The following is a 142,190-nucleotide window of genomic DNA, read 5'->3' as shown; positions in this document are numbered from 1 at the left end:
CTCACTCTTTTCCTTTGCTTGTGTTGGTTCTTAAATTCCACGTATGAGTGAGATTGTATGGTATTTGTCTTTCTCTGACTGATTTTGCCTAGCAGTACACTCCCTAGCCCCATCCACGTCGTGGCGAAGGGCAAGATTTCATTCTTTTCTATGGCTGAACGATGTCCCACTGTGTATATACCACATCTCTCAACTGTTCATCAACTCACAGACACTTGGGCTGCTTCCGTAGTTTGCCTCCCGTAAGTAATGCTGCTATAAACATCGGGGTGCGTGTGCCCCTTCCAATGAATACCTTTGTATCCTTTGGGTAAATACCTATAGCGCAATTGCCGGATCATAGGGTAGCTCTATTTTTAACTTTTTGAGGAAGCTCCACGCTGTTTTCCAGAGTGGCTGCCCCAGTTTGCATCCCCACCAACAGTGCACGAAGGTTCTTCTTTCTCCACGTCCTCATCGACACCTGTTTCTTGTGTTGTTGGTTCCAGCCATTCTGACAGGTGTGAGGTGTATCTCATGTGGTGTTGATTTGCATTTCCCTGATGAAGAATGATGGTGAGCACCTTTTCACGGGTGAGTTGGAACATCTATGTTTCTTTTTTGGAGAAATACCTGTTCATGTCTTCTGTCCGTTTTTAAATTGGATCATTTTTTTGGGGGGGGGTGTTGTATAAGTTGTATAAGTTCTTTATATATTTTGATACTAACCCTTTATCAGATATGTCATTTGCAAATATCTTCTCCCATTCGGTAGGTTTGTCTTTTAGTTTTGTTGATTGTTTCCTCTCCTGTGCAGAAGCTTTTTTATTTTGATGTGGTCCCAGTCGTTTATTTTTGCTTTTGTTTCTCTTGCCTCAGGAGACATATCTAGAAAAATGTTGCTACGGTCAATGTCAGAGAAATTACTGCCTGTGCTCTCTTCTAGGATTTTTATAGTTTCAGATCTCACATTTAGGTCCTTAGTCCATTTTGAATTTATATTTGTGTGTGGTGTAAGAAAGTGGTCCACTTTCATTCTCCTGCATGTATCTGCCAAATTTTCCCGGCACCATTTGTTGAAAAGACTTTTTCCCATCGCATGTTCTTGCCTCCTTTGTCAAAGATTAATTGACTACATAAATGTGGGTTTATTTCTGGGCTTTCTATTTCATCCCATTGGTCTATGGGCCTATTTTTACGCCAGTACCATATTGTTTTAATTACTACAACTTTTGAATACAACTTGAAATCTGGAATTCTGATATTGCCAACTTTGCTTTTCTTTTTCAAAATAGTTTTGGCTATCCAGGGCCTTCTACGAGTTCATATAAATGTTAGGCTTATTTGTTCTAGTTCTGTGAAAAATGTTGGTATTTTGATAGGGATTGCATTAAATCTGTGGATTGCTTTGAGTAGTATGGATGTTTTAACATTTGATATTTAACATTTTAATATGGCATCTGCCCACTGCAGACCTTCCCAGGGGCCTGGCTTTCCATACCTGTCTCCTATGAGCTTTACCAAGCCCTTTCCTCTTCCTCTGGTTTGGTCGTGGGCAACTGTAGGAACACACACTCACACATTTGCACAGCCCCCGCATATACACACACATGCACACACACTCAGAACACATGCACACACACTACACTATACACATTTATGCAATCATGCATAGCACACATGTGCACAACGTGTACACATACCACACGTGCATATATGCCACACACGTACACACAACCGCATACAATACATGCACACACACCACAATACAGTACACACAGATACCCACACATGTGCATCTAAGTATATACACCTACATGCACATGCAGCACACACTCACACACATATGTACACATACATGCATAGATCCATATCTGTGCATACAATACTTACACACATATACACACATGTGCATATGTTTGCACACACACACCTCAAAGAGCAGAGACAGGACAGTCTAAATTTCCATTCAAGGAAGAGAAATGTTTTTCGAAAGGCAGCAGAAACCCTGAGTATCTGTCCCCACACGGGCAGTGCTCCGCGTCATCAGGCAGGAGTACGACCGATCGACCTCTTCTCTTCCTCTGGCCTCAGACCAGCCAGGGAGAGCGGGACAGCTCCCTGTGTGCCCGGGGTCAATGCCGGCCTCACCCCGTTCACCCCTCTCAATTATACAAAGCGCAGGTGAAACTCTGGAAGTCTCTCTGCTTTCCCTGCTGCTCAAGAGAATGTTCTTTAGGACATGGATCTCTTTTCAGCACTGTTTTGTTGGTGGCCCTCAGAGCTCTAAGTCCCCGGGCTGGAAATCACTGACTGAATCCAACTCTTTCCTTGTATGAATGAGAGAAAGGAGACGTAAGGAGGCACCGTGACTCCCTCAGGGTTGCCCAGCAAGCCCGTGGCAACGACCACAGCTTACCAAGGATGGGCGAAGACTGTCATCCCCTAAGCACACCCCGTGATCCAGCAAAGCTCTCTGACTCCCATGGAAGAGCAAACTCTCTCAACACCTCCCAGCAGGGTGAGCTACTCATGGACCTCTTTCCTTTTCGGGTGATGGCCCTCTTCCTTGGAGCCGGTACCCCAATGCTCAGGCCTGCCAGAACCATTGTGGTTCCCACAAATCATGGAGGCTTCTTGCCAACCCCACCCAGCCTCCTGCTGCTCCAACCCGCACCCCCGGGGCTCCCCCTGCCTGATGCCTTCACCCCAGATAACTGCACGGCTGTGGCCTCACTTCATTCAGGACTTGTCCCAGTTTCTTCGTGTCACAGAGGCCTTCAGGGACCACCTTTTACAGGCTGTAAGCTCCAGAGGGCAGGGGGTTTTGTGTGGGTTGTTCATTGCTGTAACCCTGGCACCTAACAAGGGAGTGGCACAGTGTAAGTCCTCAGTAAATAATTGTTGAATAAATGAACAACCTCTAAGGAAGACAAGACAGTATTATTACCTGCATTTCATAGACAATAAAAATGGGACACAAAGAGGTTAGGTAGCTTGCCCTGGCCAGGGCCAGGTGGTGGATGCACAGGTGTGGACAGGTGCGCGCACCTGTATGAGAGGGGGGACCTCCCCACAGGCTGTCGGCTGAGCTGGATGGAGCGTCAGGTGGCAAGGGAGGGACAAAAGACAAGCTGGAAATATTGATGAGGCTACATAATGTAGATTTTTAAAAAGCACCAGGGAGGTTGGCTGTGCTGGGGTTTCAGCAGGTAAGTGAATGCTTCTCTACATAATTTTAATAATTGAAAGAGACAAACCTGGGAATGACTGGCCTGGTGTTTTAAAGCCAGAAGAAAACTTAGGGAGCACTTTTGCTACGTTGCATCATTTAACAAGGTCCAAAGCGAACCCCTGCTGTAATGAAGTCGTCGTTCCAGTTAACCCGCCGGCAAAGACGGGGCCAGAATCACGTTTTTTGACTCTGAACATGGTGCTCTTTGCTTTAAGTGACATGCTGAGGTTTCTCAAGTTTTTAACCAAACGCCAGCAACCCTCTCTTGGATGAGAGATGGGTCAAATCCTTTCTAAAAGCTCTTCCTGAGATAAACGATACTGACTTTCTCAGATGATCTCTATTAGTTTTCTCTGCGGGTGTCACAAACTGGCCCAAACTCAGCAGCTGAAAGCAACACACGTCTTTTTTTTTTTTTTTTTTTTTTTTTATGATAGTCACAGAGAGAGAGAGAGAGGCAGAGACACAAGCAGAGGGAGAAGCAGGCTCCATGCAGGGAGCCCGACGTGGGATTGGATCCTGGGTCTCCAGGATCGCGCCCTGGGCCAAAGGCAGGCGCTAAACTGCTGCGCCACCCAGGGATCCCAACACGTCTTTTATCTCCATGTTTCTGTGTGTCAGGAGTCCCCCGATGGGTTAGGGGGGGTTCTCTGCCTGGGGTCTCCACAGGCTGAACCCAAGCTGTGGCTGAAAAGCCTGTGGTTCTCATCAAAGGCTCCGGGTCCCCTTCCCACCTCACCTGGCTGATGGCAGCCTGCAGTAGCAGGTGGCTGCAGTCCGGGGAGCCCCCATCCTCTTGCTGGCGGCCTGCTGGGGTCCCTCTTAGCCTCCATGTGGCCGTCTTAAGACACATGGCAGCTCAGCCCACAGCTCTCTGCTTCTCCAAGGCCACTCAGCGTGACAGTCCTGGATAGGGTCACATACTCGCAGGAGTGGTGATGCCATGGCCTGGTCCTCATCCTGAGGGCCAGTAGCCCCTGCTCTTCCCAGGCACCAGGGTTCCCAGGAGGGGGCCACACCCGGCACCCACCCCGGGGGAGGAGGGAAGCTGCAGTCGCGGGGAGCACCTTGGAATTCTGCTCCCACACACCTGTCCTACCCACTCTTCGCTGCGTTTCACTGTGATTCTTTTTCGTTCGATTCTTACATGAATTCGGAGAGAAGCTTCTGCTGGCGTATGTGCAAAGCCCTCCAAATCGCCGTCAAGAGCGTCCCCTGCTCTCTAGCGATATTTCATGCAGATACTCTGCAGACCCTTCTCTGAACCCGGTTTTACTGCCCGTATTCACTCCCCATCAGAAACGGCATGTTTGGAATGTGATTTCGTTTTATATCCTCCAGGGCCCCAGCTGCCAGCCCGGGCAGAGACAGCTCTCAGGGCTGCTCAGAGCCCTATTTAAAAAAAAAAACAACAAAAAACCAAAAAAAAACAACCCTTTCGGTGCCTTGGTGGCTCAGAGGTTGCAGGTCTGCCTTCAACCCAGGGTGTGATCCTGGAGTCCCGGGATCGAGTCCCCCATCGGGCGCCCAGCAGGGAGCCAACTTGTCCCTCTGCCTGTGTCTCTTTCTCATTCTCTCTCTCTGTGTGTCTCTTATGAATAAATAAATAAAATCTTTAAAAAATAATAAAAGTAAAAAATAAAAAAAACTCCTTTTAATCACATTTGCCTGAGCCACCATTCCCGAAAGCTCTAGAGAGTCCTCCCTGCTCGCGGGGAGCCCCCCCAATGCCTGGGGTTGACCTTCAGCCCCCCTCACGGGTGGACACCCGGAAGGGGAGGAAGGTGGGTGGAACCCGAGAGCTGCTGCAAACTTCTTGGTCCACTTTGATGTTTTGGAAATTCCGTGATTAAAGAATACAAAGTTCTTTTGTTCCTAGAGCGTGTAATTAATGAAGCATCACCAGGAGGCCGAACTCTGGGATTAAACCAACAAATCCCAAATGTAGGAAGCCGACCTATTTATTTATTCAGATGTGTGGCGTTTGGGACTCGGCTCCATAAGGAGGGGAAATCCTTCTCCCAGAAGGTCTGCTTGTTCTTTCAAACAAGAGAAGGAAAGACCAGCCGACTTCCCTGCCCCGGCTTCGTAGGCGTCCCTTTGATGCTGAGCACCTGTCCCCAGCCCCAGGTGCTGGTGCCCCGTGACCTGCAGGCTGCCCACCCAGCCTGTCCCAGCACACTTCCCGAGGATCGCCACCGGCCCCTCACGTCTGTGTCCATCCCCTCGAGGAAGCCACGTTTTTCCACTAAAGAAAACAGGCCTGGCGCTGGAAGGCTCCCCTACCGCAAGCTATTGCCAGATAAACTTGGTCAGAATAGTAAGTAATGCTCTGTAGCGAGTTTAAGGGATTGGAAGGGAGCAATCGCTGTAAATCCATGAAAGAATGACTTTTATTTGTCTAGATCAGGATTTCTTAATAAAATAATACTCTGCTTCTCAGAAGACGTGGGGATTGGCTGCTAGGGTTCATTTAATTTTCTGGTTACATAAAAGCCAATCTAAACGCTTGCTTCAGCTCCCGTTGCTGAAAGTGTTTCTAAAATGTAATATTGGAAAACAGAGAAAAAGAAAACGTGGTTAATTCTATGGCTCTAATAAGGTCATTGGACAGATCATAAGGCGCTCTAAGGACTTTTGTGACCCATACATTTCGAGACGCCCGCCCGGCTCCCGGTGGCCCCCTCGCTGTGGGCACTGGCCACGGTGGCGATGGCATCCGGCCCCACGAGACCCACTCAGAGCTTTCTCCCCCGAGGATTGGGAGCAAGGCCAATAGCAAGAGGTCAGTTTGTCCCACAGGCTGGAATTAGCACACATGAACTTGGGTGCCGGCGACAGCCATTCTCTACATGGTGTGTAGACCTAGGCACAGAGAGAGCCAGTGTGTTAAGGGAAAAGGTGGAAATAAAGGTGAAAGAGAGTGTGTTCATCTTCGTCTTGGCCTTGGCTCAACCTCGGGCCCTTGCACTTGTGTATTAGCTTCAATGGACCTTCTTCCAGCCTTGGAGGAACTGGCCCATTAGGACACTTACCTTCGGTCAGGGCGGGATCCCAGAGTCCTGGCATCGAGTCCCGCATCAGGCTCCCTGCTTGGAGTCTGCTTTTGCCTCAGCTTCTCTCTCTCTCTCTCAACCTCTCTCTCTCTCCCTCGGTGTCTCTCATGAATAAATAAATGAAATCATTTTTAAAAAATAAAGCTTTATTTTGAGTTCATGAATACCTTTCTAAAACATTCACTGTGTTACAATCACATTTTTTTTTGATGTTTAAACATCAAGTGTGATCTTTCCCTGAATAATTAAATCTGTGACCTTTCTAATTTATGTTTCTTCTCTATTTATTAGCGCATTTTTTTAAAAACTCAAATCATCCCAAATGTGAACAGAGGGAGGCCCCTCAAGAAAGCTGTTTTTTCACACCCACATCAATCTTTGGGCACCTCCTTCTTTCTGACCCTGTAAGATATTTCAGGTTGACTTTATAGTTTCCTTGCTCCAGGCCTAGAGTCAGTCATCTTTCCCGTTGGTTGAGAAAGGAATTTAGAAGCCAAGTTCTGGGCGTTGAGTGCTCATTGCAGCCGAGTGCTGTTGTTTCCAGATCTTGTCAGTGGGGAGAGATTCAAAATATATATTTTTTGAAATTATGAGTTTGTGCCGATGATGCCTTTCCCTCTAGCCCAACATCAGAGGTTCTCGCTCACATCCCCACAACTCCTATTAGTCTATCCCCTCTCACAGCAAGATTCACTGTTTCCAACATTTTGCATACTGACTCATTTGCCCAATCCTAGAATACACATGAAATAGTATTTTGTAATTACTACACCCCTATTAGTACTGAAAACAAACCTATTAAGTAAATTTTAAGATTTCTTTGCAGCTCTTTTGTCCTCAAAATATATCCCACTGGAGGGTGGATAGCCAGAGTAAATTTTTCAAAAATTACTTGAATTGTTATTTGTCTACATGGTTATGATATCAATTTGATATATAGTTAGATTCATCCATTTCTTCTCATAGTCGTTGACTTTGGCTTCAATAAGAAAAGCCAGAGAAGATAGAAGAAGGTCGCTTTATATAAAGACTGTACATAGCGCCATGACAATGAAAGATGCTACTTAAGCAATTAAAATATAAATTTTAATTTTAATTAAACAGAAGATAATTCCCCAAGAGAGGTGGAGCTATGACGTTGCCCAGACTTAGAGCTTGTTGGTGTTTTGCTGTTCCTTTGAGCAGCCTTCAGAGAGCAAGGGAGACTTCCTTAATGTCCACAGGGTAAATGAGGGCAAAGGTGAATTTGAGATGTGGGTGTCGGATGATATGAGAGATGATCATGGACCAAGGGAGGGATGTTCCTTCCTGCAAAAAATGCAAAAGCATCCGGTGATCTCACTGGATGCAAAACCGAGACCAAAAATGCATTAAAACTCAGCGTCCATGAGGGAGCCAGACTTGCCAGACATGGTTTTGCCTGGTGAGTAGGGTAGGGGGGACTGGTGAGACAGAGTCACGGCCAGGACGGGCTGGTAGGAAACATCGAGCGTGGTGGTCGTTTTGCACTGAGCTAATTTGTCATTGCACCGTTTGATTTAAAGAGTCTTTTGCCCAAATTTGGCAGCTGAATTGCTAACTTTCGATTTTTACTTCCCCAAAGTGCCATTAATCATAATTCCAAGTCTCACGTGACTCAGAAATTTCATAACTTTTAAACTTTGCATAATTTCTTAAATCGTGGTCCAGATGATGCTAACCTCCCCAGGGAGTTACTTCCCATAAGCCCGAACTGGCAATACAAGTAAAATGTCAGATGTGAGCGAGATCTATAGTTTTTGGCCTTAATAAACAGCCGAGTTCTTGCATACCGTGGGTTCAGACACGTTTGCCTGCGCCTCGTCTTAAACTTACCTAACTAAGCAAAGCCTCAATTCCTCATCCTGGGTTGCCCTGGAAACCATTGATAAGATTTCAAAACACTTCAAAACAACCTAACCGCTCTCTTGAGATGTTTCCTCGGTTGCTGAGGAAACCCACCTCTTCTTTTGGCTCAGGAGTGGAAAGAAGGGAGATTCCTGTGCTGGGAGCAGAACGGTATCTGAAGATTCCTGAAAGGAGGACCAGCCCTGAGAACGAGGGCCCTCAGATGTTTCCACCCTCCGCCCACTAGATGTGGTCCCCTGACCTCCCACGGGGGCGCCCACGCACGTTCCCCAGGCTGGGAACACTGGGAGAGACCTCCAGTCTGAAGGCCCCGGCCCTGCTTCCTCAACTCCACCTGCAAGAGCTGGAGATGCAAACTTTGGGGAAACGTACAGGCAGTGTGGGGTGTAGTCGGTCCCTCTGCTGGGTGTCTTGCCGCTCTCCAGATCATTAGTGGAAAGCAAGCATGCAAAACCAGGTCCCACCTTCTCCTGCTGCTGCAGCCCGCCTTCCTGGTTGTGGGAGAGGGTCTGGGGTGGGAGGCAAGGGGTGGTTAACGTCGCAGGGAAGAACTGGAAGCTGGCCTGGAGAGGGGAAAAATCAATTAGAGCTTCTCCTATCCCTTCCAGCCAGCTCCCCGGGAGCAGAAGGGAGCCGAGTGCTGGAGTCAGCCTTCACCCTGGTCTGGGCATGTGTGGGGAGGCTGCTGGGCTGGGTGGGGGGCACCTCTCACAGGGAGGGGTGGACAGGGAAGAAGTGCAGGGAACTGTGGGGACACCCACCTGGCATCCAGGCATGGGTGCAATTGGGTGCTGGGCCAGGGCTGGGGGAGGCCTGAAGTCGAGGAGTCCAGCCTCCATTGGCAGGAGGCTCCATGGGGGAGGCGGCGGGAGCAGGTGCTGAGGAGGGCGTTCCCAGGATGAGCCTTGGAGGAATGTTCCAGAAGGAGTGGGAGGTATCTGTTTCCAGCTTCGGGTTAGGAACCGCCTCACAAACAGAGAAGCCCACTTTTTAAAGGATGGAGATTTTCAGGGAAGTAGAACTGTGTGTCACTCAGGCTTAACTCTGAGTGATGACTTTGACTCGGGGTCAGGCCTGATTCCCGGCTCCCCCAGCCTCTCTGTGAGCGGGAGCATCAGGGCCCCCCGCTTCTTGGGAGGGCCGAAGAGGGCCTTGGGGTCTGGCTGCTGGCCCGACACAGCCACGGGCAGCAGGGGAGAGGCAGAGTGGCCGGGCGGGGAGGCTGGGGCCGCTTCGGGGGGGAGGCAGTTCTCAACTAGGCCTGAAATGGCAGGTACCGCTTCTTACAAATGAGAAGGAAGAAAGACCGTCCAGGAGCAGCAAGGTGGAGATCGTTGGGGGCCCAGCTGTCCGGGGCTCAGGGTTTGTGAGGGGGGTGGGGGGGAGTGACAGGTGGGTCCGCGCAGGTGCAGGGAGCCTGGGTGCCCCTCCAGGACCAGATCGGGGAGCCCACGAACCCGGTGGTGGCTGAATGGCTACTGAGTGTGCTCCCCTGGGAAAGGTGGCATATCTTCCTTGTCCCAGGAGAATGCGGACAAAGGCAGGATCTTGAGGAAAGGCAGGCAGGTGGAGGGGGATCATTTGGGTCTGTGGTTCTTCAGATCCGTGCAAAGGAGAAAGTGCCTCCTGTGAGAACAGGTTGTAAGCCGAGCTGCTGCGTGGGCACAAGAGTCTCAGGTGACACCCCTCTGTCACTCTGACACTCCTGCCAGGTGGGGAGGAGCCTCTGAGGCAGGTGCATTGGAAAGGGAAAGAATTTGCTCCAGGGAGGGACACTCTCACCTGGCGCCAGGTCACAGTCCCTCTCACCTCCTCAAGGATGTGTGTCTAGAGCCTCCCCCTCTCCTGCACCATCCATTTTTCCAGCTCCTCGATTATTCCAGCAAACTGGAAACGGACACACGCAGAACCACCACGTGATGGTTTTATTGCCCCCTTCACGGCTCAGAAAGAGTTGTCTCGACCTGCTTGCCAGCTGCCCTCCTGCCACGTTCGTGCTCTCTCGCTGCTGTGCGGGGCCTCACGCACGCAGAGGTGCATAAAGTCCAGTCCTTGCTCTGTGACACACTCACCTGGGCCCTTGGGTGGCTCGCCCTCGTTTATTCACTTATTTAGGTATTTGGTTTTGTTTCGTTTTTAAATATTTTATTTATTTATTCATGAGAGACACAGAGAGAGGCGAGTCCAATGTGGGACTTGATCCCAGGACCCGGGGATCACACCCTGAGCCAAAGGCAGATGCTCAACCACTGAGCCACCCGGGCGTCCCCGATTTAGGTATTTGTTAGCACCTGAGAGCTCATCACCCAAAACAAGGGCTGGCGAGTTAGCAATGACCCACATGTGGCCTGTGGTTTGCTTCCCTTCACATCCCACGGCCTTCGTCCACCGGAGGCCTATCAGCACCCGAACCCTGCTTTGCTTTCTGCGTGTTTCCACGGTGCCGCGCGGGCTAATAGAGGCCCCTTGCCCACTCTTCCCGGGGCTGGCCCTGCGTTCTTTCCCTGGCTCTGCTGAGGCCCCCAGGGCTGCAGTGAACATTCTTGTCCCGGTTTCTCATGTTATGTCACCTCTAGGTCCCAGGTTTGTCTCTTCTCTTAAAATTGTTCTTAGAACGCTTTTCAACACCCACGTGGCTGTTTTGCTCAGGAAGTGCACACTGTGGCACATCGTCATAGCCCCTGCTGTCCCCAGTCAATCATCTTAAGGGGTTGCAAACACCGTTGCATGGATGAAGCCATTTCCCTGACAGCTGCCTTTATGCCCGACTGGGGGGGCTGCGGATAAACCCACCACAAGCATCTCGACGGCATAACCCCCTTCGTATTCAGATCCATTTCTTCTTTTCTTCTATATTGTCTCTGATAATTGAAAACTAGGGTCAGTGAAGCAAATGGCCACACGCGGACCCTCCCTCCGTCTCAACCACATGAGCCCCCGTGTGCTCTCTTTGGCTTATTTCTGTAGATTTGTAAAAGATTGACTGCTTATTGTTAAACAACTGAGATGTGCTCCTTTGGGTTTTCTAGAAGGGACTGGAAGATTTCAGGATTTCTCCAGACGTAATGGATGCTGGGTGAAAGAGACGGAAGACACAGGAGGAGAAGATAAAGGCAACGACTGTCCCCACGTGTGTGGCGGCCAAGGAGCAGGGCCGTCAAGCGGTGCTCTAGGTATTGGGTGCCGAAGAGCGAAACTCCCAAATCGTCGAGGTGGAAAACAACAGCCACTGTTATGATGTTCACGGATTTTGTGGGTCAGGAATTGATGCGGGGTGCAGTCAGGATGGCTTGTCCCTGTTCTGCAATGAGAAAAGCTCGAGTGGCTGGGACCTTCTGGAGTGTTCTCTCACCTGTCTGGTGCCTGGGTGGGGTGACCCGCAGGCTGGGCTGAGCTGGGACGGTTGACCAGAGCCCTTCCGCGTGGCCTCCCAGTGACGTGGGCCCACTCAGAGCATGAGGGCCTCAGAATCATAGGAGTGTTTACACGGCAGTCAGAACTTCAAGAACGAATGTTCCAGAAACCATGTGGTCTCTCGTCCTGGTGGGGAGGTTTCAGACGCCATGCAGCCTCACTTTTGCCATGGCCTCCCGGTCGAAGCAGTCATGGCCCTTCCAGCTCCAGGGGCAGGTGCAGAGGATGCACTTCTGCACGGGAGCAGCGGCGAGCACCACGTTACAAACCGCAGAGAGCAAGGAAGGGGAGGAAACAACGTGGAAGGCGGGGTGCACGGGCCTCCTGGGAGTCCCAGGGGACAGCCGCAGTGGGATGGGGGTGGGTGACGGTAGCCCGACCCCGGGGAACTTGAAGACTTGGCACCCGTGGTCACGCTGTCCCGGGAGATGAGAGCTGGGGAGCTGCCTAGCGCCCCGATCCAGCCCCAAGTGGCGGAGGGCCGACCGTCCAGACACAAAACTGCTCGGCGGTCCAGGGCTCACACTCCTCAGATGTCCTCACCAACTGTCATTCGGGCTTGGCAGCTCTTTCCTGAGATAAAATGAGCTGAGATTCAACTGGAATAAATGCATGCTAATGAGGAAGAGGAGACTCTTTGCCAGATATAGTGAAATAGTGTTTGGGATCTGTTGGCATTTTAGTTGGAGAAAGAAAGTAGCCGGGGTCCTGGCAGCAGGTAAGTCAGACTAAGAACGGGGTGTCCGGTGGTCTTGATGAAGCCGTGGGGCCAGATACACTGTGGGAACTGATGGTCGCTTTGTTGCTGAAATGGAAAGGAATGTCTCTACTATTCCAAAGAGAAAACAAAAGGTTACGTGAATGACTAGTAAGAGAGTCCCATATTCTTCATTTTAGGGGTTTCCAAGGTGTGAACATCTCCCCCTTGGAGCAACGTGGCTGGAATCAGGGCCTGGCATCCCATTCCTTTTTGAGAGACGTGTCCATGACCCAAGGCTGGGCTGGGGACAAAATTCTGGCTGAAGGGCGTGCTGATCTGGCCACTAGCTCCCGGTGAGCTCTGCGAATGCTTAAATGTCATTGTGACCATGATCACGAGGCAGCAAGCGACCTTAGGTCCATCCCGGCGCCCCTCACCATTCCAGCAGGGACTCTGCATTGGAATTCCTGCAAAGCAGCGGATGACACAAATGGGTCAAAATTACACCAAACTCGCAGCATGTCTTTGATCAGGACCTGAAGCCTGAGTTTCCCACGGGGAAGAGAAGCACTGCCTTGTGCAGGTCCCGCCTGGTCCCAGAGAGGAGAGCTCCTCAAGTCTTGCAGGCTTCCTGGGGAGATTCAGAGGAATTCCTAGGGGAGCTTTTCAACATTTTTCACAAAGATGCCTCAATTACTAAAAAAGATTTTTTACATTGTTTTCCTTAAAAAACAAACAAACAAACAAAAACCAAACACCTTTTGGAAAAGCATTCTTTTGGCAGCACATTGCATCTCTGTGAGTAGTGGCCTCATTGCTTCCTGTTACTGTGGAGGCAAAAGTAGGGTTCCCAGAGGCCGGCCTAACCTGTGCTCATCCTAGGGTTCTTTTTCTTTCTTTCTTTCTTTCTTTCTTTCTTTCTTTCTTTCTTTCTTTCTTTCTTTCTTTCTTTCTTTCTTTCTTCTTTCTTTCTTTCTTTCTTTCTTTCTTTCTTTCTTTCTTCTTTCTTTCTTTCTCTCTTCTTTCTTTCTTTCTCTCTTCTTTCTTTCTTTCTTTCTTCCTTCCTTCCTTCTTTTCTTTCTTTCTTTCTTTCTTTCTTTCTTTCTTTCTTTCTTTCTTTCTTTCCTTTCTTTCTTTTTCAAGATTTAATTTATTTTATTCATGAGAGACACAGAGAGAGGCAGAGACACAGGCAGAGGGAGAAGCAGGCTCCCTGCGGGGAGCCCGATATGGGACTCGAACCCAGGGTCCCAGGATCACACCCTGAGCCAAAGGCAGATGCTCAACCACTGAGCCCTGAGGGGCCCCGTCATCCTAGGATTCTGTTAGAGCTTGGCATGTCTCCGTGGCCTGTGTATATGGCCTCTGGGGTGAGCCCACCGAGGATATACTTGGAAATAACTCATCTTAAGACAAAGGAGAGTCGAAGAACACAGAATGGCCCAAAGCCAATGACCCAACTGGGAAGAGGCGACCCATTCTGGTTCAGGACAGGGTCTGTCCCACAAACTGATCAGTGGCCCAGCCTATGCAGAGTCATAGTGGTATCTCAGGAAGAGGATCTGGAAATTAAAAAGTGGATAGGAATGAACAGACTTGCTGCTTCACTAAACTTCCCCTACTCTGCAGTATTGGCCATGGTGGGGAAAGGGTGTGTGGTCGGTGGCTTGGCAGCCAGCCCATGGACATTTCATGGTGACCTCAATGGTTCTCTTGCAGCACCACTGGCTTCTAAGACATCACTGACCTCCACGTGCACAACTGGAATCAGGGCCTGTCATCTCATACCTACCTGTGGCCTGGAATGTGGAAATAATTCTTAGAAGCTGAGCCCAGAATGATTTGAGCATCAAGCAGTCCAGAGGGCCTGATGAGATGGACAAGAAAAAGAGTGGTCCGGAGATGATGAAGACCCGGTGAGAGGGCTGGGCCAGGGAGTGGGGAGCTGAATCTAGGAGGAGTTCTCTGAGTCAAAAAAACAGGCAATGAATCAACAATGAGCAACTAGAACAGGTCCAATTTCTCAGCTATCAAAATGTCAAAGATATTTTAAAATTGTAATTCCAAGAAAGATCTAAAACCAGAGTCAACAGGGAACTTTATAATGGATGGATCAGGCTGGCAACAGCTGCTCCCTCTCGTCTATCTTAATGTCACCAAAGGAGAGACAGCCAGACGTCCTGTGCCTCTCAAAGCTCTGCAATAAGAAGTTTGCAGCACCACCTGTGCAATATTATCCATAAATTGAACTTGAACCTAATCAAGCCTCTACATCTACCCATTCACAGAAAATATGAGGTTTAGAATAAATTTAAATGGTGCTCCAATGATTCAGCCAGCCAAATCAGGAAGTGAGACATTCTGTCGGGCAAATGACCTGGAAAATGATCAGCTTGTTTCCAACAAATAACTGGCATGGAAAAACCAGAGGAGGAGGTGAAATTATTAAGATTACAAGAGAATTAAGAGACACATCAGCTGAAAGCAATAAATAGAGCAAATGAACCATAAAGGCCAATTCCAATTTCCTAAGACAATCGGGAAAGTTAAAGAGAGATTAACAAATTACTGGTAATCTTTTCAGTAGGGTAACGGTATTGTACGTACATTTAAGCTTCGATCATTTATTTGTTAGACATAAATGATGGAGTATCTATGAGTGAAATGATATGATACCTGGGATTTATTTTTAATTGCTCCAGAAAAAAAAAAAAAAAAGGTTTTGGGAAGACAGAAAAACACAAAGAACAGAGTGTGGGTGATTGTTGACATAGGTGATGGGTGCTGGAAGTCCACTGTATTTTCCCTATTTTTGAGTGTTTGAAATGTTTTCACATTAAAAGATAAAAAAAAAATATTCCCCTGGATTAGCAAAGGTGTAGAGAATTTTTTATTTCAGATATTGTATTATCCAGCCTAATGGTTTCCTATGGTTGTATATTCTACTTCTGTCCTCATTAAATTCTTACTTTCCTTAAGATGTTGGGGCATATTTATAATGTCTTAAAGTCCCTCTCTGCTAAGTCCATCATCTCTCTGTAGCATTTCTGGCTCTGTCTCTACGCCTGATTTTATCCTGATCATGTGTCACATGTTCTCACATCTTCACATGGCTAGTAAGTTTTGTGTGGGTATTGGACAGTGTGAATATTACATTATTGAGCATCAATAATGATTTTGTTGTTTTCCTTTAAATAGCATTGTTTTTGTTTTTTTCCTTTAAATAGTATTTTGTTGTTTTCCTTTAAATAGTATTGCAGGGGTTGTTTGTTTGTTTGTTGGCAGGCAGTTAAATTATTTTTGCATCAAATTGATCTTATTGACTCTTGTTGTTTTTCTTCTCTGAAAGAAGAACTGGCTTTGGTCCAATGTCTGAATACTGTTGTCTCCTACATTTTGCCCAGTTTTATAGTTGTTTGGTTTATGGTAGGTGGGCAAGTTCCATACTGGTTATACTCATGGCTAGAAGCAAGAGTCTCACTATGCCATTTAAAACAAAACAAAACATTTAGCCAGTCTAGAAACTTCTTCTGCTAAATGAACTAAGGCAGAGATGAGGTCTAAATAAAATATGATTACTGTTTTATGGCCAGTATGTGTATATACCTAAACGGAGCAGTGACCATGACTTGTTATATTGTCTTATTCTTATATTGCATTTGTTATCTTTGCAGAAAGGGGGTGGGGGGGAAGGACAAATAGAAAAACAAAACAACCATAATCCAGAATAGAAAAGGGAACCAGTTCCTAGGGGCCTCAAAGACTTTTAAGGAAACCTGATCATTAGAATAAATAATGAACAAGCTAACCTACAAATACCCAGAGGCCTCCCTCCTCCCCCACAGGACACATGTACTACCCACTTATGATAGTGTCTGGATCCAACACGTTATAAACATGCCCTGGTCTCAGTGGCATGCAGAAAGCTTCGAATTTCCATTAACCGAGTGGACAGATGTTGGTATAATCCACTTTTATTATGAGTGTGAATTCAAAACAAATGAGCCTGTTCAAGAACAAGGATGGAGAGGAGGGGGAGTAGAATCCCCACACATTTTCTCTTCAGAATTGCCCACCACCCCTGCTCTCTCAGGCCCTCAGGTCCAGGGCAGAGGAGGGAGGCTTCTCCGTGGGCTGGTGGAATGGGTGGCCTGGTTGAAGACACATCTGACTTTGGTGCAAGGGGGCACCTTCCTCGGTGCAAGGGGGCACCTTCCTCCGTGCAAGGGGGCATCCTGGACTGCAGGGCGGGCAGGCAGGATGCGAGCCAGCGACAGCCACTCACGTTCACCGATGGAGCTGTGTCTCCAGCATTTGGAGCTGGCCTTGCAACACAAAAGATCATATTTCCCTTGGTGTGAGGTTTAGGTTGACTTTGCAGAGGTTAGACATTATGTTGTCTTTCTTCATTTAACTCTGGGTAATGTATGGGTAACTCGGGAAGCAAAAGCAGCAGTGGGAAATGAGTGCTGCAGAGCCAAAGGTGGTTAAGCGCCGCTAAAGGCCATAAGTTTTCCCAGGAGACTTAAAAGGAACTTCTCCCGAGCTCCCGTTTGTGGATGGCAGCCCTTCATTTTGACAAAGCTGAGCTATAAAGCCACAGGTAATGAACCAGACGCCTGCAGGCAGCTTTCGGGAACCTGCCGTACATTCAGATCTCTGGGTACGGAATGGCTTTATGAAATATGATGGCAGTTTTGTTCCTTTAAGCACAACAGAGGATGCCGCTAAAAAGTGAATGAGCAGCAAGGAGATTGGCTGAGTTCCTCAAATGAAGGAGAGTCTCACCGTTTGTGTGTGGATATAATCAAAGTAACCAGCCAAGGAAATACTGTGCTCAGCTTCAGTTTCAGGCTCTGTAGAGAATTTGAGCCACCCAACAGTGAGACCCTCTGGTCCCCAACCCTCCCCTTCCTACGGCCAGTATTTATTATGCTGCTTAACACTGGCCACGGGGGGTGCAACGGGGAGCAGAGCCAGACAAGGCACCTGCCCAGATTCCGTAGGAGAGACAGATGTCAAGGAAGTGGTCACATTAAAGATGTGGAGATTACAAAGTGGGGTGAGGTCTCGGGAGGAAAGGGGCATGGATCTACGAAGGGTTCATGAAGGAACTTGGCCGAGGCTGGGGATTGGAGGGAGAGCCTGGGCAGGCTGGAGGGGGAGCCTCCCAGAGGGGAGGGCCCGGGGCGGGGCACAAGGGAGAGAGCCAACTCCAAAAAGGGGACCCCTGCTTTTGCCTAGGAGGGGTCGGAGAACTGAGAGCAGCTCCTATCCCTCTTGTTTGGAGGGAGGGTGGTCTCTGCTAGGGTTGAGTCTTCCCTGGGGTCAACAAGATGCCATTTCGGTCCTCCCCACGTCTATCTGGAGAAGAGATCCGGCCACCTCTTCTCAGAGCCATCGGAGCCCGTGAGGAGGGGTTGTGCAGACACCCCGTGAATGTTTGTGGGCGGCCCCGACAAGAACACTTACAGCTCCCTACATTTTTTTTTTTATTGGTTCTCTCTTTAATTTTTTATGCAGCTCCCACAGGGACATTTTAAAGATTCACAAGCTGTCAGAGAATGTTTCAAAATACTCTAAAGAATCAGACTACATGAAATCTACCTCTTTAAAATATTTTAGAGCTGTGATAAACAAGGAATATTTATGCTAGAGAAACACAGATTTAAATTTATCTCCAGAAGCTGAAACTAAACGAAACTAAAGGAAAGACCTGATATTCCCCCCAAATTACAGCTTTTGAATCACCTCACTGTTATTCCTTTGGGTGTGTGGAAAACATAAATCAAAGGTGCTTTGTATGATTTTTAAAAATACCATCATGTGTAACCGTGAAAGAGAAGCTCTATCTGAACTCATTCTCCAATCATTTCTCTAAAAGGCGGAGCAAATGCCATGCGTTTGAGAGCATTTTTTTTTTTTTTGAGAATAAAAATCTTACTCTTTCCCCTAAACTGTAGGTATTTTGGCCAAGAGAGACCCAAACGATTTTTCCTCGCGTATTAAATCCAGATCCAGGCAAACCCTTCACATTTAGCACAAATATTATATTGTAGCGGACGGGAGGGAAAATTTGAAGACTTTGCTTCCGTTCTGAGTCGCATCTCTTTAAAAAATACAAGGTTTTCAACTGCAAGCTTCAGAGTTACTGTAAAGAAGATGGAAGGTTTCCAAGGGGGAGGAGGACTTCAAGTGTAGAGTCATACTTAGTTTCTGGTGAGATGTTAGTGCTCATCAGTGGGTTCTTGGCCACTGGAGAAATACCACGGGGCAAATATCTCTTAGCAAAACATCCCCCAACAGGCAGCTCAGCTGAGAAGTTCTCCGACTGTTTGCCGGTGCAGCCTGGACTGTGGGTGTCTGGGGTCGGGAGAGGGATGGGAGTGGGAGGTGTGCTCCCAGGAGGCCGGCTGCTAGTCCACAAGGAGGATGCTTCTAGTTAGAACTCAGGCCCACATCACGGTGATGATAAGTCAGTGCCACTTCAGTAGACTCCAATTCTGTGTGAACACTGAGCTACTGCTTCTGTGGACAGTCACTGTCTGTACCTTTTTTTTTTTTTTTTAAAGAATTTTTATTTATTTTTATTTGACAGAGAGAGAGAGTGCACAAGCAGGGGGGCGGCAGAGGGAGAGCGAGAGGCAGATTCCCCGCTGAGTGGAGAACCCCACGCAGGGCTCTATCCCTGGACCCTGAGATCATGACCTGAGCCAAAGGCAGATGCTTCACGGACTGAGTCACCCAGGTGCCCCTGTACCTTTGAGGACCTATTAGGTCATTTGGTTCAAGACTCTACATCCCATCAGTTCCGGCTTCTGCTTTCTCCTGCCAAAGCACCTCCCTGTTCATAGGCTCGGTCCTCGCTGCAACCCCACCCCCAGGCCTCCTGTCCTCAGTTAGGAAGAGCTCTGTGTCTGGTGGTGTCGTCCAGGAAAAGAGCCCAGACACAGGCATCCTTGCTTTTCTTCACGGTGAAGAACGCGAGCCGAGTCTGCAAAGGGGCCAGGCTCCTAGAATGTTTGGTTGCTAACAGGTGCCCTAAGTCTACTCCCAATCTGAGCTCTGGTTGTGACACCAAGTGACCCAAACCCTGCTGTCGGGTGTTTCATTGCATGTTGGTTTTATTAAAATGTGTTTTGCTTTAAATTTAAAAACTTAACTCATTGAACTCATGAGCCTTTGATGTGGACAGTGCTGTGTGCCAATTGCATCTCAATTAAAACTTAAAAAAAAAAAGAACATTTTGCTTTCATCAGGAATCCTTTATGGTGCTCCTGCTGGGCGATTCACTTTTACAGAAATTACACTGACTAGTTAAAAATCACGTAATATTCGTCTTTGACTCCAATGGCAGTAGTACATGCAGGTCCCTAAGTTATCACCCCTGGAGGCACCTTCACAATGCGTCTATTAGGCCAGGTTTTAGGACCGACTGACTCACTACATGCTCACCAGCTCACGGCAGAAAACCGGTCCATCACCCGCACAGGCACGCTTAGCCGATGACCCTGTGCCCTTGGCCCTCTCCCCTTACATCTGCCTGGAAAATGGACCTGGCGCCTAGAGATTCGAGAGCAGACTTGAGCAGGGGACAAAGGCCCAAGAAGCATGGCTATGCAGGGTGGCAGGGGGGAGAAGGAAGCTGGCTCCTGGAGCAAGTGCATCGGCCCCCAGCCACTTGCCTATCCCGGACCTCTTGTCAGGACAGGGAAACGAAGTCCTTCCTCGACACAGCCGCTCTAAGGGCCCTGTGGCATGCAGCCAAAAGCAGTCTGCAGTCTGGCAGCTTGGGAGAATGATGCATGTGATGTGCATGACGTGTGGTGGCTGAGGGCCTTGGGCCGGGGGGTGGGGGTGTGCCCTGGGCGCAGGCCAGCTGGGTGACCAGGGCCACATGGTGTGCTGGTCTCTCCCCACTTCCCTTTCCTTAGCTCTACGCTGCTGGATCCCTCTGGGATACTCATTAAAACTCTAAATAACAAGGTCTTTTACATGGACATGGTCTTTTTCCACGGCTCATAGGCTCGCGCTTGTTACACTTTGGCGGAACCAACCTGTAGGACAATCTATTAAACACTCCAGATACCCTCCTCAGAGGAGGCACAGAGCAAAATGAACACAAGATCAGCACCCCATTTGAGGGTCTCCCAGACGCCCCGAAACCCAGCCAGGTATCCTGCCTGAAAACATCCAGTTCTCGGCATATAAATCAATCTTGATTATCTGCCTATCTATACCCAACTTTGCTGATGAACGGTATGCAAATGAGGTACTTGTTTGACTTTTAATTTTGCAAATTGAGGTATCCGTTCTATCCCCAGAGCCAATTCGAAATTACTCTCATTTCATACATTAATATCTGTGGCAAAAAAAATGTATGGAATTATGAAAAAATCACCATTACAGAGTAAGAAATCAAAAGGCACAAAAAAAGATACGCAACAGAAAATTCTGCCCCCAAATGCAGTTCTCCAGCCTCCCCCTGCCCCCGCCCCTCCCGCTGTACCTCTTGGGTGTCATTCTAGGAGGGCTTTGCATGCGGCCCTATGTGTTACTTTTAACATAAATGAGAGATTTCTGTTTCACTTACTGTATCTTGGAGACCCTTTCACACCAGTAATTATAGATTTGCCTCTTCCTTTTAATGGTTGAACAGTATTCCATGGTGTAAAATGTATCGCAATTCATCCAACTGCCCCATTATTGATGGACATTGATATTGCAGCAAATTTTAAAGTCACTCTTCCTTCATCCAGCCTCTGAGCTGTCCTCATGCCAGCCACGGATGTACGCGGACAGAATGCAAACTAATTATGTCTGCTTGACCAAAGGAAATTAAAAACATAGAGCCTATTGCAAACGCTCTCTACCTCTTACCATCTCCACGTAAAATATTCTGAAGTCAGAAATACAATTTTTGCTATTTACCACTTTCAGTTATGTACAGTTTCGGTCTCTGGCTCGGGTTTTTGGCTCTCCGAAGAACATCCCCTGGGTATGGCAGGAATGAGGGACAGACAGAAGGACCTTGGTGGCCAAACTGCCTCGGTTTTGAATCTCAGCTCCACACTTCGGGGCGATGTGACCTTGGGGAAGTTACTTAGCCTCTCCGTGCCTCGCTTTTTCATCCGTAAACTGTGGCTAATAATTGTACCCATCTCACAGGGATGTGGTGAGGATCAAATGAGTTAAAATCTCTAAAGTTCTGGGGCACCCGGGTAGCTCAGTGGTTGAGCATCTGCCTTTGGCTCAGGTTGTGATCCCGGGGTCCTGGGATCCAGTCCTGCATCAGGGAGCCTGCTTCTCCCTCTGCCTGTGTCTCTGCCTCTCTCTGTGTGTCTCTCATGAATAAATAAATAAAATCTTAAAAAAAAATCCCTAAAGCTCTTAAGGACGATGACAGGCACAAAGCAAGGGCTAAGTGTCAGCTGCGGCCTAGGTGGCCTTGGTGTAAAGCGGAAGGGCCAGTTGTTCTGTAGAGGTGATGGCAGGCAGGCAAGCAATGCCTGGAGGCTGGCCTCGGAGTCCTTCCAGACATCTATGCAGATGCAACACACACGCTCACGCACTCATGCACAGGTGCACACATATAAGAGCCTCGCCCCCACCACACACACCTCCCAGGTACATCTGAGCCCATTGAGCCTGCACTGGCCAGCAGGTGGGGCTTCTCCAGACTCCTTGCCGAAGGACCAGCATTAACCAAATGAGAGGACTTGCTTCTGCCCACATGGGGCTTCCCGTGGAGGTGGGAGGCAGCTATAAATCCCCACGTCCAGCCGAGCTCTGAGTGAGGCCCCAACCTCGGCCTGGGTTGTGCAGCACAGTCCCCAGCAGGGGACAGCCCAGCAGGCTTCCAAACAGGAAGCCTGAGAAGGCACAGGGCAGGGAGGGCCTGCTTGCTCAGTACCAGCAGGCGGCCGCTTTATACCTCTCGGTGGGGACAGGCCAACAAGGGCCTGTGACACGGTTCGTATCCGAGAAGACTCCCTGAAAACAATTGCCTGGATTTTAATTAAAGTTCAGCAGGAGGCCGATGAAAGTGGGACAGTGTGTGGAGTCCAGGTGGCTCAGGAGTCCAGAGCTGTGGCTGCAGAAATATGTGGAAATCACAAAACGGAATCTGCGCCCACCCCCTCCTATCCAGAAACAGAAATCACCGAACATGAAATTAAAAATCGAGCCTGTCCTCACACGTCAGCACACCTTAGACTCTGATGGAAAGCCCGGTAAAATGCAGATTCCTGGGCCCCCACAAGCACCTGATTCTAAAGGTCTTGGAAGGCCTTGGAATCTGCATTTAAAAATATGCTTCCTCCCAATAAGTCTCCTTTAGGTGGTCACTTAAAAAAAATCAGTAGAGTGGTCATGGCAATTACAGTTCTTTCTTTTTTAAGATTTTATTATTATTATTTTTTTATAAATAGACACAGGCAGAGGCAGAAGCAGGCTCCATGCAGGGAGCCCAATGTGGGACTCGATCCTGGGTCTCCAGGATCAGGCCCTGGGCCAAAGGCAGTGCTAAACCGCTGAGCCACCCAGGCTTCCTGGCAACTATGGTTTAAAAAATGATCTTAAATAGATGAATTCTTTCTCAAGATCTCTAGGCTGGTACCCACTTCACCTCCTCCCAGAGCTCTGGGAGGAAGATATATGGGAATCCAAGACACTTACCATATTTTAACTAGATCTCTGCTGTAATCTGATTGACTTGCAAAATACACTGAAATAGGCGTGAATATTAAAAACACTTGAATAACACAAAGTAAAGTTTTATGTTTTGAAGACATTCCCAAAACAATGATGCTAATCATCTGCTTTGTTGGAAGTGCAGTGTGGGTGCCATGCAAGGCTCTTTCATTCAGGAAGAAGTGCTGCCTGACGGCGTCAAAGATACCCAGTAATATTGTAAGCATAATTTTGGAATATATTACACATCGCAAACAGAAAATGGAGTTCCTTTTACTCGGGTATGAACTTCTGAATGCAAAACAGATTTAATTTTGTTTTGATAGCTCCGGATATCCTGTGCATGGCATCGTAACACCGGCCATCGGTACCTCTCTATGTATTTTGCACAAATCTAATATTTGAAAAATGAGAGCTATCTCCCAGGGCCTGGGAGAAATACGTAAATCTCCAAGGTCTGTATAAATTATTTCTAACTGGGTCAAGTGCCCGCGTCCCTCTCTCCTATCCATTACCTTTTCCGTCTTTAATTTCTCAACTCATCTCTCACATGGAAAACGTGATAATTAGGTATACGTAAAGGTGTTCTGCAAAATGACTTGGAGAACTGGAATCTGATTTTCCAAAGAGATTTTATTTTTATTTTTTTAACACATCAATGTATCCTTTTGAATTTACTAGTTGTACAAAGAATGCGCCCGCACCCGGCACGTCTGTCCACGCGTGGGATTGTATTTGTATTTTTCAGGGTGTCCTGCCATGAAGCTGACTTGTCAGCTTGGATCTTACTATGAAGTCTTCATTCTGTAGACTTTGGTTCTAACCAGGCTCAGAGTCAAAAATGAATGTGCGTCACTTCTCCAGATCCTTCTCTTCCCAAGTCGGATGGCCCTGGGACTGCTGGAGTTGCCAGGCAACCGCCCTGCCTGCCCATCGTCCTCCAGCCTCCTGCTTGCTCAGGTGTCCAGGGAGGCCTGACAAGTCCGCTCCCTGGGGCTAGAGATGTTCACCAAGTGTATCCACGTCTGCTATTCTCACCCAGGTGTGATCATCCACACCTCGGGTGTGAAATGACTTTGTATTTGGAATGCAGAAAAAGACGTGGATGTGCGAACAATAAAGCAAACACTTGTTATTCCAAGTGTGAGCTTCTGTGGAGCTGAACACATGTGATATTATAGTGGGAAGACCAGTGAACTAAAACGAATGGAGACAAAAATTCCTGGAAAAATAATCCAGAATAGACTCCCCATAAAACTTATATTTGTTTGATAAAAAGAAACCCCTGCAATTACACACTAAGCTCCTCAGGCACTAATGCGTAGCCTCCATCTCCCTGGACGAATCGGTCTGCAGTGGTCCCTGGGGAGCTCTTCATTCGGTCAGCCACGCATCCGAGAATTTCCTGAGCGTGAGCTTGAACATACCGAGTGTGAGCCGGGCACTGTGGCATCTTCCTTGCCCAATTTATGGTCTGTGGGTCACATCACGCAAATGCACGGCTCTGACATGGAAAGATTCGGATTATATTTGTGCTAAGGGCAGAGGGCTGCAGGGAAACAGAGGAAGGGCTTTTCTTGGTGCATCCAAGACGACTTCCCAGGGGAGTCTGATTATCATAAGAGCAGAACCCTGAAGGACTAAAACTCGTCAGAAGCCCAGGTGCTTGTGTGCAAGCAACGGAAATTGGCACCGGCCGATTCTTCCGGAAAGGAGATTATTAAAAGATAATTGGGTCATTCGCTAGAGGGTTGGGGGAGGAGCCACACTCTACGCTGACGTCCAGAACTGGCTTGATGAGGAATGTGCCCCTGCATCGGGCACACCAACCACGGAAACTGCCACCTATGACATGGCTGGGCAGGGCCCTTGCCCTGCCGCCACCCCTGCCCTGGAGGCCCCACCACCACCCTTGCCTCCTTCTGCAAGTTGCTGGTCTCTGAGTCAGAGATCCAATAGTCACACGCCTGCATTTAGCTGCAAGAGAAGCTGCGAGTCTGTGGTTCCAAATATAGCAAAAGTGTTCCACAGAGGCCGAGCACCCAAAAAACGTGATAAAGCCATTACGGCAGTGAGGAGGGTGGCCTAGGAGAAACAGCCACCAGGGCAAAGGGCCACGGAAATAGACTGTTTCGTGTTGCTTCTCCCTTCTTTGTGCAAAAATTCAAGTCTTAAAAAGAAAAAAAAAAAAGCATGGGTATTTGTCATCGGCCAACATTTTGCTTTGCCAAGAAAGGTATTAGAACCACAACTCCTACAATTTACTGTCGTGATCAGTTGCCAAACTAAAGGATATTTTAACACCAAAAAGGAATGGTGACGGTTGGATTCGCATACATTTGGCTGGAAGGAAATCCTCAGTGCACTGTGCTTATTTCTCTCATTTTGTGTGGACAGGTGGAAGTTCATCAGGGCCAACGGTGACCCATGGGTAGGCGTGTGGGAGCCCCCCTTCCCATTCATCTGCTTTAAACACGGGGCCGCTGCAGGTGGGGGTTAAGCAGAAAGGGGCATGGCTTCTATTTTAGAAGGACCATCCTGGTGGCCACGTGGAGGATGACTTGGGGGACCAGCCTGGAGTTGCGGGTCATGGGGAGAGACGGTGGCCAGGATGGGAGGAGAAGCCCCCGGAGAGAAATGGAAAGGGTCGAATCAGAAGCCTTCCTTAAGGGGCACCTGGGTGGCTCAATGGTTGAGCATCTGTCTTCAGCACAAGGTGTGATCCCAGGGTCCCGCTTCTCCTTCCGCCTGTGTCTCTGCCTCTCTCTGTGTGTCTCTCATGAATAAATAAATAAAACCTTTAAAAAAAGAAAAGCCTCATTAACAATCACTTTGACAGGAGTGGGTGTGTGGCTTCTCACATCCTTTCTTGGTCTGCTCTGATAATAATGCTTCCATTTTAAAGGTCTGTATCTTCCTTACTGGAATACAGAGGCTGAAGGGCCAGGATCCTGATGCTCCATGTGCCCAAGACTGGCTTCCAGGAGACACACAGCAGGCGAGCAGCCCACCGGCCCTCCAGCCACGCTGCCCACCCCACACGAGGCTTATGCTGCACACACCTCTGTTCCGGTGGTCTTCTGCTGAGCCCCGACGTGAAGACCCCAAAGAAAGTTGTGCTGTATGCACAGGACATGCCTACACAGATATTCTTCTCAAAAGCAAACCAACTGAACTGGGAAATTAAGAAAAACGGCTTCAGATATTTAAAAAGTCACAGACATGACCAGTTCACGTCCTCAAGGTTCTCTTCTCCCTCAGTAGGTGGAACATCGGCTCGGGGGGCAAAGCTTTAAAAAATACTCTTCTGGCCAACCTGGAGCAGAAACTGTCATACAAGCCATTGGGAACAACTGGTAGAGCAAATCTGATTTCAGTTACCTTAGGAGGAGCTCCCTGTTTTTTTAAATAAGGAAGAAAGATTACATCTTCATTTTCATTAACCTCTAACTGAGCATTAGCATTTCCTTCGGGCATGCATGCAGGCAAGGGACCTCTATCAGAAATCCCTGTGATTTTGCCAACAATTTCTCAATCTCAGACACATGAAATGCTCATCACTATTCTGTGAGTTTATGGTGGATGAGGCCCTGCTACTAGGTTGGTATTTAGGGCATAAAATAGCATCATTATTCCCATGACAATTTAAAAAGCCTTTTGCTAACTGTATGTAAACATAGCTGCTTTCATTTGTGAGCACCAGGTTTCTTTATTTTATGCATTTACCTAATTGCGAGGACTCTACGGCTTTATCCGACTGCCACAGGGGTATGGCACAGAAGGGGTTAAAGCCTTGCATCACACAGCCCCAGCCCACTCCCTGGTTTCCGTAACAGGATGACAGGCTTGCAGGCAACAGAGGCTCTTTCTTCACTTACAAAAAAATTGTGGCAAAAAACACACAACAAAGCCTATCAGCTTAGCCATTTTTAAGTGGTTCAATACAGTTCAGTAGTGAGGCACATTTATGTTATTGTGCAACCCACCTAAGATGAGCTCTTTGATGAAAATGACTGGGTCTTAAAAGTAGAAGACTTCTATTTATATGTCAAGTCTACCTCCATAAAACTGGATTTTTTTTAACAAAGAAAAATTGGGGCTAAGTGCAAATATTTTAAATACTTAAGGTTTTAGGGAAATGGACACGAAATAGTAAGGTTTACCTACTATGCACACACCTTCCAGCAGAGGTCTGTGAGGGATAGAGGGACAACCCGGCTTGCTCGCCGCACCCAGCCTCCTCCCCAGTGCCCACCCTCAGTGGCACCCCTGGCTCCTGGCTTCTCAGGCAATGGCCTGTGTGTTGTCAGGTTTCTCTCTGCTTCTGATGCAGCAGGAGGGCACAGCCGGGGGTGCACAGAGCTCGTACTGGCCACTGCATCGGCCGGGCCTGTTTACTGCCTGCCCCCACCTCCACCCCCAGCTGCTTTCCTCATCTTTGAAACTGAAACCAAGGTCATCATTAATTGGAGCAAATCTTTCATAGACCACAGGTGTGAAGCAAAGCCTGGACACTTGGCTGCATTCTTTCCCCCCCAAATCCAGGTTACTGTTTAGGGTGATGCCATTTCAATCCATTTTACATGAAGTTGAATTTTATTACAGCACAAATCATGGACCCAACTGACAGGGTTTCCCTCGTGCCCAGAAATGGGAAAATTGCTTTGGTGTGTGTACACTTGAGTTCCATCTCTGCCATGTTTTACCCTTCAAACACTCCAAACACTGAGCTGGCTCTGATGCCCTCCCTGCTGGCCGCATGTTTTACATTGATTGCAAACCCAGGACGAAGCCCGTTCTATCTACCCCTTCCATAGCCAAGCTATAGGCATTCAGGGATGCATTTCTCTCTCAGAGTCATGGTCGAGTCCCTCCCGTGATACATTCGTGGCACCAGGCTCTGGGGATTCAGTGATGAGTTTAGACTTGATGACCTCAAGGAGCTCCAGGTGGGGCTCCAGGTGGGGCTTTCAGTGTGGGGGAAGAGCTCAAAGGTATGAGTGTGGCGGGTGAGCAAGGGAGCTCTGCAGCTGATGTGCATGGGAGGTGCAGCCAAGGGGGAGCATGAGTCCGGATGTGACCATACAGGGGGAAGCAGGAGGGGAGAGTGGCCGGTGGCCCAGGTGGGAGGATGTTGAGTAGTGAGTAGTAAGGAGAGCACAGGGAGAGAAGGCAAAGGTCCAGCCACGGTTGGGAGATACCAGGGTGCTGGATCTGGTGACCAACTGTGGGGAAGGTCCTGGGGCCAAGTCTGGGCTTGGCTGCGGTGTCAGGTGACACAGGGCGTGGGGGCTTGGTGATCACAAGCAATTTGGCACATGCCCCATGTGACATGGATATATGACGGTCAAATGAGAACCAAGGCAGGAATTTATTATGGACAAAATTGTCTTCTTGGGAAACTTTTTTTTCTCAACTGAATCTTTTTTTGAATATTTGGTCCTCAAAAACACCTGCGAATACCATAACTTTATATGCAAATTACTATTGTTTCAAATGTCAAAATTAACATCAATAAGGAACTGGAGATTCAATGCTGGGCCTGAACTCACCACTCTGAGATCAAGACCTGAACTGAGATCAAGAGTTAGATGCTTAACCCATTGAGTCACCCAGGTGCTCCAATAAGTAGAGATTTTAATTGAGCTTCTTGGACCCCGGCCTATGGAATATTCAGTAAAAATATAAAAGTCATCTGCTAAACCAATGGTCACCTTGTCATCTAGGGGTGGCTCTTTAGGGGAGGGAGCCATCCATTATTCTATGCACAGATACTTAAACTAGGTTTTATTTGTTTTATTTAAAGTTTCGTTGGGTACAGAAAAACACACGCACACTTAATAGGTTAAAATATCCAAATAAAATTTACTGCAACTTTTGTAGAATTTAATTTGTGCTACAAGACATGTTGCATAGGAAACTATTTAAAGCCCCTGAGGAAAAATATCCATGGTTTAAGGTGCAACTGGTTTTGTTTCTTCTTTGGGGAGAAGGTGAGAGATGATCTCTGGAAAGAATGAAGGTGGAAACGAGAAGCAGAATTTAAGGTTATTTCGTGTGATGATTGGGGAATTGCGTGTCCTGGTTCTTGCAGCATAAAAAAAAAAAAAAGTAGTGTTTTTCTCTGTTGATTTTTTTTTTTTCCCTAGCTGGTTGGTCTTCAGGATCTGAATCAATAGATATATAGGAATGTTCCAGCCCAACAGGGATCATACATTGATTACAGTAAGTAATTAACATAACATGTTTCAAGACAGCAGATTTCGAGCATGAGGTCCGCGAATCCCAATGGCCCACAAATCACTTCGCACAAGCCCACTGCATGTCCCGGCACATTCCCGGGAATCAACTCTTGATTTGCCAAATAATTATTCTTCAATCCTGCCCCTTCCTCCCCTCGGAGCTGCCGCAACCACAGTGCGATCGTGGAAGCCAACACTGCGTGCCCACACACAGCCAAGCCGATCTACAACCATAGAGGTCATCAATGCAATGCTCTGGCAAATCCCTGACTTTAGGTTGGGGAACGTTATTTTAGAAAACGTCCATCCTGCTCAGAAAACCTTTATATTGTACATTAAACAAGATGGAGTCCCCTCAGCTATTATTTCCTAGGACACGTGGGTATGACCAGAAAGGGAGAGAGGTGGATTTCATATAGAATGAAGTGGAGAGTTGGCCAGTGGCGGCAGGCACTGCTGCACACACATTAGCGCAGGGCACCCCTCGTGGTGAAGTCTCCCTAGTGGCCACAGGGAGGAGAGCCCTGAGCTCTCCTCTCCTGTGCCCCCACGAAGAAACAGGACCGGCGGTGGCTGAAGCCTGCAGGGACTACCACACTGCAAATGGCACAGTTTTCTTGAACAACCTGCATGCTGGTGGGGGCCACCAAGAATGCCAGCTCCCAGCTGTCTTTTCATCTCAAGGGCACCTGCTTGCTCGTGTAGGATTTTACTTTGCCAAATAAAGCTCAGAGAAGGCTTGCATGTGCTCTCGCTGACCGGTTACTGTAACATGAGGCGGAGGTACAGAAAAGAATGCAGGTGAAAAGGGACAGCAGGACCTGGGACATTCTCAGAAAGGATGGACAAGAGCTGGACTCATCTACTGAAAAACCACGTTCCTATTTGATTTACCCTTTATACAAGTAGAGAGCAAAAGAGGTCCAACACTTGAACAAGCGTCTCTCCGTGCTAAGTGTTGAAATGCAAAGGGTGGCTGGGAATCACAAATGCCCCCAGTGACCTTTAAATACATATATACATCTGTAACATAATTTAAAAAGGTCTTTATATAACATAAAAACCTCAACAGCATCCGCCCCTATTAAGGTGGGTTTCTTTTTTTTTTTTTTTAACCTTTATGGTCCATTAAAAAAATTAGATACCACCCTTCTCATATGCCTCCCCTCATACTTTAAAAAAAGTGACTTTTAAATTTAAATTTATACCTAACAAATAGAAAGCTATCTGATTGGCAACAACCTGCAGTAGAAATTCCCTTCAGGCCCCCCCGTGATGGAGGAGGACCGTGGAGCATTGTGTGTGCTTGGTCCTTGGGTGTGGGTCCAGCCTCGAGGAAGCCCGGATGTGTCAGAGCAGCCGGCCCTTCCTCCCTCCCCAGCTCCAGGTGACCATGCGCCAGGTGACCACACGGGCCTCCAGGACAGGCGGAGGGCGGGTGCCCCGGAGCAGCAGCGGGTGGGCATGTACCCGCTCAAATCACAAAGTCGTCGTGGTCCACTGGGCTGAAGGCAGCTGCTCTCAGAATGTCCAGCGAGTTCACAAGGATCAGAGTCCCAGTGAGGTGTTTCCAGCGCTTGGTGATGGGGTTCTTCATCTTGTCCAGGCCTATGTGTAGCTCCTGGATGACGTCCCGGTAGCTGTCCCCGATCTGGTGGCTCCAGGTTAACAAAAAGTCATAGGCGGGTTTCCACATGGCCTGGATGGTGGAGTCATCCCAAAGAAAAGGAGGGAGGGGGAAGAAAAGATGAGGGGACAGTAAGAGATGTGATCCTATTATTCGATCCTATTAACTCCAATCCCTTTGCTCATTATTTATGTTTCTCATTGGAGAGTGGAACAAACCCAGAGAAACAGGTGGAACCGACTCTGTCCAGAGCCAGCACGTTTCTGAGGGAAGAACGTGTTTTGTGCGAGCGCAGGAAGGCAGGAGAGAGTGTCTGAGCAAACACGAAGGGCTTCTCTCCTTACAATCCCTGCTGCGGGCTGCCTGGGTGGCTCAGTGGTTGAGCGTCTGCCTTCAGCTCAGGTCATGATCCCGGGGTCCTGGGATCAAATCCTACATCAGGATCCCCACAGGGAATCCGCTCCTCCCTCTGCCTATGTCTCTGCCTCTCATTAATAAATAAATATATCATGAAATATATATTTAAATATATATAAATATATAATAAATAATATCATGAAAAAAAAAGGAAAATACCTAATAATCCCTGCTGCATTTTCTAGGCGGGCCATTTCTTTAGAAATTCACTGTGCTAATAAAGGACGCCCTTATTCTGGGACATCCTCCTTCCTAGGAATCTCAGGCCAAACCCAGCTTTCCAGAAGCTTCCGGCCACCCTCGCCAACAAGAGAGAAGACAAAGAATCTCTGAGGAGGAACCCAACCGGCTCCAGCCAACGTTACCCAACAGAGCCCTGGAATGTCACCAACACAGACCTGGCCAGTGACCGAGCAGGAGTGGCCACCAAGGGCTCCCTTGGCACTCTGCTCTGTCTGACGGATGGTCACTTAAGAACGGGACAATCAGGGGTGGGCGGTTCTGCGGACACCTCATGCCCAGCGGCCTTGTCAGCGGCAGGGCCGGACTCCCAGCCAGTGGCCTTGAGGAGGAGGAGCTGCGCCCCACCCGGGGGAGCCCACCACGTGCTGGATGCACGCTTTCTCAACCTCACCCCCGTCGACACGCTGGAAAGCAGACACAGTCGTGACTGAATTCCACAGCCCAGGCTCACCTCACTGTCCACGACCCCGTTCCTGTCCCGGTGCGGAGACTCGTAGGCGTCCATCTGCTGCTTGGACACCTTGGCGAGCTTCTCGGCCAGCTCCCGCCAGCGCTGCGCCACCTCCACCGCCGTGGTCAGGAGCACAAAGTCCTGGATGAGTCTGACCACCAGGCCCTGGCAGTCCATCTTCAGTAAGGCCTGGGGAGGAAGGAGCAGAGCACGAGGCAGGTCAGAGGGCAGGCTCTGCTTTCAGAGGCCACACACGCTTTACCTCCAAAGTTCAGAGGCCTAGAAATGTGCCCCTTGGGCCCCAGCATGGCCGAGGCCCACAGGATGGAGGGAGAGCAATGATTTTTGCAGGGTGGACTGGGTTCGACTGCGCTCTCTCCCCAAATTCACGTCCACCTGCAAAGTCAGAACGACTGTATTTGGAAATAGGGTGTTTGCAGGTGTCCTTAGTTAAAGCCACCTGTCCTGGTGGGTTAGGGCAGCACCTCATCCCGTGCCTGGTGGTCTTTATAAGGAGGGAGACAGAGACAGAGGGAAGAAGTCCACACAAGGACAGGGGCAGAGGTGGGGGTGAGGCGGCCCCAAGACAAGTAGCGTCAGGGACTGTCAGAGGAACCAGGAGCCAGAGGCAAGGCCTGGCCCAGACCGTGCCTTCCAGAGGAGGAAGCGGGCCCGCGAACACGCCTCTGCTGTGCTGGGCCACCCAGTCCGGGGCGCGTCGCCTCGGCAGCCTGGGGATGCTGACTGATGGGGCGAGGGTGGACGCTACCCTCTGCCCTGTCCTGACTCCCGTGGGAGCAGCTGGAGACGGTGATGCTTCACGGAGACGGGCCACACGCCCAGGGCTCAGAGGACCGGACCAGGAGCGCCACGGGCTAGAGGGCTCAGACCTGGGCCTGGGGTGCACACCGACCCCTGGGCTCTCAGGTTTGGGGGGGCAAAGGGAAGCCCCTGTGGAGGATGAGAACGGACAGGCCCAAGGCTGAGCCCGGGAGCACCATCTGAACAGTTTCTGGAATCGGTAGGACTCCTCCTTTGCCAAGCTCAGAGAACTTTCTAGTGTGTCTTCAGCACAGGAGTCACCCACCAACTGCGGAGACTCAGAAGGGAAAAGAATGCCCGCCACCCTTCGAAGGAAGGAGGCAAGGGGACCGAGCCTGGCCCATGTCCCCGCCGGGCCTGTACCCGCAGGCGGCCACCTTGGGACCTGCTCCCCCCTCTAGGAAGGGGCCGGACCAGGCAGGCTTCCAACACCGGGCTCAACGCTCCAACGTGTCCCGTGTGACCTCGCGCTGGGGGCTTGAGGACACAGAAATCAAATCAGCCTGTGCAAACCAGCAGCCCACGGGTCTGCTTGCCGTGAGATGCAAAAGGCTTGTCACCCAAGTCCTGCGATGGTCGCCGGCCGCACGTGGGCCTCACACCGTGCCCAGGCCTCTGCCGCCCAGCGCAGATGCAGACGATACCCCAACAGCAGGAAAAGTGGGCCCCAGAGGCAGCCCGGAGACGGTTCCTCAGGCCCTCAGATCGGGGGCATAAGCCCGGAGAGGCCAGAAGCAGGAAACGTCACCTGGTGTTCTTTCCGTCCTTCTAGGCTCCATCTGAGCACCTGCTGTTGTCGCGCCAAGACTCCGAAGAGCACAGGCTAAAAGCAACGCCCCCCCGGCCCCCCGCAGCCCCTTCCCGACTGAGCCGAGCACGCAGCCCCCATGAGAACCGAGCCTGCTGTTCTGCGAGGACAGCGGGTGGCCCGGGCTGAGCAGCTGAGGTCTGCTGCGTCGCCTGCTTGAAAGGGCGCCGCTCATTCAGCCCGAGTATCCTCACCTCCGCGTCCCGTTTACACCGGGGGAGCTTGACGGGAGGGAGCAATGGGGGCTCTTCCAGCAATGTGCCGACTGCACAGCTGGACGCCCCAGCGGGGCACTCTCTGCAATTCAGAACAGGGGTGATGACGGGTCACGGTGGTGCTGCCGCGGGCCCGGGGACGGGCAGCCGGAAGGGAGCCGGAGGGTGACCTCGTGGTCCTTCTCTGGTTTGGTCTGTGTGGTCTGAAAGAAGCTACTGCAGGTGGGGAGATACGGGGAGCCGGGCCTGGGCTCGCGCACTGCTCACAAGCCCCAGCAGGCAGGTGCTGAGCTCCCCCATTTTGCAGAGTGACGGAGAGGCTGCGGCACAGGTGGCCCATCCGGGGTCCGCAGCTGCGGTGGGGGGGGGGGGGCTCTGCAGTTCCGAGGGCACTCACTGCCCGGCGTCAGGAACGGACTCAAATAAAACAGGGATCTGGGTTAGGCTGACGCGTCAGCTATTTACGTTATTTCATAAAACGTCTGTTCTTGCTTGAATTTTGATGCGCTCCGGTGAAACTGTTTAAGGAATAAATACGTAATAGATCTATGTTTCAGAAGACAGAACACAGGGGGACGTCGGGATAAATCGGTAGAATTCCGGATTTAAGTTCTGTGTAGTGGTGCTCCCCCCGCCACCTGCTGTCCCGGGGAGGCACGTGGTCGCCACAGGGTGGGGACGGTCGGTCCCTCCGTGTCCCCGCTCAGCACTGGCCCGCGGCTTCCCAGCGCACACAGGCCAACGTGCGTCCGTGTGCTCAGCACTGGCCCGGCTCCGGGGGCAGCCTCGTTTTCTAGGCAACAGAACGTCCCAGAATCACGCTTCTGACTTGGGTCGCCCCAGCAGGAGCGACGAGGGCGGCTCTGTCCCCAGGAGCACCGGGCAAGGGCCAGGGATCGCGGGGCGCGCGCGGCGCGGGGTGAACACAGGGATGGAGGCTCGCGGTTCCCTGCTAACTTCAGGTCTGCTGAAGGGACCGCCACCAAAGGGCAGTTTACGCGTTTTTTTTTTTTTTTTTTAAAGGACGTAGCCTGGGTGCCACCGGGTCCTGGCAGTAGAAAGCTTCCTAGCAGGAGGCTCTGGCTCTGGCTCCTTTCCCCGTAGCTTCCTCGGTAACTTCCCCGTGCGTGTGCAAGCGCGCGCGCACACACACACACACACACACAAGGGTAATCCTAAAAAATCCCGTTTGAGACGATGCTGATTCCAGCAGCGAGCTCGCTCGCCCAGTGGACCGGAGTTGGAGCCAGGTGACCAAACCTGCTCTCGACCAAGGGCCAGGCAGGGAAGAGGTCTTGGCTCTGCGGGCCACGCGGTCTCTGCACCCCCCCCCCCCCCAGTCCACCGGTGTGGACTGAAGGCAACGTAGATGGTGTTTGAACCCACGGGCACGGCTCGGTCCGGCCCAACGTCACTGCCAAAAGCAGGCGGCCCAGGAGCCAGTCTGCCAAGCCCTGTTGCAGGAGATGTTCTCGTGAAAAGCCGGGGAGGTACAATTCCAGTTTTGCTGTGAATCCCACCTGTGCTTCTATTCCCAAGGTGTGCAGACGTCCCGAGGGCCGCCCCCCACATGGGCGAGGGCAGCAGAGCCTCCCGCTCCGGGGCCACCCGGCAGGAACCCCAGGAGCCACCTCAACGGCAACTAATGCCCCTCTCTGCGGGGTGCGGAGGCTTTTCTCCCGACCCTGAGAATCCCTCCACACCACCCTCTCCAGCCCCCACATCCCCTCCCCGAATCTCCCAGTTCGCCCCTCTTTCTATCACCTTCCAAGGCTCCAGGGGTTTATTCCCCTCCTGCTTCACTCCCGAAAACAGCCGCCCTTCCCCTGATTCGTATCCTAGAGTAACTCTTTCTCAGAGAACCTTCTCCAAAGAGCCCGGCCCCGGACCCCAACGACCCTGGCCACAGCCGCCACCGGTGACCCCTGGTCGTCAAGCCCGGTGGCGTCACCCTGGCGGCTCCAGCACCAGCGCCAGCTCTGAGCCCTGGCCCCAGACGCGAGGCGGGACGCCAAGAGGACGTTATGGGGCTTCTCGGAGCCAACCGGCCAGGACAGGCCAGCGGAGGCAGGTGGGCAGCTGAGAGGGTGGAGAGCCCGGGTCGCGGGAGGCCGTGCGGGGGCCACCAATGCTTTCCCCGTTGGCTAGAGGCCCGGGTGTGCCCTGTAGTGTGACACCGACGTCCCCCGTTCCACCTCTCACGATCGCGATTCCCAGTCATGCCGGAGAAACAGAGGCCGCCCTCAATCCCTAATCACATGTGCAAAAAAAGGAGGCAGAGGAGAAACGAGGGAGTCTCAGGGAGAGAAAAACGCTCATCAAAATAAAGCTAGACTTTGGGCCAGCAGCTCTGAACACTTCAGAGTCGCAGATCCTGTCGGGAATCTGATGGACCAGGGATCTTCTCCCAAGAGATCAAAACAGAGGCAGCTGGAGCATGAGTGTCGCTGTGCCCAGGGATCCACCGGAGACCCCCCAGGAGCTTGCAAATCCAGCCAGAAGCCACCTGAACGGTGGGCGCCCTCCATGCTGCATCCTGACCTGCCTCGGGGTCCCCCCAGGGGCCCCCCACAAATGCCCACCTCCAGGCGCAAGTGCACACCGAAACCCTGCCTGAGTATTTCGGGGAGCGAGGACGCGCCCAGACGCCGGCCCAGTGACTCGCCAGCCGGGCCCCGGAACCCTGGGGAGCACTTACCATCATGAGCTCCTTCTGGAAGGACTTTCGGTCTTTGTTCTCCGTGTTGTTGCAATCCTCCTTCAGCTTTTCCAGAACGGACGCCACCCGCTCGGGCTCACTGTCCAGCTCCGCCCGGCAGAAGAAGGTGAGCGGCAGGTTCCCGTAGCCCAGGGCGTCGGCGAAGGAGCGCCAGCTGCTAATGTTCTCCATGAGCAGAGTCCTGACGGAGGCGTAGATGTAGGTGAGGAACTTACACGGTCGCAGGATCTGCTCGAGCAGCACCGAGGTGCTCAGCTCGGGCCCCGCGAGGAGGCTGGGCCTGGCCTTGCCCACCACCAGCACGTTCTTGGCGTGCACGAGGCCGACCCTGCCCTGGTGGTAGCCGATGTACCACTCCTTGGTCCACAGCTGCCCCTTCAGGCGGATCTTCTCCTCGCTGAGCAGAGCGATGGCATCGCCCTTCTTGTACTCCAGCAGGTAGTGGTTCTTGCTCTGCCGCACCACGGTCTTGAGCAGTTTGCCAAACTTGAGGCTGGACACGGGGCGGTCCTGAAAAGTCGGGTACTTGGTGGTGGCAGCAAACGGGGACAAGATGATCTTCCCGACCTCGTTCTTCTTGAGGAACCGTCTCTGCCCGGAAGGCTTGATGGCACTTTTAGGGGGTGGCTGGGGAGTCTGGACGCAAAACTGGGTCAGGATGGCCTCCTGGTCGCCTTTCACCTGAACCCTCAGGGTGAAGTCGGACAGCTCGCCGGGGTTCTGACAGGCGATGGGGAAGATGAGGCGGCTCACTTTGCCCAGCTTCATCTGGAACCCCCTCACCACCTTGGCCTGCTCGCTGGCTTTGACCTCGTAATTGGTCATGTTGGAGAACATGCAGACGTGGAGATCCTGGGGCCTGGACAAGACGAACTGATGCTTACCCCAGAGCTGCAGGGCCACGGGGGCAGGGCTGGGCGCCTGGCGGGTGACCTCGCTGACCAGGAGCGTCTTTGGGGCACAATCATGCCCAAAGATGGTCACCACTGTCTTGAAGGAGGGGTGGATGTGTTTGGGGCCATAGAGCCCCACCGTGATCTTTTTATTGATGAAGTCCCACACCGTGGAAGGGTAGAGAATGTTCGGGCCGTGGGCAACGATGGCCAGGTACATGCAGGGCTCCAGGTTGTCTAGCTGCACCTGGACCGTGTCCCCGTAGCTGTAGGTCAGTGGGATGGGGACATAGGGCCCTTCCTTCAAGTCGCTCCTCAGGCACTGGAGACCCACCGTGCTTTTGCTAAAAATGTCGTTTTTCACCTCGGCCGAAACTTTCATCTCCAAGATGATGTAGGTCTTCACCTCCAGGGTGCTCAGCTTCACCTCCAGCACCGGGCTGACGCTGCTACACCTGTCACTGTTGAGCTCCAGCGGGGGGTCCAGCAGGGCTTTCATGGAGATTTGCTGCGTCTCGCCGGGGGCCACGTGGCCCTCGGGCACGTGGATGCTGATGTTGGTGTCGGGCAGCTGCACGGCGCCCCCAGAACTGTCCAGCTTGCACGCGATGCTCGTCTCCACCGCCTGGGTCTGGCCCCAGCCGGGGCTCTGGCCCAGCAAGTCCAGATCGTGGCACGAGCGCGCCAGCTTCCGGTGGCTCAGCCAGGCGGCGCGGAAGTCCTCCCGGCTCTGGAACTGCTCCGGGGCCGGCGACTTGAGGCCCGTGAAGAACCCCGATGAGTCGGGGGCGTCGGACTTGGCCTGGAGCACGGACAGCTCGGACAGACTGTAGGAGCGCTTGCTCCTGAAGAACGGGTTGTCCCGCTTGCCCGGCGCCTCCGCCTGGAGCCGGTTGGTGGCCTGCAGCTCGTCAAAGATGTTGCCCGTGCTGTTCGTGGTCGCGGAGCTGGATTCCGTGAACGACGACGTGCCCGTGTCAAAGAGGAGCAGGTCCACGGTACTTTTGGGCATCAGCTCATCCACGCTGGGCATCGCCGTCACGTTCCCATTCAGAAACGGGTTCGTCTGGGCCCCGTTCCAGAAAGGGTTGTTACTGTAGGTTTTGCTCGGTCCCTTGTCATCCATCCCCACCCCGAGCAGGTCCAGCTCCTTGGCCACCTCATCCGGGCTGTCGGGAAGGTTGTCAATCACCCCGCTGTCGCTCAGAGTGGAGTTCCGGTAGTTCAGGGGCTGCACGTAGGACGAGGGGATGTAGCCCATCTCCGTGGTGTTGTGCGCGTACCACCACTCCCCGCCCGACGTGTCCAGGACGTACAGGTGGTCCCCCTTGGAGAACTTCAGGGTGGTGAAGTTGGTTGGGCAGTAGTCCTTGATTGCGATCACTTCCTTTGCATTTCCAAAGGGCGTGGGATTGTCTACTAGCAAGGCACTGGGAGAAGGCACTGCACAAAACACAAAGAAACGGGTGGTGAGCGCGAGGCAGTTAGCAGAAGCCAGCCAAGGCCAACGCCGGCGTGGACTCTAGCTCGCTCGGCGCCGCGGGGGCAGCTGGCCCGACCCTGTCTCCCCGGGATCACTAAACTGCCGTCCCACTTTTAAAATGTCTTTTAATCTTTAAAGATTTGATTTTTAAGTAATCGCTACACCCAACGTGGGGCTCGAACTCACAACCCTGAGATCGAGTCTCACGCTCCGCAGACCGAGCCCGCCGGGTGCCCCAGATACCATCTCATTCTGACCCGGGTTCTCTCACGTGCCTAGCTTACCGGAGCGGCCCCTGGGTAGGGAGAGAAGCTGGAGGTGGGCGGATTTAGAAACAGCAACGTCCTGAGCAGAGTGACCCACTGCCTGCAGCCGGGGACGGGGAAACGAGAGCCTCAAAGCAGCTCCCCGTGTTGGTGAGCCGGTGCCATGCTCTGGCCTTCAACACAGAACACGAGGACGGGGTGGGGAGGGTTCCCTAGACAAGCCGAACCCGTTCTTCATCAAAATCAGACTTTTGAGGCCAATCTCTTCCAGCCTCCTCTAAAGGCTCACTCAGGACGACCCAGGAGCGCCCTCTCCCGCGTACCTCGAAGAGCAGAGGCTTATGTCTGGTGTCGTTCACGTTGTTTCCGAGCAAATGTTGAAGTCTGAGAAACCCCAACACTTTAAACAGGGACTCAAACTAATGTATGGTCCGTGGCGTTGAACTACGTACGTTGCCGGCGTAGACAGTACACGGAGCGGCGAATTAAGGGGTGTGTGTGTGTGTGTTTTGAAAAGTAACGGGTAATTAAATACCTAAGTGTTTTCTCTCCCTCCCATACACGACAACGTACATCCAGGGGACGAAGAAAGTTCCTTCGGAAAGGACTAAATAAGCCCGGACCCTAACTGCGCCTTGTCTCACGGAGTTTGCGGATCCTCTGGCTTCCTGTAACCAACGCCTGGAAGAAAGGACCGTGTTTTGAGTGGAACTACACCCACATCTTCTCTGCTGTGGGATTAAGGCAATACACATTCTAGCCTATGACACTGGTCCTCCAAACACACCGTCTGCCAGCGTCCTCTTCCTTTGAAGAGAAATAACGAAAACTGAACTGGATTTCCTTTGCAAAGTCTTGGAGAAGAAAGCAGGACGTGTCTATTTTATTTCCACGAACTAGGTTAGAGAGTGATGCTTGGTAGGAAGCTCACCGGGGCGCTGAAGGCCCCACCCTCCATGCGGGGTGTTGGGGGGAGGGAATGTGGCTTGGGGTCACTGGGCCTGGGACCCAATCCGGGCCTTTGGAAGACGTGTGGCTTCCGGAGCCTGAGACTCTTTCCCCAACGGGCTCTGGTGAAGATGAGGTTCTCTGATCATGTCCTTAGCATAATGATGCTTACTCAGCCCAAGGTAATAAGGACTCACAAAGGGTGATGCTAAAGTGGACATCTCCACCCCCCGTCCTCCTGATGTTATTTTCCCCGTGGCACTTATCATTAATCAATATATCACATATATATATAAATGATAGGTTTACTTATTTATTTGTTGGGAGGGGGCTGTGTCACCCCCATTAGGGTGGAAGCTCCCTTAGGGTCTGTTTTGCTCACAGCGGTAATCCGGGAAGACAGCCTGTCACATGGCAGGTGTTCAGCCAATACTCGGAGAATGAATGCTCATCTCCCATGCACACGACAGAGAGGCCATATCTGTGTAATGGGGTCAGGGTGTTTTCCTTGGCTGTACCGTGCTATACAATTACCCCAAAGAGAAATCTCTCAACAGTGAAGGTAGGGGAGTGAATAAAAACAGCCAAGTCACAGGGAATGCCTTTTGAGCGAGGGGTGGGGAGGAGGATGGGTCAGGCTGGGGTCAGGGGACAACAAAAGATCTCTCTCCCTTTGTTTTTGAGCCATGGGCTCCAGAAATATAAGCCCCCTTTTTGTCTCTTTGGCACCTCTAATGAAAATGTCACATAAAAATTAAAACCAAATGAAAGTCAGAGAGCTTGCCAGCTATTAAAATCTTGTTAGAATCCCTCAGAAGTTATATCCCTATTATGTTCCCCAGAACAATCCCCTTAGAGTGATATTTTTAAAATTAAAAACCAAAAGCTATTAAGCGGGCTTTGTAGATAGCCTAAGAAAATGTATCAATGCAAATTATCGCTTTAGTTTCACCAGACTGAGGAATAAAAATGGTTTCACTTAAAATTCCAGGCACTCTCCTCAGCAGAGAAGCGGTAACGTACTGCACCCCGAGCATCAGGCTCCTGCGATGGGAAACGGCGCTGCTCCCTGCCGGGCCGCCCGGGGAAGTGGGCTCTGGTGTGAGCTCCTGCCAGATGGGTCCCTCCATCAGTCACTGTCACAGAGCACCTGGGGACCCCCGGAGGGGCGTCCACCCCCTCAAAGGCAGGAGAATCCTTATCAAATCCCATCTTAATGAATTCTGGGGAGCACTGCCCAAGATTCACAGCTATCCTTGATTTTAATACCAAAAAAATAAATAAAAATAAAAAAAATAAAAAAATCCCTGCATGTCAGGGAGTTCAGTGCACTGAATAATCTAATTTTTACCCCTTTGCCTCAGTTCTGGTTAATCAAGGGGCAGAGAACTTTGCAGCAGATGTTTTGGCTGGAATAAATCACCACCTTGACGCCCGGCTGCAGTGCTGCCTGGGGAAGTGGGTCCAGGGTCTCCGTGGGCATCGAGGCCTCTCGGCTCACCAGCCCCAGCTCGCATCCCGGATTGTCCCGTTTGTCTTCCCCCCACAACTAGGGTGTTCTGTTAGGACCCTAACACCTCTCGGGTCATCGTGATTATTTAAAAAATTCAGCTCTCTCAATTCAAGAGCCCAGCCCAAATCCCACAAATGATGCTCACGTGTCCCAGCTTTCCCCATAATTAGCTCGCCTATAAAGTAAGAGGACAATGCCCACGACTGAACAGTGAGAAATGAATGGTCCCACCATTTACAGCAATACCTGGTAACGCCGCCTCTCTTATTAATAAAATTTCACAACTTCCTTCTCCGATCTGTTCGTGTGAAGAACATTTAGAGCGATGCTCAGGGCTCCGAGCATACAGCACAGACGGGAAGGGAGAGGTTGAGGATAAAGTGAAGGGAGAAGAGATTAGGAAGAGAGAGAAACGTGGTACGTGTGGTTTTTAGGACATCGGGGAAGAGGGTCACATCATCACCTGGGAGACTGCGGTTTGGTTCAAGAACTATTTATTTAGCACTGACATTGTGCCGGGGATAAAAACATAAAGGTCAAGATCAGCTCCCACTGCTCAGTGTACCCGGGATGGCCCAGCGGGGAACCGTGACCCCTTGGGGTAAATGTCGTAGGGAAGGCGCCTAATGACGACGATGCTGTATCGCGTGGCACCAGGAAGCACCTACCACGGTCAGAGTAGACTTCTAAGAAGAAAATGACCCACTAGTACCCATTCTCACTGACTCCGAGGCTCAGGGCGATTAACCCCAGGTTCACCTCTAAAGCAGGGGCCAGCAAACAACGGCCCCTTTATTGTTGTTTTAATAAAGCTTTATTGGAACACAGCCATGCCCGTCGCTTACTGTCTTCTCCCTCCTCGAGCTGCAACAGCACATAATAGCTGTGATGGGACCCTTAGGGCCTGCAAGGGTTAAAATATTTCCTGTGTGACCCCTTACAGGAGAAGCTTGCTGACCCTGACCCCAGACCACCTTTTCCTCTCTAGCAGTTCTCACTATTTCCTCGGCTGACCACTCTCTCTCCTCGCCCCCCAGCACCCTACCTCAATGTCACCAAAACTCTCAAAAAGAGGAAACATAAACACATCCTGTATGAAAAAGTTGCATTACCAAGGGGAACATTCAAAACCTCCCAATACACCAAATCCCCTCCCCCCAAAACCCCCAAAACAAGTGGTTATTGCTTTAGGATTGGATTCACCTTTGACAAAGTTTAGAGAGCTAAACTTGAATTATCTGGATGGGAACTTGGCAGCCTTTAAGGCGGAGGAGTCCTTGGGTCTCAGAGCACTTGCAAATCTGTGCCCCCTGCGCCCAGCCATGGTTGTGTCCCCATGAGCTCACCCTTCTTCTTTTTTTTTTTTCCTAAGATTTTATTTATTTATTGGGGGGGGGGAGCACGAGCTGGGGGAGGGGCAGCGGGAGAGGGAGAAGCAGGCTCCCCGCTGAGCAGGGAGCCCGATGCAAGGCTCGATCCCAGGACCCTGAGATCACCGCCTGAGCTGAAGGCAGACGCTGAACCAGCCGAGCCACCCAGGCGCCCCGTGAGCTCACCTTTGACATCATTAAAGCTCGCTTCTGAAAACCCCTCGCTCAGGTCAATCAGGGTCCCCTCGGACTTGCACCGAGGGAGGCCGCTGGAGTTGGCAGCTCGGATCCGTTGAGCTGCCATCTCGAAAACGCTCTTCCTGGGAGGACGGCTAAGGTTTCATCTCCTCCTCCGGGTGTCCCAGCGCTGGCTGAAGCTCTTCTCAGGCAACCATGCTGCCCGATGGGGTCGACTCGGCAATGTGCTTCTTCCTGCAGGCGGGGGGAAGAAAACACGAGAATCTCCCTTGAGCAAGTGAAACATGGGCTGAAGAGTGATTTTAGGGGAAGTGGGAATCCTCTTTCTCCCAGAGGCCGCGCCAATAAAGACAGACCCACGTGACCTTTCCTGGCCCAGGAGAACAGAGTAGGGCTCACCCCCTGGAGCCTCTGTGCTCCGACAGCCTATCTCCTCCTGTTCTGCTGCTGCGCAGGGCCTGGTGTCTCCACCCCTTTGTCCTGGGGCACGATGGGGTTTGTGAAATTTGTGAAATTTGTTCTAACACCTGGCCAGCCTGTTCATTACAGTGAACGAGGAGGACCAACAGGATCTGCACAGCCCACGTAGCCAGTTTTGGGGTTCAGGAAAGGAGAAATGAATCTGTCTGCCCAGGCAACGGCTGGTCCCTTACAGGCACGGCCCCAGCTGCGGCTGCGACACCCGGGAGAGCGGCGCTCAGCGCGCGCCCCTTGGAACCCCGCCTCGGTGGGGTGAGAGGGGAGCGCTCCATGCCCATGCTCCCCTGAAATCCTCCCTGGCTCCCCAACAAACGACCATCCTGGATAAAATACACAGGCTGCTTTCCGCCTCCAAGTCATCCCTGCGTCCCGTGCGCAGATGAAGCCGTGATATATGCACCCGGTGTTACCAAGCCGGCGCAAGAAGGTCCCGGGGACAGAGCACAAGAATCATGACGCCAAGGCCTGTTTCTTTCCGGAGGCATTTGGGGGGTTCTGGAGATTGAGACATGACTGGCTGTGGGCAGGAAAAGGAGCAGCCAGGAGCCAGGACTCAAAGCAGTGAGTCCTCCACGCTCTTCGAGGGAAACAGGGAGACACACCCCGGCCGGCAGGGGCAGAGAGCAGCCCGAGGCCAGGCGACCCTCACTCCCCCCCTCATCGCGGCTCATAGAACCCGGGCTCAGGTCCCTCGTGCCTTCCTTCGCTGTGCTCTGCAGAGACAGCTGGAACGTGCTGGCCCAGCTGCGCCGCCTTCACTCCTCAGAGGCACCTCCCAGTGGCAAGGACAGCCCTGTCCCGATCGATGTGTGTGAATCAATAGGATGATCCATGTAAGACGTACGTCGATGTAAGATCAACGACTGTGGACCCCCGCACCTTGGCCACCCCAGCCAGAGCCCGCCAAGCAGCCCCGGTCCTGGCTCCGAGCGACCCACTGGCAATGGCTCCAGGCAGGATTTCTTTCCTTCTCTGCCACACACCACCACATCCTCACTGGGATGCTCTTGGAGAGAAGGGGGCGTGGAGCTGGACGCAGAGCCAGGCAAGCCTGTGGCCCAGGGTGGGAGCCCGCGGGCACCAGGACGCAACCCAAGCCCACCTGCCGGACAGCCCGGCTTCAAAAAGGAGCCATGATATTAAGCTCCGTCGCTGAGATGAGAGAATGAGAAAACCCTTTGGATCTGAAAGACGAGTCCCGGGATCCCTGGGTGGCGCAGCAGTTTAGCGCCTGCCTTTGGCCCAGGGCGCGATCCTGGAGATCTGGGATCGAATCCCACGTCAGGCTCCCGGTGCATGGAGCCTGCTTCTCCCTCTGCCTGTGTCTCTGCCTCTCTCTCTCACTGTGTGCCTATCATAAATAAAAATTTTTTAAAAAAAATTGAAAGACAAGTCCCACTTTCTGGAGAGAACCAACACAGAGAAAATGGGACTCGTAGATGGGGAGCGGGGGGCGGGGAGGACAGGCCGCGGGGAGGGGGCCTTTAGGATGGTCCTGAGCCCATAACCTGTGTCTGCAGAGTGGACTTTCAAATTTAATGATGATTCCTTACCCCAGATTCTAGGTCGGACTGTGCCTCCCGGGGAAGCAGCAGACAGACACAGCCAAAGAAATGGGGGGCACAGGGGTGGGGAGGGTGCTGTGAAAACTGGCTGGCACCCCCTGCCCATCCCATGAGAGGCTCCCCACCTAGTGCAGAGCTGCTCCGAGGACTCTGAGCACGAGGCCGAGGACTCCGGGTCGTGCTCAGGCCAAAGGATGCTCTTCCTACCGAATCCACCCCACAGCCCTCCACCCACGTGCACGCCTTGGGCTGGTGTCCCGGTTAAGGACACACGGACCCCAGCACACGTGTGCTTTGGGAAAAGGGGTCCAGGAGTTTCCCGGGAGAAACCATTCTGCCCAAGCTTCAAGAATGACCCAGAACAAAAAAGGAGGGGCAGCACCTGCCATCCCACCTCCTCTTCAATGCATGTTACCTGATTTCCCACTCACAGCAGGAAGAAATGATTTCACGGAGGGTTTAAGAGAAAAGCCGAGATGGGCATCATCATGAGGCATAGCATACTGCCAGAGGTGGCTTCACTCCCACGCTGGTGGGGCCCCGGGGACCCCGAGGCCGGCTCGGGGAGCCCCGTGCTGCAACACGGAGGGGCTGGAGAGCCTGGCTACTGCCTGCCAGAGGGAAAGAGGAGCAGCTGTGCTGGTACTGACTGGGCAGGAGAGGCCGTGGGGGCCGGTGCGGGGAGGGCGCGGGATGCAGGTGCAGGTGGCGATGGGCAAGAGGCCCCTGGGCGAGCCCCAACTCCCTCAACGTCCTGTAGGGTAGGTTGGTGAGGTCGGATGAGGCTGATGTGATCCGGGGATGGGGGAGGAGGGGTGGACAGTGGGAGCCAGTTGTGCACCTGAGACACCTACAGAACACGCCAGGGCTCTCCAACGAGCACCTGCAAGAATCTGGAGGCTGGCAGATAGACCAGCAGATAAACACGCTCAGAGCGATGTGATTCTTGCATTCCCTGCCACGACCAAGAAGGTAGCTTGGGGTGAACCAGGGCCTCAGGGGAGGGCAAGGAGAAGGCATCCTCTGCATCTGGATCACTGTTTAAACGTTGTTTACTGTTGATGGGGACGTAGTTTTTACCCCGAGCCAGGGCAGAGCCAAAAGGCGTGTTAGCAGTTCCACAAAGAGATCTGCAGTCCTTTTAGAAGCACAGATACCCCCCCCCCAGGGGGTGCCGTTCAAGGAGCAGATAAGCCACCAACTGTACGGTTCTGACAGCCTCACGTTATCATCAGCCAGACCGAAGCCGAGCATCAACACCGGGTGGCCGCCGAGCATCAACACGCTCATTCATGCAGCCTCTTCCGCGGGACGGGGGGCGTTTGTCCCTGGTGCTCAATGCCCTGTGTGAAGCCCAGAATGGCAATCTTTCTTCTGGGACAGCGGGGGACGGTCCTCAGACAAGTCCTGACACTTACCACTGCCCCTTGGGGATGCTATTTTACAGCAAAGAGGGCAGACTCTCCTCCTGGAACCTGGAAGCTTCCCTGAGGAGATACCATCAGGAGGACGGCTCACAGAGCAGCTGGGCACCTCCACCCACCCCAGAACCAGGCGCCGAGAGATCTCGGGAGGTTAACTCGCCCGGGAGGCGGCGGCCAACACCACGCTCCGTGCTCGAGCACCCTGCTAGGCGCTTCTTTCCAAAGCCGGAGTGCAGCAGGCCTGATTCCTCCCGTCGCCCCGTCCATGGGGCCCTCTCCTCTCAAAGCTGCCCTTCCAGGTCAGGTCACTGCCCAGCTCCAAACTCGGCAGGGTCGCTCACTGCTTTTTTTTTTTTTTTAGATTTTATTTAGTTATTCATGAGAGACACAGAGAAAGAGGCAGAGACACAGGCAGAGGGAGAAGCAGGCTCCCTGCAGGGAGCCCGACGCGGGACTCGAACCCAGGACCCCAGATCACGGCCAGAGCCGAACCCGACCTCAACCCCTGAACCCCACCCCGGGCGCCCTTTGCTCACAGCTTTCAAATCAGTGAGGTTCGATTTCCCTGCCCCGGCCTTCGGAGCCCCCCTACGACTCGGTTCCCACCTGCCCTTCCAGGCTTGTCACTCACCTCCACACCCATGTGAGTCGGTGACCGCACGCGGGCCTGCTGCCTCTCGAGCGTGCCCGGGGCGGCTGGGCGTCTGCACCCTGAACACACGCCCCCCCACCCGTGCCTCCAGGGAAACGGTCCTCTCCCTCCACCCTTCCCGCCCCACCCGCCTCCCCACCGGCCTGCACGCCTCCCGGGTGACTCATGTGCTGGGCCCACATCTGCAGTCCGCGTCCTCGAGCTCCAAATTCGAGTCGCCGGAGCTCGAGGAGCACGGCCCCTGGAATGGGTCCCTGCCGTGTGCGAAAAGCCACGGTGGGGTAAGTGACAGCGACGCTCCGACTTGCTTTACAATGAGTGTGTGAAGGTTCGAGACTGTATCTGGTGGTGCCTGATTCGACTGCTCCCTGTTACTACATTTGCTGCACGTCAGGCTGCCTTCCCTCTGCATTTTCTGCCCTTTACCCTATTTTAATATTTTCAGGTTATTTACTACTTTATTTTTACTCTTCTCCTAATTATGTACATGGTTCAAAAACGCCTGCAATCAAAGAGACACTAGGAGAGTAATATCAAGGAACATCTGTCACCTGCCTTCCCAGACATGGATCAGGAATGACGTGCAGGCGTCTCCCTCTGACTAGGGAAGCTCTAAGGAGCCACAGGGTCGCACGCTCGAGCAGCACAAGGAGACGCGGCCCGGTTCTTGCTCAGTTGACAAGTGACCCCCGGACTCCAGACCCAGGTCACCGAGGGGCCCTGCAGGGCTGACAGGCGTCCGTCCTGAACGTCCTGGGTCCAAACCCAGCTCGAGCCCCTGCCAGGCTTCACCAACTCAGTCACAGCTGAATGGCACATGCAACCAGGCAAAAGCACCCCCCGACCCCACCCTACCACACACACCCCGGTCAGGACCTGACCTCCGCCCGACCTCGGCACCCCCACGGTGGCAGGCATCAGCTCCTCCCCGCAAGTCCACCGTACCCGACTCTGCCCTCCGGGAGCCCACCCCTCAGCACTCAGAATGTTTCCAAAGTCCCAACAGTTCAAAACCCTCTGAAAGCTGCTTAGTGCTTAGTGAGCTTACAGTGACCTCAAGGCCCCACACTGTGGGTCCTGCTGGCTCTGTGGACCCTTCTGAAGTGCTTCCTCAGGGCCTTTGCACCTGCTATTCCCACACCTGGGAGGCCCATGCCTACATATTTTCCAGACGCGATGCCCCATCTCTATCCAGGGCCTGCTCAAATGTCACCTAATCGGCAGGGACAAATGTCAAATGTCTCCTCCACTGACATCCCTGATTCCACCCTCTTTCCCTACTTCCCTTATCAACACGACAGATCACGTGCTTTCCTGTCACCAGCCCGATTTCTCCAAGAGAGTGTAAGCTCTGAGAGCCACAGGACTCACTCTGCTTCCGTTCCTCCTCTGCTGTGAGACCTACATGGACCATGAAGGACGGAAGTCTATTTTTAAAATATTTAAATATTTATTTGTTTATTTACATACTTATTTGAGAGAGAGAGAGTGTGCACAAGCGAGTGCACATGAGCAGTGGGGAGGAGAAGCAGGTTCCCCGCTGATCAGGGAGCCCGACGTGGGACTCGATCCCAGGACCCTGAGATCACGACCTGAGCTGAAGGCAGAAGCTTAACAGATTGAACCACCCCCGCACCCTAAGAATTCTATTTTAATAAAGACAAAGGCGGGGGGGGGGGCACCCGAGTGGCTCAGCGGTTGAGCGTCTGCTTTTGGCTCAGGGCGCGATCCCAGGGTCCTGGGATCGAGTTCCGCATTGGGCTCCTTGCGGGGAGCCTGCTTCTCCCTCTGCCTGTAATCCCACAAATAAATAAATAAAATCTTAAAAAAAAAAAAAAAAAAAGACAAAGGTGGGGCGCCTGGGTGGTGCAGTCAGTTAAGCCTGTGACTCTTGATTTTGGCTCAGGTCATGACCTCAGGGCCGTGGGATCAAGCCTCGCATCGGGGTCCACGCTCATCGTGGAGTCTGGTTGAGATTCTCTCTCTGTCTCTGTCTCTCCCAAGAAATAAAATATTAAAAAAAGTAATAAAGATAAGAGCTTCGGAGGTATTTTAACAGGTATCGCTGCGATACTCTCCTCTAAAGAGCCAAAATCCCCAGTGAATGTCTAGTGCCCCCCAGATGGCCTCATGACTTGATTATACAAAGCAGGATGAATTCCGGAACCCTAGCCTCTGGTGGGAATCTAAGTTACACGTTCCTAACGGCTGATGGGGGGGGCTACAAGTCCAGCCGCCCTGCCCTCCACTAGGGTCGTGCGCTGCTGCTCTCCGAAGGGCGGGGGCAGCCCCTGCACGCCCCCCCATCCTCCCCAGGCCACGCCTGCCCGCGGGAAGCCCCCCTCCACCCCTTCTCTAGAAGTCAGGTCTGGGAAGACAGGAAGGGGCATTAAAGCTTGCTTGTGCCTGACTCACAACTAATGAGTTTTTCTTTTCCTTAGTATAAAGGCTGATTCATGCGCGGAGAAGAGCCCGCTCCTAGCTCCTCCCCGGGAACCAGAGGCTGGCCTCCGCACACACAACATCGCTGGACACGCACAGAATTGTTCACGGACTCCGGTGGCCAACTCGGGAGCCGCTACACAGCCCCTGGGCCACCTGGGCCCGCCCGCCCCTCGCCTCGGACTCGGGTGGCTCTGCCGACGTTCCACCCGAGAACGTTTCCAAAGACAAAGGCACCAAGGAAGAAACCAAAGAACCTGAGCGTCTGTGGGGTGCCAGGTTCCCCGGGGGCCCCCGAGCGGGGGGCGGGGGGAAAGCTGCTGGGTCTGGGCCCCGCGTGCAGGAAGCACGGGGCCCGCAGACCGCTCCGGGCTCCTCCCCAGCGAGGTCTGTCCGTGCCTCATTGGAGATGACTCATCTCCGCATTTGATTTTAATTTCTGGAGTAAGAGTGTCGTGTTGATTGCATCAGATTTCCTCCGGGTTCAAAAGCGAGCATGGGTTTCAACCCGCTCTGGGTGATTCCAATCACCAGACTGTCGACAGAAACTCCATCCCGTCTGCTCACCTGGCTCGCTCCCCAAACAGCAGCGAGCTCAGAGAATCAAAATAATTCAAAGACGCCCTCCCCGGCTGGCCTGTCCCCCCGCCTGCACCCCGTAAGCAGCGGCCGGGAGCCCACCGACCCCGGGCCCGGACCCCCGGGGCCAGCCGCAGAGAAACCGGCCACATGCCCGCCAGCCTGCAGGCCCGTGGGGGCTCCCAGCTCTCAGCAATCACACGGAGGACCCCTCAGGGGGAGCCGGCTGCGACCCGGCCAGGCCAGAGGGCGCCTCTGTGTGCTGCCAACGTCTCCAACATCCCTTCCCTCGGAGCCAAACGGCCCTGGAGGCCGATTCCTCAGCCTGCAAACTCCCAGCTCTCTGCATCCTGACCCTTGCCCCGGACCGGTCTGGGCAATACCCCAAGAGGACAGCCAGCACGTGACTGGTGTCCCCTTTCCAGGCCCACCCCGTTGGCAGGGACAGCCCTGGCTCCCGTTACGAGGACCAGCCCCAGCCGGGCCCAGAGAAACCCGAACCTTCCCACCACCCACCATGGCAGGAGGCTTCCTACCTCGGGAGTCTCCTCTCTAGAACCTGCTGGGCGCCCCTGTAGCCCAAGACAGAAACGCTGCCCTGCGGCCTCCAAGGAGGGCTGCCTCCTTCTGGGGGTGCAAAGGGCATGGCCCCCCTGGAGGGGGCCCCGAGGAATCCGCTTCATTCACCAGGGTCTGGAGTGAGCTTCAAGTCTGACGACTGAGTTTTAGTTTTGGGCGGCGGCCTGCTGCCATTCAGAGCCCCCAGCAGGCCGGCTGTGAGGATCATGCACCCCAGTCCCGAGTCCATCCGAAGAACATGGGCATCCCCCAGGCAGGGGGCCCCGTCGTCTCCGTGAAGACCCTCGGAGCCCAGCGTCCAGGAGCAAGGCTCTGCGCTCAGCAGAAGGAAGCAGCAGATGCGTCCAAGGAGGCCAGGCCCGAGGCAACGCGGAGCCTAAAGCTTGGAGGAGAGAGAAGGTTCCGTGCGCCGGACACTGGGCTGGGCACATGCACGCACTCAAGCCCTAATATGCTCATCCAAAGCTCAAGAACCACCACCCAGGGCCCCGGGGGTGGCGGGGGTCCTGTGGGCGCGGCGTGCCCACACGGGTCAGCACTTCTGACTCGCTGTTTCCACCCCCCCGGAGGGGCGAGGGCTGAGGGAGCCAGCAACACCGCGGGAGGTTTCATGGGCCAGGGACATCGGAGGACCCTCTGGGTGCGGGCCGTCCCAGGGCCCGGCCCCCTCCCGGCCAGCCGGGTCCAGCCCCAGTCTCGGCTCCTCTCTCTAGGCCGCAGAGGACCATCCAGACCCCCCGGCTCCCACTTCCAGATGCTCCGCACACGCACCCCCGTGCACACCGCATCCCACGTCCCTTCGTCTTTCCCGGACTCTGGCCAAACCCGGCTGCTTGCCCTTGGTGTCCCTCCCAGCCACCTCCTGAACCCTGCCGCCCCCCACCCCGACCCTCTCTCAAAGACCTAACAGGGCTCCTACTTTCTCACCCATTAAAACCTGCACATCTGCAAAGGACCCCGTCCCACGGCGCCTTTGCCAACGGAACCCCATCTCTGTTCCGAGCCCCGCGGGGATCCACCCACCGTCTCCTCTGGGCACCTCTGGGCACCTCTGGCTCTGATCCCCAGCACCACAGCTGTCAGGACGCACGCGGTTTCTTGGGTCCCTAACAGGTGCTACACTCACTTCCTGGAGAGCTGGATACGCGGCTTCTCTCGCGGCCCAGCACTTGGCCCACGCTGTCCGGCGCCACCTGCTGAACGGACAAACGTCTCACCCGAGCAATTATTTGGCACCGCGGGTCACCGGGGACCACCAATGGTGCAAGCGGATGGAGGAGCTCGTCCCTTCCCTCTCTTGCTTGCCGTGCGGTGTCGGGCGCGTACAGGACCCTGCCACGGCGAGGAGAACGAGGTGGGTCCCCCTCGTGGGTCCCTGGCGCGACGAGACGGGAGCCCGCGGACACCTCGCTCTGCCCGTCATACCGTGTGTGCTCCGACGGCTGCTCTTCATCTGTCCCATTACCCGCGGCTGAAGGCGGCGGGGAGGTCACGCCTCCGGCATGGGGTTCGGGAGGCCGGGCGGTTTGTGGTCTGCCCCACTGAGTCACACGGGAAGGCCAGCACCCCCCGTGTGACCGGGCTGGCGGCAGACAGGCTGTGAGGTGGGCCTTGTGATCAGCCCGGCGAGAAAGGCTTACCAGCCCTGGTCCCCCGCCAGTGACCTCGGGAAAGACCGAGGGTCATTATCTCCGAAATGGTCTAACGGCAACGAGAAGGGAGGTCCAGTCGCTGGACCGGGGCTGCTGCTCCGGGGGGGCGGGGGGGGACTCCCCTCCCACACCCTCAACGAAACGGCGAAACACCCGCACTAAAAAGCAGCTGTGATTTGTAGATGTTAGTCATCGATTTACTGTCTTCCAAAAAAAAAAAAAACCTAAACTCAACCCAAATAGATACTTCTCTTTAGATCAACACATTTTTTTTTTTATAACTGAAGTTTATTTAAGGAAGTTCTTTTAAATGAAGCAGCTTTGGGATCCCTGGGTGGCGCAGCGGTTTGGCGCCTGCCTTTGGCCTAGGGCGCGATCCTGGAGACCCAGGATCGATTCCCACATCGGGCTCCCGGTGCATGGAGCCTGCTTCTCCCTCTGCCTGTGTCTCTGCCTCTCCTTCTCTCTCTGTGACTATCATAAAATAAATAAAAAATTAAAAAAAAAAAAAAATAAATGAAGCAGCTTTCTATTGCTTTAAAGAGGAAGTCGGTCTATAAGAAAAACCTTCCTTAGACACGCGGAGACCTTTTCGAGTATATGTTAACTTAAAAAATGCCTTTTAAAAGTTCACGTTAGGGACGCCTGGGTGGCTCAGCCGGTTGAGCGTCTGTCTGCCTTCGGCTCGGGTCGTGATCTCGGGGTCCCGGGATGGAGCCCCGCGTCCGGCTCCCTGCTCAGCTTCTCCCTCTTCTCCCTCCCCGTCCTCTCATGCTCTTTCTCAAATAAATAAAATAATTTTAAAAAGAGGTCCTCTTAGGTAGCACTCTGGGAAGCCAACGCTTGGCTGGTGCCACCCATGTCACAGATGAGTAAACTGAGGCTTGTCTGGTTTTAGCGAGAGGGGTGTTCCCCTGAGGTCTGTTTCTAAGACTCAGATTCAAAGGCCAGACTGAGACAAGGAGGGGACGGGGCGCAGCTTCCAGGGTTCTCCGCCGCCCGCCGCCCCCGACCGCTCTCGTTGATGACACACACGCGTGCCATGTGTCTGAGGCTCAGACCCATGTATCCGGGGGTGGACAGAGCCAGTGCCCCCCCCCCCCCCGCCCCGCTGGCCTTTATGCTCCAAGTAACCCAGAAATGCAGGCTGCCTGACGGGGGGGAGCGTGAGAAGGGAAAGCCAGCCCAGCCTCGTGACCGGGCTCGCCCCGAGAGTGCCCTGACCCCGCTCCCCGCGGGAGCCAGATCGCGGCTGCTATAAACACAGGGCCGGTGCTAGAGACCATCCTCCTAACCCGACTTCCTCGGTGTTCTGGATTATCCTCTTAGGACGGCTTTCTAGTAGAGGACGGAGCGTTGCCAAACGTGTTCCTGGAAAGTTCCAGCAATATGGACTCTCGGCAGCCGTGGGTGCCTGGCCCCTGCTCCATCACGGGGTCACCAGCAGTTCCAGAAAAGCCCTGCTCACGGGACCAGCGGGGAACAGAATCCCGAAGTTCCAAGTCCTATCCTCTGGCCGTGACACTCAGAAATTTCTCAGACACCTACTGCTACATTTTTTTTCTTTTTAATGAAAATCATTATTTTATTTTTTCAAAGATCTTATTTATTTATTCATGAGAGAGAGAGAGAGAGAGAGAGAGAGAGGCAGAGACACAGGCAGAGAGAGAAGCAGGCTCCATGCAGGGAGCCCGATGCGGGACTCGATCCCAGGACCCTGGGGTCACACCCTGAGTCAAAGGCAGATGCTCAACCGCTGAGCCCACCCAGGCGTCCCCCTACTCCTTCTTATTTCCTGTTTTAGGACCATGATTTCGTATCCTTTGCTCCATTACGAGTCTACAATTTCACGGTCCCCGCTGCAAACACCTGCCCCACTCCGCTGCCCGCACACAGAGATCCATCTGCTAACTCGATCAAGTCTCCGTTACGCAGCCCCGTGAATCTTTCCTTCGTGATTTTGCCTCGAGACACAGAGAGGCCCACCTCCGTGAAAAATCGGATAAACATTCACATCTATTTTCCTTTATCTAAAAAAAAGGGGGGGGGGTCTGCATGCCGACATGAACGTACAGAACTTATTTCGCTGCTCAGCGAGGAACTTCACGAAGTTCCTTACCTCGGGGCAAAGCAGGGGCCCGACTGCGGGGACGTCGCCCCGATGCCTTCTGCACGCGGGACGTGGGCAGCCGTGCGGGTTTGAATCGGGCCTCTTCTGTGTCACTGGTCTGCATGCTCTGAGAACCACATGGGCCCCAGTTCCCGTGGTGGTTTGACCACATCTGCTTCCCTGGTAGGACTAGCACCTTTATCTCAAAGTCTCTTATCAGCTATTTTCACCTATTTTTTTCCCCCTTCTACATGACCTTTAAAATAACTGAAAATTAAAGTAATTGGATAAAACGTCTTCCCCCCACCCCCAGAGGCAAGCAACCCCGTTGTCCGGGCCCTGGTGAGAAGGGACACCCACCGTTATATACTTTATTCTTTTCTTCCAGAAACATGGTAGGTCTCATCTATTTAAAAACGCGCCCCAGGGCGGTGGGTGTAGAGCAAAGACCGGCAAACTCTTTCTGTAAAGGAACAGAGAAGAAGTTGGACTTTGGGGAGCCACACATTCTCTTGTCACGAGGACTCCATTCCGCCCTCAAGTCCAGGCAATCCTGCCTCCGGAGTGAGCTCATCTGACCCCCTCTCTCTATTGTCGGCCTCTAGCTGAGCACCTGCTCTCTCCCCTGGTCTCCCAGCTCCCATTCCCCTCACCCCCCAGCCCCAAACACACACGGCTAAGCCCTCTCCTTCGAACAGCTGGGGGGCCTCTTAACAAGTTAAGTCTCTCCTGCGGCATCTCCCCATCTCCCTGCGCTTAGAATAAATCTATCCGGCCAATTGGGAGTCCGTTAAATCTAGCCTCCCGCCCTGGACTGACCGATCTGGCCCAGCCCAGCCCTCCATGACCTCCTTTCCTTCTGAGTATATTCATTTTCCACGTGTAACTCATTTCTGCCCCAGGACCTTGGCACTGGCAGTTCCCGCTGGCCGGCAAGCTCTGTCCCCACAAACTTCACTTTGCTGACAGCTTTTGCCACTCTGGTCTTGCCCAGTGCTTCGGGAAGGCCCCAGCTAACCGCTCGCTCACCACCGTGGCCACACTCAGCCGGATCTCTCTGTGCCTGACTGTCTCCACCCACAAGAGGAAGGGACAAGAGTATTGAGGGCTTGCACAACAGATGATGCCCACACACACCGTGCACAGGGCCTTGCGGCACAGGAAACGGTCCACAGAGGCAAGAAGCGATGCTGTTACCATGACCCAGTGCCCACACAAGCCCCGTGTTTGCACAGCAAGTGCTCTGAGTTTGTGCAAAACACATCTTTTTTTTTTTTTTTTTTTTTTTTTTAACACGGCCTCGCTGCTTCCCAACTGCACCACTGTGGTCCGGAACGCTGAGATTTTGCTGCAGCAAAGAATTGCATCCAGGTGGGTTCACAGGTGCTTTATTAAAGGAGCCGGGATCCTTTGTCTATCAGCCACTAATCGCTTCCTGAGGTCTACCTCCGCTGCTCTAACCCCGGGTTCCGCGGAGTGAGGGTTTGACAGTACTCCATGCACCTTACTTCCACGGCTGGAGCTACCGGAGGCCCAGCAGGGAGTTCAGGTTTGGGGAGGACACTGCCAGTCGTGCACAGCAACACGCATCTTTTGGCGAAAACCTAAATGCCACCAGGCCAGGGGGGGGATGACACCGAGAAGCCTTATCGATATGTCCCCATTTTTCTAATACCCCCTGTAAAGAGGTTGCACTGAGCACGGGCCCCCTTGAGATGGACCCACCTCTCCTACCTGCAAATATGACCTTATTTGGAAATAGGATCTTCGTGGAAGATCGAGGTCGGATGAAGTGATTGGGTGGGTGGTGGGTGGTGGGTGGGTGGGGCTCGTCCACTATGACTGGTGTCCTTATAAAAAGGGCAAGTTTGGACACAGAGGGAGATCACATAAGGACACAAGAGGAGGTGGCCGTCCGTCCACACGCCAAGGAGAGAGGCCTGCAACAGCTTCCCCCTCACAGCCCCAGAGGGAACCAGCCTGTAGACAACCAAGATCTCGGACTTGCGGCATCCGGAACCCTGAGAGCGAATTTCTATTCTTTTCGGCCGCTCGGGTTGTAATACTTTGTTACGGCGGCCCCAGGAAAATACACACGTGTGTCTCTCGATCCGTCACATCTCATTAAGACTGGAACGCCAAGACATAAAACAAAAGTCAGGCTCCCAACACAGAGAGCCACGGCCGCTACTGAAAAGTGTGACCTTGTTTCCACACTTCTAGAACATTCCATCCTAGGCTCCCGAACCACCAGGCCAGCACTGATGGCCGCTCATCTCACACTCCTGAAGGAATCTGATGCTGGCAGGTGACGCATGGGTAACTGGACTTGTACATCCTAAGCGTTCCTATAAAATTCTCGCCAAGTCACCTCAGGGCCCTTGCAAAGGCTTTTCCTAGTGGCGTCCAAGTAACTGGGGCTTTGCAACAAGCTGCTCTCACTAGGACGCTGGAGGTGCCTGGGCATCGGGGTTAACGGAGAACATGCTGGGACCCTTTGAAAATAGGAGGCGAGGGCAGAAATGGGAGGGCGGATAGAATGGTGGCCCCTCGTCCACGGGCAAGGCCGGGGGAGGGGAGGCTCCTCTCGTCACCCAGGGCACCACCTCTGGAGCTGGCAGCCAGCGTCAGGTGCCTCCAGGTGGGCCTGAGCAGGCTGGAGCCGTCCACACCACCTGACACAACATTCAGGAATACGAATCAACACCCCAGCGGCTCACGGCGGCTGAGGTCAAATGCACAGGCAAAAAAGCCCAGACAGAAACTTCCAGCAGCTGCTAGGAGCTGAAGCCCCCTCGACTCGGCATTTAGGGCTTCAATGTCTTCTGGCCCAAACTGGAGCTCGCCTTCACTGATGCATCAAGAGACAGTGATTCTGGAAAAAGACCAGGGAAGAAAGGGCTCTCCGGGAACATCTGCTGTTCTGGTGAGGGGATGGGCCCTCGCCTCCCCCCGGAGGCCCCTCTCTGCGGCCTGGCACGCCAGCGGGGCCTCCCTCCCCTCTCTCGGAGCAAGGCTGCCGTCTGCATGCTCAGCAACCTGCCTCCAGCCCCACCATGCACCAGCCCACGGGGCCCTTGCTCGCTCTTGCACACGTGCTGCAGCTGCACCATTAGGTGATCACTCGTGTCTTCCTCCTCCCCCCTTGGACCACGGTGGGGACTGCACTGGGGCCACGGCACGGGGCCCTGGGGTCGACCTGAGTGTAAAGGCCAGCTCTCGCTGTGCGCTCCGGGCCCAGTTACTTAACCTCTCGGAGCCTCTGTCCCCTGCCCTGCCAGATGAGCACACGGCAGGCGCTCAATGACCACCGTCCCTCACCGTCTTCCCTGCAGAGTGCAGACATGTGGGTTGGGTCCCCCCAACCGCTCTGAACCGGGGACTCGATTCATGGTCTCCCGCAAACCACAAACCACAAACTCTCTGCATTTCCACTCGGAAACGTCATTTACTCACCACTCCCTCACCTTGGATGACCTCCCGTTTAATCAGCGGTGCCCCTGCCTCCAGCTCCTTTCTATAAAACGGGGATAAAGCTACCCACCTCTGCACCCGGGTCGGGGTCCCCCTCCTGGCACGTTAACCCCTGGACGCGATCATCCTTGTCGCGTGCCCTGGAGGATGCATCCCTGGCATCTCCCCACTAGGAGCCAGGGGCGTCGCGCCACACCCATGCACCTGTGCCCCCAAGGGCTCCCCACAGCAGCTTCTCCACCCTGATGCTGATGACAGGCACCTCTGGAGGCGTTGAGACAATATGTCCCAATCCAGAGACAGGTCAGGGCTCTCACAAAACCCTGATGCATGGATAGGACAGGATCACCGCACAGCCCGGGCCTGCTGCCACCCGCCAAAGAACCGCCTGCAGTCCCTCCACGTAGAGCCCCGATCCCATTCTCTTCCCTTTGACTGCAAACGGCGGGCTGCGGGGTCCCCGCCTGGCCTCCCCGAGGCCCAAACTTGACCTGTAAGAACCCGGCTCCTCTCCAGCACCCTCTAACCCCGTCACCACCTGCACCTCATTACTGGGAAAAATCCTCACTAGTTCAACCCCAAGATACCATCCTCATCCCTACCATCCCCCAAGTGTGACAGTCTTCATGACTGGCCCTGCCTGCCTCAGTCTACCCTCTGGTCCTCCGTGGGGCGTGCTGCTTCCCTTGCCTGGAAGGCTCTCTCCCCTGCCTCTGCTGGCCAAACCCTTCAAGCAATACCTCCTAAGCTGCTCTGCTGTCACTGACCAACCCCCACCCCAGCCCCCCGCCCCGTCACAAAGGCACCCAAAAGCAGCAGCACCTTCCCGGTGTTAGACACTGGCCCTGAGTCTACACACCCGCCACCCTCAACTCTTGGAGGGGGACTTCTTTTGCAGTTTTGCACAAGACACGCACCGAAGGACTCTTGAAATGACTGGTCCCCCAGGGGCCGCAGACCCCGACCGCCCAGGTGACGTGAGCTCTGTGACCCTGTCTTGAAAAGATCAGCGTGTGTCCTTACAGCTAAGGGACACAGTGGGGCCTCACGGAGCAGCCCAGGTGGCCTCGGGAACCCCGGGCCCCTCTCCTGGGGTGGTGACTGCGGTGCTCAGATGAGCCTGCCATCCGCCTGCAGAACAGCGCGAGCCACACTTCCCGGGGTGTGAGTGTGAGCCGACCCACACTGTAGAAACACACAATCAAGTAGCTGGGAAAACCGTGTATCACGGGGCCCGGAGGGCCCAGCAGCACACAGCCTTTCATTTTGAGAAGTTGAACCCGCTCTTCAGGGCTTTGCAGAAACCCAGAGCAAAGGCAAGGTAAATATGAAGAAATTCAGATCTCCTTGAAGGTGGGAAGGGGGCACACGGAGGGGCCTGCAGGAGGAGTCGGGTCCCACCCACTCGCCCACCTGCCCAGTGCCTCCCACTCCCACCACGGAGGGAGGAACCACTTAAGAGCCACCTGACTGGGGGCACCTGGGTGGCTCAGTGGTTGGACATCTGCCTTGGGCTCAGGGTGCGATCCTGGGATCCTGGGATCGAGTCCTGCAATGGGGTCCCCGGAAGGAGCCTGCTTCTCCCTCTGCCTGTGTCTCTGCCTCTGTCTCTCATGAAGAAAAAAAAAAAAAAAAAAAGATCCACCGACTGGAAGCATGAGGCAGAGCCACCCCTTTGGAACACTTCACGTGCACCACGTGGGGCAGTTCCACCCCCTGGCACACACGCCCAAGAGAAAGGATGGGTCTGTCCATAGGGAGGTGCGTACAAGGGTGTCTGCGCTGGTTTTATTCATAATAGCCCCAAATTGGGAATGACCCTTGTGTCCACCAACAGGAGGATGCACGAACGGTGGTACATCTCACGGCACCACTGACAGGAAACGCTCATCCATGCGACAGCACAGAGGAACCCCACAGGCATCGTGGGGGGACAGAAGCCGAGCACAAGAGAGGACACACGTCACATGACGTGCAAGAGCAGGTGAAATGGACCTCCAGAGACCAGAAGAGCGGTTGAGGGGGGAAGGTGGGATTGGTGGTGGTGGTGGGGGAGGGGGGGTGGAGAAGGTTCCCCGGGGACGAGAATGCAGCTTGATGGGAGCGTATCACGCAGGTGGAAGCGTGTGCCCAAGCTCACGTGCCTAGGACCTACCCACACGTGTGGGTACAAGACCAGCATATGAGGAAGCAACCAGAGCAGAAACACGGAGCTTTGCCCAAAGTCACTAACTAATCACACGCAGAGCTGGGCTGAGGACGCGGGGCTCCGGGGCCCAGCCTGGGGCTCCTTCAGAGGGAGCTAAGCCCCAGCATGGCACCTCCCAGGCCAGGAGAGTTCCCCTGCAGTCGACAGGGTCCTCCGGTATCACCTAGAATCACCTGCGGCTGATGGCCCGAGCCCGGCCCGACTTGCCACATCCATCAAGGGCAGCGGTCAAGGTTGAGGGGTGAAGGCTCCCTAACCACAGACAGGGGCTTACCTGGCCAGCACGGTTAGCATCCCACACCCCACACGGCCCACGCTGTCCCGTGGGCGGCACCACCCTGGGCTCGGGAGGCTGGGACACGGTGGGTGCGTCTAGAACAATCACCACAAACAGGGCGGCTTTAAACGAAGGCGCTGCCCTCTCCCAGGCCTGGACGCTGGCAGTCTGAAGGCAAGGTGTCACGGGGCCACGTCCCCCCAAAAGCTCTAGGGAAGATTCTTTCCAGGCCCCCCTCTCGGCTTGTGGGGTCACAGGCAATCCCTGTCTCTCCGCGGCTTGTGGGTGCTTGTGCTCCACACGGCTGCCTTCGAAGGACACCCACCACTCATGGGGTCGGGGCCTCCTCCACTCCCACAGGCCCTCGGCGTAACTGAACGGAGACCCTGCTTCCAACTAAGTTCACGTTTCGAGGTTCTTGGTGGACGTGACTTCTGAAGGACCCTAGTGCGCCTTGTCCATGCAGGTAGGGGGAGGCCTCAGGTTGGCTCCTGTCCGAGCAGCCGCGTGGGCTCCTGGGTCCAGCAGGCCCGGCCTCGCGCCCACAGCGGGGTCAAAGCAAGAGCCCACGTTCCTGGAGGAGCAGGGTCACCCTCCTGGAGCATTTAGGTGAGAATACAGCAGGTGAGACCTGACAGGGAGCTCTGGTTTCTCCTGCAGCTCCCGCAGGAAGACTTTGGGGAGCCCGCTCCTAACTGGCACCCTTCTCAACCGGTGCAAACGGGAGCCCCTTCTGATGACCTAACTGGGTCACCCACCGCGGGGCATGTGCTGCGATGCAGGGGACAGTGCGGGACCCGTCTGCAGAGGCCGGGGAATGCTCCCGTCCCGGTCACCGTCCTTGCTGTCTCCTTCGGCCGGCCGTCCCTCGGGGGGCTCCGAGCAGCTGCCAGGGGCTGGCCCAGCTCCTTAAGCCAGGAGGCGTCGCTCTGAGTCACCGCCTCCTCTGCGGTCACCAGCCCTGGCGCCCAGGGCTCCCCTACAATAGGACCTAATCCCTGGACTGTGACTATATTTAATTGCGTGTCTCTCCCGCCAGGCTGTCACCCTGGGCCGGCAAGGACGGTGTCCTTCGGCAGCCCCTGCAGTGCCCGGCTCACGGAAACCATCCCTCGGTAGATACGGGAACCAGCGGAACGGGGCTGCCTCTCCAAAATAAGACACCTTTTTTTTTTCTTTAAATTCAATCAGCCAACACATAGAACATCATCAGTGTTCCTAATCCATCAGTTGCCTATAACCCCCGGTGCTCATCACATCCCTGTCTCCCTAATGCCCACCCTCCCAGTGACCCCGTCTCCCACCCACCTCCCCTCGAGTGACCCTCCGTTTCTTTCTAGAGCTAAGAGTCTCTCATGGTTTGTCTCCCTCTCTGATGACTTCCCATGGAGCTTCCCCTCATAACGGTCCTTCTCGGACTCATTTCGCTCGGCGTGCAATACCCTCCAGTTCCACCCACGTTGACGTAAATGCCGTGTTCGCCCTTTCAAAGCCAGACTTATGTTCACAGCCTGCCTGAGGTCTGTCCGGCACAGACTGTTGTTCTGGAAACAACGGAGGTTCTGGGAGGGGGAGTCTTCCCTAAGTCAACCGTGTAGGTACGGAGACCTGCCACGTTCCAGGGCAGCAGCTGCAAATGCACAGCGAGAGGCCAGACCCTTCCTGCTCCGAGCCAGCTCACAGAAATGCTGAGGTCAAGGACGTGAGCTACAGCAGAAGCAGGCGACAGCACACCCACAGCCACCGTCGGCAGCCGGGCGGTCTCCCCCGGAAAGATGCACTAAATCCGGCTGGACTCCCAATGTCCGTGAACTTGACATGTGGAAACAGGCTCTTGGCAGATGTCGGCAAGTTAAAATGAGGTTTTTCTGGATTAGGGTGGGCCCTAGATCCAAGCCCAGGAGGGAAATCTGGATGTAGAGACCCGGACACACACAGGGAAGCCAAATGAAGAGACACAGCCCCCGGCCGCCGATCGGGAAGACTGGGGGGAAAAACGTGGACGAGGCAAGGATGGGTTCTTCCCTGGGACGGCGGCCCCGCAGCTTCCAGGCTGGGAGAGTTGATTTCTGTTGTTTTAGGCCGTGCAGTCCTTGGTCACCGTTCCACGGCCCTGGGAAGCGGCACACACACGTCGGACCCTGCGCGTGTGTCAGGCACTCTCCTAGGGGCTTTCCGTGTACGCGTTCCTCAGACAGACGACTACTGTCTCCACTGTACAGTCGAGAAACTGAGGTTCAGAGAAGCTAAGCAACTGGTCCAGCTCCCGAGAGGCAGCGCCGGGGGTTCCAGGGCCCACGGCGGGAGCCCACATGCCCTCCTCCCGAGGCCGGTGTGAGCTGAGCACAAGGACCAGAGGGATCAGCTCATTTCTAGACAATTCCAAGAACACGAGCTGCCTCTCCACCTGTCCCACTGGGCAAACAGCAGCCCAGCCCCTGGAGACCAGAACGGGATCCCCAACACTGTGCTGCTGTGGCACAGCTAACAGGATGCTCAGGTCGCTGCTCCTATTTTTTTATTCTCATTTTTTTTCTTAAAGATTTTACTTATTTATTTCTGAGAGACACAGAGAGAGAGACAGGCAGAGGGAGAAGCAGGCTCCCTGCAGGGAGCCCGATGGGGGACTCGATCCCAGGACCCCAGGATCACGCCCTGGGCCGAAGGCGGCACTAAACCGCTGAGCCACCCAGGTGCCCCTTTATTCTCATTTCTTTTTTTAAAAAATGTTTTTCCTTTTCTATGTATCTTGTTTAATCCGAGCACAAATTAGCAAACCTCGTGTGACTCCTTCTCCGTCTGTCCGCAGAGCCGCTGTACAAGCCTGTGCCAGGTACTTCCACTGACCTGACAGCTTCCTATGGGGAGAGGAGTTCACCGGAGGCTCTGGAAGCCAGGCCCCCGCCTCTCGGTAATTCACGGCTGGTTCTCCCAGCAGTTCCAATGGGGACACAAGGAGGGGCCTTGCACGGGGAGCACGTGACCTGTGCCAACGGCAGCTGGGGGCAGCTCTTCTTTGGCCTCCGTCTATAAATAAGAAGTACCTGAGGAGGTTTACTCAATGCAGAGGCTAAGAAAGAGGATCGGGTGCAGAAAGAAACCACTCCTGAGTAGAAAGGGCACCGTCTGGAAGTCTCTGTCCTCTGTTTTGCTTATCGTGGCTCATGCCGGGACATCCAGCTGCTGCTTGTGGCATCTCCTCCCCGGCCCTCTCTGCCCTCTGCAGGGAGGCTGTGCCGTCAACGGTGACACGACCCCGAGCGCCCAGGGGCCTCCTCCCCTACAGGACTGCTGGCCCCACCATACAGGGCTCTGCACTGGCCGGCGCTGTATCGGGGTGCAGCCCTCACCCTGCCCTGGGCTGGGACGGGCTCCCCGCTGCAGGCCCGGACACCGTTCTCGCTGGGGTTGGCAGGGAAGGCCACGCGGAGCCCAGGCCCGACGGGTGCTTTCCCGTGTGTCTCTCCCGGCAGCTTTCCATCCGCGCCCCACGCCGTGACCACTCTCCTTTCTCTCCGGGCTGCCCTTCGGGTGCATCCTGCAGGTGCCTCCCAGCCTCCCCATCGCTGGTCCTCCCACCTTCCTTCACAGATACCTCCTCCTCCCCTGCCCAGAGTGTCCGATGTCCTCACTGTCCACCCCTGTCCTTCTGCTCTTGTCGCTTGGGGTATTCCCCGTAGGGGGCTAGCCACAGCCAGGCCACCTCCAGGCCGTGGGGTACGGGCTGCCTGGTCTCTGCAGGTGCCCAGACTCGTGTCTCTCTGGCAGCCCTTATGTGTGCAGGGCCACCCTCACGGACAGCTGCCTCCCGGGCCCACTCAGGACGGCCCACAGCCCCCTCCTTCAAGGCAACAGGCTGGCCTCACCTCCCCCCACCCAGTGGGCCCGCCCCGCACCCCCGCATCCCCATCCTGGCAATGGGCACCGCCCAGAAATCACCCATCCTAGACTCCTCCTCCCTCCAAACCAGCCGATTCCCCAGTTGGAACAGAAAACTGTTTCTGGAAAGCAGGGTTTCTCAAGCTCGGCACCACGGCCACTTGGGGCCTGGCCATTTTTGCGGCGAGGCTGCTCCGCGGATCGTGGGCCGGCTGGCAGCATCGCGGCCTCTGCCCCTGGATGCCCACAGCAGCCCCGAGCCCAGCTGCGACCACCGGTCATGTCTCCGGGCCCTGCCGTGTGTCCTCGTGCCAGCACCGCCAGCAAGGGCCGGGTGGTGAGGTTTCCAAGCTTGGTGGGCTCAGCTGCGCCTTGAAAGGCCAAGACAGCACAGACACTGAGCAAGTGGGCACGGCTGGGTCCCCAAACCTTTACGATACCAGGGTGCACGCAGGGTTTGGTGTACCCCGTCCCAGGGCCATACTTCACTGGCTGCTGCTCTGGACTGCACCTGCTCCCCGGCCAGCTCCCCCTCCTTGCCCTGCCTCTGGCCTTCCTTCAGGCATCCCCACGTCTCAGCTGGACCTCCACCCTCGCCTGGCCGCCCCAACCTGATTTCTTAGGTATGGCTTCACCCCGTTGCCCAGAAAAGCAGAGCTCACGTCAGCTCTAACTAGGAGGGCTGTATCTCCGGTCAGGCCCTGTGCCCAGTGCTTTAACAACTAATTTAAATTTCCCAAGCAGGTTCGATGAGTAGAGATGATGAAACTGATTCGGACAAGGAACTCGTCCCAGGTCACGCAGGTGTGCGTGGTACCCCGAGCCTTCGCCTTCACCTTGATAGCACACAGGCCACTTGCCGCCGACACTGCACCTGCCCAGAGCCCTCCCCCACTACTTCCGTCTCTGCCCTTTCTCTGGGCCCCTGGGCACAGGCGCAGGATGGAGAGGTGGCCCTGGACGCCTCGGGCAGCACAGACCGGCCCACCCATCCTCGGAGGTCTGTGCACTGGCTGAGCAGGAATCCAGGCTGACAGCCCCAGGGGGCAAAGCAGAGTGAGGTGAGCTCGGAAACAGAGACCACTGGTCCTGAGGATCCTACAGGACTGGCTGCCTTCATCCCACAGGTTCCTTTCTGTATCACACTTAAAAATCCATTAAAAATGAAAAGGAATACACGTCATTTCCCATAGAAATGCTGCTCCGCAGATTTCTGATTGATCTATTCTTTACCCAAACCTGAGAATGTCAGGATACTGCCTAGAGCAGCAAGGAGCCCTTCCGAGATTTCTGTGGACACAGCATCTCCAAAGGAGGAGAGGAGAGGAGAGGATGGGACGGCAGGGGAGGGGATGGGGGAGGGGGGAGGGGAGGAGAGAGGAGGAGAGAGGAGGGGAGAGGAGGGGAGAAGAGGGGGGAGAGGAGGAGAGAGGAGGGGAGAGGAGGGGAGAGGAGGGGAGAAGGGGGGGAGAGGAGGGGAGAGGAAGGGAGGGGGGAGGAGAGAGGAGGGGAGAGGGGAGGGGGAGGGGAGGGGAGAAGAGGGGAGGGGAGGGGAGCAGAGGGGAGGGGGAGGAGAGGAGGGGAGAGGAGGGGAGCAGAGGGGAGGGGGAGGAGAGGAGGGGAGAGGAGGGGAGGGGAGGGGGAGGGGAGGGGAGAGGAGGGGAGCAGAGGGGAGAAGAAGGGGAGAGGGGGGAGAAGAGGGGAGAGGAGGGGAGGGGAGGGGAGCAGAGGGGAGGGGGAGGAGAGGAGGGGAAAGGAGGGGAGGGGAGGGGGGAGGGGAGGGGAGGGGAGAGGAGGGGAGCAGAGGGGAGAAGAAGGGGAGAGGGGGGAGAAGAGGGGAGAGGAGGGGAGGGGAGGGGAGGGGAGGGGAGCAGAGGGGAGGGGGGAGGAGAGGAGGGGAGAGGAGGGGAGGGAAGGGAGGGGGGAGGGGAGGGGAGAGGAGGGGAGAAGAAGGGGAGAGGGGGGAGAAGAGGGGAGAGGAGGGGAGGGGAGGGGAGCAGAGGGGAGGGGGGAGGAGAGGAGAAGAGAGGAGGGGAGAGGAGGGGAGGGGAGGGGAGAGAAGAAGAGAGGAAAGAGAAGAGGAGGAAAAATCGCTGCTGGCACGAAGCAGGACAAGACAAAGGAGGCCAAGTCCAGGGCCACGTGGGCTACCTGCTGTCCCGTTTCCGTCTGTACCTCCGTCACCTGCCCAGCGCCGCCCAGTCCAGGGCGGGCAGCATTCTCGCCTCCCCGCTCGGGCCAGCCCGGGATGGGATCGGTGCCTGGAGCCAGGCTGGGGAGAGCTGGATGGCTGCAGGGGCCTTGCCTGCTCCCCGCCCACCCAGGGGGCAAAGCCCCCAGACACCGGGATGCACCCCTAGGATGCCGAGTGCGGCTGCTCACCGGAAGCTAAGTGCTCAGACACTCGGGGACCCCGAGTGGCACATCGTTCCGAAAGCCAACAGGCCCTGGCTCCCCCTTCTCCCTTCCTGTTCGGCCAGTGAGATTGTGTTAAACCTGCAAAACCTGGTTGTCAGCAAGGGTTCGGTCCACACCTGCTGCTTCTCTCTGGTCCTCCAAGAGGTGGAGTCAGGACACGCGTGGACACAGGCAGCCGACAACGGCAGCGGACGGCCAGGTCGGGCAGTAGGGTCTGCGGAGCGCAGGGTTCTGGGCCGGCCCTGGCGTCTCACTGGGTGGGGACAGGCTGAGCTGTCACTCAAGAGTCCAGCCAGAGGGGCCGGTGGGCTCCGATCAGCATCATCTGAGGGAACGTTAATAAAGACGCAACTGGGTCCATCCTGGCTCTTGGAGGTTTAATAAATACTGGGGACTGGGGGGAGCTGGAGCCCAAAGCCAGGGGGCCCCCCGAGAACCGGGAGACCAGAGAAGACGGCTCGTAGAATTTAGTTAGAACAGCAACATCCGGTGGGTTGTCGCCAAGAGGCAGACACGGTCCAGCGTCCGGGAACGGAGGAGCGGCCAGCGCCACGTGGTCTAGCCACACAACGGAGTCGTCCTCTCCATAGGGAGGAGGAGATTCTGACCCACGCCACATGTGACCCCTGAGAACATCACGGTAAGTGGGAGACGACCGTCACAGAAGCCACACAAGGCAGGGTTCCAGGACGGGCCACCCCGGAGGGCAGCGCAGGGGTCACGGCGGCCGGGGGCACGGAGGGGCATCGAGGGACTGCCCACAGGTCTCATTTTTTTGGATAAAATGTTCTGGAACCAGATAGAGGTGGTGGTGGTTGCACAACGTCGTGAATCTGCTAAATATCACGGACTCGGGGACACTTTAAATTGTGCCCATCGGAATCCCGGCTGGGCTAACGCGCTGTGTTACGGGGCACACTGAGCAGTCGGAAGAGACACCTTCACTAAAAAGCTGGTACACGCTGTACTTCAGGTACAAGCAGGAGTGAACCCCTAGAGGACCAAAGGGACCTATGTGCAGTCAGGGAAAGGAGAGGAGGAGTCAGAGGAAGAGGGGGCGATGGAAGAAGCCGATGGAAGAAGCTGTGAGCAGGAGGGATGGGTGAGGAGGAGGAGGGAGGGATGGGTGAGGAGGAGGGAGGGATGGGCGAGGAGGAGGGAGGGATGGGTGAGGAGGAGGAGGGAGGAAGGGGGAGGGGGAGGGAGGAAGGGGGAGGGGGAGGGAGGGATGGGTGAGGAGGAAGGAGGCAGTACTGGTCAGAGGCAGGGACCGAGAGCCCCGGGCAGGCGCTCCTGCTGCAGCAGGGCACCCAGGGGAGGGTCAGGGTGGGACCACCCTGGGCACTTTTTAGGGCTCTAAAGACCCAACTCCAGCTCCCTAAGCAAAACCAGAACAGACTGGGCGCTACCCCAGGCAAGCCGAGGGAGGACAGGGTGCACCGGCCCTGGAGACCCCTGGATGCAGACGCTCAACGCCTTCCGGCTCCAGCCCGGGTCACCGTCCCTGCGGGTTGGGCCCGAGCCACCGGCGCACTTGTGCACAGCGTGTGAGCACAAGCATAACCGTGAAGGCGCCACCTGCATGCAACTGCAGCTTCTCGTTCCCATTTTACGGAGGAACAAACTGAGGCACCACCTAGGGCCGGCTGGTGGGGGCCGCACGGCTGTGAGGCACTCTGACAGGTTCTCCCCCAAGAGGGTCCTTGTCCAACCCTCTAAAGCGACACCCAGCTGCTGCATCCCCCCGCCCACCCCCGTGTGCACCCCCGGGGTGCGCTCACCGCTCACTGTGTGCCTCCCGGCAGGCAGCCGGAATCTGGGTCTGTAGGATCTCAGCCCGGCCTGAGCCAGCACCTGCGGGCCAGGCCTGGGCCGGGAGACACTGTCGGGGTCCCGCTGGCCTGGGCTCACCGGGGAGCTGCCAAGTCGGGGTGCTGCTGGCTCCTGCTGCCCGCCACGGGCCGGGCCACCCCCACGCTCGTTCACATTCACCCTGACACCTGCTCACGTGTGGTACCCAGAGGAGTTTCCACCATAACCTGGCATCCCAACTGGGCGGACGGATTCCTGGTGACCTCTACCCACACCTGCCCGCGACGAGTACGTGGGTTGGCGAATCCCTCTGAGGTCAAGGGATCCAAGGCAGGTGGAGCCTGGTGAGCAACATCTCTGTCAGGTCCAACCAGGCGCCAGTGGACTCTGCTACGCTTGGGTCACTTCTACTGATGGATGATTCTAGAACCCTGTTCAACCCGGCACCATCCGACCCCAGATGGCCTGCTGGGGGCCCCCACGTGGGGGTGCTGGGGTCAGAACTTTGTCTGACCTGGCTTTGATCACTCTTCGGCTTCTCCGAGGCCCCAAGCTCCCTCCCCTGAGCCATGAAGTTAGCAACGAAAGGCAGGCTTGCCCCACCTCTCCCCGAAAAGATCAAGGACAAATCTCCCGAGAGCGCTTGCAAACTGTAAAGCGCTGCGCCAAATTTAGACAGAACACGAAGCTACGGAGAGGAGCTCTTCAAACGCTGCGCGAGGACATTTCTCTCCGGGATCTGACCCGGGCCCCAGAACCTCAGGCACCCTCCGTTAAAAAGCCAGCCTCCTTTGAAAGCGGCTTCATGAACTACGCCGCTTCGAGGCTTCGAGACCTCAACACCGTGTGGCCTGAACAACTCGGGAGGCCCCGGGGACGGCCTGTTAGGTAACGTGGACGCCGGGCCTTGGCCTGGGTGCTGGGTTCCCACTGACCACCCGTGGAGCGCCTTGGGCGTGCAGGTGTTGTTCCGAGTAAGCCCAAGCTCAACTAATATCTAAAAAGTTTCCAGAAGCCAAGGCTCCCTCATTCTGTCAATGGGCAAACGACCTCTGGGTTTCACAAAAAGCCAAAGAATCTATGAGAAGGACATGGAAAGAAGAGATTTAACTGGTTCCTGTCCAGTTCTACGTGGGTTTCAGCTGAGCACTGCACCCCCGGGGGACATTCGGTGCCCCCGCTGGGCCCTACCCCGCTGCTCTTACTGCCCACTTATCTGCAAGCCTGTCTCGGGCCTTCTTCGCAGTCAGGAGCTACGGCCTCCTGGGAGGGTGCAGATACTCTGAGAGATGCAGTAAGAGCTACATTTTCTTTGCAGAAAACCACCTGCACCTGTGACGTTCTGCTGGGACCCTCCAAGAGGACCTTGCTAGGAGGCCCCGGGCTCCTGGGTAACTACACCTGCTCGTTCTTGACAAAAAAAAAAAAAAAAAAAAAATGACATTTGGCAGGACAAGGCACCACACAGAGGGTGGACACGACCCGAGGACACCCCGGCCAACCTAAGGCATCAATCAATGACCATTAATTTCGCCGACAACCGAAGGCAGAGAGAGGGCTGCACATTCCAGCTCCTACGGGGAAGAGGGACGGTAAATAGTATTTATGGGGACGACAAGGACAAAAGGAAAAAGGATCAAGTTGTGTTTACCGAGCAGAGTCCAGGGTGGCCCAGGGGTGGATGGGGGTGGGGGTGCGGGCTCCCTGTTCACAAGCAGCCAGGGCGACAAGCACACCACAAAGGTGCGGAGCACGGCAGGCCCTCACCGGGGTGGACAGCCGAGGGGGCAGCCCCCTGACCTTCAGGGACAGATGATGGCCAGGTTGTGATGGGAAGACGCTGTGACCTTGGAAAAACGCTGTGACCTTGGGAAGATGCTGTGACCTTGGGAAGACGCTGAGCTTGGACACATGCTGGCTTTTTAAGTCTCGGCTTCTCCTTCTGCCCAGTGCAAAGCTTTGCCTCTTGATAGAATGGAAACGGGGTTCTGGGTGCATCACAAGTGGGAGCTTCTCAGCCTGGCAGCCTACAAAACACGGCCGGAGTGCGCCGGGAAGACGCAGGCTGGTCCCTCCACGCAGCCATCTCGCAGGCAGCTGCTCACCTCTTGGAAAGAGGGGCCCCAAGTTATTCACTCTGGCCAGCGGGGCCTGTTAATCCGTCTTCTGACCTTTGGGACCCCCCAGGACGGCGTGAGGTGGGGAAGGCAGGGTGCTTGGCATATGGCACGAACCGAAACGTCAGCGGAGGGCCGTCCCCCTGACCACATCACCCACATGTTCAGAGGACTGATGCTGATGCTCAGGGGGCCCTCGATCAAGACACAAGAGAAGGAATTTCCAGAGATGCTAAATGGCCTGCCCAAAATGATGGGGAGGTACCAAATTCCCAAGGAAGGAGGGGCGGAGGGAGGAGGGGAGGGAAGGAAGCTGCACACAAGCCCAGGTGAGGATGAATGCAGGTCACCAGCTTGGTGCCCCGGAGTACCAGGCAGTACCATCAGCTGTCACGGCCTGGCTCCAGGACACCCCCGCAGCCCTAGATCAGCAATGGACACCCCTCCAGGGGAGCCAATCCACAGCCCACCTGCTGACCCAACCCCAGAGGATGGGGCTCAAAAGGGTTACCTGGCCCCAGCCGCCTCTGAGTGCTGGAAGCCCAGGAAATGCAAAAGTGAACTTTCAGCTGTGGCAGGGGTGAGGGGGTGAGGGGGTGAGGGGGGGCAAGTCCCACAAAGGACTGCAGCCATTCCTGGGCCAGGTGCATAGGTGTGTGTGTGGGGGGGGTGGAGGAGGAGACAGGGACATGCAATTCTTGAAAAGCAGCTGCACTGCTCAAATCCTGGTTCTCTGGACGCCTGGGTGGCTCAGCGGTTGAGCGTCTGCCTTCGGTTCAGGGTGTGACCCCGGGGTCCCAGGATGGAGTCCCGCATCAGGCTCCCCCAGGGAGCCTGCTTCTCCCTCTGCCTGTGTCTCTGCCTCTCTTTCAGTGTCTCTCATGAATGAAATCTTTAAAAAAAAATAAAAAATAAATAGAATAAAATAAAAACCTGGCTCTCAGGTCCTCTGGGACCTGCTGTGCTCAGTCTGGATCCTTCCAATCACTTCTCTTTCTCTTGAGCGAGATCCGAGAGCCTATTTAATTCCTATGGATCTTTAAGAACTTTCTAGACACGGGTGCCGTTTTTACAGACAAGGAAACTGAGGCCCAGGGAAATTAATTTATGCAAAATACGCCCATGGACTCAAAATTCGTCCACACTTAGAAAAGACCAAAGGGCTAAGCTCTTTGCACACTTTTCTGACCCAAGAATAAAATACAATCGCTCTGCCCTTCCCAACGCCCCATCGGCGTTAAATAATGAAATAACCGGGAAAGATCCAGCCGGAGAGATAGGCAAATTGGGGTTTTCTGATTAGACCCCGGGAGCTCTTTGTAGACGGAGCCGGTTTCAGCAAGAGGCTGGGAGGCGCTTGAAATAAACAATGGTGGAGGCTCCCTTCACTCACACTTTTATCTCCAAACCCTCAAGTATGTCAAAAATTTCTCATCTGTCCCCAAGCCCTCCCTGCTTGCGTCTGAGGAGGGCAGGCAGGGGGGTGGGGGGGTGGGCAGGACGGGGGAGGGGGACAAGGGGGATGAGGCTAACACATGGGGGGGATGGGGGGGACAGGGGATGAGGCTGACACACGGGGCCTCCGAGAACGCAGCCCCCGTGGCCAGGGCAGCTCAGCGCCCGGGCGAGCCGGGCCTTGTCACCTGTCCGCGTTCCCCAGGCTCCACGTAGCTGCCCCGTGACCTCGCTCACAGTCAACTGCACTCGCCGCTTAATGAGGTGGCGCTGATGGCAGATATTTTCAGGCAGAGGTTTTGAAAGAGGCCGAGCAACGTCTCAGGTTCGACGCCTGGCTGGGGGGCTGCCCTCTGCCGGCTACTGGGTGACCCTGGGACGATGTGAGGTCAGACCTTGCCCCCGGGGGCGTCCACGCAGGCCTCAGCAGGTGCAGACTCGGAACCTCTGGGTCACCTGGCCAGTGACGGTGCAAGCAGGCCTGGGGGTCAAGCCGTGAGGTATGCTGGACTGAGCTGCCCTGCATCGAGGACATCCGCAAGCAGGATCTCCCCTCGTACAGCCCGGGGTCCAGTTCCATCCTCAAAAGTCACCGCTTCGTAGTTGCCTGGGGGATGGGCGCAGGGGCCATGGGAATAATTGCTTCACGGGTACAGGGTATCCTTCTGGGGTGCTGAAAAGTGGGAAACCAGCAGAGGTGGTGGCTTTGGGCATCCAAGTGGGCTCCAGGACGGGGAGTCTCTACTTCCCAATGACTCTACTTAGAAATAACGCCCTGAACTTGAATGAGGTGCTCCCTGGAGCCTCACCTCTTCTCTGTGAAATGGGCAGGACAGAAGCTTCCTCCCCCGGCGGTGGCAAAACTGTGGGAAGGAGCCTCGGCCTCCCCTAGGGAGGAGGACCCGGGCTGTGGCCTTGGCTGGCACACCCCCCGAGGAGCTGCAGGCCCGAGCGCTGGTATTTGCCGCTCACCCAGTCACTCGCACTGGTCTTCAAGCCAAGAGGAAGACTCAGGGCTCCTTCCAGCTGCCTCACGTGGTCTGTTTTTAATTTTTTTAGCAGTGGCCTTAAAGCCGGTGTTCTTTTATTTTTTTATTATTTACTTATTTTCAGGTGTTTTAATAAACTATTTCTGGTGGTGGTAACAAGGAGGTCACTAACGTGGATGCTCTAACCCAGAATTTGCTGGAAGTACATGCAAATCACAAAATCAGGCATGAGCACAACTCGGGACGCACACGTTGAAACCCTGGGAAGCCTCACCCACTTCACAGTGAACTTGAGATAAATCAGATCTTGACTATTAAGGATGCACAGAGAAAAGTGCATTTATGTTCTTGGTCGGGCCGGGGCGGGGGGCGGGGGGCACAAAAACTGGCCACATGTCACATGTGTCGAGACGAGATCTCTTTTTCTGCCACAGTCAGTGGACGATTTCTTTAAGCACTGGAGGACACATGTCTATGTCCCTAAGATTTCAGCCTGACGGCACATCTGCTACCCCCAAACAAGAAAGGGTGGACCCCGCCCCTGCCCGGCTCCTGGGAGCCCTTTACATGGGGATGGAGACAATGGGCACGACTCGGGCTCATCTCCAGAGAGGAGGCCCTGTCCCACCAACCTCTTCCTCTTTCCAGGCATCTTGCCACCCCGGGAACCCTGGTTCAGTGCCAGAAAAAACCAGCCACATAAATACCGCTCAGGTTACTGCTGGAGCAGGCGATGTGTCCCAGGCTGACGCCCCCATCAACCTCCTCCAGGCCTGACTCGGGACGGGGTGGCCTGCATTGCCAAGCTGTGCCCTAAATCCAGACCCAGTGGGGAGACCACATGGGGGTCGGGCAGCGAGTCATGTTGTACAACCCCCTGGTGTTGATCAAGTTTATCTGGAGAAAAGGAACCAAGGCGCCGATCTGCTGGTGGATCTCAGAAACCCTGGCACTCCTGCCGGTGCCAGGCCAAAAGAATGCGAGGAATTTGGATGCCTTTCGGCTGGGTTTGCCTTCAGGGCAAGGGGCTGTACTTATAAGGCAAGGACAGAAGTATTTTAAGTCCTGAGACCTCAGTGCAGGGCAGGGAGGAGTGACCCGGGACCAGGGAGCTCCTGAATTCCTCACATCACTATATGGAAAGCCCCCAGGGCCAGAGGCGCAGGCATCCCAAACATTCCGTCCTAAAGCACATGCAGATCCCAGAAAACAATGAGACTGCTAGAAAAGGTGGGGAGGGGAAGAAGAAGGATCCCAGTCATCTGTCAAGGGGAACAGAGGATGCAGGAGACTTAAAGAGAAGCCTGGAACAATCCAAGCCCTGCTCACTTTATTTGAAGGGCTGTTATTACTCACACATGATGGGGAAGGAAGGGGTAACTGAGCTGTTCCCCGTGAACTGCCCCTCCTCTACCCAGTGTGTGCAGAGGATCCATTTAATTTTATCTGATCCTTTCACCCAGTGAGGATGCATGTGCGTGGCTTTTCAACCCAGGAAGGCTGTGTAGACGACCCCACTGAGGTGAGGGTTCTATTGCTGACCAAGGGGGTCAGAATAAGAATCAAGAGCTGCTACGATCTCACCTGTGGGGGAAGTCCGGGCCACGGGGCCACGTACAGACTTGTTCCGTCACTAGGTTGAACACCCGAAACCAACGGAACGTATGTCAACTGCCCTTCAATCATAAAAGGGGGGTGGGGAACATCCAAGAAAATCCGCGAGAACATCCTATAAGGACACCATTCACTCTTCGGGGCCGCTGCAGAAAGCCTGTTCTGCTGCTGTGTTCCCGGGACAGACGGGACGGAAGTCCTCCCAGGGGCCCGGGGTGGGTGAGCCGTGGCCGCAGTGGCAGGGAGCTCGGTCAACCTGCACCTCGTCACTGGTGGCCATTGTTCGGGAGCTCGTAACCCCTTGGGTTGTAAGAATAACTCCTTTGTGCAAACACAAAAGGGACAGCCAACCTGGGCTCTGCCCCATGGCGGTTGGGGCTCAGAACAAGCTGCCCGTCTGGTTTCTGGGTAGAGCCAGAGTGTTCCATTGGTGGCACCAGAAAGGGAAGTCACTGGTGCCATCTGACCTTTCCAAGTTGGGGACATTTGAGAGCTGATGAGGATATGAAGACAGAGCCATGAGGGAGAGGTTTGCAGTGCACTAAGAGGCCAAGAAGCTTCTGGAAGGGACTCCTCCCTTCTGAGCCACTGTGCAGGCACACGGGGTCCATCTCCCCACTCGGGTCTGTGCACATCGGCCACGACACAGCGGTCCCCATGCAGCAGGCTGAGGGCAGCTACTCAAGCCAACACCCAGCCCGCCTGGCTTACCTATGACAGGCCACCGGCTTCCTGACGTCAGAGCGCAAGTCCCAGGACCCGGCCTCCCGTCCACAGAAGGCAGAGGCTGCAAGAAGAAAGGGGAACATAGGCTTCAGAGCCTCGGTCAGCAACACCTCACGTGGGTGCCTCCCCGCTCCCACGTCTAGAGTGAACCGCGCCCCGAGCCGCGTTGTCACAGTAAGGTGGGGACCTGGGTGCTGTGATGCGGCCCCAGATGCGCCTCCCATCCCAGCTGCTGGAGCGAGGCCTGCAGAAGGGCCCGGTTCTGCAACCGCCCCCTGGAGACCGCCCCCTGGAGACCCGTCTGGATGTCAGTCCCCAGCTCGTCTCTCCCTTCCCCAAACCCTTCCCCCACTCCCTCCCCAGGCAGGCCACCCTCCCCACCCCACCCCACCCCCGCTGATAACGTGCAGAGCCATGGGCCTTCAGAGCCATGGGCCTTCGGGGTTAGGGTTAGATCCGGAGCTCCTGCGGGTCTCAGAGGCCTGCCCAGGCGTTCCAGGGGCGCTGGCCCCAAGCACGCACCCCAATAAGCGTCTCACGCAAAGACCAGTGTCACAGTCAGCTCCCTGGGCAGCCCAGCCTGCCCCTAAAGCTTTTTTTTTTACTAATTTTTCCCCCAAGTCTGTCTTCCCTCACTTGCTGTTACCTCTGCTGCAGAGACCAGCAGTCTTAGTTCAACAGAACAATCTTATCAGCTAAACCCCCAGACACACATTCCAGTCTCCCGCCAGCAGTGGGGCTTCCTCCTCGCACACCACACGCCATGACTCAGGAGGGGGTTCAGGTCCCACTTAAGGAACGTGACACTACAGAGGCCACACCCCTGAAGGAGTCCGTATGGCACCAGAGAGGAAGGGGACCGAAGGTCACCACTGCGGGCCGCCCCCTCGGCCACTGGATCCCGGCCCCCGGTGTGGACAGGAGGATCTGCGGCTCTGGGGCTTTCCGGGCATCCTGGACCCTTCACATCGTGAAATGTGTGGCTGAAACTGCCTCTGGATGCCCTCCCGAGGGCAAGGCCAGCTGGCCTGCGACACTCCCGCCCCCTGCCCCTCTCCCCTCCCAGGGGACACACAGCCCCGTACAGACCACAGACCCTCCTCCGCGTGAATACTTCACATGCGATGGGAAGGAGCACCGTGAAGCATCAGTCCCTGGGACGCCAGGGCCGCTGGCTGGTTTTCAGGACACTGACCCCCCCTGCACCCCACCCCGCAGCCCCCACCTGGGGTCTCAACAGTAAAACGAACTCCAGATGCACAGAAAGGCATGAGGTCGGGATGGCCATCATCCCGAAGCAAAGAGAAAACGCGGCCCGGAAGCGGCTCCGAGACGCGCACGGCGCCAACCGGCAGAGGCCAAAAGCTGCATCGAAGTCAACCGAGCAGGAACAAGGCAGGAACAAGGCAACAGCGTGACAAGATAGACGCAAACACGACAAAAGACTCAGATCCCAAAGGAGACAGAAAAATGCGGGCCGGAGACCGGATGTTCGAGGCGCAGGAAACAAGAGGCCGCGGTCCACGGGCGCGCGATCTTGGGCGCGTCTCTCGGGGACTCGGGGACTCCGGGACAGCCGTCGGGGTGCTCCCGGTGATCCGGAGGCTGCTGTCGCCTAGGGCCCTCATCACGGGTACAGAGGGGGAAATGGGCTGCAAAGGGGCAGGAGGCGGTGACAGTGTTGCAGACGTGGCCCCTCAGAAGCGGGCTGGCGGGGGCTGCTGCCTCTCTGGATCATCTCCCTACTCTTTCTAATCTGTTCTGCGGGGAGTGTGGCCCGCACTTCTTTTTTTTTGGTTTTTTGATTGTAAAAAGTCACTCTTCCCAAGTCACAACACCAGCCTCTGTGAAACTAGGGTGCCTCCTTCCCCCGTCCCACCCCCACCCGAATGTCGGCTGGGGTGGTGGGACTCTCTCCTCTGCTGGGCGTGCTCCCCCTTGCTCTGGTCCATGTGGGCCCCTCACGCCGGGCCAGGTGGTGGGGGAGCTGGAGACGTCAGAGTTCCCTAGAAGAGCACCTCCTACACCCTTGCTGCTGCTCACCCCACCCCAGGCTCCCCAAACCCATGTCCCGGGGCATGAAATAGATGTTTGCTGAGAAAGCGCAGACCACTACCTCGTCCTAACTCCAAAAAGTTGCCAGGTTTCCTTTATGGAGAGCTTAGCACAACACTCGTATCACTGTTGCTTTAGGGCTGAGTCAACTTGGCATTTTTTGCAAAGGGCCTTGCAAGCTCTCTGGGGCTTGTCACTCGCTCCTTCCAGAGGATCATTTAGGTGGAGTTTTTATTTCATGACGTGAATCTCTGGCAGGTTCCCCAGATTGGGGTGGGGAGGGTGACTGGGTCAATTCCTACCTCATACCTAATATGGGATGACCCAATGTTGCCCAACAAGCTTAGACATGGCCATGCTGGACTTTGGGCAGGTACGTACACACACACACACACATGCATGCACAGCCCGAACCCTTTGGTAATTCAGTGTTGCAAGTACAGGGAGGACAGGGGGTCTGGCTGTGAATGGTCCCACCGGTGAGGTCCAGGGTGGGTGGATTAGGTGGACAGAACCCGCTGGCCCCTCTCCAACCTCCTAGTTCCATGGTCCACATCTCCAAAAACTGTACAAAGACCAGCTTCCCTGAGAAGAGAGCAGATGTGTTCTTTTGGCCAAGCACTGTCGTCCCCAGCGAGCGGCCATACACCGGTGTGGGCTCCCCAGTCCCCAAGGCCCCCAGAAGAAACCACAGGACTTAATGTAGGCTCAGTACATTAAGGTTGGCATCAAGTCCCAAAGTCTGGAAGATGCCTAACTCCCTGATTTTGTCTCAAGAAACATCAGTGGTGTCATTGGACAAAATTAAGGGAAATCTTCAAGAACCACCAAGCTGTCAACGAGCAATTAGGAGAAGGCACGATGCTGTGGTCTCTGGGAGTCTCGGAACACAAAGGTCTCTGCCTGCAGCCCAGTGTCCCCTGCGCATCTGTCACCAGCTGTTTTAACAGCTTATAGTCTCAGCTGAAGGCACAGCTCTGGAGGGTTTACCCTACTTGAGGAGGCCTGGAAGTCTGGGTGCATAAATCCTAAGGAGAGGCTCCCGACATTTAGACAGGTAACTATATTCATACGAAGACAGCGGTGACAGCTTTGTCCTACTTTCCTGCTCCAGGACAGCGACCAACAAGACACTCAGCCGGGCTTTCCAGATCCCCAGTTACAAAGTGTCAGAGTCCTGCCCTAGCCCCCAGGACCCCAGAACGTGAGGAAGTGGGGTCTTTCCTGAGGTAATGGAATTAAAATGAGGTCCTTAGGGTGGGCCCCGATCCTATTGGACTGGTGTCTTTACAAAGGGGGAAATCTAAAAAAAAAAAAAAATTAAAAAAAAAAGGGGGAAATCTGGAGGCGCACACATACACGTGGGGAAGGATGTCGTGTGAAGATGCAGGCAGAGATTGGGGCTCAGGGATCGCCAGCAAGGAGCAGGAGATACACACGGAGCAGATGCTCCCCAGAGCCTCAGAGAGAACCAGCCCCACCGACGCTCGATCTTTGACTTCCAGCCTCCAAACCTGTGAGACGACACACCTCTGGTACTTAAGCCACCCAGCGTGCACTCTGCTAGGGCAGCCCTAGGAAACTATTACACTCTCTCTGCAAAACGGGAAAAGGAATTCTCATGATCCCGCCCATCTCAGGGGCTGCTGTGGGGATGACAGATCAATTTTCAATGATCAATCCAAGCCACCACGATGGACATGCACGGATCGATCCATCAGCCAAAGGATCCCTCCTACGCTGTGTCTGCCAATCTGTAGAGTCTCCCCGTGGCAGGATCAAGGGGGCTCCCTCAGCCCCGCCCCTGCCCCAAAAGCCACCAAAAGGGTAGGACAAGAGTAGAAAGTAGAACAAGTAGTAAATTCTTGTCTCTACCAGGGCCAAACCTGGTGCGCCATCTGTCTTTGCACGGCGCCCATGAACGAAGAAATTTTTGATATTTTTAAAGAGTTGGGGGGGGCAGGGGGCTAAAAATATTTTGTGGCATGAGTATTATACGAAATTCAAATCGCAGTGTCCGTAAGTCAAGTTGTGTTGAAAAGAGCCAAGCCCACCTGTTTCCGTCTTGTCTATAGGACGTGTGTCCAGTACAGAGTAGCACACGAGGCCGGAAATACGCAGTCCGATGTTTTGCAGAGTTTGCTGACCCTATTTCTATACCAGCCCACTTAATGCAATGGGGCAAAGGGCCAGGCATGGTAGGGTCGGGGCACGGGGAAGTGGGCACGTAGCCACAGGTGCCTGGGTAAATGCCAGACGTGCCGGCCAAGACGGCAGGTAGGATGACAGGTGGCAGGGAGGCAAGGCCTGTCAACCCACAATGGCTGTCTAGAGATGCTACCCCTCAGGAAGGGAGGCGCACTCCTGGCCTCGCCCAGGCAGCAGTGCCCCCCTCCCCACCCCCAAGAGCAGCTGAGCACCATTAATTAGTCTTGATCTCATGGGATCTCATGCCCAGACTTCACCCCGCATTTTTCATTGTTCCGAGAGAAAAATCAATCCACTCTAAGAGAACCAATTAATAAAACTAAAAAAAAAAAAAAAAAGAAATTAATATTTTGGTAGACTGGCCATCGCCTTCACCTGGAGTGTTCATCAAAAATCCACACACACAACACTGTTAATTGCAAACCTATTTCGGCAGGTGGTGGACGATTACAGATTTCAGGGAAAGTGTCTGAAATCACACCTGATTGAGGTGGCGACATTTTCTCACCCCGGACACACGCAGAGCTGGTGCGCTTACCTTCTCCAGAATTACGCAACATCTTGAATTTTACAGACTACGTATGCGGTCAGGAATATCCTTTCCCCTCTCCTGTATCACACCTTTGTTGATAATGAAGCTCAAGGGGAAAAGGGTTTATTGAGACGGACACGCGGACACCCACGGTGGTTTATATACGTGCCCTCCCCGTCTGTGGGTTCCGTGGGGTGCCTGATGCAGAATAAGCCGGTGATTTTACTCACTGCGTGCGGCTGGCCGGCCTTCCTGGCTGCCCTTAGCCCAGGGGGAGGCTTCTGTTCGCCTGTGTGTGTGACAGAGGGACTCGGTGCCACCTGCCTGTCTTGGGCACGCGGACTCCCTCCCACACCTGCGGCCAGACGCGGCTGCTCCTCCTCTGGGTTTCTGACCCCTTTGGTCGCAGCCAGTGGGCCCTGTTCCAGAACTCTTTTTTATGTATCTAGGTATTTACGTATACGGAACTCTTTATGTATTTAATTAACACAGGAACAAGTGGTCACATAGGAGGCAAGAGCAGCTTCCCCAGCCACCAACCGGGGGGTTTTGCAGAGTCTCGATTGAGGAGAATCGCTTAAAAATGGGCCGCCACACTGGACAACATCGCACTATTGCGGGAAATTTTTTAAGACCCTGAACACGGACGGCCTCATCAGCATCTTTGTGCTGTTACTTGACTTTAAGGTAGAAATCAGAAGGACGTGCTGTGGTTCAAGCCAGACGCTGCTCTCAAACACTCAGAAAAGACTTCCACCCAACCAAAGAGTCACAGACATGGGTTTTGGCATTTTTTTTTTTTTTAAAGCAAAGTTTTAGGGCCTCTGGGTGTCTCAGTCGGTTGATCATCTGACTCTTGATTTCAGCTCGGCTCATGATCTCAGGGTCATCGGATTGAGCCCCGGGTCAGGCTCCACGCTCGGCGCGGAGTCTGCTTCTCCCTCTCCCTCTGCTCCCCCCATTCCCACACTCTCTCTTTCTAAAATTATTAAGTAAATAAAATCTTAAAAAACTAAGCAAAACACAGGAACATTATTTTTCCAGGCTTTGACTAACTTTTCCAACTAGCAGGTGGTCACTTAAGGATGTGGGCCATCTGACCCGGCTCTAATCCTGGGCCTCCCCAGTGGGGCTGGAAGTTCAAGTCCAGCGTCCAGACAGTGAAGGAGAGAGCTGCCCACGGGCGGCACCTGGGGCTTTGATTCTGACCCTATAACCCTTTTATTTTGATCCTATAACATCTCCCGAATAAACAGGAGATGACCCCAGTCAGGAAGCTGCGTGTGGGAGCGAGCTGCACGGCAGGAGGCAGCCAGGTAAATGGAGGACTTCGGCGGGTGCACAGGTCACTCTGCCCTTTGCAAGCTCGACGGCCTTGGCTGAGTGACCCAAATTGAATCTGGGCCTTGGTTTCAAGTAGAAAACACAAAACACTCAGGGAATGAATAAAAGGTTGAGAACCTAACTGCTAGCATGGGCATCAGGGGGTGGTTCTCCTACTAAAACCCTGATCCTCTCGCTGGCTCCCGGGTGACGGCGATGCTGCTGGTCCCTGGCCCACACACTCTGAGAACCACTGTACGATGCGTGATGGTCAAGAACGTATTGAGGAGACAACTGAGACCGGACCCTCTCGGCCACCGGCCTGAGGTCAGGAAGTGGAGAGCCGGGGGTCGCCGGGCATGGTGGCGGCCCAGCACCAGTGACCGATGCAAGGTGAACAGAGACCCCACAGCAGGCTGCAGCAAGACCAGATGTCCCGGAGTGAGCCCCTAAGACGCCACACTGGGCTCCAACATCACCCTTCTTCCTTCTTTCCTTCCTCCGAGACATAAATTATAAAACCTCCTCAGGGTTTCAAAGGCTTTTAAAGCAGGAGGAAGTCACCCTGCCCTGGTGCGAGTCCTGGGGAGAGGGTGCAGAGTCAAGAGCCACCCCACAAATGCCGACAAGCCTGAAGATGTTTAGGACGACGTGGTGTGTTGAAGGCTCAGAGCCGGTTAGGACGGGGACTCGAGTCCCGGCTCTGTGTGACAGCTGGGCCCACCGCGAAGTCTTGCCCTCTTTCCTCATTGGGGTCACGGAGGGGGGACCACAGGGCCTGGGCCTGAGTGCTGGGGGGCCTTTGCCCAGAGCCCCACGGCCACCTCTGCCCTCCCCACTGGCAGGGCCACCAGCCGTGTGAACTCTTGGGTTCTCCTACCTGGGGTCAAATCTTCACCCTGGCAGCCTGTCACCTGGGCAACAGTTTAAAAGGCAAGAGAGGGAGAAATGTGGCTGGAAGACCCTGCACCCCCCAACCCCCAGTGGGCTTTTCCAACTGATCCCAAACTCCAGCCCTCGAAAGCCCCCTCCCTAGTCAGCTTTGTAAAGGGGGTATGTGGGGGGTGCCCCTCCCCGCCCCCCGCCAGCCTCCCTGCTGGAAGGTGGTGACATTTGAGGTTTAGAAAACCCAGCTGTCAGGGCAGCCCCGGTGGCCCCGCGGTTTAGCACCGCCTTCGGCCCAGGGCGTGATCCTGGAGACCTGGGATCGAGTCCCGCGTCGGGCTCTCCCCGCAGGGAGCCTGCTTCTCCCTCTGCCTCTGTCTGCCTCTCTCTCTGTGTCTCTCATGAATAAATAAAATCTTTAAAAAGAAAACCCAGCAGTAGAGCAAAGGGAGGATACAGAACGTTCTAAGAGCATGAAATGATTCCTGATGTGTTAATCTGACTTCGCATCGCTGACCACTCCCCCCCCTGCGTCACCGCCCCCCCCCCCCAGCCTCCCAGAACGAGCCAGACCCACAAAGCACATACAGAAACTGGGTCAGGGATGGAATCGCTGGAACAAACACTTTCTGAAGCCCAAGACCTGAATAAAGTAAAAAAAGGGGACCATTCTGTATTTTTTTAAACTCTTCATCCAAAATGAATCTGCAGTTTCTAAATCTCTTTGTTGAGATAAGCACAATGTTATCCGGAAATTCGAAGGAGTCCCCAACCTCAGGGAATATCCTACTTTTTAAACGAGGCTTTTTTAAAAAAAAAATGCAATCTTGCAAAAAGTGAATAAAAGTCACCAAACCCCTGCGGGTTCGAGAAAGCCACTCTCAGAGCGGTGCGCACCTGGGGAAAGGTTCCCGGGACGGCCACAGCGTTGGGTGACCGCCCCCCCACCGCCAGCAAGGCCGGCCAAGGGCACGGGGTCAAGGGGGTCACGTCCCTTTGGGTCCCCGCTGCGGGGCGAACGTGTGGCGCCGGGTCCTGGGCGGAACAGAGCGGTGCAGGGGGCACTATCGGGGCCGCAAAGGCAGGTTCCGTCTGCGTCTCTCGTCTCCAGCCAAGCACGTGCAGCGGCACGCTCGGCACGATCCGTCCCTCCGAGGGGCTGCTCTGGATCTGGATATCGACTCAGGCTCCCTTTGGTCATCAACCACCAAAAACGAAGCATGAGAGGTGAACAGGCCTCTCAGCACAGCTTCCGTGGCCGCTGCTCGTTGGGTTCAGGCGACAGGAGGTCAGCGAGAGCCAGGCTGCGGCCTCCCCACCGGGCCTCTGCTCCCCGTAAAGCACAGAGGGACAGCAAGGCGGCAAGACACTGGGCTCCTGCCTTCTGGAACTGGAAGGAGGAGAAAGCAGGCGCCAAGAGGGAAAATGCTCGCGGTGCCAGGACTCTTGGTGGGGCAGGCGCCACCCCGCAGGTCTCGAGGTCTGCACGGGACAGGAGGCCCTCGGCGGGTGAGCGGCCCGGGGTGTCCGTGCGCCTTGAGTGCCACATGTGCCCGAACGCTCACCTGCCACACTGGTGGCCGACAGTCATTAAAGCCAGACCCTGCCGGCTGTCTCAGCTCCTGCTGGATGGGCTGACACAGTGGCCGTCCTCATTCCCCGGGACCAGTCACCGAGCCTGGCCTTCACGAAGGCAGCACCGCATTGACTCAATTGTCCCCTCGCTGGGCCATCAAGCTGCTCTCCAAATGGGCAGGTGCAGGCCCCCATCCTCACTCTGCCTGTCGGAACACACTCCCCAGGGCGGCCCTGGGGTCAGGGCCCCAGCCTCCCGTCCTCCAGAGGGACGACCACAGCATATCCACATGGCTCCCAGGACCACAGTGGTCCTGAGCTCAGAAAGTCACCATGCATTTGCCTTCTTCCTCCTCATCTCCTGCCCTCGCCCCCACCCTGCTCCTGCTTCCAAGGACCAACCCTCACTCCCCCACCTCTCAATACCAGTCCCCAAATCCTTACCTCAGGCTCTGCATTCAGGGCCAAACCAGAACAGATGGCTATTCTATAGTGTTAGATATTCCCAATTTAGAAAGCCAAGGAAATATTCTGTTCCATTAATAAGATACACTGGATGTCTGGGTGGCTCAGTTGGTTGAGCATCCCACCCTTGATTTCGGCTCAGGTCATGACCTCAGGGTTGGGAGATGGAGCCCGTGTCCGGCTTCGCCCTTGGCGTGGAGCCTGCTTAAGATCCTCTCTCTCCCTCTCCGGCCCCCTGCTCACTCGCACGCACTCTCTCTCTCTCAAAAATAATCAGATACATTTACACTCCGCTAAACTGGAGAATAGCAAATGGTATTCACGCTCCAACTGACATTTCACGTTAAAAATAAATACATTCGTTGAGGCTCACGTCCAGACTGAAGACCAAAGCCGTGAGAGCTCGTGACTCCCACGGAGTTCCTGAGCCCAGGTCGGGCCTGGAACCCGGCTCAGGTCCCAGGCCACGTGTCAGCAGGGACGCCCACCCCCGCCTGTGAAAGCACCAGGAGCTACGACCTCCAGTCCCCTGCACTCGGGCCTCTGCTCAAATGTCACTTCCTCGACCCTTCAAGAGACCTTGGTGGCCCAAAACACCAACTCATTCTCTTTCAGTCTGGCAGCCAGTCCTAGAGTCCAGGTACCAGGAGGTCTGGTTCCATCTGGAGGCTCTAGCGAGAGAATCCATTTCCCCGTTTTTGGCTTTTAGTGGCCCCGGCCTGTGGCCCCTCCTCCATCCTGATCCATCTCCCTCATCACAAGGCCTTCCCTGAGGTCAGGGCACCTTTGCCTCTCTCTTAAAATGACACTTGTCATTACATTATATGTAGAATAATCCAGGGTAATCTCTCCTTAAACTAATCATATCTGCAAAGTCCTTTTTCCGTATAAAGTAACATGCATAGGTTCTAGGATTAGGGTGGGAATATCTGGGATTATTCAGATTAGCACATACTGCATCCAAACCAGCTTTTCACCCCCCAATCCCTCAGCTGACCTCACTTCTCACTCCTCACATTCTCCGAGGATGGTTTAATTTCCTTTCCCTTCTACTAGAAAGAAATGCTCCGTGAAGGCAGGGACTCCATCCTGTTCACCTGGAACACAGCAGGTGCTCAGACGACACTGTAACAGGTTGACCTGCTCGTGCTGGGGGGCAGGGACCCGCCAGTCTCGCTGTCCCCAGCCCCAGGCCTGCACCTAGCCCAGAGTAAGATGCTCCATTACTAACTAGTACCTGTCCCCTGAACGTAAAAGAAAGTCCCCCAGGGTACCTGAGACCTGCAGTTTTATTTTGGAGCAAAGTGTCAACTCCCAGGGGGTCCCAGCTGCCCTGTTCTTCCATCAAACCTACCCTCCCACTGCCTCCCCTACTTCCCCTGGGTCCCCCGCTTCCCTTGACTCACCTGCTTCCCCTGGCTCATGAACACAAGGTGCCCTGCTTGCCCTGCCACCTGCCCATCTGGGGCCTGGCTTCCCCGAGCCATTTCAAGCATTTCAAGGCTCTCCCTCCTTAGTACCCACTGCCAATTCCCTTCACCAACCCGTCAGCCACCTGGACCCTAAAACTCCTGCACACACACCTGCTTCCCCCTATAGGGAATGCCTCCTTGGTACCCGCCTGCCCCTGCAAAAAGGACTCAAGGTCCAGCTCCTACCCACCCCTCTCACAAAGCCTGTGACTTGGGCTCTTGGCAACAACCCCCCCCCCCCCCCGCCGCCCCTACTTAGAGGCTGGCACTTCCAGGCCATTTAAGCACAGGTGAGCTCCTTCCAGTTCCGGGGGGTGAGTCTCTGATGGGCACTTAGGCTCTCCAGAGAAGATGATGCTACATCTCTCCAGTGTCCTGCTCCTGGGCCTTCCCTTGGACAGACCAATAAACCAAGCCCCCACTCAGCAGTTACCTGCCGTACCTGCCGCAGGGCGGGCTGTGAGCCCCACCTCGGTGCTGCCAGGAGCCAGCCTGGGGCCGGCCCCCGGGGGTGTCCACGCACAGAACGGAACAAAACTGGGGAAGCCACAGGTGTGTCCCCAGGTGCCACAAGTCAGGCAGCCAAGAGCAGGCGATGCCCCCTCCTCACCTGGGAGAGACGGCCAGGCACCGAGAGAAACTCAGACTGAGGCTGCAAAGGATAGAGGGCTGGGGGGGGGCTGGGGAGGCTGGGGGGATGTTGCCAAAGAAAATACAGGACGCCCAGTTAAATTTGAATTTTGAACCATGACGAATACTTTAATTTGTATAAATGTGTCCCAGTCAAATACACCTGGATGCCGTGCATTTTTGTTTGCTAAACCTAGCACTGTGAGGGGGTGGAAGGATCTACAGGGGTGGTCACCCCAGGCTGTGCACCTCCAGGGAGGTGGGGGGTGCCCTCCCAGGGAGGAGGAGGGGCGATCAGCAGCCAAGCCCACTGTGGTCCACTCCTTCCGGACCTCACTAACAAAGATAGTAACTTCCCACTAAAGAACTTTAAAAAAAATAAAAATCAAAAACGAGTCTTGCTGCCTAGAGAAAAAGGTTGTTTCAGTAATATTTTTTCCATTGCCGCATAATCCGCAAGAACTCACAAACAAAGCAGTCACTCTCCAACCACAAAGATCGCCATGGAAACAGATCACCTCCATCCCGAAAATCATGACTTCACCTCACATTCCACCAGAAACCGACTACAGATTGTTACCAGAAAAATCCTTGTGCAAACAAACACAAGCCAACTGCCACTGAATGGCAGGAAATGGAGCCGCTTTTTCTAATTTTAACATTCTCTAGAAATGCACTTGTTCTAAATAGGCAGGGCACAGTCTCCCCGGACCCACATTCCAGCAGTAGCAATCACCTCGAGGGCGCGGGGCAAAATGCAGGTTGAGAGCTGCTGGCGGGACTCGAGCCCCAGGCCCAGGGCTGACTCTCTCTCTCTCTCTCTGGCTCCTAGAACAGGAAAGTAATCCCAGGCCAGGGGGTGCCCCACAGAAGGAGACCCGGGGGGGCAGGCTGGTCAAATGATTAAGGTGAATGTGGGCCTAATTTCACAGGGACAGCCGCAACCCAAAGACTTGACCACAAGGCCACACCTGGAACCCTCCAAAGTAATCTGCCTGGGACGGATGCAGAATGGGACTTTCGGGGGCCGTGAAAGGCTGCGTGGCCAAGTGACAGCCTGCCATGGAGGGCTCATTTTTCCATAAAATTCAAAGAAGTCCTGCAGTTCAATAAGGAAAAGGAGTTAAAAGCCATGAACAAAGGACCTTCACCTTGGAAGAATGGAGAGTGTTGATAAACATGGGTTTATGGCCATCAGTCAAGAGGAAAGCATAGGGGCGCCTGGGTGGCTCAGGTTAAGCATCTGGCTTCGGCTCTGGTCCTGAGATCGAGCCCTGGGGCTGGCTGGCTGGCTGCTCAGTGGGGAGTCTGCTTCCAATCTCTCTCTCTTTCTCTCTCTCAAAAAAAAAAATAAATAAAATCTTAATAAAAGAAGAAGAAAGCATACACTAAAACAAATCAGATAGCCTTTTCCCTTCCATCGGGAAGCATCTGGCTTCGGCTCGGGTCATGATCTCCAGGTTCTGAGATCGAGCCCCGGGGCTGGCTGGCTGGCTGCTCAGTGGGGAGTCTGCTTCTCAATCTCTATAAATAAATAAATAAATAAATAAATAAATAAATAAATAAATAAATAAAATCTTAATAAAAGAAGGAGAAGAAAGCATACACTAAAACAAATCAGACAGCCTTTTCCCTTCCATCGGGCCTCCTCCCAAAGTGAAAAGTCCGACGACAGGGAGCGGTGGTGGGGATGCAGAGTAACCGGAATGATCCGGAACGCTGCCTGTGGGAAGTGATGCTGGACACCCACCGGCCCCCTGCTAGAGGGCTCCCCGAGAGGCATCTGCGTGCTGGCGGGCCCTAACAGCAAGGGTGGGAAACCAGCTCCGGTCCTCGAGAGGAGGCGGAGGCAGTAAATGGAGGTGTTAGCGCACAGTGGAAACCCTGCGGCTCTACCCATCAACACCGGTGAACTGCAGGAACAGGATGTGCAGGAACCCTGGGAGGGCTACGCGTCGCTCTCCCGGCCCCGCGTCACAAATGACCACACGCAACACACCTGCGTCGCGGTTTCTGCAGGTGGGGGATCCAGATGTGGCTCAGCTGGGTCCTCTCCTTCCGGCCACGGTCAAGACCTCGGCCAGCACTGGGCCTCATCTGAAGGCTCAGCTGCCACCGGCTGGCTACTGGACCGCAGGTCCTTGCCAAGTTGGACTGCCTGCGTGGCATCGTGCTCAGTCAAGGCAGGCAGGAGACAAAGTCTGTCATCCAGAGGGAAGTTAATCTCCGACGTAACCTAACCATGAAGGGACGTCCATCCCTGGACGAACTCTATCAGGGCTGGCTTGCCAGGCCGGCCACAGCAGGCGGAGGGACGACACAAGGGTGGGGACCACCGGGGGCCATATGGGGGCTGGCCAGCCACAGGCAGAAATACACGCTTCCACGTATGTGTACGTTACAAACGTGGAAAACAATGGACAATGCTTAAGGACCCAGTGTTTATTGGCTACATGGAAAAACTATAAATAGCAGGGGGAAAACCACAGAGTTCAGGTTAGGGGCTACTTAAATGCTTACACTAGATTGGAAAAAAAAAAAACATCGGGGGCGGGGTGAGAGGACCCTGGCGTTGGGGAGGGCCTCAGGGCTTCAAACGTGAAGTTCCACTTCTTGGCACGGCTGGTGGCTACGCAAGTCTATACAGGTGTTTGTCGTTTTTGTGATGTTCTGTTCATCCCCCTCCCCCCTCCAATGTTCTTTATATTTCCTCAAGGTTTAGGGACCACAAGGCTGGCCTTCCGGCCCCTCGTGGAGGAGCAAGGGCAAGTGTCCTGCACGCCGCAGCCGCCTCCCCTTCGTCCTGCCCTGCAACAAAATAGACCAGCCTCGAGCCAGAAGCAGGGCCCTCCTGGAAACCCTTCCCTCCCCAGCTAGCGAGCCAAGTTCAAAGGCCTCCAAGCTTTACCTGGAAGGACTGGAGTATGACTCAGAGTTCTCTCTACCTCCTCCCCGACTCCCTTCCCAGCAGTTGAAGGTGGGATCGGTGGCCCTTCAGAGCTCAGGCCCCCTTCACCAGGCCAGGGGCTCCGTCCGGGGCCTCAAAGTGCCCCGTGCTTGGTGGTGGTGGCGGGTGTTACCTCTTGAGACAACTGAAAACAAGAACCATCGATGGCTGGGAGCTGGGAGTCACCCAGACCACATCCTGTTTGGCTGCAGCATTGATTCAATCGTGCCAATATTGGCAAACAAAAGGACTTGCTACGCAGGCTTACAGAAGAGGGACGTGATGTCTGAGGCAGGGAAGCAGCCCAGCCAGCGTCCCCGCACTGGTCAGCACTGGTCAGCACCGGTCAGCGGACGCCAGCTCGGCCTCCGAGGCTTACGGGGGGTGCAGGGCCCGAGCACCTGGTCCCCGGGCCCAGGGGCCACAAGGGGAGGCAGTGCCTGGGACCTTGCCTCTTGCCTGGCCCTCCACGCCCTGGCCCCCCCACAGCAGGCTCTTAGGTAGTAGTGGAGGGAATGAGTGAGCGAAGCGTGAGGAAATGCAAGCTCTCACTGGAGTAGCTGAGGACCAAATGGTTGCTGGGAGCAGAGCAAAACCTCCCCCCACCCCGGGAGGCCCACGGCGGCGGTGGCGGCCACCTTGCTCTCCGGACTCCTGTCCCACAGCCAGGCAACATCTTGGAAGGGAGGAAGGGACACAAAGGAATAACGAACTCTGCAGTCCACCCCCCTTGAAGCCTGGCCTTCCTTGGGAAAATCCTCTACCCATCGCACAGCCTGTTCCTACTGGAGAAGGACCCAGAAAATGTGTTTTCTCTAACATACACTAAGCATGTAAGGAACCTAGAAGCGTTTCTTCCATGACCGTACAGGGAATGTTGAAGCTTCTCCCTGAAAGGTGCAGGGAGTCTCGGTTGGGGATGAAGAGACACCCACTGGGCGTGAGAGCGAAGGGGGGGCACGGGGAGGACCTTCTGGAGGGCCTGGCCAGCCATGAGGGGGTCCCCGGTGCAGTCAGGACCCTAACGGGGCCATCCTGGCTGTGTCACCTCACAGGAACCCTGAGGACCCCAGTGATCACCTCTGAGACGGGGGACCCTCCAAAGCACACAGGTCGCTGGGGCTCACCCAGTGTGGGACCCCTACGCTCTGGTTCGATGTACCTGAGTGCCAACAGGTGGGCCAGGCAATGGCACCTGTCCCACCCGAGAGCTTCTGCACAGACTCGGGGCGGCCCAGGGTTCAGGACCCAGCTCCCACCCTCACTGGCCTGCAGGGCCTTGAGCAAGCAGGAGAATCGCCCTCATCTCTGAAAAGGGGTAAAAACGGGGTCCACCGCACAGGGCTGTTGTGGGAGGCCCTTAGAACAGAGCCAGGTCCACCGTCAGAGCCACCTCGGTGCTCACAGGACCGACCCCACGTGCACACACGTGTCTCCTGCTCCCCCCAGCCGCCACCTCCTCGACTCTTCCAGGCTCAGTCTCCTCCCTCTACTCACGCTCAGGCTTATGCCCCAATTCATCCTTCTGACCATATTTCTGACAAGTTGTGAAGCCCGAGCCCTCTCCCCCGCTGGGCACACCCCTGCCAGCCCCGCCCAGCACTCTGCCCATCGCGGGGGCCCAGCCACTCAAGTGCAGTCTCCGGTCAGAAACGCAGCTACTCCTCACCGACTGTGCCAGAACCTGCATTTTAACAAGATCCCGGGTGATTCCCGAGCACCTGAGATCTGAGACGCGCTGGGCTGGGGGACGGCAGGTGCAGCCGGAGACCAGCATTGGTCCCCAAGCTCCCCTCAAGTCGGGTCCCGTAAGACTTCTTGCCTGAGATTCTGAAACCCCTGCCTGGGAGCCAGTGCATCCAAATGTGCACGCGTGCAAACGTGCTTGGTGGCTTCCTCAGTGCCAGGCGTGTTAGCAGGGCTTGCTCCCTGTGCCCAGATTCAAAAACCGAAAGCATATAAAGGAACAGATGCCTGGAAGCAGCCGCGTGTATTCTGAACGTGTCTTAATCGGGCATCTTCGGAGGAGACGATCCCATCCTGTCGTCCATGCGTCCACCTCGAGTTGCTAACAGGATGAGCGGGGCCCTGGGCTCCCACCCCAACACCTGCTGCTCCGCTCTGAAGCCCAATGTTCCCGACTCTGAATGTTGGAGCAGCTTATAAATGGGCCCATTGTCTCCGCTGCCCTGCTCCCTTTCTCGAGTTCACCTGGCAAAAAGATGATCCGCGTCTGTGTTCAGAAGCCGGCTCCCCTCATTGGCCGGGAGAGCGGCTCACCTCCCAATGTCTGGTCCAGGAGCAAACAAAGAACGGGCTGATGCAAAGAGATGGGCCACGGCCTGAACCGGGGTGGACCGGGCCCACGGCACTGCAGAGAAGGGCTGTTTCTGGCCAGGGCCTGGGGGCCCCGGGCTCCTCCTGGCAGGGGGTGCCTGGTACCACTGGTGGCCCTGGCAGTCCACCCGCACCCTGACACCAGCCGTGGTGCAGCCTCGTGACGCAGACACTCATGCAGAGGGTCTGCTGCCCACTCACTTGCCTGCCACTCTTTTGTCAATGCTTTTTTTTTTTTTAAGATTTTATTTATTTATTCATGACAGGCACACAGAAAGAGAGAGAGAGAGGGGGAAGCAGAGACACAGGCAGAGGGAGAAGCAGGCTCCATGCAGGGAGCCCGATGTGGGACTCGAATCCGGGACCCCAGGGTCACACCCTGGGTCGAAGGCAGACCCTAAACCTCTGAGCCACCCAGGTGTCTCTCTTTTGTCCATCCTTAAAGATAAGCTTTCTTTAGAATAGATTTAGAGTCATAAAAAAGCTGCGAAGAAGATAGCGCAGGGAGTTGCCACATACCTCCCGACACCCAGTTTCCCTCCTACTAGCCTCCTACACAGGGTGCCTCATTTGTCCCAAGGATGAACCCAGTTATAATGAACTGAAGTCCATGCTCTATCCAGACTTCCTAGGTTTCTTCCCCTGATGCCCTTGTTCGGTCCCAGGATCCCATCCAGGACACCATGAGACACTCAGTCTGGTCTCCAGAGGCTCCTCGTGGCTATGACAGTTGAATTCCTGCACCGCAAACCCCAGCCTTCACTTCAGGCCCCGAACTCTGCAGAGTGCGAGGCAGCTGCTGGCAGGACCACGCGCGGCCCGCTCCCAGAGGCGAGGCCAAGATGCGTGCCAGGCGCATGTCACACGCGCCGTAATCGGGCGAAGTTTTATGATTATCCCCATTACAAATCGCCACGTGTCCCAGCCAGGCAAGGCCGCCGTGGTTAACGATGAACTGTATCCCCCTCTGGTGTGGGCGCACGGACTGGCTCCGATCCACCTCATTCTCTCCCTCCTCCCACTTGACGGCCAAAAAGCACCCCAACACCACCCGGTGAACACACGGGGTGCCACGGGGAGGGGGGACATAGCAAGGAGCCGGGGAACCTGTGCCCAGCAATGAACCCCTTGTTTCTCCTGAGCTGGGAAAGCTCATCCATGGGGACAAGGGTAGGCACCCCCCCAACCCCGGGTTTCCCTGAGCCCCGAGGGTCACCCTGAGCATGCAAGACAAGCCTGTCACTACAGCAGGGGCATCAGGGCTGAGTCGGGCTGAAGCTGCGGGATCCTGACTCCTCAAAGCTGTAACTCAGGATCACCATTAGCCAAGGGCCCTGTGTCCCAGGGCGAGCCACCCCACCCACTCCGCCGGGCGCCGTGTCCTACGGGGGGCACGTGGAGTCAGGTTCACTCCTCTCACGGCTCTCCCAAGGCGGGTTCCCACGGCTGGCGAGGAGCTGACCCACAATAAGGGAAAACGTTCCTTCTCAGGTTCAGGAGAAGCTTCCCAAGCACACCTGTCAAGCCAGACCCAGAAAAACCCTTTGCAAGGGCTCACATTCCACGTGGGCAGTGCCACCCGCAGTGCCCCCCAAACCCAGGCTGGAGAAAAGCAAGGCTGGGGGAAGTGACACAAAGCATCCAGTCCGCTCCCGTGGGCCCAAAGTGTGTATTTGTTCCCCCAAAGCTGGGATGGCTGCTAGGCTGGGGCCTGGCGCACGAAGGTGGCCTCGCCGCCCTGTCCACAGAACAGAGAGCACCGACGGCTTCTGCCACACGAGGCTGCGGTCTGGCTGGGGATGCTCGCCCAGAGCAAGGGGGACCCTCGGGGGGTGCGGGGGGTGGGCGTGAGCTGCTCCTGCTTCCAGTAAACACGGGGGCCGTGAAGAGGTTCCTCCCACGACATCCCCGGGAGACAGCATCCCACCTCACGCCACGATGGCCGCGTCACCCAAGGACGTACAGGTGACGCCCATGTGGCCAGCGCTGTTCCCACCACCGCTGAGTGAAAAAGCAGGTTTGCAGAACTGAGCGCAAATGACCCCATTTCTGAAATAATGTCCGAGTGATTTATCTCACGGTGATGGAGCAATAGGCAAGTCAGATGACTTAATTTCTTCTGCAGGCTGCGTTTTTTGAAGTCTCTGGTAAGCACGGATCGCTCATAAACAAACAGCTCCGACAGCGACCGGCCGGCCTTCACAGGCACCGGGCAGCTACGACTCTCAGGTTCCAGGTCCCCAGGGCGATGTGGGTGTTTGAGATGTTATGTGTCACAGTGGACTTCCCTTAGATGGGTTCCTTAAGCAATCTGCAAGAGGGAAGGTGGCTTTCTGGGAGTGATGTCTGGGGAGGGCTTGTTCCCTCTTTTCACAAAGAAACTCCTCCTTCTACATGGTCTATTCAGAAATAAGCCTCCCCTCCCCCAGCAACTGTGTGATGGGAGAAAACCCCAGACATCCAGAACAATTCAATGGAGTCTTCATTTTTTACCCTAACAGCGTCTGTACCCATCTAGTAAAGAAAAAGCCTTGTCACGGAAACTCTCTATGGAAAAACCTAAGTAAATGCCACTTAGAAGGAGCGGAGGAGTCAACAAGCATGAAAAGACACTGCAACAATCACCAAATGCAAATCAAGGAGGCATCACGTCGCCTGCATTAGGGTGGCTACTATCAAACCAACAGGAAACAGCAGGTGTTGGGGACCCTGTGGAGAAACCAGAACCCTGGTGCCCCATTGCTGGGAATGTAAAAAGGAGCAATCATTGCGCAAACGGTCCGGCAGTGCCTCGAAAAATTAAAAACTGAACCACCAATATGATCCGGCGATCTCACCTCTGGGTATACATGCAAAATAATTGAAGGTCTCAGTAGATATTTGCACACTCACGTTCATAGCAGCATTATTCACAATAGCCAGGAAGTGCAACTTAAATGTCTGTGGGTAGATGAACGCATAAAGAAAATGGAATATTATTTTGCCTCGAAAGGAAGGGGATCCTGTCACATGCCCTAACACGGACGAGAGCCTTGAGGACTTTACGCCAAGTGAAATAAGCCAGTCACAAGATGACAAATGCTGCGTGACTCCACCCATAGGAGGGAGCTACAGCAGTCAAGTCCATAATAGAGCTGGAAAGTAGAAAGACAGTTACCCGGCTCTGGGGGAAGGTAGGAACCGTCTTTTGGTTTTGCAAGATGAAAAGGGGTGTGGGATGTTGTGCAATAACGTGCACATACTATATACTATTGAGCCGTACACTTAAAAGCCATTAAGATGGTGAATTTTACATGTTTTTTTTTTTTTTATCATTAAAAATAAGATTTTTAAAGAGAAGGAGATGATAGAGGCGCCTGGGTGGCTCAGTTGGTTAAGCGTCTGTCTTCGGCTCAGGTCATGATCTCAGGATCTTGGGATGAAGCCCTGCATCAGGCTCGCACTCACCATGTAGTCTGTTTCTCCCTCTCCCTCTGCCCCTCCCTCCACTCTGCGCTCTGTCTCTCTCTCTCTCTCTCAAATAAATAAATAAAGTCTTTAAAAAGAGAAAGAGGGAGGTGTCTCAGTAGCCTACTTTGCTCGGGTTGTTTCTGAACAAATGTTTGTCAACATCCTACAGCAACACACACCAAACTCCTTTCGATTTGGGCCTGGTACCCAAGACAGGTCTGAAGCTGTTAAAAAAAAAAAAAAATCTCTACTCCAATTGTTTTATGTGGCAAAAAGTGTCCCCGGTCCCCCAAAGCTAATATACAAAAAAGACAACTGTGCCTAAATGCCACTTGGGAACACAGAAAATGAGAGGTACAGGTCAGCAGAATCCACGGCAGGCCAATGGAATCAGCCCCAGAAGTCAAGGTCAGTCAAGGTCACTTGACCGAGGAAAGTGCTCTAGCCCCTGAGAGATGGGCCCACTCCAGCCTCCAGCGTAGAAGAGAGACTCACTTTTCACCCTCTATGTGTCTGTAATACTTGAAACTGTTACAAAAGCACAAAAGCACGTGTTACTCTTCTAATACGGATTCAGGCACACCAAATGCTTAGAAAAAACATCATCTTGGGAATGATAACCAAGACATGTATTGCAGGGGGTGGGGGTGGGGGGGAAGGTCATTCTAACCTGGTGATTTTCCATCTCAGCTGGGCAGAGAGCCACTTCAAGTTGCTTTTGAATTTAGAGATGCAGGGGCACCCAGGTGGCTCAGATGGGTGGGTGTCTGACTTTGGCTCAGGTCATGATCTCAGGGTCCTCTCCCTCGGCAGCCTCTCCTGCTCGTGCTCTCTCTCTCTCTCTCTCTCTCTCTCAAATGATTAAATAAAATTGTTTTTAAAAAAATTAGAGATGCAGAAACCCCAGCTCCAGTCCAAATGACCCTCTAGGGGAGGGACCTGTGCAATAGTTTTAACCCTCACAGGTGGTATTCTAAACCTGCTGAGGTTTAGAGATCCACCAAGACCTCCCTTATGGTCACAAGAAAAGTAAGGATCCTGCCTGCATCAGGCCTCAGGGCTAACGCCAGTGGCCCAGGAAGTCTGCCCAGAGCAGCTGGAACTGAGACACCAGGACGCCGAGGGTTACTGTGTGTGTGTGTGAGACAGAGAGACAGACAGACAGGGGTGGGGGAGGGGAAACATTTAGCCTTAAGGCCTCAGAAGGAGATCCCACAGGGTAGAAGGCAGCAAAAGCAAGGATCAGGGTTGTGTACAAACACACACCCCTTAGGGGACCACTGTGGACTCCTAGGGACTGGCCTGGAGGATGCAGGGCAGAGCAAGCTGAAGACAACTGCTCAGAGGCCAGCCTGCCAGGCCCTGTACGCACGCCACACAGAGAAGTCCAGGCTCACTCTGAGAAGCCAGGACAGCCTCAGAAGTCTGCAGGCCACATCGTGGTTTTGGTTCTTGGGAAAGATCAAAGGCCGCAGGAGAACCGTGTCCAGCAGGCTGAAGCCACCAATGCACGTGAAGGAATCAATGAGTGAATGGATGGGAAGAAGGAGGAGGCGGCCAGGGTCACAGAGCCACACTGCTCACAGCTGACGTCCGCACACGTGGGACGTGACATGACTGTGGAGTCCCACAGAAACCCACCAGCACACGCATCACATAACATCCCCAGTGCAGAGAAGTGGGGGGGGGGGGGTTGAGCCCTGGGGCGGATCATCCCCCGATGAAAGCATTAAACATACACAATCAAAACCATAGGCACACAAGACTGCAAAACTCAACTAATTAGATATCCCCATGCAACAAAAATTGGGTACAGCAGACACAGAAACACACAAGTCAAACTTCTCAGCGAAAACCAGGCCGTGGGCCCCAGAAGGCGAGGGATGGGGGGCAGGAGCCTGGCCAAGTGTGTCCATGAGAACCAACCCCATGCACACCCTTAACACTCATCAGGTGACTCCAGTGGGAATGTTCTCCTTTACTGGCTCCCAAATCAAGAAGGAGCTCACCAAGAGGGCTGAGAAGCAGACTCTTCAGATCAGGTGGTGACAAAACCAACGGGAACGCCATTATCCCAAAGGCGAACATTCCAGAAAGGAGGCGTTCAACCCAGTGAAAAGAATTGCTCACCCACGGCATGACATCCATCTAAAAAACTAAGACGACCCAGGAAGGGGGACAGCGGAGTATCAGAAAAAGGGGGGCCGGAAATGCTGAACACACACAAAAGAGGATAAAAACTGTAAAGTGACAAACAGATCTGATGATCATGCGGAAGAAACGGTTAGCGGTAAGCCGGAGAGAAGGATGCTCCCCACAGTCATCTGGGGGAACGTGAGCCCAGCTCCCGAAATCCGATAGTCCCACGGATGGACCATATGGCACCCAACATAAAACACAACATCGTCGATGAGCTTAATTTAATCGACCTACATCAAACTTCCAGTCCTGGAGAAAATGCAATTGCCGTGCAAGTATCCAAGGAATACTCGAAACCACTCGAAACCGCTGGAAGCATTCCTGAAGCCTTATCTGAGCCCTAAGGCGGTCATACCAGAAGTTAACTAGGAAACGAGGAGGAAGAAAGAGGGAAAAATGGAAAAGGAGAAAAACTAAATTCTTGAAAAACTCCTGGGTTAAAGAGGATATTAAAGTAAGAGCTAAAGACTCCTCCTCGGAAAGAGCGAGAAGAGCGCAGGGTCCTTCCTAACTGCTGGCTCTAGGCAGTCACCACGTGATGATTTCTGGGGGCGCCCCCCCATGAAAACACAACTGTAACCACGCATCCCCATCTCCGTTCTACTGATGCTGCCATTTCTGTTTATTCCCTCTGGGTTCAAATATTCTGGAACTTTCCATCAGTCATCACCTTCACCATAATGCGAACCTGAGATCCAGACCTTCTGGGAGACCACAGACCTGGGGGCGGGGTGGGGGGTGATCCTGCCCACCATTCATTCCATCAGCTGTGGCCCCGTTACGAAGGACTAGGTGGCCCTGGGTGTGGTTGCCCCCACCCCATGGAGGGAAGGCCCAGTGGGGCTTCTCCATGGGTGGCAGGAAAAGTGGAGGCACCTTCACTGATCTGGGGGGGGATTGGGGGGGGGGGTTCTCATATTATATTAATTCTTAGTTCAATTCATAGAGGCTAATCAGGAAGGCACCACAAAATGGGAAATATTTGAGGGCAAACTTCTTGGGTATAAAGACGTATCTCTGAACATCCACCACTCAGAGTCGTCAGGATCCATGATTCCAGATTATCTCAAACAAGAGGGCCATACGGTACCCGATGTGGTGTACATCACGACAAATGACAGCTTCAATGGAAACAAGGGGCCCACCCTCCTGGCATTAGGGTCTCCACCTCACCCCCATCCTCAAGCCTTGGCTCCTGCTGGTGGACTGGAATCATCCGGACGACCCACGTGGCTGTCATCTGCCCATTCCCATCTCACCAGAGACCCCACCTTGCCTGCCTGCCCATAGCATACCCCCCACACGGCTCCCTGGTCTGCCTTTCTGGTTAGCACCTGGTGCGCCCCAGGGGTTTCCCTACCCCGGGGAAGACCAGGCGCCCAGATGGGGCACAGCAATGTAGCCCTTGATAGCCTGGACTCCAACCTGGCTTCTGCACACACAGCTCAGACAAGTCCCCTACCCACCTACCTGGTGACTTAGCTGTCCCCTGTTCCAGGAAGATGGTGAGAGTCCCTCCCCGCACGGGGTTGTAAGGGCAAAGAGTTTACAAGGCAAGGGCTGAAGCCATGGGACGGCACAGAGCAGATGTTAGGGATGTCTTAACTACTACTATTAACTAATTACTACTATTATAAGCATAACACGTCTGTGTTAAACAAGAACGCCCAGGAAAAATCTGAAGAAGAGAGGGACTACATAAACACGATTTATTAGCAAAGGGGCATTCCATAGTTTTGGGGATTTTTTTAAGATTTTATTTATTTATTCATGAGCGACACAGAGAGAGAGGCGGAGACACAGGCAGAGGGAGAAGCAGGCTCCCTGCAGGGACCCTGATGCAGGACTCGATCCCAGGACTCCAGGATCACGCCCTGAGCCAAAGGCAGACGCTCAACCGCTGACCCACCCAGGCGCCCCCATTCCACAGTTTTTTAATCCTTCTGTTCTCCGGTATAACGCTAATTTAATTAAAGAGAGTGCTCCTCCTTTCTCTGCCAGGCAATCGATGTTCACATTAGTTCCACACCAGGACTATTTGCCGTCGATGAAAATAACTTCGTTTCTGACGTCTCTGAGCATCCTTACGGTTCAAAGCAAGACACAGGAGTCAAAGATGCAGACGCGGCCCAGTTGGGACGCGGCCCAGTTGGCCCTAAGAGGGCAAATGAGATGCCGGTGTCCAACACAGGCACTGCCTGGGAGAGAAGCGCCCGGCGTGTGGCAGGTGGTCAAACTGAGTCAAGCCCGTGGCGGTGCTGACCCGAGACGTGCTCACGAGCAAATGCCCTTTGCTGACACGTCCGGGGTGGAGTCATTTTCAATGATCTCAGCCCTTCCGCTCCGAAGGGCTACGTATCCACAGCTGCCAAGTGGAAGGCCCGCGTTTGCGCTGGAGTGTTCGGGGAAACCTATCGGTTAGCACCCAGGCATCAGCACCCCATAGAACTCTGGACTCCCTGGGTCTGGGGACACATTCATGAGCCTCGTGGCTTCGGTGTCCTCATGGGTAAGATGGGAATGATGCCACTGGCCCTCTGGGTTTCCACGAGGCTCAACCAGGCAAGAGGCCCCAGCGCAGTGGCTGCCTGCAGATGCTTACAGCACTAGCCTCTGGTTCTCCCCTTCTCTCCCCATTTTAAATGTACAGATGACTTGGTTTGGCCGAAGACGATGGAGGGGGCTGGGGGCGGACGGGTGGCGACACCTCCCATCCCCGCCCTCCGATTTTCACATCCAAACAGCTCTGATTTCTGGGCACCCCCTCCCGGCCTGTCTGCGGGGCTCCCCAGAGCTGCCTATTTGCAATTCCCAGCAGTAAACTCTGAAGGCAAAGGACAACCGCAAACAACCTGACACATTCAAAGTCACACTCGCCCAGCGTCTTCCCATAGTGCCTAATTTACAGTCCTCTGCGAAGCCAGAAATCGGCACTTTTTGCCCCGCACGCCTCGTTCACCTGTTACTCCCGGCCGCCAACGCCGCTCTGCCCTCGGGGATCGCTGCCTTTCTCTCCGTGCTCCTGCTCATCAAAATAAGCCGGCTTCTTCCCAGAAAAATAATCAGGCTCCCAATTTAGCACGCGGCCAATTTCTTGACAATTCCGCTAATGACAAAAAAAGCGGCGTTTATGACATCATGTTCCAGCTCTTAGATATGTTCTTTTAACCTTGAAAAAAAGTCATGGTTTTAGTCCGAGCACGCGGAGGGCAGCTGGATGTCCTCCCGGGGCCGAGGGCTGCCCTGCAGTTCCTCCCCAGGTGGAACCGGGATTAGCCGGGTCAATGTGGGTTAAACGCAGAAATCCCGTGGATGGCCCGCAAAGCCGCCCGGTCCCCACGGCTCCTGCAGCCCGAGAAAGGGGCTGTCGGGACGGGAAGGGTGGGCTTCAGGACCTGACCAGGAGAGCCAGGGACCATCCTGCCGTGGCCTGGGTGCACAGGTCGGGGAAACCCACGCCCAAGAGGTGCTCCCATCTATCCGGGGTCCCTCTAATGTTGCTTTCACTGGAAAACCTCCCCTTTGTAATACCTTTTCCTTTCTGGAAAGGACTGCTGTGGCTCTCTTAATAATCTGACAGTTGGCTTGGTTTCTGGTGTCATTCTGTTAAACAAAGGTAACTCTGACACGGTGCAGAGTGGTCATTCAATCAGATGGTTTTACGAGACTCTCCTACTAAGTCTGGAGGGAGAGGCAGCCCTGTGGGTCACAGGGTCACGGGAGCCTGTGTGTGTGGGGGGGTGGCGGTGAGGGAGATGAAGGGTGTGAGGAGGTGTCCAGGATGAGGGGCGGGTGTCAGGGCACCTCCCTGGCCCCTTTCAAGTCATGCCTACACTTTTTTTTTTTTTTAAAGATGTTATTTATTTATTCATGAAAGACACAGATTGAGAGAGAGGCAGAGACACAGGCAGAGAGAAGCAGGCTCCTGTGCCCGATATGGGACTCGATCCCAGGACCCCGGGATCACAACCTAAGCCAAAGGCAGATGCTCAACCACTGAGCCACCCAGGCGCCCCTATGCCTACACGTCTAATTGAGTTTTTCCAGTGTCTGAAAGTTCAAAGCTGAATGAAGCCCAGAAGGACTGTTCCATCCGGCCACCTGCCCCTCGCATCCCCGGCCAGGTGCTCCCAGAGAGCAGTCACCTCCTTTGGTACCTGGCACTCACCCAACCACCTGCTGCCCCCCGCCCCCTGCGGGAGCCTGCCCAATTCTTTCATCTGTCACTCAGTGGGGCTCCTGTAGGAGCCGACCCCCCCAGCCTGACCTCTCCTCCTGTGTACTGGTGGCCGCTGGCCTAGACAGAGGCCTTGCCCAGTGGTTTCTCCACCCCCACCCCACCCCCCCTACCCCACCTGGAATACAGCGGGCTCAGTGTAAGTGAATGAGTCCAACAGCAGCTCATCACCAGGAGAAGAGGGCCAGGGAACAGCATCCCAGAGAGTTACAAAAGGCTCAGCTCTCAGGCCCAATCTAGGGGCTCCCTGTGCCCCCCGAACTCCGTGACGTGGACCTGGCACCCGAAACCAACAACCGGAGTGAACGAGCCCTCCTCCGGCCTTCCCGGCAGCCCCCAAAGTGCTGCCTCATGTTACAACAGGTGAGCGGTGACTCATGGGCGCGGCGCTGAGTGCCAAGACCAGAGGAGGCCGCCAGGCCCCTTTGCAAAGCCACGCTCAGGAGACGGGCCAAAATATATTCCACCCACCAGTTAGCTCTCCTCTCCTGCCAGGATGAAGTCCTGTGACACCAGACCGCAGTCAGAAATCAAAATGATGGCCTCCCTGGTCCACTTTCTCCTCTTAATGAACCTGGCAGGTGTAAACCAAGTCGGGGGCGCTGCCCTGAGCTGGATCCAACAACTGCAGTCCACCTCGCCGGAGCGGATGAGAGAGGTCGCCCCACAGAGCACCGCTGACACCCAGAATGACGCGACCCCGGGGGTGCTTTACAATGACAGCTCGAGACGCTGACCGCAGGGAAGTCATCAGCCATTCGCTTCTAGGAGGGAGGGGGCCCTGAGGACCTCCCGACAGAAGCACCTCCCGTGTTCTAAGGCACACACATCCCCCCCACCCCCAACCCCGATGTGAATGTTTCTGAAGCCAGTGTCTAAGTGTACATCCTAAAACTGAGCTGCGCTCTTCCAACCCTACCCCAAAAGCTCGTGCTGCTGAACATGAAGATTTGGACGGTCAGGAATCAAGTCCCACAAACAGGGTATGGGCAAGCCCAAGACTGGTCTCCAAGTTCGCCCAGTTGTACTCAACAGATGCAAAAACTCTTCCCAAGGTCACTGTGTCTGGAGACACTTTTCTGAGTAGCGATTACACATTCATTCAACTATTAATCTGATTAGAAGTTCTTCGCAGATTCTAAGCACCATGGCGATTTAAAAAAAAAAAAAAATCCATTCAAAGGAAAAACTTCAAGATGTCCACTGCAGTGCTATTTATAATTTCAGCTGTCTGAGAATAAGGACTTGTTAAATAGGGTGCATCCCCGAACCATCTGACAGTCATTTGAGGATCCAAATCTGTGTTTACTGACGTGAAAATATGTCAACAACAATTTTAGATAAAAAGCAGTGTTTAAAAAGCATGGCATCCGTTTGAAATATATGTATTTAAAGAACTGCTATGCGTGGTGCACATAACAAGTCCCCACTCTATGATCCTGGTTTTGCTTGGAAGTTTCTAGACTTAGGTGTGACAACACTGGCACCTTTAATCCAGAAAGTACTTGTATTGAACACGACATGCTTCTCATCCCCAGCTCACGGTCAGGCCTTGGAACGCCCAGGTTCAGTGGCCCCTGGCGACTGGCTGCTGGTCCCCTGGTCCGTGCACACTGCCGGCCAGAACCACACTCCGGCTCAGGTGTGAGGCTGGGTCACAATCGGTTGACACTAACTCTTGCATTTCCTCCTGCTTCCAGAAATTTAAGGAATGGGGGAGCTAATCCTTATTTAGACATTTACCAATACTTTATGTCACTAGTGTGCACCTGTACACGTTTCAAAGGTCAGACTGAACAGCTAAAAATATCAAAGCCCTGCACTCCTGTTTAATTCAGATGGTGAAACATCTCAGAAAACCTGTTTACTCAGTATTTAAGAAAAATCTGCGGTGCACACAAGATTCAAGAGGCCACAGTCACAACTCCCCAGGATTGGTGGGGGGACCAAAAGCCCAACACAGGAGGATGATGCAGTAAAATCCACATCTCCACGTTGACATCTCCCTGCTCCCCAGCAGGAAGCACCACCACAAAGCCGGGTCTCGAAGGAGTCCAAAACGTGGTCCCATGTCAAAACTGAAGGTAACCAGAAGCCCAAGATTCAAACACAGACAGGTGTGTGGGATTGAGAAGCCCCAGATGTCCCCCGGGGCCACTGAGGACATCACTGCAGAAAGGAACTTCTAGGATCTCCATCTCTGGAAACTTAGATTTCACCTATTTCTGTTCCCCAGCAGTGGCCTGGGTACCAAGAACGATGCTAGAAGGCCAAGATCCAGGGTTAGCCACTTAATTCTTATTAAGGATTCTCCTCGAAGCACATAGGGCCTCTGGTGGTGCAAATCGGACAATTTCATCATTGACTGATTGAAAGGGCCATTTACAGAAGGCTCCCGCACATGCCTGACACCGCGGGAAAGCCCAATAGATGCATCAAACCACAGAAAAATCTCCATGTGAAAAGCTGGGTATGAGCATCTCAAGGGTCTGCATGCACACGTCCCCAAATAGCACCTGACAGATTAGCATCTCAGTGTCCAAATGACCTGAAACTCAATTTCTCAAGCTCTTAAACTATTTATAAATAAAACACTGAGGGGTGCCTGGGTGCCTCAATGGTTGAGCATCTGCCTTTGGCTCAGCTCATCGGACTCTCTGCAGGGAGCCTGCTTCTCCCTCTGCCTGTGTCTCTGCCCGTCTCTGTGTCTCTCGTGAATAAATAAATAATAAAATATTTAAAAATAAAATGAAATAAGATAAATAAATAACAATGCCAAGTGAAGGAACTGACTAGGCTCCCTCCCAGAGAAAACGGACTCCTGGCGGCCCCTCCCCTCCTTCCCCAGGACTGGCTGTGCCACATGCTGCTGTTGGGGTCACCAGCACCCCAGAACAGAGACCATTCCTCGCACATCTGTCTCTGTGACCAACAGACACTCTCCCTCAAATCACAGGGGGTTCTAATAAGCTAAATATGTGCACTACAAAAGCTCCAAGGAGCTCATTTTTGACGTAGGGCCGGTGTCCCATCTCCTGTGACATCACCCAGAGTTGGCGTCCTCTGACAAAGGCCTGAGATGTGAGCAACGTGGGAAATTCTGGGCTCCTCGTCCAGCACCACGGAGGTAAAACATTCCCCCAGCTGCCTACCAGCACAAAACCAGGACTCAGGAATAGGGCTTTCCTCCTGTACACGTCCTGAACACTGATTTCCGAAATTGTAAAGGGGAAAAAAAAAAATCCCAATTTCCACCAGGGGTATCTGGGACGGGGCAGAAAGAGTGAGACCAGCCCAGAGGAGACAACCCTGTTTACAACTACCACCAGCCTCACCACCGTTGCCTGAGTGATTCTGGTCTTAGGCCCTGGGCCCGGCCCTCTATGTGAATTATTTATATGTGTTATATCAGCTCCAATAGTTTTTTTTTTTTTTCCAATAGTTATTTCCAGCGAAATTTCAACACGGTGCCAGTAAGTTCCATTCACACACAAAGGACACACGCAAATATCTGATACTCCTCAAGGCTACGATTCTGGGGGCAACAAAAAATATCTGAAAGTTGGTGCATCTTTTAAAAACGTTCCGCTTACTACTTTTGTATCCAGAACCCGTTAAAAATTCAAATCCTTTCAAAGCGCGCAGCGGCATAAAAAGGGTAAACAGGTGGGGTGAGCCTAGCTGAATGAAACGTTAAATGTCAGAGTGACGGGGAGTGCCACTTGACAGCATTTGTGAGTAAGCTGATTACTATTCACAGGCCAGAATTCTTAAAAGCCAGAAATTACTTGTCACATATTGTGCGTCTTGAACTGTTAAGACGTCTAAGAAGAGACTGTTCATGCTGTCTCCGAATGGTCACACGACACGCTCACCTTGGGCAGCCCCGGTCGCCACCTGTCCATTCGCTCATCCATGGGACGTGCTGTCTGGCACGGAGGATGTGGCCATCAGTAGAAAGTAACCGGCGCCCAGCAGCGCCCAGCAGCGCCCAGCAGCGCCCGGCCTCGGGGGACAGCGGACATGCAGGAAGCAGCGGTCAGCTCCCGGCCTCGGGGGGCGCAGGAAAGGTTTCGGAAGAAGGGGCCTGAACTGGGTCTTAGGGACCAAGTTGTCCCCCCAGCCACAGAGCCTGAAAAGGCATTTGGGGAAGTCTTTTAACCTGTTCTTCCCCATGACGACCACCCACATCCGTCCCCTTCCCTCACAGGAACTGGGGCCACTCACGCACTCACTGCCCTGCCCCGCTGTGGGCTGGCCCCCCGCATCCCGGGCCCTCCGACCCCGCCCCGGGTCCCTCCTGTCTCAACACCATCAAATGACAACCCTATTTCTTTCACCACTAACGTTTTTCTCAGTGGTCCATCTCCATGGTCTCTTTTTTTCTAGAAGCTTCCAACCACCCCAATCACACGGTTCTGACAAGCCATGCCCAGTGGGCCACCCGTGTCTTCCCGCCGTTGCTTCTTTGATCAACCCCACAACTGTCCTGTCTGCGTGGGGCTCCCAACCCCCTTCCTCTACACCCCTACCTTCTCCTGCCTGCTTCAGGAGAAGCACCCCAAATTTTCCCTCCTCCGGCTGCTTCTTCACTCCTCCTCTTTGGCCTGGCCTTCCCGCTCCAACTTCATGAGGTGAGCCAGAAGCGTGCTCCCAGGGCCCCCGGTTCACGCCCAGGTCTCCAGACAGCTCTTCCACACCCATGGGCTCAACCCTAAGGAAAGGAGGCCCAAATCGGCCCACTGAAAGGGTTCTCGATCCTCCTCTGATCAGCAAGGGGGATCCTGCGTGTGAACAACCCCAGGGACACCCGGATCCTGCCTATGAACGACCCCAGGGACGCCTCCTTAAATTCTGCACCCCAGGGGCCTGGCATCCGTCTTCCTAGTGTCAGACCTGCTAAGGAGGCTGGCTCAGACATTGAAGGACACTCCCTGCCCCCCTGGCCACATGCTTGCTGCCTCCCAAGGAGCTCTCACATTTTAAAATAATTTTCCTGCTAATTGTAACAGAAAATAATCAGATTATGTGTGCAAGCGAGCTCAGACTTACAAAGCCCTTAACCAGCATGTTTCTCCTTCCTTCACTTGGGTGGTCCCGGGGAGCTCCTCTAGACCCTGGCTCTGTGCTTCAACCTCGGAGATCAGCTCATCAAACCCACGCAAGGAGCAATCTCTCCAAGGACAGAGCTCCAGGCTTCATCCTGAACCCCTTCTTCCACCAAGACCCTTCTCTGTTCTAGACCAGCAAGGGCAACTGAGGCAGTACAAGTGTGCTGCACACCACGCCTGGACAGAAAGGCCAATGGAGCAAGGTCTCCAACTGGCAACTGGCAAGATCTGGGCCTCTGCCTGCCTTCCCAACAACCTAGCCCTAAAAACCTTCCCTGGCTCCTCAGGGGAAAGTTGCAACTCATAGGGCTGACCGTGTCTAGTCCCAAACCACATCTCCCGTTTCCTGCCTACAGATTCCTCACCTCCGCGTCGAGCAACCCCGGATACATCTTAGAACGCGGATTCTCAAGGGGAGTTTTTAGAAAGTGTCCATGTCTGGGCCCCAGCCTCAGAGATTTGCACTCCACTGAGGATCACGCTGGCAAAGGTGGATTTAAAAAAAAAAAAATCTCCCCAGGTGATTTCAACATGTAGTATGTGCCGAAGGTGGCCAAATCAGGGCACCCAATGACACCCGACCCTCTCCCCACCCAGCTGCCGGGCAGACACGGTACCCACAGACGCCGGGCGACCGACTGGCCTATTCCGTAAGGAGGCCGGCTGGTGGCCTCAGGGCCATGAAAGGTGACCTGCAGGCAGCTCTCCCCGCTCATCGGTGGTTCAACACTCAGTGCTGCTGCCCGCACCAGCCCTGGGAGCTTCAAGTAGGCCTCAGTGGGGAGGTTTACGCGGGACCTCCGAAACCAGCAGGTGCCACAGTCAAGGTCCGTGTTCGTTCCCTCCGAGCGGGTTTACCAGCAGATCACAGGTGCAGGGGGCCCCTACGCTGAGAAGCCAGGGAAGGACCCTGTATTCCCTCCAGGCCTGGGGCCAGACCAGGCTTCCGTGTTCCCACGGATGGGGCAGGGTTTCCCTCAGTCCCACAGACCGGGGAAGGAGGGAGAGGGAGAGAGGAGATGATGAATCACAAGAATCTGGAACCACAAAAGTCCTTCCACAGGAAGTATTCTTTTCAATTTGCTCAGAAGAGTGAGGCTAACAGGAACCAACGGGAAGTTTCTCCCGAGACTGAGCTTTTAATGAGCAGATAAGAATAATCTCATGAGTGTGTCATTTATTTGACTGTGAAGTGGAAGGTTGGAATCCTTATCTTACGCTTACTTGAGAGGCTTCCCGTAATCTTTCTCTTATTCTGGTGACCTCAGCTGCCCGGACAGACTTCCCAGCAGCTCCTGCAGGACTGAGCCCAACTGCAAAACCTCAAGGCTTCCCAAGGTACCAACCTTCACCCGGCAGACAGGGCGAGGACACAGACCCCCCGGGGAGTGAAGGTGCAGACCTTACCCGGGCTTTCAAGACTTCGTGGCCTTCGGAGTACCAGTTCTGAAACCACGGAAGGGAGGCAGGCAGCTGCTCCTCTCGTGCACCCGTCTTCATGCCACCCAAAAGCAGCAGCGCCTCCAGCTAGAGCACACTGGGCGATGCGAGCAGGAGCTCTGGGCTCAGGCAGGTGCAGGTTCGATTCCCCGCTCTAGCGCTGCCTGGGCCGCTGTGCTGGGGGACTACTCACCTTCCCATAGCTTCCCTGGATAAAGGCCCCCCTCGTGGTGTTTGTGAGGATCTTCAAGCGTGCACGCCAGGCCTGCTGCTTTGGAAGCCCTCAGCAAATGATACCCCTTTCTACCCCAAAGACACCCCAAAATCTCAACTCAAATTAGGTGAACTCGGTACACCACTCTACTTCCTGAAGTCCTACTGGCTTACTGATGGTTCGGTCCGGGCAGGCACAGGTCACCTGGCGGACAGGGCGGGGGCTGGTGCACTCCATGGAGTCAGCCCTCCCTCCTTGAGACCTTGAGACACACCGCCCACCCCTTTATTTCTAAAATACCTTCTGCATTCTCCGGCCTTCGGAGGGCTGAATACTGACATCCTTTCCCTTAAGACGCTTGGCCAGATGGCATCAGGTGCTGTTATGTAACACACGGATGCCCCCAGGGCCCACTGAAAAGCAGGCTCAGGCTTCCTGAGAGATCCTGAATAAGGAACAGGATTGTTCCCTGGGTGTTTGGGGACTTGTGAATTATTTTTCTGTCACTCCTCCAGAGGGGGAACAGCGGAATGTGGGGCCTCCATTGTGCCAACAGCTGGGAAGGCAGGCGGCCCGGAGCACGGGGCTGAGTGTAAACAGTGGATGGATGGCCCTGGGCTCCCCTCCTGGCCAGGAGCAAAGCTGGCCCGCGCACTCTGGGTGAAGTCTGCTTAAGCTGTTTGGTGACCCTTCCCAGTTCCAGGGCGTCAGGCAAAGGCCTCAGGACAAAGAAGTCCTAGTGCCCATCTCCAGAGCCTTCGAAAATATCCCAGAGGCCTGCCTCCAATTCTCAGAAGAGAAATCTCAACACGGTCCAATTCAGGTGCTGAATTTGAAAATAACAAAGCGAAGGAAAACCCACATGGCTGGCCCAAGGCCCACTAGCTAAAATAGCAGCTTCTACTCTGACAAAACAAGGCTGATACCTCCACCAGGGAGCATAGAGGTCTGCCTGGAGCCAGGGATGAGGTCAGCAGGGGTCGAACTTCGCGGCTCTTAACCTTGTTTTGGGCCAAGGAGCTGAGGGAAGCCAGGTGGCCTCCTCCCACAAGCAACGGGCTGGGATTGGAAGATTTAAATGCGGGCGTGGCCTCCCAGGACCCAAGGGTATAAACCCCATTCACATTAGCATTCCTTATCATCAGAAGAGAAACCATTAGAATAAAGAGAAAAGTCTATTCATGCAACCGCAGGAAAGTACTTCCAGGCTGCCGGGTAACCAGAAGTCAAGTTAGCAAACAACAGCAAAGGAGAAAATCCAGGAAGACTCCCTCTTCCTCCCTCCACCGAGAAAATTAAGAGCATAATGCTAACTGGCAGAGAGCCCAGTTAAGGACACTTAGCAGCAACTTGTCCAGCCCCCTTTCTGGGTCCTTCTGGAAATCCCCCTGTGTTCTGAGCTGTGATCAGCCACTAGATCTTGGGCAGATCAAAGTGCTGGTGAGAGCAACGATAAAAAAAAATGAAACTATCAAATGACAAACTGGAGCCCTGCAGACCTGCTACCGGGAGACTCTTCCACCAGGGTTTCTTCACCAGGGGAACAAAAGGCACCGTGTGCGCCTCTCCCCACGGCCGCCGTGCATACCCGAGGTCAATAAATAGTGTGAGTCCCTAGTAATTGTTTTTAAAGGCCGCAGAGTGTGGTGCCCGAGTTCTAGAACAACAGGAAAAAAAATAAAGCGCACAGAAGCTTCTCAGGCACCGCAGATCTGAGCTGCTCATTGTTCATTTAGTAAACAAGTGAGCCCTAAGACAAATCCCTCGGAAGCCAGGTTTGTTCACTTTCTGAGTCCTCCCAGAACTAACTGTTCCCTCGAGGATCGGCATGGCCTTGGCATTCCGCAGATGGACCAGCATCGGGCCCGGGCAACAGTGGGACCTGCCCTCACGTCAGAGTCCCCTTCCCCTCTCCACGACCGCCTGCAGGCAGAGAGCAGAGGGGGAGGCCCATGGGGGGCTGTGGTCTGTCCCTCCAGGCCTCCCCCCACCCCTCCCGCCGCCCTGTTTACTGGACGGAACGCACAGAGCAGGGAACCAGGAACGTTCCTCAGGCTTCGCTGGACATTCCTGGAGTCTGTTTCCTGGTCAGGACGGCCAGGTAGGAGGTAGACTGTTTAATATGATGACGACAACAACGTGGAACAGCAAAATGCTCCCCAAGCCCCTTAAAGTACAGTCGCTGTCCATCCGAGAATGTCAAAACGCTTCACAAACCACCCATTAATGTTTATGGCGGCCCGAGAAGCAGATTGAGAATCATTACCTTCATTTTTACGAGGCAAGGAACGAAAACCACAGGGGAAGGTGGAGAGGCACCAGGCCAGTGCAGTCTCACCCCATGTTCTGGGCGGACTGCTCCCTTCTCTGGGCATCTCAGCCCCACAGAAAGGGGACCGACCGGTGGCCCGCTGACAAGGGAGCCAGGCCAATAAAGCCAAAAACTCCGGTGTCCAGAGACCACCACGCTTGGAAGGGCGGGGAGGGGAGAGTCGCACAAAGGGATTGCTTTGATTTCTTCCGCAAGAGAGGCTGCAGTTGTGACCTACTCATTCAATCTGCGAGACTGTGACCCCAAGAATGTAAATATTAAAGGTCGGTTGGTAAGCGGGGGGGGGGTCATGCACGGTTTCTGCTTTGCTGCTTCTCTCTCGCGCTCTGTTACCACGCTTTCTACCCAAAGCATACACTGCTTTTGTGATCAAAAGTTATTGGAACTTATGGCTGATAAAGGGCGCGGTGCAAATCTGCTGCACTAACTTGCCAAGAAGGAGCATGCATAGGATCCAGCCCAGCGTCCCTTCCCACTGCTCGCGGATGGGGAGGCTCCGCCGGCCTGAGCGCCCCGGAGGGCCCGCGGCTCCCGCGCCGCCCGGCGCCCGGGAAGGGCCAGCGCTGCAGGAGCGGCCCCGGGCCAGGAGCCGCCACCAATCCGCAGCGCCGAGCGGGCTTCCCGGGAACCCTCCCCCGGAGGACAGCGAGCCTCTCCGCCCGCCGGCGGCCCGCGCGGGCACCCCGCCGCTGCTCGCTCTCCGGACGGCCCGGCCGGCCCCCGGGGGGTGCATTTCCACCCGAAAGCCCGGGACCTCCGAAGTTGAAATATGCATTGTCACCAACAAGTTTAAGCCGGGACCGCGCGCCCCTCGGTGCCCCCCGGAACCGCGCGAGGGGGCGCCCCGGGGTCGCGTGCACCCGCAGGGCCTGCACCCGGGGGAGGGGGCTCCGGGATCCCCGGCCCGCCCCGGGCGTGACCTGGGCGCTCCCCCCGCCCCCCGGGGCGGCGGCCGTGCTCGGGCACCCGGGGCCGCGAAGTCGGGCGGCGGGGAACGCTCGGCGCGCACGAGGGACCGCCGCCTGCCTACCTGGCTCGCATCGCGTCCCCGCGGGCTCCTGCGGCTCTGCTCGCGGTCTGGGAGCTCCGCCCGGCCGGGGGCGCGCGCGGCTCCGCGGGAATCTCCGCGCGAACCTCCGTGCGGCGGCGGCGAGCGGCCGGGACCGCCGAGAGTGCCCCGAGCGCTCAGCCCGCGCCTCCGCGGGCGGAGGGTGGTCCCCGCGCCGGGGCGGGGCGCGCGGGGGCGGGGGCGGGGGCGGGGCCCGGGCGGAGGACCGGGGTGGGTCTCCGCGCCGGGGTGGAGCTCGGGGGCCGGGCGGAGCCTGGGCCGAGGCCGCTCTGGAGACCGGGGGCGGGGGAGGCCGGGACCGGGAGGGGGCACCGAGCGGAGCCTCGGGGGCGGGGCAAGCGCGGAAGGGGGCGTGGCCGAGCCGGGCCGGCCCAGAGGCGGGGGCGGGGGCAGATGCCGCGGCCGGAGGGGGCGGGGAGGAGCCAAGGCGCCTGATAGGCTGAGACGGCGTGGAAATAAGTAGGGGGCGGGGCTAGCGCCGCGGGGGGCGGGGCTTCGCTGAGGCCGCCGACGGGGGGGCGGGGCCGGGGGTGGGAATGTGGACAATTAGGGGGCGGGGCCGGACCGTTGTTGCCCGGAGGCTGGGGGCGGGGCGAGCAGGCAGGGGGCGTGGCCGAGCCGGGACCACCCAGAGGCTGGAGCGGGGTGTGGCTTACAGGGGGCGGGGCGAGCGCGCAGGGGGCGGGGCTTCAGGGGCGGGGCGAGCGCGCAGGGGGCGTGGCCGAGCTGGGACCACCCAGAGGCCGGGGCGGGGCGAGCGCGCAGGGGCGAGGCCGGGCCCGGGAGCGAGCGCGCAGGCAGGGGGTGGCGCCGCGTCTGCAGGAGCCCGGGGCTGGGACCCCGCCTCGGTGCCTCCTCCTTTTCCTCCTCCCGACGCCAGCCAGGGGGATGGGGTCCCGGCCGCCAGGCGCCCCCGGGGTCGTGGTCCCCGGAACCACGCAGATCGAGATGCGGCAGCTTCATCGTTACCTTTGGGTCGCGCTCCTGTGCTCCTCGCACCTCTTCTCTGGGAACTCCGAACGGGAACCCCGGGGTGAGGTGCGGCCCCGGGAGCGCCGGCCAGGTCGCGGAGGGCGGTGTGGCACTCCTGCTTCTAACACTCTTGTCAAGGACGGTGGAAGGAGGGCAGGTGCGGGGCCGCGGGGGCCGGCGCAAAGTTGGACAGTAAGGCGAGAAGAAAGGCGGTCACATGCAACATGGCAAAGAAGGAGAACTTCCTGCTGAGCGGGGTGCAAGCGGCCTGCATAGCATCATAACCATTTACGCGCAGTCTGGCTTGTGTCCCCATGCCAGGCACCTCGTCAGCCCTCAGTAGATGCTCAATAAATGCTCAGTAAATTGAACAACCATTTACTGGGAGGCAAGCACTTTCCACGGAATGATACACTTAATCCTCAAAAAATCCCGAACTCGGCTACTCTTTTAGTGCATTTCACACATGAATGGACTGAGGGCTGATTTGACAGCAAGAAAGTAGTAGAACCAGAATTTGACCTGAGGCCACTCTGGAGGTTGGGCTCTAACCACCTGGGGGGACTGCCAGCTGCCTGACTGCCAGCGGGTGGGGGTGGGGGTTCCCCCTGAAGGACTGAAGGCCCCCTACAGTCCAGGAACCTGGAGCAAGCCACGGGGGTCTTTCCTGGGACAAGAGCTCTCATTCATTGATCCAGGTCCAGAGCTGGACATCCCTGGAGTCGTTTCTCACCATTACCTAGCAAGGCAGATATCATCATTCTTCTCATTTTATAGGTGACTTTAGGCCTTATGGGTTGTATTATGATCTCACGGGGCATGTGAATCTAAATTCCCATGAGTGTTCGGAATCCCAAGCCTTTGCTGCTCCCTCTGTCTTGGAGAGCTCCCTTTATCTAAGGAATTTGGTTTTTCTGATTTGCAGTCCGTGTTCTATTTTCAGGAGACAAAGGAAGATAGACATGGTTCAAGAAGGGTGGAATCCGTGTTCTGATTTAGGTGTAGGCAATTGAATTCCTGCAAATGGAATACATTTAGCCCTAGAAGGTATGCTGCAGGCTTTGAAAGGAGGCAGTCACCCTGAAAGGACACGTAGAGAAGCCTCAGAGAGGAAGAGGACGTCTAGGGGGCATGATGGGGGCTCTCAATGGTAGAGGGACATGTGAGGAGCACTGACCCAGGAGCCAGCCTGCTAGGCTTCAAACTCTGGTGAGTTAGTTTACCTCTGTGACTCAGTTTCCTAAGTGAGTATGAAAATTCAATGCTGTGTGTGAAGCATTCAGCAGATTAGTGCAGATTAGCATTCAATAAATTGTAGCTACTGTTATTACCGCTATTTCAAATGACATCCTTACTGTGTAAAAAAATGTCTGTAATGCATTGGAAAAGACAGAGCAGTAGAAAATTGGAAAATAAGCAAAAGGTGTGAAAAGACAATGCCCAGAGAAGCCACAAATGGTCCAAAGCATGAAAAGCTCTGTTGCTAGTACGGGGAGCAAGAGCAACACACAAAAATAATAAAATACGAAAGCCAGAGTTCAGTCTGGGAGAAGCTGAGTTCATTGAGCGGTTAAGAAAAAGACAATAAAATCACAAAGAACAAAGTGCTGCAGACATGCAAGAGACAGTGTGTGAAAAAAAAAAAAAAAAACAACCAAATACCTGGGCATTTTGCCTGGGGGCCTACAGAGAGCCTGCCTGATGGTGTCCATACCTGTGCCAAGGTACTTGCTTTCATGGTGCTATCAGCATCTTTAGACCACTCCACATCCTAGGAGAGGAATTCCCAGAGGTCCGAATGTCTGAAGGCAGTGGCAGCAAAGGCGTGAACATGCTACCCATGCTGTCACTGCAATAGCTTGGATTGCCCTCGAGCCTTGTTGCTGGGTGTCAACATTACACGTTTCGGTGGAGGTTGTGTGCGGATCGTTCGTCTTGCATGTTCTGGAGGGCAAGGAGGTCTCAAGGCGCTGCTTCCTGTTGAATGTATGCTTTCTCATTCCACCAGTTTTTATTACTTGCCTTTCCAAACACAAAAAGAGAAGAAAAAAACCGTAAGATATTCATAACATTCAATTACTCGGTAAGCATTTCTAGTGGGAACACGCACAGCAAAATCAATAACTTGTTTTTTTTAGGTACAGAACTAATGCATGTTTGTTTCAAAGGTTACAAATAATTAGAGAGGTGTGTGGTGGAACCAGGGGCATCAATCCCCAATTTTATACCCTCTCCCGAGACTCCACGGCAAATGGCGTGTTATCATGTGTCCATTCAGACACTTTTCCTAAGCATTTACAGGTGTGTCAGCCTGTTTTTACATGAATCTATCTTATCTGTGTGTACGTGTATCTATCTTACGCATCTCTTATGTGTTTGAACAAGTGTCTATCTCACATGTATGTCTGTATACATACACTCCCATACGTGGGGACACATGCTCACACGCATTGAGAGAGACAGACTGGCTGTAATGGGCGCTGAACGAAGGCTGCCTGTGGTCCAACGCCATGTCTACCCCATGGCTGGGTGTGTCCTCTCTGACAGTGACGGCAATGCCTGCTAGCAAGAACTAAGTGAGACAATGCGTGCAGATTGCTCGGTGTGCTGCAAAAATCATCTAGATACATACGCCATTGTCATTATTGCCTATACAGACTTACAACTTGTTCTGTGATTCACATAGAACATGAAAGAATTATCCTAGTTTTGCATCAGCTGTACGCAGAAATACCTTTTTTTCAAGCCACTGTAGTTATGGAGGGGGCAACCACGTTGCTCCAAGGGGAAAGGGTTGAAGGGACCGTCCCAGAATGTGAACTTCAAACTTTACAAAAGGAGGGTCACCTGCCAGGTTTCTCTCTGAGTGTGGGCTCCTTTATAAGGGCGTGCACTCCGTGTGCAGGAAAAATGCCATGTTAGGTCTCTCATACGTAGGAAGGTAAAATAGGCAGGTAGGTTAGAGGAAGGGAGTGGGATGGGTTTGGACTGAAGCATGCACCTCTGCTTTTCTTTTCTTTTTTTTTTTTTTTAATGGTTTTATTATTTATTCGTAAGAGACGCAGAGAAAGAGGCAGAGACACAGGCAGAGGGAGAAGCAGGCTCCATGCAGGGAGCCTGATACTCACAGGATCAGGACCTGAGCCAAAGCAGACGTTCAACCCATGAGCCGCCCAGGTGCCCCGCACCTCTGTTATTTCGACAAGCAATAGGTTAAGCTGGATGCATCCCAGCTGCCACCACCAAAGAGTCATGCCACGGACTTTTCAAAATAGACACAGCGGGCCCAGAGATAGCAGCTCAAACGAGAAAGCTCCTTGCTGTCCTGAACTCTGCCAAAGCCTGCTCGTGTGATGGCATTGTGACCACCTGTAAAACACCCTTCCCAGGAGGGTGCAACGACTCTGAAATCACATGTAGACCCATCATGAGAGTATCTGTCTGTGGACCAGAGCATTCTCAACGAGGAGATAAAAAGAATACCGTTCTTTTGGTGAAGTGCGACATTAGTAATGACCCAAATGCCCATGATGAGAGCAAGATAGAATAAAAAGGTACAAGACACAGCTACGGGAGAAAAGGAGAGCATAGAGCATAGGGTAGCTTTTCAGTGGGCTCCATCAAACACACTGAATCATCAATGTGCCTGGATGAAATTTCATTATTTGTCGTCTGTGACTCAGAATATAAAAACCGTAGCCTGGATAAATGCCTTCTGTGGATGTAAGTTGAGGGAGGAGGTGGGCCTTGCATGATACATAAGCCTAAGGAATGAGATTTGTGCATTTGAGAGGTATTTATTGACCGCTACTGTGTGCCAGGCCCTGACACTATGAGACCGGGAGAGATGGAATCGCCTCCACTGTCTTGGGGCCCAGAGTGCGGCGGTGATTTGAGGCAGGAGGGGGGCCAGCCTGCTGGTGGTACATGCTCAAAGGGCAAGCACCAGGGTCTGAGCAAGGAGATGCCTGCCTTATGTACGGCAGCCAGGCAGCAGGAACAGCATATGTGAAGACTCCGAGGTCAGAAAAATTTCAGGAAACTGAAATGTACCCCCTCCATGGGGTGAGGAAGTGAAGTAAAGAACAGGGACCACTGAGGATGGACAGATCCTGGGGGCTGGGCCTGCAAAGCCCATTGCCTATGTAGGAATGTGGGGTGTTCAGATGCTGCTCCATCCTCTGCAGATCCCGGAGCAGCTCGGACAAAGTTGCTTTGCCAAGAATTCTATAAGGCATTAGCTTTACAAGAGAGAGTGTCTGTTGTCAGAAAATGTTGGGTGACCCGTTTGCAGTTCTGGGAAGCCTCCATCCTTGCAACCCTGAGAGGCTGAGACACCAAGCATTCCATCTTGCTGGTTGTCCTTAATTAATCCATATAGGCGGGGGGCATAACTAGAGCATCACGGGAGCACACGATTCTCTCACATAGCATCCAGGAGGGATGCAGACAAAATAGGGAATTTTGTGACTTTCAGGAAACTTCTAGAAATACTTCTAAATGAATATTCATTTTCTCAGTCCTTTATTCAGTTACTCATTTAACAATTATGTCTGGAATGCTTCCTGTCTATCAGGTGGTATGCTAGACGCTGGGGATAAAAAAAAATGAGTCCATTCTCGATCCTTCTAAGCACCCAGCTGGGGAAGAAGCAATCGGGCTATAGAGTGTTTAGTAGTCAAGTAAGTGCCAGGACTGCCACCTGACCTAGCCTAGGTGCAGGTGGGGTGGGCATCCTCATGGCTAGATGGCAAAGGCTGAGTGTTATTGTTTCAGGCATAGAAACAGGAGGAGGGGCGGCATCCCAGGCGGGTCTCCGGTGCCAAGCTTGGAGGCCTCGGGGGCTGTGGGCAGGGAGGGTGCACCTTGCCGCGTGTGGCATGGGCAGGATGTGTCTGTGGGCCCTACCTGCGGGTCAGCTCCAACCCTGTGGGGAGTCCTGCGGGGCCTGGAACCCCAAGTGCTCAAGGCCAGGCCTCCCCACGGGGAGAATTTCAATGTCAAACTGTGAGAATTTAATAAAAGTGCTCAGTCAGTTTGGGAATAGACGGGAGCGATGACAGTTTTGCAACCCATGGCCAATTTTGTGGGAAGGAAAGAGCATGAACAGCAAAAAAAATCTGCCCTGAGGTCTGATATTTACCTGGACCTATTCTCCAGTGTGCACATGGCTTTTCTACATGGCCTGTGGTGAGTAGCTTTATTTCTTTACAAAAAAAAAAAAAAAAAAAATCAGTTACTGCTAGTCATGGCAACATAGGTTTAAATTGTACTTAAATCTGGGTTTAAATTGGGGTTAGAATTTCCAGAACCTGCGAAAGCCATCAAAATGCTGGGTAGGGACTGCCAATTCCTTTTTGCAGTGCCCTCACCACGAAGCACAAGGCTTAACCCTCCTGTTCAGAGCCAGTTAGGAGAGACTCCTAGGAGGTTTGCAGGTGAGTCCATGCTGTGGGAAGGAGAGTCTGGGGGACCCTTAGACTCCTAGGTATCTACAGCCTTACAGGAAGAAATCATTATTTACAAATCATTTATTGCAATGACTTGTAAGAGAGGGCGAATATATATAAAATCTAACTACCAACATAAATTTTTAAATTTATATAGAAGACAGATGGCCATAGGTGGCATTTGAATCTCTTCCTAATGACAGAGCGGTGATGTGGACAGAGATTCCTTAGCAAGGCCTCCAAGCTTTTCTTCTGTTTTGCTGTTATGTCTACTGGTGGAGCGGGTTTTTCTATGTATAAGATGTTAGGAAGGAGATTCTTCTCCCTTTGTCTCTCTCTCTCTCTCTCTCTCTCTCCCTCCTCCCCTTCCCTCCTCCCCCATACCCTCCCCTCCTCCTCCCTCTTCCCCCTCCCTCCTCCCCTTCCCTCCTTCCTCCTTTCCCTTTTCCCCCTTCCTTTCTTCCCTCTTCCCTCTTCTCCTTCTCCCTTCCTCCTCTCCCTCTTCCTCTTTCCCTTCTCCCCTTCCCTCCTCCGCCTCCTGTTCCCCTTTCCCCCCTCCCCCTGAGATATAGAAATTTCCAGGTGATAATGATGATAATCATCATCACCATTTATTGGGTCCTGGCAGGGACCTTGTGCCAAGTACCTTAGGTGCATAACTATACGCAATCTCTGTAGACACTCTCTGAAGTGGGCATAATCCTCAGCATCCCCACTTCAAAGTTATGGGAACTGTTTTTAAAAATGCCCAGGATTTGTTTCTATCAGGCATAGTAAGACACACGGACATGGAAGGGACTGTCACGAAGGAAGCAGTTTATCATACGGTTCCCTAGAGACAAGAGGCATGGCACACAGGGCCATGTGGGGAAGCACCAGGGTTGGGAGGCAGAGGAAGTGGGGAGATGTGGGCAAACAGCAGGAAGGAAGGGGCAAGACAGGACAAGCAGGCTTGGGATCAGCTATTTTGAATAACTGCAGCAGGCTCTGGGGTGAAGGGCTGTCCCCAGCCGTCTGGTCCCTGGCTGTGAGGTGATCAGGGCCACTGGATAGCCTGGTAAAGGATGTTGATGAGTATGAGCTCTGGGTTGATTGGAAAATGTGCTTGCAGGCAAGTTGTTCACTATCTTGAGGATAGAAATGTCAAAGCATCAGAATGCAGAAAATAAAAGACGTGGTTAATACAGAAAGAAGGCTCAGAGAATTTGAATGACTCAGATAAGACCACAGCTAGAACAGAGGTAGAACCCGGCTGTAGGTGGGCCACAATCCAGAATCTGAATTTCCAGCCTCTGTTCAGTGCCCGGAGACTTGTTTCTCTAGTCCACTTGGCATCAAGGGGAGGTCATGTTTGGTGTGACTCTAAGACAGTCTGGGTCTTTCCCTCATGATTCATTCTTCCCTGGCTGCTAACAGACCTCACTGCTTATCTGCAAGCTGACAGCTCAGTCCTAGAGATGAATCCAGAAGCTGTCAGGCAGGCCTTCTGCTCTGGTCAGCAGAGTGTCAAGCATCCACTGCAGCCATTACACAGGAGGAGGGGACAATGTCAGGAGGTGGCCGCTCTGGGTTTGGCCTTGGGGTGACCTCTCTCCAGTGTTCTCCCTTTAAACTGATTAGTCATTCTATCAGCCTGAGGGGCTCCAGCTGGTCTCCCGGGATGAGGCCCCGAGACCCCGAGACCCCGTTAGGGTTCGAGAAGGTCATAGGACAGGTGGCAGTTAGCCTGCAGAGATAACCCTGCTCCGCCTCCAGCTAACTGAGCATGTTCAGAGAGGATCCACTTGGCAAGAGGATCAATGGGGCCACCTTGTTTTCCTGTCTGAGCATCAGAATCTGAACTCTTCTCGCCTGAGGGAGAGGAGCCTTCTGTTTCTGGATTGTAAAATGTGAGGGGTTCTTTTTGACAGGAGCAAAAGCACTGTTCTCAAAATATGGATCCAGAACTGAAGCGTACTAAAAATGTATAACACTATACTGTGCGGTGAAAGACCATCCTAGCCCTTGTACCCTGGGAAGCATGTTCCAGATTCTAAGGTGATGGAGACAGCTCTCCCATCTGTCTCCAGGACTAACTCTTTGTCTCTTTGTCTAACTGTTTCTGCAGCTGCTTGAGAAAGTAAATGCATAGGTAAAGGGGTCAACATGGCTAAAAAGATAAACTCAGGAAAGCGTCCACTGGATTGGCAGTAGGAAAATGGATCACTTTAGCAATAGCCTTGGCGGAGGGGCAGTGGGGCAGTGGGCACACTGCAGGGGCCTGGGCAGGGTGTGGGAGGTGACAATGGATGACCAGCATTCAAGACTTTCTCAAGAACTTGGCGATGAATGTGTGAAGACAAAGAGGATGATAGCTAGAGGGTGACCACTTCTTTTTTTTTTTTTTTTCCAACTTGCTGTATGCTGGTTTGGGGTGCATTCAGATAAATGAGAGGGCGCAGCCTGGATGGCAGTCTGGAGAGTACCATTTCAGAGCTGGATGCACGGTGTGGCCATAAAGGTGGGGTGATGGGAGATACCACAGTGGCTCTACCTCTCTCTCTTTCTTCAGTCTTTAGCCATTCATCTGTCTGAGGTCAAGTCTGGAAGAGATTCTCCTCTTGCCTCATCACTTCCACTGCTCCTGGTTCCCATTAAGTGGTATCCTGAGAAAATTGGCTTCAGTAAATATCTGTTTTCTGCCAGGGAGAGTGCTGATAGAAGCAAATAGGACCACAGCCCATTGTCTGATAGAGGAGGACGTAAGTATATGTTTGTGTCTTCCCAAAATTTGTATGTTGAAATCATAACCCCTCACTGCCGCGTGACAGTGTTTGGAGGTGGGGCCTTTGGGCGGTAGTTAGGTCATGAGGGTGGAGCTCTCCTGGTGGGATTAGTGGCTAAGTGGGAAGCCCTGGGGGAGCTCCCTTGCCTCTCTGCTCCCCACCACATGAAGACACAGAGGACAGGGGCAGGCTGCAAACCCAGATGAAGGCTCTCACTAGAGGGGACCCAGCCAGGCCATTGAGGACTCCCAGCTCCCCGGAACTGTGAGAAGTCATGTCTGTGGTGTTTGTGGTCGCAGCCGAGCTGACTGGAAGGAAGAGAAAAACAACCCTGTGGGGGACGGCTCTTGGGATTATGGACCATGGCATTTCCGAGACAAGAGTCCAGACTGGACATGGACCAAAGCCAATAATGAAAAAAATAGGGCATTCAAATACAAATCGCCCTCGAGGAGCCCTCAAAGCTGAGGAAATCGTGGCTGGGAAGAGCAGGCAGTGAGCAGAGTTAAACATATTGAGATAAAGCGAGGCCATTTTTAAAACAAACCCACTGTCTCCCCCTGAGGACATTACAACGCCTGCTTTCTTGCTGAATTCGAGGGCCAGTTTCCCTTAAGGTTAAGAATGCATTTTTAAGCTCCAGGATGGAACAATTCACGGAATTAAAAGGCTATTTGCCCTATAAATCACGAACAAGTCTTCTGTACAGCAACAGAAAAAAGGGAGGAACACCCCTACCCAAGCAAAATAGAATAGAAGGCAAACGATCAGAAAACAAACGATCAGAGAACATAAAACAAGATGCAGAAACAACACCCAATAGAAAGAAATGATGACGACGAGTACTAATGGGTTCATTTTCTAAGTAAAAGGAAAAGAAATTGGATTTAAAAACCCCTAAAATCCAGTGATATACTCCTCCCAAAGGGCAGGCCTAAAACGTGAACAAGGGACAAGTGGAGGCAAATAAATGTGCACCTCCAGCTAGGAGACAGCTGGAAAGGGAGGCGGGGTGTGTTAGCATCATCGTTGGAGGTGAAACGCATCTCCAGGGGACTGGAGGTCAGCCCCGGGGACTTCTGGTTCGAGGCTGGGACTGGACTGTCCCGGGCACACCAGGAGGGGTGGTCTGCCAGGGTCCCTCTGTCCCGGAGAAGGGAGATACCCTGCTACTTCCCCCGCGAGGCTCAGATTGTAACTCCAGGCCCGGGTGTGTTCCCTCTGTCTCCACGCCCAGGAGGGCAAAGCCTGCACTCGCGTGGTCTGTATCACACCTCCTCCCACGCTGTCTCACATTCATCACTCCTGGTTGAATGAAAGAACATGCGGGTGGTGGCATAATCATCAGGAACCTTCTTGTGTCGTTTAACAGCACCAGATAATGCAAGGCAGCTTCCAAAAATTTGCTCCTTTAAATATATTTTGAAAACTAGTATGAAATGATGAAACAACTGTGTGTGTGTGTGTGTGTGTGTGTGTGTGTGTGCCATTTGGCCATCTTCTCCAGAGATCATACTGGAACACCTCCACTCCTCAAAACCCTCCCACTGCCTTTCAGTTTGTCCGTCTCCCTTTGTTTTGCCTCCCAGAGGTTTACCTTTGCATACATTTCAGTTTCCTAAATTTTGGAGTTTCTTCAACCTTGTCGAATAACTTTGGATTCCCTCCCCCCCCCAAAAAAAAGAATGAAAATAGGCTCATCACCACTCATTACTAACCGAAGACCTGTTTCCTCTTGCTGTAAAAATTCCTCGTCTTGGTACCATTTACAGAAACACTTCCACTCCCCTAAATATTTATTAATGGAGTATTTTTATCACCGAACGTGCCTCCTAAATATTTACTTTTCAGGAACTCTCTTGCATAGTTCAGTTTAGAAAATTGCCAGGAGAAAATGAGGGCCGCATCACTTCACAGGCCTGGAACGGTTTTCACGAGGGTGATGAAAGTTTGTTTGGCACATCGGCATCCCGGCTATTTTATGAGGAGATCCGGTTCTGTCATGGGTTGTGCGGTGGTTCTTATGTTGAGAAATGCTGACCCAAGAATAGATGCGTGCAAACATCTGCAGGAGGGGCCCTCCTCGGAGTCCCACAGAGAAGCACCTGGAAATCACAGACGGAGATTCCTATTCTTGGATCACAGCTGCGGCCTGTGCGCACAACCCAAAGTGGCCGCGCTGGACACCAGGACACACAGCGCACACTCCACATGCTCACACGGCGAGGGCAGTTCCTCAGGGCCTCGCTGCCTCTCGTCCCCATATGGGCCAAACAACCTGTCCCTTCCTTTGTCTGGCTTCATGACCTCTCTAAGACCTTATAGGACCGTTTGTAATTTTAATACTTTGTTTGCTGGCTGCGTGTAGCAGGTGTATTCTGATTTTTGGTGTGAAAACTGCAACCCTCCGTAACTGGTGCCGTCAGCACTTTATTCATAACAGAGAATGGGTCCTCTTAAAGCGTGCCTACCTCCAACTCTCCGAGGCTTTGCACTGAAGTTTTGAGGATGCGGTTGTTCGCAAAACAGATGCCACTCCTGTCTTCTCTTTGGAGTGTGTTACTTCACATGATGGGGGTTGTTTTATTCCATGCTCTACGTTGGCTCTTTCCACTGGGGGTGTTGCAACCCACTGGGAGTTCGTACACCTTTGATGTACCCCAAGTAATTTGTGACTACCAATACGTAAAGGACCGAAGTTGGTTAATGATTTACTTCAAAATAAATTCGAGCTGCTTCCTCCAGGACGGCATCCTCGCTCACTGGCGTCTGTTCTGCTTGATTGGAAAAAAGAGAAGAATTGAAGTGACAACCAGCAAGCAGTGGCTTGCTCCTTTGCCCCTGCAAAGCCCCCGGGCTGTGTCACGCCTGTGAGCATCATCTGGTCAAGTGTAACCCGGGGAGTCAAGCTCGAGAAGGCTTGCATTATGTCACTTGTTTTCCAACAATGCTTCCAGCTCATTCCTTTCTCCCTGAAGTGAAAGAGGCAGTTCTGGGAAAAGCACTTGATGTCGGATTGGGATATGGAAACCTCTCAGCAGAGCTAAGGAGATAGTTTATTGTAAGACTCATGCTTGCATAGTAGTTTTGGTGTACTTTATAAATCTAAGACATTTGTGCTGATGGGGGAGGTAATGAAAGGATAATGCAAAAGGGGCACGAAACTTAATGGCCTTTACTCTTAGCGTTGGGGTGTGTCTCCGTGTGTCTCTAACCAATTGTCTCACCCAGTTGTATTTTCTTAGGTGGGCATTAACGCTGAGTGCTCATTCCTCTTGGGCTGAGCCAGCCCTAGCTAGTCACAGGGAACAGTCCCAACGTGGCCATAGAAGAAAAACCGGAACCTACTATTTATAATAGAAATCCACAAATTGGGTCATCTCTATTCTCTGAGTTGAGCGTTGGTTAAAAACATAGAAACCAACGCTGTGTCCAGGTACAGAAATGTCATAATTTACCAAATTCCCAATAATGGCTTGGTGTCACCAAAATTTTGTGAAACTGATCACCTAACCTTTTGGTCCTAATTATTCATTCTCTGAAAAATAGGTTTCTTCGAGGTCTGGGGGAGTTGTTCTAAAACTTGATATTCTTCCCATAGCAATTTTCTCTTTCAAGTCACCTGGAGATTGTTCTTGAACTGCAAACTTGGATACTGTCTACCCGGCTGCTACCTTTAGCTGTTACTCAGAAATTTAATTATTCAATTTTTTGCATCATTGTTCTTCATCTTTTCAATTATAAGGACTACGTCTTTTACGAAGTGTACCCCTCTCGTGGGCCAAAAACTGTGCCTACCCGGAGTAGAGTTCTGGTAAATTTTGATTCAATGTGCTGCTCTCAGAGCGATAGAACAGATTTTAAGATCCTATATTCATAGAGCTCTCAGCGGGGGGTGGGGTGGGTGGGGGTTCATCCTCCTGTTCTGTGGTACTCAGGATTCAATGTCTGCATTTTGACGGGATACACTTCAGCCCCTCACAAATGTCATAATCGAGAGTGTGGAGTCACACCTGGGGTGCTGAAAACATTTCAGGCAAAGGTCAGTACCATCACTACTCTTTATACAGACAGGACTCATGCCCGGAGCTGGGGTGCCGAGAGCATGCCCTCGTGCTCAGAGAATGGACCATAGGACAGGGCCAGGATGGTGGAGATGTGTTGTTGCTTTTGTTGTTTGAAGCCTGGCCCACTGGGATGATGTTGTGTTCATGGTTCACAGGGCAGTGGGGGGACTGGGCCCTCCACACCGCCCTCCTCTACTCAATGGCTCCTTATTGGCTCACCCCAAGCAGCTCTGTTCTCTGTCTTTCTTGGTTTGTCTCTAAACAACAGGGAGCCATGGGGTTTCACTGTAAGATGCACCATTGGGATGATGGGCTCTTCGCTTGCCTGTGCCTCTAGGCCTTGATACGGAAGGCCAGGCAGACGGGGCCGACCTGGCCCGTGAATGCTGAATGAAACAAGGGCTGCTTTCTTAAGTCAACCGTGCTGGGGCTCTCTTCCCACCTGGACCTCAAAGGTATTTCTGCAGAGAATGGCAGATTGTGTTGTGCTAGAACGGCCTCCCAAATCTGGCCTGACCCTCCGGAACCCAGTCCTCCGTGTGCCCAGCTCAGTCCCAGGGGACTAGCTTTGACAAGTCCCGAGGTTGCTTTCAGATGCGGAGACCTATGCTTTGTGCTTTTTCTTGTTTTCTTGTTTAATTCCTCAGGGATCAAAAACATATAGATGAATGCAATTTCTAGAGAGATGGAAAGAAATCAGGAACATGTAGATATGCTCATGATTCCTCATACTTTGTGTCCTAAAATAGGCTGAACGTAACATCGTGTTTTCGAATCTTGATGTACTAGTAACAAACTATGATTTTGGGTTATGCCGGGAAGCAAGTTTTAATTATGGTCCCCTGGTACTTCCAGGAATCTGCCTCTAAACTGGACTTGGAGATGGAGGCTGCTTATACCCATCTCTGTTCTCCCGAGGACAGCTCTGAGCTCCGGAGAGTGCTAACAAGCACGTCCATTTTCTGAGTATTTAACACCCTACAAGTGTGTGTGATGTACAATCTGAATGCATAGCCATTTGCACTTCGCCATAAAAGCCATTGTCAAGATGACGTACTATTCAGTCAGCAGTGTATCACGGATTTGATACCAAATGTCATAGTCCAATTATAAGGGATCTCAGGAAAAGGCAGTTATGGCTGGGGGTAGTACATCGCCATAGAAACTGGGAGTTAACAGAGTGAAATAATTAGGATTGTATTATCCTGGAATCCTGAAAATGCAGTATCCTTAAGGAATGTCTATATTTGTCTCCATCTACTCCCCCCCCCCACCATCTACCTGTCTACTGGTGTTCATATGTGAGGGAATGTGTCAATTGTATTAACCTAACGCCTAGATTTTCTTAGGGAACTCTTTAAGAAAATACTGTGATAAACTACTTGATGAAAATCTAAAACCCTGAGGGTGTTGCAGGGTAAAGTACAAGAAACAAAAAGCTAGTGGCTAATCGGCTTCCTGTTAAAATGTACAAGGAAGTGAGTAAGCAGTAAGAGGGGATGGCAGTGTTGCTGAAGTGTGTGAGTTGTGGAAGTAGATGCAGGACCTCTAAGAACTGGAGCGTTAGCCACTATAGTTTTTAAAAATTGTCTAAAATTATCAAACGTAACCTACATATAGAAAACAGCATAAAATGTGAATATATGTTTTAAAATGATGATGAAACCAAAAATCCTGTCCAAGGTGGGGAATGGAGGATGCTCCAGGATTCCAAGGCCCCCAAATGTGTCTTTTGTGGTTTGTTTTTTAAGATTTTATTTACTCATTTGAGAGAGGGAGGAACAGCAGAGCAAAGGGGAGGGATAGAGGGAAAAACTGACTCCCCGCTGAACAGGGAGCCCAATACAGGGCTCGATCCCAGGACCCTGAGATCACAACCGGACCTAAAGGCAGATGCTTTACCGACTGAGCCACCCAGCTGCCCCCCAAATATGTGTCTTGCCCAGCACAGCTCTTTACCTCCCCTCTAGCACATGGGCTACCCTCATTCTGTGATGAACTCTTCTCTGTTTTGACTTGTGCATCCCTAAAAATATAGCTTAGTATCTTCTGGAAAAATTTACGTGGAATGTAGTGCTCAGATCCTAAGTGTTGGGTTTCATGAGCTTGACAGTTGCAAAATGAACATTCCAGTCAAAATATATAACTTTTCAATCAAGCTGGAAGCTTTCCTCTTGCCACCTTTTGGTCAATGCTCTGCCTAATGGAGGCACTAATGGAGCCAATTCCTAGAAACTGTGGATTATTTGCCGGTTCTCCAGCTTTATGCAAATAAGCCATACAATGCTTATCTGGGTTCACGTGCTTGTCAGACTTGTCCATATTCTGTGAATCAGTACATTGTCTCTAAGTAGGAGTCAGTGTATAAATACACCACAGTGTTCTCTTTTTCGGTTCTCCTGTTAATGGGTACTTGAGTTTTGTAGTTCACAGTTTGGCAACTGTGAAGAAAGGGGCTATGAACACTCTTGCACACATTTTGTCAAAGAATGCTTTTCTTGATTTTGGACAAATCCCAGCTGTGGAACTGCAGGGTGTAGTGTGGTGTATGTCTCACTTCTCAAGAAACTGCTGGTTGGTTTTCCAAAGAGGGTGCAGAGCTGACCCTATGCCAGTGCCCCACCATCTCTCCAGCATGTGGTATTGTTGGTCTTTTTATTTTTTTATTTATTTATTTTTAATTTATTTTTTATTGGTGTTCAATTTACTAACATACAGAATAACCCCCAGTGCCCGTCACCCATTCACTCCCACCCCCCGCCCTTCTCCCCTTCCACCACCCCTAGTTTGTTTCCCAGAGTTAGCAGTCTTTACGTTCTGTCTCCCTTTCTGATATTTCCCACACATTTCTTCTCCCTTCCCTTATATTCCCTTTCACTATTATTTATATTCCCCAAATGAATGAGAACATATGTTTGTCCTTCACCGACTGACTTACTTCACTCAGCTGTTGGTCTTTTTAATTTTTAAGTATTTCAGTGAGTGTAATTGGTACTTCATGATGGTTTTAATTTCCATTTTCCCATGGAATAATGATTAATGGATGTTTCCTGATTATTTTGTTCGTGCACATATCTTCCTCTGTGAAGAGCCTATTCAAATATTTTGCACATTAAAAAATAAAGCAAACCGTATGATTTTAACCCTTCTGTATTTATTAAGACTTGTTTGGTCGTAGGGACATGCGTATTGATTGTGGATGAGGGATGAGGTTGTTTCAGAAAAGAGATACTTTTTCCTTGGAATACTCTAATGACTTTGGAGCAAATAGGTTGGAAGGGTATCTTCCACCCTTCCATGGTCTCTAAAGCAGGGAAGAAGACATGAAATACAGGTAGGGTGACCAGTTGTCTCATTTTTCCCTAGACTAAGTCAATTCTCTGGATATGTCTCTAGCAAATCAGGACAAATTGGTCAATCTGCATGGAGACCCAGGCTACAGGCTGAAACTCCTTGTTCTCCCAAAGCTCAGTCCTCTCCCAGGGATCCTCAGAACTGTTGGCCATCCAGGTGTGACTCAGGACACTCCAACCTTGAGGTTCTTTACAGCTGGGTAAGATTCAACTCTGGGGTAAGGAGCCAACTTTCTGTATGGGCCATGGTATAGGCAAGGGGATGCAAGTCGCTTCATCGATGTCTCTTCAGCCAACCTTGTTCAAGAGTTAGGAAACCGAAGAGCCAGTGCCGGAGAGCTGCTGAGAACCCATTGCAAAGACTGTTCATCATTCCTTGCCTCCTTGCAGAAAAGGATCCTTGAGCAAGAAAAGAAAAATTTGCACAGATTGCAAAGTTTTACTTGGGAGAGGGAAATATCAATCTGAGCTTCGTTTGCCCGTAACCAGACACTCAGCCGCAGGTCAGCACAGAAAGGAGAATCTGCACGTGGTCTACATGAGGCTTCCCTGGTAGACACCCACCCAAGACTGGGGTGAGGTGGGTGCAAGGAAAGGCTGGGAGCTCAGGTGGCAGTTGGTGGCCAAACAAAAAAAAAATCACTGTGAATGATTTATTGCAATTGAATTTATCTCCAGGGTGGTGTTACCTGGACCACTGACCCTGTGCAGCTCTTTAAAACTGACAAGGTACTTTTCATTTGTCATGCTGAGTCATCTGCCCCACCACGATGAACATGTGCCAGGAAGCTCATGTTTGCTCTTCACCACATTTTTTGCATCAACGAAAAGTACCAAAAGCATAACACCTAAAATTTGAGAACAGGGTCAACATCCAAAGAAGGAGGGAAGTGTTGCTGAAGAAACGACTCGGAAATCAGGCCAAGCCTCTGTTGCACCCAGCTGTAGACTCATGTCAAAGGGGACCTGGAAGGGGTGAGAAAGAACCACTGCCATTCATCCAAGTAGAAACGTGCTCTGTGCCAGACGCTGGAGAATGAGGCCCATCTGCTGGTTAGCATTCCTCTGTTTTAATGACTCCTTTATGGAAGATTTAGGGCCCCGGTTACAGGAAGCGAGTCATAAAATCTCTACAGGTTCTAGGAACAGGATTTTACTGGCTCTAGGGACAATTTAAACTTATGACAGTGAACTTTTCTGTATAAGAGGTGGTTTTTCCAGGGTTGTGAATGTGCTGGAAATGTGACTCTCCTTACAGAACTGTTCTAAAATATATTTCATGTTGATTCATGAAGCCAAGTGAGGAATAAAAAATCGAGACCTCTCCTCTGAGGCATGAATATGGGAGTGATTGGACATTTTTCTCATGGAAAAAGGAAGAGAGCAAACAGAGCCAAATAGAATTATGTATAAAGACCACGGGAATGTTACCATGTGTTTGGACCATGTATGCGCCTCCCCCATCTATGTGCGTGCCTTGATTTCTGACCGGAGTGGCACTGGCAGGGTCAGGGAACCAGACCATAGGTGCTTTAGGGACCCACCGAGGTGGCTGTCTAGTCCTTCCTGTGGTCCGAGGGCAGGACCACTTGTCTCTTGCCTTTGGCATCCCTGTTGTCACCAAGAATTGACCATATAGAACCCACCAGCTGCCTGCATACCCAACCCCCAAGTTCAGGGCAGCATGTTCTGGTGGGAGAGCTTTGGCTAATAGGGATGGAAACTGGAAGCTCCATTCTCTCCTCCCTGTGGGTGGACAGTTCAGATCTGTAGTCCCTCTAAAAGCATCTCTAAAGCTGTCCTGTGAGACAGGCAGCCTGTCCCAAAGCGGCGGCCAGCTGGTAACTCCTCTCTACACCCACTCCCTCCTTCCTGCCCAGTGAAATCTAGGCCTATAAATACTCAATAAAGATTCGCAAATGAATAACTTTCAAAAATTTCATGGATATTTGGAACAGTTCACTGTTAGCAGTTCCAAATATTTATATATATATATAAAGATATATATACATATATATATTTATATTTATATTTACATATTCCAGGTTAATGGACTTCAGTTTGACAATTTAGTCATACCCTCTCTTTCATTGAAAATTAAAATTTGCCAGTGCTGGGGCACCGGGGGGGGGGGGGGCTCAGTCGGTTAAATATCCTACTCTTGATGTTGGCTCAGATCATGATTTCATGGGTCATGAGATTGAGTCCTGTGTTGGGCTCCGTGCTGAAGATTTTCTCTCTCTCCCTCTCCCTCTGCCCCTCTCTTCCCCCTTGTTCTGCTTCCTGTTGCAGTACATGTGCTTGCTCTCTCTCTCTCTCTGAAAACAAAATTGCCAGGGCTGTCATGTCTGTTGATTATATAATTGACTAATGATAATTTGTGGGTCTAGTGTAGGATAATTGAGTTAGAGCCTCTCTTCTGGACGTGGTAACCACCAGCCACTGAACCCTGGGCCTGTGGCACGGCCTGCGTGGGCCTCTCCTTCTCACATGCCCCCTTTGACTGTCCAAAGTCCTGTGAGCATCTCTCAGCCATAGAAGTAGCTCTTGCTCAGGAGAGCCTGCACCGAAGTCTGGCTGTTGGCAGCACTCTGCGCTCCCATTCAGTGACGGGAAACAGAGATTTTTGCTTTATATTTAGAAAGCTGTATTTCAACTCAACATTTGATGATTTGGATTCATGCATTAGGATATGAAAGGGGTTTACGTCTGTGTTTGATCATGAGGCACGTATTCAAAACCGAATTGAGTAGAATTTGATGGTGTGGGATCACAGAAATTGCAACTAGGGTGGTTCACCTTCACTTCCCTAGAGGGGAGAACTTAGTCCCAGGGAAAGGCTAAGTGGACTTGTCCAGGGTCTCACCATCGCTGTCAGCCCTGTGATGGGGGCCAGGTCTTCCCAATGACTGGTTCAGAGAAGTTCTGTCGCAAATGCTGTTTCTTTTTATTTAATTTGTTTCTGTTCCAGGACACATAAATACAAGCTTCCATCTTTCCAATTGACTGAGTAGTCTCACCCCTTTTATGGCATTAAAATAGAATCTTCAAAGGAAAGCTTTTCATTATGACTCTCATCCTGCTGTAGAATGAACGCATGCCCGAGGTTTTAGTCAACTCCCTAGTGAATGAGGGAAGCAGTAGGATGTTACAACCCATTGGAAGGAGAATTCAGACCACCCCGCAGGTAAACGCGGGCAAGATGCAGAACTGATTTTACAGAGTTGCACATGGGTCACCAATCAATTGTGTTCCATGAGACACAACTTATTTGCATTTTATGAGCAGAAAAATCATTTACATTGGTATTGATTTCTACAGCTTACAGAGTTGTAAGATAGCTTGAAGACAGTGAGCAGGGTCCTTGGAAAGGTGTGCTAGACAGGACACACAGCAGTCGTTTTTTGTTTTTTTTTGTCCACTTCAAATTCTTCCAAAATTCTACCTACCAGTGGTAGGAAGTGATAGGTGCAATTTGAGAATTAAGAATCTATATAACAGACTTTCACAAAAAGTCTCCTTGTAATTGTCTCCTCTTGGTGTATATGTGCAGTACACTGAGAAATTTGATTTTAAAAGCAATCAAGTATGGAACAAAGCCTAATTACTGCCTCCTGCCCTTTCTCCCTGTTTTTATAATCATGTTGGGTCAAAGTAAATGATGTGATAGCCTTGGTGGAATGACATCAGTCTAATGGTAAATTTCTGGGTCAGTTTCCACTTCAGTAGCCCAGCCTCAAAGAGCCTCTTCTTCCTTTAGCCTGGGTCCCAAGGACATCCCTGCCCCACTACCCTCTGCCTCCCTCCATTTTACTTCTTGGACAGATGTTTAAACATGGCCAGACCAACCCTGAGAGGCTTAGCAAGGTTTGCTCTTTGCAACTAGTCTGACCGACTAGGTGGGTTGTTACAAATGACCCCTCCTTTCTTTCTGAGCCCCAAGACCCTGTGCCCACTGCAGGTTTGAGCCATTCCATCTGGACCTTGGCTTTGGGCCTTATTTTCATTTCTGTAATGAGTCTAATGTCTGTTCCACGTCCATTCATGGCCCTGACCTATTCATGGGTCTGGGTGTGTATATCCCAGCAAGCAAAACCTAACACATCCCTGTGTCCCCTCCATCCACCCAGACCAGTGTCAACTTCCTGCCCGATGTCTGACCTTTTCCCATCACACATCAACAGGCCTCCCTCTATGGTCTCGGAGATTTCCCAAGCAATTGTCTGGAGAGCTTTGCATCCCTTCAACACAGGGCACATTCCCACTGGAATGAGCATCTCCGCAGGTTCCCTGGGTATCTGCCCCACCCCAGTGCAGTCTGGTGACAAGGTGACAGGCTTATCTCCTGTGGAACTGGTCCTAAATCAGCAGTTCCAGGTCTCCCAAACGTATTGTGGTTATCTCTCAGAAACAGTCATAACGACAGGTCTAGTGAACACACATGTCATTAACAGATACTTAACAAGCACCTACTATGTGCCAGCACCTGAGGCATATTATCTTTAATGCTTAGGAAACAGAAGAGTTGGGTGTGATGTGAATTTTGACCAATTGCTGAAGGACAGCCATGTATGAGCACCAGCAGTGTGACCTAAGGTGAAACAGCATCTTGGGACTTTTGTGTGTGTGTGTGTTATTTCAGTGACTGTATGCATTTATTTTTTTTTTCAGCTTACTTAAGCTAAAAACAAAACAGCTCATTGATTTCTACTACCCCCATCTCCTGACTTTTGTATGCATTTCTGTGTATCTATGAGCTTGGGTTCTTTTCTTTTCTTTCCTTTTCTTTTTTTTCTTTCTTTTTTTTTCTTTTCTTTCTTTCTTTCTTTCTTTCTTTCTTTCTTTCTTTCTTTCTTTCTTTCTTTCTTCTTCTTCTTCTTCTTCTTCTTCTTCTTCTTCTTCTTCTTCTTCTTCTTCTTCTTTTCTTCTTCTTCTTCCTCTTCTTCTTCTTCTTCCTCTTCTTCTTCTTCTTCATTCCGCATGTAGAAGAGATCACATGGTATTTGTCTTTCTCTATCTGATCTATTTCACTTAGTACAATGCTCTTTAGGTTTGACCATGTTGTCCCAAAAGACAGGTCGTCTTTCTCATGGCTGAGTAATATTCCTGTGTGTGTGTGTGTGTGTGTGTGTGTGTGTGTGTGCATACCATTATTTCTTTACCCATTTATCCATCAATAGACACTTAGGTTGTTTTCATCCCTTGGCTATTATAAGTAATGCTGCCATGAACATGGGAGTGCAGATATCTTTTTAAGTTAGCATTTTCATTTTCTTTGGTTGATTACCTAGAAGTGGAATTGCTGGATCTTATGGTATTTCTCTTTTTAATTTTTGAAGAACTTCCATACAGTTTTCCACAACGGCTGTAGTAATTTGCATTACTGCCAACGGTGCACTCGGTTCCCTTTTCTCCACATCCTCACCAACACTTGTTAATTTCTTGTCTTTTTGATACTAGCTGTTATAGCAAGTGGGAGGTGTTATCTCATTGTGGTTTCAATCGTTGACCATCTGGATGTCTTCCTTGGAAAACTATCTATCCAGGTCTTCTGTGCACATTTTTAAGTTGTTTTTTTTGCTTTGTTTTGAGTTGTATCATATATATATATATATATATATATATATATATGATACATTTATTAGGTATCAGTTCCTTATCTGATATATGATTTGCAATTCTTTTCACCCATTCAGTAAGTTGCCTTTACATCTTGTTGACTGTTTCCTTTGTTGCACAGAAGCTTTTTAGTTTGATGTAGTCTCACTTATTTTTTCTCTGGTGGCTTTTTCTTTTCACACCAGATTCAAAAGATCATCGCCATGACCTGTGTCAAGGAGCTCATGAGTTTTATGGTTGCAGGTCTTATGTTTAAGACTTTAATTCATTTTGAGTTAACTTTTGTATATGGTGTAAGATCATAATCTAGTTTGATCTGTCCAATTGATGTGACTGTCCAATTTTCCCAATACTAATTGAATAAACTGTCCTTTCCTGACTTTACATTCTTGGCTCATTTATTGTAAATTAATTGAACGTCTATGCGTGGGTTTATTTCTGGACTCTTTATTCTGCTCCATTGATCTATGTGTCTGTTTTTATGGCAGTACCATACTGTTTACTATAGCTTTGCAATATAGTTTAAAATCAGGGAGCTTGATGGCTCCAGCTTTGGTTTTCTTTCTCAAGAATGCTTTGGCTATTTGGGGTCTTTTATGGTTCCATATAAATTTTAAGATTGTTCTATTTCTGTGAAAAATACTACTGGAATTTTGGTATGGATTTCACTGAATCTGTACACTGTTTTGGATAATATGGACATCTTAACAATATTAATTATTTCAACCCACGAACATGGAATACCTTTCCATTTATTTATGTCTTTTTCAATTGCTTTCATTAGTGTCTTGTAGTTTTCAATAGATTGGTCTTCCACTTCTGAAGGTGGCAAGTGATAAACACTTTTTTTTTTTTGCAATTTGTCTGTTATTTCCAAGATCAATGTTACTTCCACAGAGAGTTTCTTTATGAAGTACAGATGATAGTCTGTGGGTGGGAGGTCTGGGAGAAGAGTAGCAAAGTGCAATAATCTGCTGGATCAATGGAGATTAGTTTTTGTTGTTTTTTATTTTTAAACTAAAATCCAGGGTTGTAATTATCTTAGTTTAGGAAAATGTAGGATAAAATTAATGCTACTTTCTTTAGCACAATATTCCAGTGAGAATGTAGCTAGACAGAGGATGACTTAGAGAAAAGTGTGTTATAATTTTATCTGGGCTGCTATTATTTAATATATAAATCTACAATATGGTGACAAATGGGCTGATTTCCAAGAACTAGCTTTTGTAATATTTCCTTTTAATAATGACTTTTAAAGTCCTTTGTTAAACAAAAAGGTACTTAGCACAGTTAATGTCAAATAAAAATAAGTTATTTTTAGGTTCATTAACTATTTGTCCTGAAATTCTAGTTAAATGTTTATTGCTAGTTTAAATTAATAGTGGTAGCAGAAAATTTTTAGCTATGTGTTTTATAAAAAGGGAAGTGACACTTTAGATGTAGAGCCCAATAACTGAGAAAAAGCGGGTGATTTTAATTTCTGTGCTAGTAGAGGACGTGGCTAATTAAAATAGCATCGGGTCCCTGATTTGCAAATGTGCATTTGGCAAAGCCATCAGTTTACTGACTCACTCTTTCAGAGGTCCCTGGTGACCTCCCAAGAGACATGAAGTATATTTTGTCTCTGGGAAAATGAGTAGAGCCTGTCAAGATTTGAACAAGTGCCCCCCTGAGAGTGTATGGACGATCAGAACAACTATAATGATGGTTAGCCATCCACTGCTCCAGCAAACACCCTGGGGAACAGTGCAGCCTCTTTGTTCCTTCATCTCTGGACTCCAAGGGTGAAGTAGGTAGGCTGCTCCTCTCTGGGTCTCTCTGTGGCCTGTGACCTACACTTCCCTGCCCCCCTGAGATTGTATCCCTGGTGTCCTCACAGTTCTCCCCTAAATCCCCTGTCCTTGTGGGCTCCCATTCCCACTTCTCTCAGACTTACAAATAGCAGGTGCTTGGACTACTAAGGATCTCCATCAAGACCCTTTTACTTGGAAGGTAAGGCCTATTAATAAGTTTGAATGACACACACACACACACATATATAAGTGTGTGTGTGTGTTTTCCTTTTGTGAACTGTTTAATGCCATTATCTTTGAGGATTTATTTATTTATTTATTTATTTTTAAATATTTATTTATTTATTTATTTACGATAGTCACACAGAGAGAGAGAGAGAGAGAGAGGCAGAGACACAGGCAGAGGGAGAATCAGGCTCCATGCACCGGGAGCCCGACGTGGGATTCGATCCCGGATCTCCAGGATCGCGCCCTGGGCCAAATGCAGGCGCCAAACCACTGCGCCACCCAGGGATCCCTATTTATTTATTTATTTAAGACAGAGAATATGCACGAGTGAAGGGAGGGGCAGAGGGAGAGAGAGAATCCTGAAATACACTCCCCACTAAGTGCAGAGCAGAACATGAGGCTCAATCCCAGGATTCCGAGATCATGACCTGAGCTGAAACCAAGAGTCTGATGCTTAATTGATTGAGCCACCCAGGTGCCCCTTGATGCTATTATCTTTGTACGCTTTTCTTTGGGGGTGGGGGGGGATAATGTGCAAGATCATTTGTAAAAAGTTTTGGTTTTTTTTAACGTAGTAATGATGCTAATCCTTGGTTTGTTGTATATGTTGCACATGTAGATTCTAGTTTGCTTTTTTTATTTTATTCATGGATATTTTGTATTGTTTGTTTTATAAGAAGGTGCTTTTTAAAAATGTAGTCAAAGCCAATTCCCCTTATGTAGTGGGAATGTCTGCCATTGGTATAGGGGAGTCCATATCCTAAATGACAGCTGTTGTGACCAACACCATTCATGTTCCTAGGAAAAGATTTCTCACCTCTTGCCTACGTTCTTGAAGCAAAAGGTGATCATGTCCTGATGATGTGTGTCAGGCAATTGCTAAGGTTGGGAACAGCCTCTGTTCCTGAGTAGGAAGCACTAGGGGACATATGCCATTTGGGGAGAAAAAGACAGATTGGTCAAAACCTGCGTCTTGTAGGGTATGAATTAAATGCATTCTTGCATATTGAAGTACAATTTATTGGTTGGATTGTGTCCATTTCTTTGCTTCTTTGCATGTGCAAGTTCTTGAATCTGGAGGTATTTCCAAATTAGCATGACATTTTTATTGCACATGGCAGCCAAGGAACATGTTGTAATACTAAATAATTCACAGTCTCCTTGTCTCTATATACATATGCACACACACATTATTCTCTCTGTAAGGATTAGTAGCTCATACACACGTGTAAACATACCAAGTGTGAAGCATGATTCCATTTTTTAATGTTGGCAACAAAGACAGTGAATGCTGGAATTGCAAATAGTGGTTTTTTATTAAAATACTTAGTACGATTTAATGAAAATAAATTTCAAAATGCTTTTATACATAAATAATTATGATTTAAAATTCTGATAGGCATTAATTAAAATTTGGCCCTTTAATAGATAATCTTGGATGTTTTAGAAGAAAAATATTATTTGAAAGCTTACAAAAATAATTCAAATTTTATACATTTGGAATGCAATTAAATTTTACTTTTTTTTTAAAGATTTATTTATTTATGATAGACAGAGAGAGAAAGAGAGAGAGAGAGAAGCAGAGACACAGGAGGAGGGAGAAGCAGGCTCCATGCCAGGAGCCTGACACGGGACTCGATCCCGGGACTCCAGGATCACGCCCTGGGCCAAAGGCAGGCGCCAAACCGCTGAGCCACCCAGGGATCCCCTAAGTTTTACTTTCTAATCCCTTCAATCATTAATGTCAATGGAATCTAAATTATGTAGAAAATTAAAAAAATAGTACGGTGATTTTTTTCTGAAGTGAAGGCAAGGAAATCATTTTTATAGAAAAAATATGTTTTATTTGTTATGTACATATTTGTTGCATGACTCATCCAAATATTGCTGGCTCAGCAACAGAACACCAGACACAACATAATGATTATTAAACTCCATCTTTGATATTTTGCCAACTTCCAATCATATGAAAACCATAGCTTTATGCAAATTTTTGTTTTTGTTGTTTGTTATGACACTTTATTTGTCATATTAGTCTAAAACAGATTTCACTTAACAATGTGTTAGCTTAATTTATAACTTTTGGATATTTACACATGTGATATGTGGGCTGCCATTTGTAATCTGTTTCTGGCCTCGTAAATGTCTGGCAATCCTGGTCAAAATGGTCTTGTTGGCACATCTGTCTTTGGTGTTGAGATTTTAAGTCCCCTTTTCACCTTGATGTGATATAAATCTTTTGCTACTTTTTAAAAAATTACTTTTAAGGCTTTGTCTTATACAAATCCTTAAACTGTCTGGAGTTCATTTTAGTTTAAGATGAAAAGTAAGAACTTAATTCTGTCTCCCAAATTCTTAGTCAATTTCACACATATGGTTTTGCTGAAAAATCTTTCACTTCTTCACTAATTTGTAACTTTACCTTTATAACATGTTACATTTATTTATAATGTGTTTTGCCCTATTTCTGGGCCATCACTGTACTGTTTTAATTCTTCTTTTTTTTACCATCGTTGTTTTGCTTTGTGATATTCTTTTGGGTACATCTCACTTCATTATCTTTATTTCCCAAAAATGTATTAGATGTTCTTAAGAATTTATTTGCCAAATGAACTTTACAATGTTTGGCAAGTGAAAAACCGTTTTCTCGTTTGTTAACACAAAACCAAAATATTTAGGAAACTTTCAGGATAAAAGAGAAAGAAAAGTTATCCAACCGCTCTTACAGCATTATTTTTTTTAAAAAAAAGTCTTTTCTTTCAGGCTTTAGAGACTATGAAAACACATTTTTGCATATTGATGAGTTCCTTTCTGCTTTGTTTTATAAGAGGAAACTAGAGCATGCTGGGAATCTGTGTCAGGGGTCAAAGCCTGTGTTGGGGCAGAGGGCCCCTCACCCGTTGGGGAGGCTGGCTTTGTTCAGTGGTGAGAAATCCAGGGGAGAAAGACAGTGGACAGGGAAGCCCATTCTGAAAATCCCAGCAGAGCAAGGAGACATTCTCTGAGGACACTACTGATGAGAAAGTGGATGTTGCTGTGTTTCCAGAGGTCAGTCTGGCTATGGCAGGGGCACATAGGGCAAGGGTCTGGAAAGAATAAGGAGGGAAGGAGGGATCTAACCAGCAGGTCAAGATGGGCTTTTGAATCTCCAGGGCGACAGGGCAGGAGGTAAGCCAAGGTGGGCTCAGACTGCTGGTGGTGGCTGGGACTGTGTCTGTGGAGAGAAGTGGGGGAAGAAGCACTGTAGTATGGGGTACACAGGGGACCCAGGGCTGCTCCGGGGCTTGAGGTCCTGAAATTTACCAAGTCTACAGCCCTGGTGATCTTTCCAAATCCCCAGTAAGAGTTGAAATGATGCTCAACAGCCTCTCAACCCACTATAGAACTCTTTTTTGTTTGGGACACTTGGCTGGCTCAATTGGTAGAGCATGCAACTTGAACTCAGGATTGTGGGTTCAAGCCCCATGTTGGATGTAGAGAGTACTTAAAGATAAAATCTTAAAAAAATGATTTTTTGTTCAATCTTCCCTTTTAGGCATTGAAGATTGTAAAAACATATTTTTGTGTATTGATGAGCTCCAGTCCTCTTGGAAACATGCTGCTTTCAAGGCAGGCTGCCTAGAAATGCTTGGAAAGGCTGACCCCAGAGCCTCATTTGGGCTTTTTCCCATGAAAATCAAGTGGGAAATTCAGGACATCCTTCCCACACCTCACACGGATACTCCTTTCTTGATGGACCTGCTATCATATAACACAAAACGTGTATAACTTTCTTGGCACCCAGCAGTTAAAGATACAAAGTTATGGCTTTTAGAAAATGCTCCTCTCCAAACAGAACTAGCTGCATGATTACAGGGCCCAGTGCAGAAGCTTAAAAGTTCAAGATGCAAGTTTGGAGCATTAAACCTAGCATTGGCCATCAGAGCACAGCCCCCTGTGTGGCCATGGAGTGGCTTTCTCTCTAAAAGGGCCTTGCTGGTGTACGACATAACCATGACATAACAAAACAACGTATTCCAATAATCCAATGTTTAATCTGTGCAAAGAAAATCATAATGGTGGTAGGGAAAATATTTTGGCTTGAGAGTCTCAAGATAAACAGGTTGAAAACATTGAGAAGATCAATATTGAAAGAGTTGGAAGATCCATTAAGGAAAATTGGAGAGAGAGAAAAAGAAAAACACCAGCTACCCCTGGTGCTTGTAGGGGTCACAGGTCTCTTGTACCATTGTCCTCCAACTACAATGAGAAAAAATCATGTTGGGACATCTGGATAACTCAGTGGTTGAGCACCTGCCTTCGGCTCAGGGCATGACCCCGAGGTCCCGGGATTGAGTCCCACATCGGGCTCCCCGCAGGGAGCCTGGTTCTCCCTCTGCCTGTGTCTTTGCCTCTCTGTGTGTGTGTCTCATGAATAAATAAAAAAAATCTTAAAAAATATATCATGTTGATGACAGAGACAAAAGTCAACTGATCCATTATCAAGATCCATTATCAAGAGGACCAGAGACACCTGATGGTAGATCGCCGGAAGAATAAAAAAAGCAAAACAGCAGATATAAAGTTTGAATATCAAAAGATTGAAATATTCAGAGAGCTAAAGTCAAACTGAAGAAATAAATGTGGCATAAGAATGACAACTAAATGTAAGAGTAAAGGGTGAAAAAAATTATGAAATTATTAATATTAGTTTGTATTAGTTTGCTAGTGTTGCATTAACAAAGCGTCACAAACTGGGTGTCTGAGCTGTGGAGTCCAGAAGTCCATGATTAAGGTGTCAGGAGAGCTGGTTGTTTCTTCTTCTTCTTCTTCTTCTTCTTCTTCTTCTTCTTCTTCTTCTTCTTCTTCTTCTCCTCCCCCTCCTCCTCCTCCTCCTCCTCCTCTTCCTCCTCTTCTTTTAGATTTTATTTATTTATGAGAGACACAGAGAGAGAGGCAGAGACACAGACAGAAGGAAAAGCAGGCTTCTCGAAGGGAGCCTGATATGGGACTCGATCCCTGGATCTGGGATCATGCCCTGAGCTGAAGGCAGATGCTCCACTGCTGAGCCGCCCGGGCGTCGCAGGAGGACTGGTTTCTTCTGATGCAGTGAGGGAGAGTCTGTCCTTCTCCCCGGGTTTCCATCCTTGGTGCTCCTTGGCTTGGAGAAACACTACGCATTCCCAGCCTTCGTGTTCACCCGGCATTCTCCCTGTGTGTGCCTCTGTGTCACAATTTCTCTTTTTTATAAGGACACAGTCATTTCAGATTAGCACCCAACCCACACTGATATGAGCTCATGGTAACTCATTACATCTGCAATGATCCTCCTTCCAAATAAGGTGGTATTTCGACATAGCGGAGTTAGGACTTCAATGCGTGAATTTGGTTGGGGGGCGAGGGGGAGCATGCGATTCAACCTGTACCAATGCTAAGACAAAGACAAAACCAAGACGATGAAAAGAAAATTTAAAAGAAAATCACCAAGAGTTTCGTTGCAGAAGTGTGGGCTATACTATTGAACAGAAAGAAATCTTTTATGTGAACAAAGCAAACCAAAATCGAACCTTTCTGGGAAACAAAATCAGAAACAAACAAATAAAATAATAGGCATATGTAACACCCTAAAACTGCTTCTTCAGGCTGAGACCCCTTGAAGGGGATCCTCAGGGCAGAGAACCAAAAGGTCAAGTGGGCTGACAGGGGACAAAATAATGTCACCATCTGTCGTGCATGGGAAAATTCTTTCTGACTTGGCTATGGTGTATGTGCCCATCAGTGAGTGTGTGTGTGTGTGTGTGTGTGTGTGTTCACAGCCTGGACCATAGAGAAAGCAGTGAAGATCTTGAAAG

General features: G+C 52.6%; 1 protein-coding gene and 1 long non-coding RNA gene across 6 annotated transcripts; one reads left to right on the top strand and one right to left on the bottom strand.

The window, feature by feature from the left end:
• Positions 1 to 28,808: 28,808 nt before the first annotated feature.
• Positions 28,809 to 112,232, bottom strand: SH3BP4 (SH3 domain binding protein 4). 5 transcript variants are annotated; one of them, XM_072796778.1, is made up of 7 exons: positions 112,074 to 112,232; positions 75,617 to 75,692; positions 55,022 to 55,124; positions 43,167 to 43,412; positions 36,487 to 38,843; positions 31,944 to 32,132; positions 28,809 to 30,904 (listed from the first exon to the last, which is right to left on the bottom strand). In XM_072796778.1, exons 4-7 carry the CDS (start codon positions 43,282 to 43,284, stop codon positions 30,680 to 30,682), a joined length of 2,889 nt encoding a protein of 962 aa, XP_072652879.1. In that variant the 5' UTR covers positions 43,285 to 43,412; positions 55,022 to 55,124; positions 75,617 to 75,692; positions 112,074 to 112,232; the 3' UTR covers positions 28,809 to 30,679. The 5 variants fall into 5 exon arrangements, with proteins under 5 accessions (XP_072652879.1, XP_072652880.1, XP_072652876.1 ...); XM_072796779.1 differs by lacking the exon at positions 112,074 to 112,232 and adding an exon at positions 100,669 to 100,878; XM_072796775.1 differs by lacking the exon at positions 55,022 to 55,124.
• Positions 49,521 to 54,660, top strand: LOC140616241 (uncharacterized). The gene is made up of 3 exons (XR_012016786.1): positions 49,521 to 51,298; positions 52,013 to 52,253; positions 53,881 to 54,660. It is a non-coding gene; the product is annotated as an uncharacterized lncRNA (long non-coding RNA).
• Positions 112,233 to 142,190: the final 29,958 nt, after the last annotated feature.

Source organism: Canis lupus, chromosome 24, assembly GCF_048164855.1.
Source record: "Canis lupus baileyi chromosome 24, mCanLup2.hap1, whole genome shotgun sequence".
Classification (NCBI taxonomy): domain Eukaryota; kingdom Metazoa; phylum Chordata; class Mammalia; order Carnivora; family Canidae; genus Canis; species Canis lupus.
The sequence above is the reverse complement of the archived record's forward strand: the minus strand, read 5'-3'. Positions and strand labels throughout refer to the sequence as shown.

What these genes read in the sequence shown, in the direction of transcription:
- SH3BP4 (XM_072796778.1), bottom strand. Translation starts at nt 43,284, where the DNA reads ATGGCAGCTCAACGGATCCGAGCTGCCAACTCCAGCGGCCTCCCTCGG. An exon ending in TCCAGAAGGAGCTCATGATG is followed by an intron (nt 32,133 to 36,486) that starts GTAAGTGCTCCC and finishes CTTCCTCCCCAG; the next exon opens with GCCTTACTGAAGATGGACTG. An exon ending in ACGGGGTCGTGGACAGTGAG is followed by an intron (nt 30,905 to 31,943) that starts GTGAGCCTGGGC and finishes TCCACCATCCAG; the next exon opens with GCCATGTGGAAACCCGCCTA.